Source organism: Molothrus ater, chromosome 10, assembly GCF_012460135.2.
Source record: "Molothrus ater isolate BHLD 08-10-18 breed brown headed cowbird chromosome 10, BPBGC_Mater_1.1, whole genome shotgun sequence".
Lineage (NCBI taxonomy): Eukaryota > Metazoa > Chordata > Aves > Passeriformes > Icteridae > Molothrus > Molothrus ater.
Genome location: NC_050487.2, coordinates 4,702,801 through 4,815,922, shown reverse-complemented (window position 1 = coordinate 4,815,922; position 113,122 = coordinate 4,702,801). Strand labels below are relative to the sequence as shown.

The 113,122-nt window shown below is 49.5% G+C and overlaps 6 protein-coding genes across 7 annotated transcripts; 2 read left to right on the top strand and 4 right to left on the bottom strand.

Moving 5' to 3' along the window:
• The first annotated feature begins 32,775 nt into the window (after positions 1 to 32,775).
• LOC118689919 (galactose-3-O-sulfotransferase 2-like) lies at positions 32,776 to 40,360 on the top strand. Its single transcript, XM_036388390.1, has 5 exons — positions 32,776 to 32,804; positions 36,862 to 36,972; positions 37,635 to 37,799; positions 38,232 to 38,553; positions 39,506 to 40,360. The coding sequence occupies exons 1-5, from the start codon at positions 32,776 to 32,778 to the stop codon at positions 40,358 to 40,360; spliced, it is 1,482 nt and encodes a 493-aa protein (XP_036244283.1).
• Positions 40,361 to 42,384: 2,024 nt separating this feature from the next.
• On the bottom strand, positions 42,385 to 53,900 carry LOC118690414 (aquaporin-12-like). Of its 2 annotated transcripts, XM_054515896.1 has the most exons (4): positions 49,713 to 53,893; positions 45,131 to 45,599; positions 44,172 to 44,288; positions 42,385 to 43,337 (listed from the first exon to the last, which is right to left on the bottom strand). In XM_054515896.1, the coding sequence occupies exons 1-4, from the start codon at positions 49,713 to 49,715 to the stop codon at positions 43,156 to 43,158; spliced, it is 771 nt and encodes a 256-aa protein (XP_054371871.1). In that variant the 5' UTR covers positions 49,716 to 53,893; the 3' UTR covers positions 42,385 to 43,155. The 2 variants fall into 2 exon arrangements, with proteins under 2 accessions (XP_054371871.1, XP_036245170.1); XM_036389277.2 differs by having other exon boundaries at positions 45,131 to 53,900.
• A 12-nt stretch (positions 53,901 to 53,912) lies between these two features.
• PAK2 (p21 (RAC1) activated kinase 2) lies at positions 53,913 to 93,699 on the bottom strand. Its single transcript, XM_036388760.2, has 15 exons — positions 93,592 to 93,699; positions 71,820 to 72,027; positions 66,752 to 66,852; positions 66,138 to 66,288; positions 65,544 to 65,575; positions 65,068 to 65,175; positions 63,641 to 63,773; positions 63,137 to 63,200; positions 62,666 to 62,714; positions 60,711 to 60,823; positions 60,430 to 60,547; positions 58,499 to 58,598; positions 55,802 to 55,998; positions 54,986 to 55,123; positions 53,913 to 54,070 (listed from the first exon to the last, which is right to left on the bottom strand). The coding sequence occupies exons 2-15, from the start codon at positions 72,001 to 72,003 to the stop codon at positions 53,984 to 53,986; spliced, it is 1,575 nt and encodes a 524-aa protein (XP_036244653.1). The 5' UTR covers positions 72,004 to 72,027; positions 93,592 to 93,699; the 3' UTR covers positions 53,913 to 53,983.
• A 3,113-nt stretch (positions 93,700 to 96,812) lies between these two features.
• Positions 96,813 to 102,841, bottom strand: PIGX (phosphatidylinositol glycan anchor biosynthesis class X). The gene is made up of 6 exons (XM_036389238.1): positions 102,773 to 102,841; positions 102,086 to 102,149; positions 101,544 to 101,676; positions 100,203 to 100,416; positions 97,630 to 97,730; positions 96,813 to 97,382 (listed from the first exon to the last, which is right to left on the bottom strand). Exons 1-6 carry the CDS (start codon positions 102,837 to 102,839, stop codon positions 97,239 to 97,241), a joined length of 723 nt encoding a protein of 240 aa, XP_036245131.1. The 5' UTR covers positions 102,840 to 102,841; the 3' UTR covers positions 96,813 to 97,238.
• A 198-nt stretch (positions 102,842 to 103,039) lies between these two features.
• On the top strand, positions 103,040 to 106,582 carry CEP19 (centrosomal protein 19). The gene is given in 4 exon segments (XM_036389219.2): positions 103,040 to 103,133; positions 104,876 to 104,982; positions 104,985 to 105,036; positions 105,731 to 106,582. Coding segments are annotated over 4 exon segments (585 nt in total). The 5' UTR covers positions 103,040 to 103,069; the 3' UTR covers positions 106,093 to 106,582.
• A 3,749-nt stretch (positions 106,583 to 110,331) lies between these two features.
• On the bottom strand, positions 110,332 to 112,636 carry NRROS (negative regulator of reactive oxygen species). The gene is made up of 2 exons (XM_036389109.1): positions 112,523 to 112,636; positions 110,332 to 112,290 (listed from the first exon to the last, which is right to left on the bottom strand). Exons 1-2 carry the CDS (start codon positions 112,628 to 112,630, stop codon positions 110,332 to 110,334), a joined length of 2,067 nt encoding a protein of 688 aa, XP_036245002.1. The 5' UTR covers positions 112,631 to 112,636.
• Positions 112,637 to 113,122: the final 486 nt, after the last annotated feature.

Sequence of the window (113,122 nt, the reverse complement as noted above, 5' to 3'; positions counted from 1 at the left end):
CAAGTTGTGACATTTGAATTCTCCTGAGGGCTGAAACGCTGCAGGAGAGGCGATTTTCTTTGTGCTGCCCACCCCCTGCCTTGCCCAGAACTAATCTCAGAAAGTCCCTGCTGGATCCAGAGCCGAGTTTTGTGTGTTTGCCAGTAACTGCTGCTGAGGTGCCCGTTGTCCCTTGGCTCGCAGCACTGAGTGCCTGCCCGCTCCCTTGTGTGCTCCTGGCAATGGCAGCGGGGTTGAAAGGCAGTAAATGATTCTTACACATGATCTGGCAAAAAAAAAAAAAGCCAACAGCTGTGACCAGACAGCTCCATAAGTGCCCTGCAGACAGAAGGAAGCATCACGCTGCACTTTTGGTAAATTTTTGGGATGAACCTGGGAAGAAATACTGAGATTAGCAGTCAGCCTCCTCCCACTTCCTCTGCAAAGCTTCTCCATCCCATTGTGTCACTCCTGGCCTGTCCCCCTGGGGCCAGAGGGCATGGCTTGGTTTATGAAGGGCAGCCTTGTGATGCTGTCCCAGCCTTCACATCCCCATCTTTGCTGCCAGGTACAGGACCAGCCTCAGCCTTTGGCACATGCACACAAACTTGAGAATTCCCTGGACCACATCAGCCAGACCTTGAGCCTGAACTGCATCCCTGGACCACTGCTAGGGCTGGCCCACTCACCATGTCCACCCCACAGAAGCTACAGCTGTATCTCACCCAACTCTTTGGAGCAGTTATTTCCATAGAGGTGCTCCCAGGCAGCTGTGGGAGCCTTTGGAGCTAAGGTTGGTGTTCCCAGGGGCCACCAGGCTGGCAGTTGTATGAAAACCTAGCTCACCTTGAGTGACTAAGGAGAAAATGCCCTGAAAATGGAAGAAAAAACCCAAGGGGAATTTACTGAACCTTGAGGTGGGGTGTGCTGAAGGAAGAGGGCAAAAAGCCCAGCCAGGAGGTCCAGCTCCCAGGCTTGCTTTCAAGAGCATGAGCCTCCCTTGGAGGGAAGATCTCCTGGATCCCCTGCACAGATTCTTCTTCCCCTACAGCCTTCACTCTGTACACAGCTGGAGGCTGACTGGAAGCACCTGGGCTGGCTCTTGTCCCTTCTCCCAGCAGGCTCAGGGCAAAGCGACCTGCAGGTGGTGGTGGTGCCCAGAGTGGCTTCAGTACAGCTGGGAGCCCAGTGCCAGGCCAAGGATTTGGCTCTACAGAGTGACCCAGGGAGGGTGCAGGCCCTCAGGCAATGACCACCTCCACTGTGGCACCAGGAGCCCACCCTGCCTGTGGCTGAGGGAGAGGCACTCCTGGCCACACTGGTTATTTCAGCATCATCTGTGGCACTTCCTTCAGCATGGCTGGTTCCTATTTCTCATCCCTTCACCCCCTGCTTTCCCAGAAGAGCAGAATTTCCCGTGTCCAGAGTGTCTCCAAACACACTGCAGCTATAGGAGGACTGACTTCCTCCCACCTCAAGCCTCTCCTTTTAAAAGATCTCCCATCCATATTTACTCCAGCAAGCTGTGGCCTTCCAAGGTCTTTTTTCCACCAAGACAGGTAGATGTCACTGAAATCCATCCCCAGCTTCCTGCAGGTCTCACTGATCCCTGCCTCACTCATGCAGCCTTAGCAACATCCCCATCCATGGGAAGAAGAAGCACAAGGGCTTGCAGGGAGATTGTCCCACATGGTTCTTCCAGAGCCTTTTACTGATTTGCTCCAAAATGCCTCTTCTAACAGACATATTGAGAAACTGAAGTTGCAGCTGAAACAACAAAGACACCTGAGCACCTAAATATTGGTGGAAATGCTTGGACATATTGACTCCACAAGTAGTCACAGCGCTGCCCAGATAAAGATTCTTTTACCACAGGACAGATGAAGGGGAAAGATGAAAAAGAGAGCTTGGAAAACATAAAGGATCCACTCAAATAACAGAAGAGCAGTCGCTGGAAGAGCCCAAACTATCTTTGCCTTCTGCACATGGTTCCCAGACCTTTTTCCATGGGCAACTCACCACTCCTCTCTCCCTTCTCACATCATGCTTGCATCTCAATGCCTTCTCTGCCTGCCAAGGGGATGGCTCTGATGTGCTGATGGGATGGCTGGTGTTCACTTCACATCTCTTTCCCTTGCTCTCCCAGAGATGGCATCAGGGCAAATCCAGAGGTGAAGGAAGATGCTTGGATTGCAATACCTCTTGTACTACAGCAACCTCCTTCATTTCCAGATGCCCAGCCACAAGTGACCTGCAACATCACCAGCCACATGCAGAGGTGCTTCTCCTTTTGGTGCTAGCAAATCCTACCTTTCTCCAGGATGATTCCACTCTCCTCCTGGTGTGCGTCCTTCCTGTGGATACTCCTTCAGCAGCTCTGACTCCTGTGGCCAAGCCTGTGGAGAAGAAACTCTTTGAACACAGAGCTTTCCTTGGGGGTACCCCATGGCAGAAGCACAGCAGGCCAGGGCTGTGTCCTCTAGGTCACCTGGGCTGAGGGCTCAGGCCTTGCTCTCCAAAGGACCCAACAGCTCTCCAAGGTGGTTCTTTCTGAGGAGTACAGCCCACCATGGGAAGCCTTGGAAGGATAAGGAAAGTGTCCTAGGTGGCCTCCAGCTCCAAAATGCCATTTGTTTTGGAGTTCAGAAGGGATGAACTGCGTGATGCAATCAATTTCCTCTCCTGAACATCCATCAGACATCTGCTTTGCCAAATTTTGTGTTAGAAAATGCATGTTTAGTCACATGGTGAATCCTGCCTCTTGCTAAGTACACTCACCTCCCTCTACAGGTTCTGTCTGACTCATACCTGGCTGCCTGGGTGCATGGTTGGTCCCATTCCCAAATGCCCATGTCTGGCTGACTCAGCTGAGACTGAACAGCAAAGGCCAATTTTTAGTAATGCTGGAAATTCTTGTTGCCCTTCAAGGCAAGAGCTCCATGCTCTGGCTCATGTGAGCAGGAGCAGCTTTACCAGAAAGGACAGAGCTAAGTCAGTGCCCCTCAGACTTTGTCCCAGTTACCCAGAAACATCCACCCCTCTGTAGTGCACATCCTCATGGAATGACCTGAATTCTTGTCACACATCTCAAGTTCGTTGCATTGCAACACCGGCCGTTGTGTTTTCCAAAAGAGGATGCTGCTGCTAAAAATTACATGAATGATGAAGAAATACAAATTAACACACCCTCTGCTCAACCACGGATCACTGGTGATGTATAAACACAGCTGAACCCTGGGGAAAGAACAATGCCAAGTGAAAGAGAAGGTAAAGTAATATGGTTTATTTTCACATCTCCCTCATTATTGCAAGGTCATGGGTGTGACCTGTGGTTTGTGGTTGAGATGAGGCTGCACTGGAGTTTTGGTTGTGTCCTAAGTCCTTTATCCAAAAGACTTTGGGATAAAGTTAGAGCTGGCAGGGCTGCTCTGGGAGAAAGCTTGGCTTTGCCACAGCCAAGGGAGAAGGCTTGGCTTTGCCACAGAGCTGGCTGCTGCCCACAGCACAGCTCATCCCACAGCTGAACAGGGCTGTAGCTGAGCTCTGGCTGTGTTTGGGCCTGTGAAAAACACCAAAAAAACAGGGAAATATAAAGCTGCAATCAAGGCACCACACAGGTATCTTACCCAACTCTTTGGAGCAGTTATTAGAGCATAGAGGTGCTCCCAGGCAGCTGTGGGAGCCTTTGGAGCTAAGGTTGGTGTTCCCAGGAGTCACCAGGCTGGCAGTTGTGATGAAAACCCAGCTCACCTTGAGTGACTAAGGAGAAAATGCCCTGAAAATGGAAGAAAAAACCCAAGGGTATTTACTGAACCTCGAGGTGGGATGTGCTGAAGGAAGAGGGCAAAGTATACACTCACCAGGAGTCCTGGCTTCTCCAGAGTTAACTTGTTTCCCTCAGGAAATAGGGATTTCCAGTTTGTGGCTTGGAGAAGGCTGGAGCATGCCCAAGACAAGGATGTCAGCATGGTCAAGCACAAAAGTTCTTGTCCTGTCCTGGGCCTTCCTGTGGAGGCAGGTGAAGGCAGGAAGAGCAGGAACACATTTTCCCAGATCATCTTCTGTCAATAGAGCCTGGGTGGGACAGAAGTTGAGATTGCCATTTAAGTGGCAAAGGTGTCTGTCTTGAGAGATGGGAAATGGTGCCTCTGGGTTGTGAATGGTTGGGAAGCACCCCAGTGGAGGAAGATTTGGGAAACTGATGAGTGATAAACTGGATATAAGCTGCACTGTGCAATGGCAGCCAAGTGTCTGCAGGGCCACATCCAAAGCAGTGTGAACAGGAGGAACAGAGAAGGCTCTAGGAAGGACCTTAAAGCTCCTTCCAGTGCCTTAAGGGACTCCAAGAAAACTGGAGAGGGACTAGGGACAAGGGCATGAAGTGATAAGGCAAGGGGGAATGTCTTCCCACTGCCAGACAGCAGGATTAGATGGGATATTGGGAAGGAATTCTTCCCTGTGAGGGTGCTGAGGCCCTTGCACAGGTTGTCCAGAGAAGCTGTGACTGCCCCATCCCTGGAAGTGTTCAAGGCCAGGTTGGATGGGGCTTGGAACAACCTGTTATAATGAAAGGTATCCCAGCCCATGGCAGGGGCTGGAATGGGATGGTCTTTAACAGTAATTTCAAACCCAAACCATTTTGGGATTTAATGTTCAGGTGCCCAGGAGGGGCAGGGAGAAGTCAGGGGGCTTCTGCAGAACTGGTTTTCCTCACTTGCGTAAGAACCTGGGGGAAATCCCAGCCCTCTTGCCTGATGCCAAGTATCTCCTGGAAGTCTCTCCTGCCCTGGAGCCCAGGTCAGCATGGGGCTTGCAGCAGCTGAAAGCCACTCGGGGAGTGCCAGCTCTGAGAGCATGGCCTTGGCTGGCAATGGACTGGGACCAGCTTGGCATTCCCCATGGCTCCCAAGGCCTGCCAGATCCCTGGAGAGCTGTGGCTGGCTTTCCAGAAACAGGCTTGCAGGCCATGTTTGGACCCATGTGTCAATTTTGGGGCCATGCTCCAACTGCAGAGTCATTTGGCTTAGTTTATTTTTAAGGAAATGCCACAAACCTGTTTCCCTGCTGGTTAGGAGAAATATTCAGTATCAGGTTTTGACTGTGTTGCAAAATGTTGTTTTCTACCTGGGATGAGCCAAACTGGCCACTGGAGAGTTGGAGCTGGTGTTGTTTGAACCAATATTTGCTCCTAAGTATTGCCTAATTTCTAAACCGCACACGGCAAACAAAGAGCTCTCTGTTGATTTTAAGCTGCTCTTCCCAACTTGGAGTGCTAAGCTCAGCTGCAGACTGAGGCTTCTTGTCCAGAGCTGCTTACCAGGTCATACCAATATAGATTTGCATTTTTAGGTTGGAAATTAATGGCAGCTCAACAGCCAGGTGCCAGCAACTCGACCCTCTGTGCCTTGCATGGGAGCTCTGCAGGACGGTGCCACTGCCCCACATCTTCCCGTGCACATCCCCCTCTCCAGCAAACACCAGCTGGCCCAGCAGTGCTGAGGAAACAGGTTTTCCTGACCTCCTTTCCCAAGCAGGCCCCCATTAACTCCCCAGCCCCCTTGCTGAAGTCAGCAGTGGCTTCTGCTCCACCAGCCAGCGGTCCGTGCAAAACTCACCCTCTCAGACATGCAATTAGTGCCATTCCTCCTAATGAAGGGTCTCTGTTTGCTTAATTAACCCTAAGGTCAACAGGATTACCAGCAAGTCTGTGCAACACCAGGAGCTGTGATGTTCCTGAAAGGATTTTGGAGGGGAAGGTGGTGAATTCCTGCTGAAGACACTCTTGCAAAGAGAGCAGCTGGAGCCTGATAACACTCAGCCTTGCCTCCTGTATATTTTCAAAGATTTGTGGGAACAAATGAGTAAATACTGCTATCTGGGAAAGAAATGGCAGGAGTGCCAGCTGCCCTGTGTGGCCACAGCACCCTCTGCTCCTCTCCTGCAGGACCCCAGGTCCCACGCCAGGGCACGCACCAGGCAGTTGCACAACTCCTCTGTCCACAAAGTGGCTGTGTCCAGCTCTCTGGGACAGTTTCCACAGGGACATGTCCCCACAACAAGATGCTGGACCATCCCAGAGATGTGGCTGGCTGGGAACAGGAGAAAAAGTGGCTTATCTGCAGGAGGAGGGAGCTGTGGCTCTTGTGAGATACCATGTGCACATCCAGGGATGTTCTCCTGCAGTGGCAGAGCCCAGGACACTGGGATGGGGACAGAGATGACCTTGGTGTGAGAGGGGAGGAAGAGTGGAGGGGCACAAGGTGAACCTGGGGTTGAGCCACTGCTACTCCACCACCAAAAGGGAGCAGGGGGACATCACTGAAGCGGGTCCTGGCAGGCGCAGCCAGGGGAGCAGCTCTGAGCCTGCTGCAGAGTGATGCTGGGAATTTTGTGGACCAAATTTGCAATTTACTTTGCTGTGGGCATGGAGCTACAGGCAGAGCAGGCAGGAGAGGCCAGCAGCCAAAAGGACAGAAAGGAGAAGGCAAGGGGAGACAGCCAGAAGAACTGGGGAAGCAGCTTCCCAGAGCAGTGCCAGCAGTACCAGACCTGGGGCTGGTGCATTGTCCATCTGCTGGAGCAGCTCTCTCTGCTAGCTCTGAGCCAGGGAGCAGGGACTGAGCCTCTTCTCATCCTCCACAGTGGCCAGGCAACCCAGCTGGGCTGGCACAGCCACCCAGAGCTGCACCCAAGAGCTGCTCTGGCCAGAAATGAGATTTGGGCATTAAATGAACGGGAAAAGGGTCAGCTCACCACTGGGTCAAGCTGAACTCTACCACTTGCTGTTCAACCCCTTTCCAGTCAGTTAATTTATGGTAATCATTAATTCTAAGCCCCTGACCATGTGGGAAGCTTCACAATAGCTAATTTTTAATCTGTCACCACAGCTACATGCTGCTACATGTGTCCTGGTTGAAGCCACCTTCCCATTTAAACACTCTTACAGCCAATATAATTCCCTGCTGATTAATAGGGGTTGTTTTGAAACCACCAAAAAAATCTGTTGGCCAACATTCCCTTCCACTCTGTAATTTTAAAGCAGCATTAAAAGGGAATTAATGGAAATAACACTTTAGAATAACAGCAAGGCTTAGTCTTTATTGGAGACCCTTTGAACTTTAGTTAAAATAATTTCCCTCCTGCTCTTGAGATTTTCAAAGACAGATCTGTCACGAGCCATGCAAACATCTCACCCTTTAGAGGTCAAGAGCTGAGTATGACACCAGTGAGCAAATACTGGCCCCACCCAGGACCTGGGAGGGCATCTCCTCCCTGCCAGCCCAGTGCTGGTGACCACCACACCACCAGTGAAACACCTGCCCTGCCCAGGGATCACTGAGGAGCCCACGGGCAGGCTTGACCTTCTGGTGCCTCCTCTCACTCCTAAGTGTCAGAGGAGTTTGTTTCCTGCTCTCTGGTCGGGATGTTCTCATCGAGATAAAATCCGAGGGGAATGGCTCCTCCCGTCCTCACCCCCCGGCCACCCGGGGCTGGCACAGCCCCGAGGCACCGCTGGACCCTGGCTCTCAAACAACCTCCTCCTTTCCAGTAATTACTGTTTTGCAATGTGGAAAATAATAAAAGTCTTGGGACTGTTAAGAGTTCTGGAAGGAGAAGAGAGGGGGGAGCAAAAGACCCAGCTGAGCAGATTTCAAACCCCCTCCTGAGGGCTTTTAGACTCTCGTGGCATTTTAATCCTCATTGCATTTCCAGCTGCAGGGATAAAGGAGCAGAAAACATCGGCAGAGATGAGGGGGCTTCAGGACATAGGTCTGGCTCTGACCAGCTGGGGCTGGTCTCAGTGAGGGAGCTCTGGGCTGGAGTGGACATCAGGATGCAGCAGAGCCCTCCCAGAGCTCTCCCCCCAGCATCATCCACTGGGTCCCTGTCCCCACCCTGTGTTCATGTGGGTGCTGTGGCACTGGGGAATGGGATGGCAAAGGCCAGCTATAGTGTGGCATGGCTCTAACAGCTCCTGAAAACTGTTGCAAGAATAAGGAAGGAACCAGAAAAATTCTTGCTTCAGATGCTTTGTTAAAAGTTGCATAAGGTGGAGGGACGTGGCTGCACTCTGTAGGTGTAATCCTAAAATCCCAGAATGGCTGGGGTTGGAAGGGACCTCAAAACTCATCTAATCCAGCCCTCCTGCCATTGACAGGGACTGCTTCCATTATCCCAGGCTGCTCCAAGCCCTGCCCAACCTGGCCTTGGATACTTCCAGAGACGGGGGGTCCAGAGCCTCTCTGGGCAACAACAACCATTGTTGTTGTACAATGGAGACTGATCAGTAAAGATCAGTTATGCTCTAGGCAAGGTATGGGGAGAAATTACTTCATTCCACTGCAATTCCCTTTTAATTGCAGTGGGAAAAGGAAATGAACTCCTTTTGGGGAGTCTGCTCACTGCCAGGGACTGAGGGTCTCAGCATGGCTGTGTCCACAGCCTTGCAGGACCTGATCTGAGATCTGTTGCTCCCACTTTCACCAGAAGTTCTGCCCTTCTCCCTGCACATCTCTGGCCACCAACATCCTCCTTCTGCCATCCCCTGCAGGCAGCAGGTCCTGCCACACCTCTGCCAGGTGGAACCTGGGCAGACACCACAGCCAGAGAGGGCCAGGACCACGTGCTGGGTGCAGAGAGAGGGAACAAGTCTTGGAGAAACACTGGTCAGCTGTGCAAGAGACATCCCTTACCTCAGGCATCACCTGCTCCTCCAACCCCATCCTCCCTTCTTTCCAGCCTCACTGGGGACCTCCACTAAAATCTTCCAGGAATCTGTTTGTCCTCAGCTGATCATTCCCTGCCTGAGCAATGCTGGAGAACCACTGGTCCCCAGCTCCATCTCAGCTCTGCCCCTGCCTGGTCCTCTTGGTCCTGACCCCAACACACAGACAGACTCCTCAGCCAGACCTTAGACCTACCTGGTGGTCCCCAGGATGTCTCCAACCCTGCCACTGTTCCCAGATCTGATCCCAGGCTCAGACCTTCCTCGTCACCAACAGATCCCAGGAGATCTGGACTCTGGGCTGAGTCCAGCTGCTATCCAGGGCCCATCCTGATCACTTTGGATGGAGACTGTGGGGGACAAGGAACATGCTGGGGTCCCCATTCCTTTGGGAGCAATCAGCCCTTATGGTACCCTGGCATGCAGGCAAGAACACAAAGCTCTCCCCTGGTTAGACCAAGGAATGGGAAATAAGACCCCAGCTCTTTGTAGGTCTTAGATTCCATACTTCAATCCATTTCCATCCCACTTTATTCTGGGCAGTGGTTTCTTGTATGCAGCAGTAAGATTTTTCCATCAAACCAAACGTTTCTACTGAGCCTGGCTCTCACAGATGTCCCAAGCTGACATCAACACCACCCTCATAAACATGCCATAGAGACACAACATGAACAAACAGCAGGAAGAGCTTTGTGGAGATTCTGTTACAAGCAATATTTTTGTTCCTTTTGCACATTCTCTGAGGTGGGAAATCCCCAGAAAAGGACCGGGCCTTTGGTCAAGGTCATCAGCCTTGCGTAATGACAGCAGGCTCAGGGAAGTTGGAGCCACCAACCTGTGTCTCCTTCCTTGTCTACCACAAGGGATGCCAGCACAGATTTTCAGAGCACAGCAGCAAACAGCTTCCCAGGAGAGAGCTTTACACCAAATGAGCCATCACCTTTTTTCTCATTAGCATAATATTTCCATTAGCAACTCTTGCAGGCTCTGGCTGTGGCAGAGGACTTACTAAACTACAGAAGACAAAAGAAGGGAGTAGGTTGCACTGGCTTAGCCCCTAACAGATAAATCGGAGCTGCCTCCCTCATTCCAGAGTGTTGACACCTTCAGAGGGTAATTACAGTAGGGGTACCATGCAGTATCCCCTGTTAAAGGTGGTGGCTCAGAGGTTATTCCCACCTTCAGCAATCCAAACTGAATTAAAGGATTAACTGCAGGTTGAGCTGTTCTGGTTTTAAGGAGAGCCTGCACTTGGAGCAGTTCAGGGTTACGTCTGTTGTGCTCACAAATACCAAAGTACAGCCTGCTCACTTGTCCAGCAGCCACGGGGCAGTTTCTTCTGGTCACAGGTGACCAACCAAAAATAAAAGAGGTCTAAGCAGAAAGGGCACCAAGGGAACACAGAGGATGTGCCATGACCAGAGTCCTGTGGCAGGGACATTGCCCCCAGCTGGGGCACCTGGAGTTTGGGACTGTGGCCAGCTCCTGCTGCACTCAGGGTCCTGGCTTGAGGGGACAAACCAGGGGACAGTGTCCCCACCCAAACCCTGGACATGATCATTCTCTGTAGGATTTCAGTGGGGTGCAGGCTCTGCTCAAGTAATTTTCCTCCATCTGCAATCTTCTTGGCTGAGCCAAGAAGGGAACTCCAGCTCTCAGGCACAAGATATAGCCCTGCCCCAGGAACAGCACATACAACTGGACCTGGGGCTGCTCTTTGAGCTCTAACACAATGCAGGATTCCCACTCTGGGTTCTCAGTTTGAGGAACTATCTCCTCTTCTTTAACTCATCCCTTCCTCAGTTCCCAGTTGGCAAACTCTCATGTTCACACACCTCCTACTCAGAGATTTGGATGGTGAAAGGGAAGACAGGGGACATCTAGAAGGCTGTGACCTGTAAGATTAACTAGGTTAAGGAGCAGTGTAAAGGTGCAGAATGGTTTTATGCACTATCCCCTGGTGCTGGTTGTTCAAAAGAAAATAATTCTCCCAGACTGGCTGAAGAACACCTGGAAAAAGACACCTCCTGCACCAACAGAAGGACAGTGGCCTGAAGGTCTTTGAAGAGTCCATATCCATTCCCTGGGGTGCAGGAGTGGTTCTGGAGGAGCATCATGCCCAACCCTCCGTGGAGCTAGCACACATGGGAGCACACAGACCAGCCCTGCAGACTCTCTGAGGCTGGTGGGAACCACTGCAGCTACACAGACACCCAGAGAGCTCCTCCACTCCTTGTGACCTGCCCTCACATCTGCCATTCATCCCAAGGCACTTTTAACCACTTATATCTCTGTGGCTTCCCCTTTCTGCCCCTTCAATGCCAAACAGCTCAGAGTGCTCCATTCTCTCTTTCTGGGGCTCAGTTCCTCATCTCCTCACCTCTCCCCAACCTGGACCTGCATTCTCCTTACTCAGAAATTGCCTTTTCAAGGATGGGCTCAACCACTGGGAAGAGGAGACAGCTCCTTTTGGGAGGTGGTGTCCCAGCTGATTGTTTGCAACAGATTCTATTCCATTCTTCCCTGCTTCCCAGCCAAGTTTTGCTGAGTATGGTGAGTATTCTTCAGCATGGATCTGACAGGGGAAAGGTGTCTCATGACCAGTTCCAGTTGTAGTGACATGCCCCCCAAGCCTGCACACATCTCTTGCTTTCACCCATAGTATGTGCCATCTGCATTCCCTGGTTTTGCAGGGAATTGGATGTCTTCCTAAATATCAGCTCTTGCCTCCTTACAGCATCCCAGAGACAGGCTTCAAGAAATGCATCAGCTCTACTCAATTCCATGTCTGGTGGGACTGAAGCCCCTCTGAGCAGTCCTGCCAGCTGCCCCAGGTCAGGCTATTGCAGAAGATACAGAAGATAACTGTGAGGAAGAACCATGAGGCATCAAAGATAGAAATAGAACTTATCCCAGGAAAGCTGTGGCTGCCCCATCCCTGAGAGTGTCCAAGGCCAGGTTGGACAGGGTTTGGAGGAACCTGGGACAGTGGAAGGTGCTCCTGCCCATGGCAGGGGGGTGAACAGGATGAGCTTTAAGGTCTCTTCCACTCCAAACCATTCTGTTATTCCATGACAAATGGCCCAGATCACTCCCCTGGCCCACAGCAGAGAAAAGAATCCAAAGCTAAGGCAGCAGAGGTGAGGGGAGCACAAGTTGTAATGGGTGATTCCCGGAACAAAGTTCAACCCACCTGGAGCCTAATGAGTCCCATCTGTGCAATCAGCAGCTGCTTGCTCAGCAAACACTCCTGCCCCAGCCTTGCTGCTGCTGCCACAGCCCTGACAGCATTTTCAGAGAAGGGGATGTTTGAACATCTGCAAAGAACTGGTATTTGGGCCACTTTTGCAACTGTGGGGTGGGGGATGTACCTTCACACACAGCCCCAGTGCACCCCATCCCCCTCAGTGACCCACAGCAGAGCAGGGACTCCATCCCCAACTTCTTCAGCTCCTTGGCTTTCTGTAGGACTCCCTTCAGTTCCTGTGGGACAAATGTGCCCTCACACTGCACAGAAAGAGAGATCTCTCCAGGCCAAGGAGCCAGATGAGAAGGGACATCAGGGACAGGGCAGGAGGAAGAAATGAAGGCAGCCACAGACCTGGTGCAGGGGCAGAGTGTGTGGGCAAACACGCAGGAAGGAAACAAGAGCATTGTGCTCCTCTTCCTCACAACATCCACCTCAATCTGCTCATCCCCTCCTGCCCCAGAGCCCCACATGGTGCACCCACTCTGCTCCTGAGGCCACCCCTCTCAGTCCCCAGCATCTGTCATGATTCTGATGAGTCACAGCTCTCCTCACACATAGACTCTGGACCCAAACCTGTCCCTCTGAACCTCCGACCTTCTGCTGCCAACAAGAAATGGCAGCGGCAGCCTTGGCCCGGCACGTAGTGCTCTGTTTGCACAGCCCTTGCTCAAACACAATGGCCAGAGCTGGCTCTGCAGCCCCCCCAGCAGTGCCACCACCTCCCTGTGTCCATGGCAGGATCACAGTGGAGCACTGAGCACCTTCACCTCAGCTTAGGCACCTGCAGGAGCCCATGTGGCCACAGGGCTCCCCCTGAGGCTCACCTTGTCACTCCTCAGCTACCCCACACTGTCCCACAGGGCACTGACACCCCAGTCAGGGCAATTACTGGAGCTGGATATGGTAATCAACCATAAACAATGGTTTAGAGTTAATTAATTTGTCACCATATTTTCTGAAAAATCCCTTTGCCAGGATTTTTTCTCCCAGGAAGCTGAGAAGCCTCAGAAAAGAAATGTAAACATTATCTGATTGCTTCCCCCTGTGTTTTGCTGCTTTGGAATGTGGCAGGTGCATCTTTGATTAGTTCCATGTTAATTGTGTTTATTTAATGGCCAATCCCAGTCCAGCTGTGTCAGACTCTCTGGTCCATCACGGGTTTTTATTATCCATTCTTTTCCTTCTGATGTATCCTTTCTCTTTCTTTAGTATAGTAAAATATGATATGATATGATATGATATGATTGATATGATATGATATATCAGCCTTCTGAGAACATGGAGTCAAATTCTCATCTCGCACCTCGTTCTGGGGACCTCACAACACCACATTAATTAACCATATAGCTGATGCTTTAATTAACCATAAACAATGACAATATTGCCCAGTGGGGCTCAGTTGGTCTTGGAAGAGATGACAGTGACTTGGCCAATGTCCAAGACCTGGATACCCTCATGTCAACATTGTCCTGAAGACAAGAAGGGATGGGAATGTTTATCAACAGCCTCAATGCCAGCAGAACCAAGCAGGGAGTTGGGAGCCTCAGCAGGAGCCTGACCTGTAGCTCCTGCTTGAGCAAACACTCCCCATTGACACCTTGAGCCATGAACTCCCCTAAAGCAGCACCATCACCTGAAAAAGCCTCGAAATTAACAAATAAATAAATAGATAAATAAATAAATAGATATAACTGATAGATAAATAAACAAACTGATCAACAGGTCAACAAAGGACCAACTCCCCTTGCAGGAGAGCTTCAAGTGCTGCTGGAGATAGGAGGACTGGTCACCCTTACCTTTTGGGGTCATTTATGTGTGTGATAGAGCAGTTGTAGGAACAGAGCATCAGCTTTTCATTCATGGTTGAGAGTGTCACACACTCACCTGTGGGAGCTCCAGGGACCAGACCACAAACCTGGTGGGACCAGCACAACTCAGACCTGAAGGCCTTCCTGGGAGGATTTGATTTAAAATTCTTTCCTTCTTGGGATGAAGATGATGGTGATGAAGGAGCCAGGCCACAAAAGACCTGGAAAAGCAAAGGTGTAAAGTGAGGCTGTCTGTGAACTTAATCCCCTTTGCAGGTTTCCAAGGCCCAAAGATTAATTTTCTTGCCCTTAAAATGTGTCAAGATTCCTCCATTGCAACTGAGGATAGAAAACACAAATCTCAGGGGCGTTTTTCCCACAAAAAGTAACCCAGAGCAGGAACTAGTTCATTGTACCTGTTCCCTGGGCAGATACCTGGATTTCCACGCTGCTTTGATGACCCCTGCAGGGACAAGCAGTAACTAACTTGAGTTTTAATTCCTTCCTTACCTGTAAGTGCGTGGTGTGGTCATGGGCACTGCCTCGGGCTCCTGCTGGGCTTGAAAGGAGGAGTCAGTTCCCAGAGATGTTCAGGTGTTAGGAAGAGCTTGGGATGGAAGCGAGGCTGCTCTCTAAGGAAGGAGCTGGGTGTTGTGGCAAGAGTTTGGCCTTTTGTCCCCTGGCATCTCTAGGAGAGAGCCCCTGTGTACCTGGGGTGGCCTGGGGGCTCAGCCTGCAGCCCCAGCAGTGCAAGGGAGCTGGGCTGGGAAGGAGGATGGAGCTGCCCAGGGCTGGCCATGCAGCACCCACAGCCCCGTGTGAGGCTGGGCAGGACAGGAGAGGCTGGGCTGAGCAAAGCTGCCCGTGAGGGGACTCCCATGGCTGGGATAAAACTCTCCCTGTGCAGGGCTGGGCTGTGGAGCTCAGCAGAGCTGCTCCAGCTGAGCTGGGGAGCTGAAAGAGCCCTGGCTGGGATAAAACTCTCCCTGTGCACGTTTGTGGAGCTCAGCATGGCTGCTCCAGCTGAGCTGGGGAGCTGAAAGAGCCCTGGCTGGGATAAAACTCTCCCTGTGCACGTTTGTGGAGCTCAGCAGAGCTGCTCCAGCTGAGCTGGGGAGCTGAAAGAGCCCTGGCTGGGATAAAACTCTCCCTGTGCATGGTTGTGGAGCTCAGCAGGGCTGCTCCAGCTGAGCTGGGGAGCTGAAGGGCCGGGAGCCCTGGCTGGGATAAAACTCTCCCTGTGCATGGTTGTGGAGCTCAGCAGGGCTGCTCCAGCTGAGCTGGGGAGCCCTGGCTGCTGCCAGCACGCCCCAAGGGCAGGACTCGCAGGTGACTTTTGATCCAGATCGTCCCAGGCTATGCCAGAAGAGGCTGGGGTGGGAGGAACAAAGGGACTGGCCCTGCCAGGCTCTCTGGGCGCTGCTCTCCCTCGCTGTGTCCGGGCAGGGGCTGCGCTCGGTGCTGCCCGGCAGGAGCCGGGGGCGGTGCCGGGAGCAGCGTGTCCGGGTGTGCTCGGCACGGAGGTGATGATCCAAAGAGATCCATCCCCGTTTGGCTGGAGTCCCCTTGGGCATGGAGGATGGACCGTGGAGCCCAGTAAAGAGAAGGGAAAGTGCTGATAGGGGTCCTGCATTTGCTGGCCCAAAGGACCCATGGTGTCTCTGCCCACCAAAGGTACAGGGAAAGCTATGAGGACTTTGAGGGCCAGCAACATCCAAGGACAGCTGGTGCTAAATCCTTTTGAACTGCCTTTCCCCTGCACGAGGGTCCAGTCCCCCTCCTGCCCTGGGACTGGGACCAGTAAATTCATTTTGGGTTCCCTAAGTGCCCCCACTGGCACTAAGGGGTGATGTCTCCAAACCTATCAGGGATGGGAGACCCCTGCAAGCGAGTTCCTCCTCCTGAAACCCCACTTGTGACTGGCTCTGTCCTCCTCTGCCGAGCCAGGGCAGCAGAGAGACCTGCTGGGAGCCAGGATGGATGGTGGTTGGAATGTGGCCATGCCCTGGGGACAAGCAGAGGCCAGGCCATGCTGCCAGGGCAGCACCCAGTGTCCCTGGACAGAGGCACTGTGTCCTCTGCTCTTATCCTGAGCTTTGTCCTGGGCTCCAGCATCCTCATCCCAGGGGCTGCTTCCCATAGGCTGGCATGGAGCTACTGATGTTTCTAATTCCTCCTGTGAATGTTTCTGTGTGCAGGGATCATGTGGCTGAGGCACTGCAAAGCTGGTGAACCCTTTGGCTTGGCTGGGCCATGGTGGGGAAGTGAAGTTGTGTCCTTGGGTGGCCAAGGTGCCACTCAGGTCTGGGAAGAAGTGCCTGCAGTGTAACTGAGAGTGGAGCCTGGCAGCTAAAAAGACATTTCATGAGGATTAACTGGTCCCTTGCAAGGCTGCCACAATGGAAATCTGTCCTGAGTGGGATGGGTAAGCAGATAGTGATGGGGACATCACAGCTGAGGAGTGGGACAGTGCCCCACCACCTGCACTGGGTACTAGGAGGACGCACAAGGGAACTTGGAAAGAAGGGGTTAATGAGATGTAACAGGGAGCTTGGCTTTGAGCCCAAGGGGAGTTCTACAGCCCTGCACATAAAGGCCACAAAAAGCCGGCACTAGGCCAATTCCAGCCATGTGATAGGAAAGGTGGGACAAACAGCCAGCACTCTGAGGGGTGAAATCCCAGGGACAGACTGAGCTGTGAGCACAGGCTGCCCAGCTACAGGTGGATAACTGTGCTGGGGTGGCCTGCTGCCATCACAGCCTCTTCCATTCCATCCACAGCAGGGCTATGGTGGCAGCAGCAGCAGCAGGGGCCCTAGAGGTGCCTTGTTGTATTGCCTGGTCCTGGAGAGTCTCTGCCAAACAACCTCAGTCTCTTTGCAAAGGGCACAAAAAGATTCCAAGAGCTGGTGTCGGTGTGTAGTGCTACAATGGTATTTTCAGGAAAATACCAGGTATGTTTCAGGTATATTTCAGGAAAAGTGGTGGAAGAGGCAAATGATTCAACAGATCCTTTGCTGTATTCCAGAGCTGCTGTATTTGAAGGGGAAAATGCTCACTGGGGCTGATAAATGATCAGCCAGACATTTCTCATGAGTTTGGAGAAAGCAGGAGGCTTGGAGGAAGCAGAACTTTGCAAATAAGCTCTGCCCTGTGAGGAAGTGATTTTAACTGTTGACACTGGATTTTAAGTCGAGGATGTTGATCAGCAGCATGAAGCTGAGATAGAGGCTGATCATCAGCAGTGTAGCCCAGGCATCAGCACTGGGACCAGTCCTCTTCCTTCTTGATAGTGGCCTGAATAAAGGGGTCCAGGGCACCCTCAGCAAGTTTGCTGAATTTCCTACAGTGGGAGGAGCTGCTGAGACACCAGAAGGTGACTCTGCACCCACAAGGACCTCAACAGGCCGGAGAAATGGGCTGACGGAACCTCCTGAAGTTCAACCAAGGGCTGAACAGAGTCCTCCCGCTGGGGAGGTGCAGCCCCAGACCCCAGCACATGGCATGGAAACCAGGAGGGACCGCCTGGAAGGGATCTGGGCAAACACTGAGGTGTGCAGCCCACTGCCAGGTGGGCCTTGTGCCACAGGATGTGTCTGTGGATGGGGAGCTCCTGGGTGTGGCCCTCAGAGCCCTGTGATGTCAGGCCGTGTCACTCATGGTCATTATGACGCCACCTGCGTAACTATAACCACCAGCGTTGGGTAGTGCCAGCACACTCAGCTTGTGATCCACAGCAGCTGAGGAGCTTCCAAGCACTGCCAGCATCTGAGGAGCCTCTGTGCTATCAGCGAGCGAGCATCTGCTGTGTGCTGCCAGTGACTGAGGAGCCTCCAAGTCCTGCCGGTGAGTGAGGAACCTCCAAGTCTGCCCGTGACTGAGGAGGAACCTCCAAGTGCTGCCAGCGACCAGGGAGCCTCTGAGTCCTGCCAGTGACCGAGGAACCTCTGAGTCCTGACAGAGACTGAGAGCAGTCAATTCCAGGAGCAGCAATGTCGGAGGCCAGGGAGGAGCCAGCGGCGCCCCGAGCCGTCCGGGTGTGCCGCATCTGTGTGGATTTCCTGCACAGCCCCGCTGCTGCCGTGGAGCCCTGCGGACATGTGTTTTGCCACGCCTGCATCCAGCCCCAGGCCGCCCCTGATGCCGCCGCCACCTGCCCGACCTGCCAAGGGCCCATCGTGAGCATCCGCGTCCTGCAGGATCAGGAGAGCCGCCCCGGGCCGGTCCCGCGCCGCCCCCGCCGCCGCCTCCATCCCTTCGTGGCGCGCTGGCGGCAGCGGCAGCAGCAGGAGGCGCAGGAGGATGCGGCTCCTGGAGGTGGCCGGCGCCGCAGACTGGCTGATGGGGACAGGGCCCCAAGCCCTGTGCCCCGCCAGCGTCCCCGGAGAGAGCTGGATGTCCTGAGAAGAAACGGGCTGGGACAGCGGCCACCATGGGGAAATGAAGCCATGGCCGCAGGGGACAACCGGCACCGCCCCCATGTCATCTGATTTGATGTGGCTCCTCCACGGCCCGTCGGAACTGAAAATCAGCATGCTGAGAAGGGCCTCGTCTGATTTCTTCTTCCCGTTTGCATATTACTTCAAGACTAGGAGAATGGGAACTGTGGGAGGGAAAGCATGTAGTTGTAGAAACTTGGGGATAGAGTTCGATATTGATATTAGGAGATTAGGATATTAGGATGTTAGGATGTTTCTTAGGATGTTAAGGATGTTTATTAGGATGTTAGGATGTTTGTTCGGATGTTCGCTATGAAATAAACGTTTTTTCAATTTAAAGCGTTAGAAAGCAGTCATTCTTTATCAGTGCTGGACGCACAGAAGTGTATCTATCTCCTTTAATCTGATGTGTGTGGTGAAAATTCACAACAGGGTATTTATTCCATCCTGATCATACATATTCATTACAATGTGTCTCCTACCTAATACGCTAACACCACTTCCCTAGAACTAATTTGCATGCATTCACCTTTAACTGGAAGTCTTTTTTTGGTCCTGGAGGTCATCTAACAGGGGGGTCTCATGGTCATATTCACTGAATGCTTCAGTATTACTGGTGACCTTTCTTTGAACTTTTTCTTTGGTATGCACTATTGGTTTTTGTTACGTAACTTGCAAAAACCCCTCTGTAGTCCTCTATCTTTTTCTCCACTGGTTCCAGCTACATTTATCCTCCTTTATACATAGCTTTAATCTTTTTTGCTAGTTAGCCCTAAAGCTCTATTCAGCATCTTCAGGGGAACTGAAAATTTCTAGTCTCTGTGTTATTTATCAAGTCCCCCCTTTTCTTGAGACTGTCTCTTTTAGGCAAGTCCCAATACTTCATTTTCCAGCCCAAAGTGCTGCAACAACTGTAACAGTTAATACAAACACACACAATGATTAGAGTGACTGCCATGAATGCATAACAAGGCAAACAAACATTAATAAGGCAAACAGCAATAACTACAGCAGCACCGAAGAGAACACAAATCCAGCGTCAGCCCCTCTGGGCCCAGGCTCTCTGGGCGCTGCTCTCCCTCGCTGTGTCCGGGCAGGGGCTGCGCTCGGTGCTGCCCGGCAGGAGCCGGGGGCGGTGCCGGGAGCAGCGTGTCCGGGTGTGCTCGGCACGGAGGTGATGATCCAAAGAGATCCATCCCCGTTTGGCTGGAGTCCCCTTGGGCATGGAGGATGGACCGTGGAGCCCAGTAAAGAGAAGGGAAAGTGCTGATAGGGGTCCTGCATTTGCTGGCCCAAAGGACCCATGGTGTCTCTGCCCACCAAAGGTACAGGGAAAGCTATGAGGACTTTGAGGGCCAGCAACATCCAGGGACAGCTGGTGCTAAATCCTTTTGAACTGCCTTTCCCCTGCACGAGGGTCCAGTCCCCCTCCTGCCCTGGGACTGGGACCAGTAAATTCATTTTGGGTTCCCTAAGTGCCCCCACTGGCACTAAGGGGTGATGTCTCCAAACCTATCAGGGATGGGAGACCCCTGCAAGCGAGTTCCTCCTCCTGAAACCCCACTTGTGACTGGCTCTGTCCTCCTCTGCCGAGCCAGGGCAGCAGAGAGACCTGCTGGGAGCCAGGATGGATGGTGGTTGGAATGTGGCCATGCCCTGGGGACAAGCAGAGGCCAGGCCATGCTGCCAGGGCAGCACCCAGTGTCCCTGGACAGAGGCACTGTGTCCTCTGCTCTTATCCTGAGCTTTGTCCTGGGCTCCAGCATCCTCATCCCAGGGGCTGCTTCCCATAGGCTGGCATGGAGCTACTGATGTTTCTAATTCCTCCTGTGAATGTTTCTGTGTGCAGGGATCATGTGGCTGAGGCCCTGCAAAGCTGGTGAACCCTTTGGCTTGGCTGGGCCATGGTGGGGAAGTGAAGTTGTGTCCTTGGGTGGCCAAGGTGCCAGTCAGGTCTGGGAAGAAGTGCCTGCAGTGTAACTGAGAGTGGAGCCTGGCAGCTAAAAAGACATTTCATGAGGATTAACTGGTCCCTTGCAAGGCTGCCACAATGGAAATCTGTCCTGAGTGGGATGGGTAAGCAGATAGTGATGGGGACATCACAGCTGAGGAGTGGGACAGTGCCCCACCACCTGCACTGGGTACTAGGAGGACGCACAAGGGAACTTGGAAAGAAGGGGTTAATGAGATGTAACAGGGAGCTTGGCTTTGAGCCCAAGGGGAGTTCTACAGCCCTGCACATAAAGGCCACAAAAAGCCGGCACTAGGCCAATTCCAGCCATGTGATAGGAAAGGTGGGACAAACAGCCAGCACTCTGAGGGGTGAAATCCCAGGGACAGACTGAGCTGTGAGCACAGGCTGCCCAGCTACAGGTGGATAACTGTGCTGGGGTGGCCTGCTGCCATCACAGCCTCTTCCATTCCATCCACAGCAGGGCTATGGTGGCAGCAGCAGCAGCAGGGGCCCTAGAGGTGCCTTGTTGTATTGCCTGGTCCTGGAGAGTCTCTGCCAAACAACCTCAGTCTCTTTGCAAAGGGCACAAAAAGATTCCAAGAGCTGGTGTCGGTGTGTAGTGCTACAATGGTATTTTCAGGAAAATACCAGGTATGTTTCAGGTATATTTCAGGAAAAGTGGTGGAAGAGGCAAATGATTCAACAGATCCTTTGCTGTATTCCAGAGCTGCTGTATTTGAAGGGGAAAATGCTCACTGGGGCTGATAAATGATCAGCCAGACATTTCTCATGAGTTTGGAGAAAGCAGGAGGCTTGGAGGAAGCAGAACTTTGCAAATAAGCTCTGCCCTGTGAGGAAGTGATTTTAACTGTTGACACTGGATTTTAAGTCGAGGATGTTGATCAGCAGCATGAAGCTGAGATAGAGGCTGATCATCAGCAGTGTAGCCCAGGCATCAGCACTGGGACCAGTCCTCTTCCTTCTTGATAGTGGCCTGAATAAAGGGGTCCAGGGCACCCTCAGCAAGTTTGCTGAATTTCCTACAGTGGGAGGAGCTGCTGAGACACCAGAAGGTGACTCTGCACCCACAAGGACCTCAACAGGCCGGAGAAATGGGCTGACGGAACCTCCTGAAGTTCAACCAAGGGCTGAACAGAGTCCTCCCGCTGGGGAGGTGCAGCCCCAGACCCCAGCACATGGCATGGAAACCAGGAGGGACCGCCTGGAAGGGATCTGGGCAAACACTGAGGTGTGCAGCCCACTGCCAGGTGGGCCTTGTGCCACAGGATGTGTCTGTGGATGGGGAGCTCCTGGGTGTGGCCCTCAGAGCCCTGTGATGTCAGGCCGTGTCACTCATGGTCATTATGACGCCACCTGCGTAACTATAACCACCAGCGTTGGGTAGTGCCAGCACACTCAGCTTGTGATCCACAGCAGCTGAGGAGCTTCCAAGCACTGCCAGCATCTGAGGAGCCTCTGTGCTACCAGCGAGCGATCATCTGCTGTGTGCTGCCAGTGACCGAGGAGCCTCCAAGTCCTGCCGGTGAGTGAGGAACCTCCAAGTCTGCCCGTGACTGAGGAGGAACCTCCAAGTGCTGCCAGCGACCAGGGAGCCTCTGAGTCCTGCCAGTGACCGAGGAACCTCTGAGTCCTGACAGAGACTGAGAGCAGTCAATTCCAGGAGCAGCAATGTCGGAGGCCAGGGAGGAGCCAGCGGCGCCCCGAGCCGTCCGGGTGTGCCGCATCTGTGTGGATTTCCTGCACAGCCCCGCTGCTGCCGTGGAGCCCTGCGGACATGTGTTTTGCCACGCCTGCATCCAGCCCCAGGCCGCCCCTGATGCCGCCGCCACCTGCCCGACCTGCCAAGGGCCCATCGTGAGCATCCGCGTCCTGCAGGATCAGGAGAGCCGCCCCGGGCCGGTCCCGCGCCGCCCCCGCCGCCGCCTCCATCCCTTCGTGGCGCGCTGGCGGCAGCGGCAGCAGCAGGAGGCGCAGGAGGATGCGGCTCCTGGAGGTGGCCGGCGCCGCAGACTGGCTGATGGGGACAGGGCCCCAAGCCCTGTGCCCCGCCAGCGTCCCCGGAGAGAGCTGGATGTCCTGAGAAGAAACGGGCTGGGACAGCGGCCACCATGGGGAAATGAAGCCATGGCCGCAGGGGACAACCGGCACCGCCCCCATGTCATCTGATTTGATGTGGCTCCTCCACGGCCCGTCGGAACTGAAAATCAGCATGCTGAGAAGGGCCTCGTCTGATTTCTTCTTCCCGTTTGCATATTACTTCAAGACTAGAAGAATGGGAACTGTGGGAGGGAAAGCATGTAGTTGTAGAAACTTGGGGATAGAGTTCGATATTGATATTAGGAGATTAGGATATTAGGATGTTAGGATGTTTCTTAGGATGTTAAGGATGTTTATTAGGATGTTAGGATGTTTGTTCGGATGTTCGCTATGAAATAAACGTTTTTTCAATTTAAAGCGTTAGAAAGCAGTCATTCTTTATCAGTGCTGGACGCACAGAAGTGTATCTATCTCCTTTAATCTGATGTGTGTGGTGAAAATTCACAACAGGGTATTTATTCCATCCTGATCATACATATTCATTACAATGTGTCTCCTACCTAATACGCTAACACCACTTCCCTAGAACTAATTTGCATGCATTCACCTTTAACTGGAAGTCTTTTTTTGGTCCTGGAGGTCATCTAACAGGGGGGTCTCATGGTCATATTCACTGAATGCTTCAGTATTACTGGTGACCTTTCTTTGAACTTTTTCTTTGGTATGCACTATTGGTTTTTGTTACGTAACTTGCAAAAACCCCTCTGTAGTCCTCTATCTTTTTCTCCACTGGTTCCAGCTACATTTATCCTCCTTTATACATAGCTTTAATCTTTTTTGCTAGTTAGCCCTAAAGCTCTATTCAGCATCTTCAGGGGAACTGAAAATTTCTAGTCTCTGTGTTATTTATCAAGTCCCCCCTTTTCTTGAGACTGTCTCTTTTAGGCAAGTCCCAATACTTCATTTTCCAGCCCAAAGTGCTGCAACAACTGTAACAGTTAATACAAACACACACAATGATTAGAGTGACTGCCATGAATGCATAACAAGGCAAACAAACATTAATAAGGCAAACAGCAATAACTACAGCAGCACCGAAGAGAACACAAATCCAGCGTCAGCCCCTCTGGGCCCAGGCTCTCTGGGCGCTGCTCTCCCTCGCTGTGTCCGGGCAGGGGCTGCGCTCGGTGCTGCCCGGCAGGAGCCGGGGGCGGTGCCGGGAGCAGCGTGTCCGGGTGTGCTCGGCACGGAGGTGATGATCCAAAGAGATCCATCCCCGTTTGGCTGGAGTCCCCTTGGGCATGGAGGATGGACCGTGGAGCCCAGTAAAGAGAAGGGAAAGTGCTGATAGGGGTCCTGCATTTGCTGGCCCAAAGGACCCATGGTGTCTCTGCCCACCAAAGGTACAGGGAAAGCTATGAGGACTTTGAGGGCCAGCAACATCCAAGGACAGCTGGTGCTAAATCCTTTTGAACTGCCTTTCCCCTGCACGAGGGTCCAGTCCCCCTCCTGCCCTGGGACTGGGACCAGTAAATTCATTTTGGGTTCCCTAAGTGCCCCCACTGGCACTAAGGGGTGATGTCTCCAAACCTATCAGGGATGGGAGACCCCTGCAAGCGAGTTCCTCCTCCTGAAACCCCACTTGTGACTGGCTCTGTCCTCCTCTGCCGAGCCAGGGCAGCAGAGAGACCTGCTGGGAGCCAGGATGGATGGTGGTTGGAATGTGGCCATGCCCTGGGGACAAGCAGAGGCCAGGCCATGCTGCCAGGGCAGCACCCAGTGTCCCTGGACAGAGGCACTGTGTCCTCTGCTCTTATCCTGAGCTTTGTCCTGGGCTCCAGCATCCTCATCCCAGGGGCTGCTTCCCATAGGCTGGCATGGAGCTACTGATGTTTCTAATTCCTCCTGTGAATGTTTCTGTGTGCAGGGATCATGTGGCTGAGGCACTGCAAAGCTGGTGAACCCTTTGGCTTGGCTGGGCCATGGTGGGGAAGTGAAGTTGTGTCCTTGGGTGGCCAAGGTGCCACTCAGGTCTGGGAAGAAGTGCCTGCAGTGTAACTGAGAGTGGAGCCTGGCAGCTAAAAAGACATTTCATGAGGATTAACTGGTCCCTTGCAAGGCTGCCACAATGGAAATCTGTCCTGAGTGGGATGGGTAAGCAGATAGTGATGGGGACATCACAGCTGAGGAGTGGGACAGTGCCCCACCACCTGCACTGGGTACTAGGAGGACGCACAAGGGAACTTGGAAAGAAGGGGTTAATGAGATGTAACAGGGAGCTTGGCTTTGAGCCCAAGGGGAGTTCTACAGCCCTGCACATAAAGGCCACAAAAAGCCGGCACTAGGCCAATTCCAGCCATGTGATAGGAAAGGTGGGACAAACAGCCAGCACTCTGAGGGGTGAAATCCCAGGGACAGACTGAGCTGTGAGCACAGGCTGCCCAGCTACAGGTGGATAACTGTGCTGGGGTGGCCTGCTGCCATCACAGCCTCTTCCATTCCATCCACAGCAGGGCTATGGTGGCAGCAGCAGCAGCAGGGGCCCTAGAGGTGCCTTGTTGTATTGCCTGGTCCTGGAGAGTCTCTGCCAAACAACCTCAGTCTCTTTGCAAAGGGCACAAAAAGATTCCAAGAGCTGGTGTCGGTGTGTAGTGCTACAATGGTATTTTCAGGAAAATACCAGGTATGTTTCAGGTATATTTCAGGAAAAGTGGTGGAAGAGGCAAATGATTCAACAGATCCTTTGCTGTATTCCAGAGCTGCTGTATTTGAAGGGGAAAATGCTCACTGGGGCTGATAAATGATCAGCCAGACATTTCTCATGAGTTTGGAGAAAGCAGGAGGCTTGGAGGAAGCAGAACTTTGCAAATAAGCTCTGCCCTGTGAGGAAGTGATTTTAACTGTTGACACTGGATTTTAAGTCGAGGATGTTGATCAGCAGCATGAAGCTGAGATAGAGGCTGATCATCAGCAGTGTAGCCCAGGCATCAGCACTGGGACCAGTCCTCTTCCTTCTTGATAGTGGCCTGAATAAAGGGGTCCAGGGCACCCTCAGCAAGTTTGCTGAATTTCCTACAGTGGGAGGAGCTGCTGAGACACCAGAAGGTGACTCTGCACCCACAAGGACCTCAACAGGCCGGAGAAATGGGCTGACGGAACCTCCTGAAGTTCAACCAAGGGCTGAACAGAGTCCTCCCGCTGGGGAGGTGCAGCCCCAGACCCCAGCACATGGCATGGAAACCAGGAGGGACCGCCTGGAAGGGATCTGGGCAAACACTGAGGTGTGCAGCCCACTGCCAGGTGGGCCTTGTGCCACAGGATGTGTCTGTGGATGGGGAGCTCCTGGGTGTGGCCCTCAGAGCCCTGTGATGTCAGGCCGTGTCACTCATGGTCATTATGACGCCACCTGCGTAACTATAACCACCAGCGTTGGGTAGTGCCAGCACACTCAGCTTGTGATCCACAGCAGCTGAGGAGCTTCCAAGCACTGCCAGCATCTGAGGAGCCTCTGTGCTATCAGCGAGCGATCATCTGCTGTGTGCTGCCAGTGGCTGAGGAGCCTTCAAGTCCTGCCGGTGAGTGAGGAACCTCCAAGTCTGCCCGTGACTGAGGAGGAACCTCCAAGTGCTGCCAGCGACCAGGGAGCCTCTGAGTCCTGCCAGTGACCGAGGAACCTCTGAGTCCTGACAGAGACTGAGAGCAGTCAATTCCAGGAGCAGCAATGTCGGAGGCCAGGGAGGAGCCAGCGGCGCCCCGAGCCGTCCGGGTGTGCCGCATCTGTGTGGATTTCCTGCACAGCCCCGCTGCTGCCGTGGAGCCCTGCGGACATGTGTTTTGCCACGCCTGCATCCAGCCCCAGGCCGCCCCTGATGCCGCCGCCACCTGCCCGACCTGCCAAGGGCCCATCGTGAGCATCCGCGTCCTGCAGGATCAGGAGAGCCTCCCCGGGCCGGTCCCGCGCCGCCCCCGCCGCCGCCTCCATCCCTTCGTGGCGCGCTGGCGGCAGCGGCAGCAGCAGGAGGCGCAGGAGGATGCGGCTCCTGGAGGTGGCCGGCGCCGCAGACTGGCTGATGGGGACAGGGCCCCAAGCCCTGTGCCCCGCCAGCGTCCCCGGAGAGAGCTGGATGTCCTGAGAAGAAACGGGCTGGGACAGCGGCCACCATGGGGAAATGAAGCCATGGCCGCAGGGGACAACCGGCACCGCCCCCATGTCATCTGATTTGATGTGGCTCCTCCACGGCCCGTCGGAACTGAAAATCAGCATGCTGAGAAGGGCCTCGTCTGATTTCTTCTTCCCGTTTGCATATTACTTCAAGACTAGAAGAATGGGAACTGTGGGAGGGAAAGCATGTAGTTGTAGAAACTTGGGGATAGAGTTCGATATTGATATTAGGAGATTAGGATATTAGGATGTTAGGATGTTTCTTAGGATGTTAAGGATGTTTATTAGGATGTTAGGATGTTTGTTCAGATGTTCGCTATGAAATAAACGTTTTTTCAATTTAAAGCGTTAGAAAGCAGTCATTCTTTATCAGTGCTGGACGCACAGAAGTGTATCTATCTCCTTTAATCTGATGTGTGTGGTGAAAATTCACAACAGGGTATTTATTCCATCCTGATCATACATATTCATTACAATGTGTCTCCTACCTAATACGCTAACACCACTTCCCTAGAACTAATTTGCATGCATTCACCTTTAACTGGAAGTCTTTTTTTGGTCCTGGAGGTCATCTAACAGGGGGGTCTCATGGTCATATTCACTGAATGCTTCAGTATTACTGGTGACCTTTCTTTGAACTTTTTCTTTGGTATGCACTATTGGTTTTTGTTACGTAACTTGCAAAAACCCCTCTGTAGTCCTCTATCTTTTTCTCCACTGGTTCCAGCTACATTTATCCTCCTTTATACATAGCTTTAATCTTTTTTGCTAGTTAGCCCTAAAGCTCTATTCAGCATCTTCAGGGGAACTGAAAATTTCTAGTCTCTGTGTTATTTATCAAGTCCCCCCTTTTCTTGAGACTGTCTCTTTTAGGCAAGTCCCAATACTTCATTTTCCAGCCCAAAGTGCTGCAACAACTGTAACAGTTAATACAAACACACACAATGATTAGAGTGACTGCCATGAATGCATAACAAGGCAAACAAACATTAATAAGGCAAACAGCAATAACTACAGCAGCACCGAAGAGAACACAAATCCAGCGTCAGCCCCTCTGGGCCCAGGCTCTCTGGGCGCTGCTCTCCCTCGCTGTGTCCGGGCAGGGGCTGCGCTCGGTGCTGCCCGGCAGGAGCCGGGGGCGGTGCCGGGAGCAGCGTGTCCGGGTGTGCTCGGCACGGAGGTGATGATCCAAAGAGATCCATCCCCGTTTGGCTGGAGTCCCCTTGGGCATGGAGGATGGACCGTGGAGCCCAGTAAAGAGAAGGGAAAGTGCTGTCCTGGTTGTTCCCTTCTGCAGCTCCATTCCCTTCCCTGGACACACTCCAGCCCCTCACTGTCTGTCTTGTAGTGATGGGAGCAACTGTTCTGTACCTACATGGAGATGCTGAACTTTCCTAGAAACCATAAAATCTCTCCTAGATTTCACTGTTTTGTTGTTTTTTCCACCAGGTGAGGCATCACATTTACCTGGACATCCTGTCACACTTTCCATAAATAGGAGGCAGCATCGGCTCGTGAGGTCCCCACCCTGTTTGCCTGCTGATACGTTTCAAAAGGCATTTGCTCTGTAAACACCTGCTCCACCCAGTTTCCCTCGATCAATACAGCTTTTCTCTCCAGGTTTCCCCTGAAAACTAGGTCTGCTATTTTCCTGTGGGCACCAAGCTCTGGCTGAGACAAAGCCCTTACCACTTCCCACTCCTCAGGGTCAGACACAGCACATGGCTCCTGCTGGCCATGGAGAGTCCTAAAGACATCCTTGGCCTTCCCTAGGTCAAACACAGCTTCCCTGGCCCCAGCAGCCTCTATTCCCACTCTGCTCAGTGCTTGTGAGGCCACACCTGCACTGCTGGGGCCAGCTCTGGGCTCCCCAGTACAAGGGAGATGCAGGGACTGGAGCCAGTCCAGTGCAAGGCCATGAAGGTCTGAAGGATCCTTCATGTGAGGAGCAGCTGAGAGGGCTGGAGCTGCTCGTCCCACAGCAAAGTAGTCTTGGAAGGGCTTTGTAGACGTGTATAAACATCTGATGGGAGGGAATGAAGGCAGGAAACCAGGCTGTTCTCAACAGTGCCCTGTGACAGGACAGGAGGCAATGGGAACAAACTAAACTGCATGAAATTCACCCATGGGAGCTGCCCCACAGAATCCCAGGATGGGACCACAGTGGTCACCTGGTGCCACCTCCCTGCTCCAGCAGGGCCATCCCAGAGCCCATGGCACACATTGTGTCCAGGCAGCTCTGGGATATCCCCACTGAGGGAGACTCCACACCCTCTCTGGGATCCGTTCAGGGCTCAGGCACTGCCCAGGAAAGTTCTTCCTCATGTCCAGGTGGAGCTGCCTGGGCTCAGTCCCTGCCCGTGGCTCTGGTGCCATTGCTGGGCCTGGAGCAGAGCCCGGCCCTGCTCTGCCCCTCCCTGCAGCCAGGGCCAGCCAGGGCTGAGGGCCCCTCTCAGCTGGGGCTCCTCTCCAGGCTGAGCAGCCCCAGCTCCCTCAGCCTTTCCTGGGCACCCACATGCTCCAGGCCCTTCAGCATTTTTTCATCCTCCACTGGACCCATTTCAGGTGCTCCAGGTCTCTCTTGTTCTGAACAGCCCAAAACTGGATAAAATATAATGACAAGGGGAAGTTTGTCCCACCTCTGCTGAGGAGAGCCCATGGCACCCCGTGTTTGGGATGCCCACTTTCATTTCTTCTTCTGCTGACAGACCAGCAAATCCTCCCAGTAACCTGATGTCTTTGATGAAGACAACATGGATAGTCTCAGGCATAGTTCAGATCCTGGATCCTACAAGGCCCTGAGGAATCTGAGCCAATGTCAGTCACCCTAAAACACAGATGTCTTTCAGCACTCAAGTGCTGCAGCCTCCAGAGGCTTAAAGGCAAAACCCAGGTTTGTGAGGGATCACTTAATCTCCTGGAGGTCTCTGGCAAGCAAACAAAACCAACCGAAAAGACACAGAAAAGCCTGTTCTCCAGCTGAGCAGAGATGTGTTTGGTTGTTCAAAGGCTTCTGATAAGGTGACTGAGATTAAAGAACAAATAAAAGTACGATTAGGGCCAAAGTCCCAACTCCAGCCAAAACCACACAGCCAGAGCAAAAACTCACTCCTTGCCTAAAGCCACACTTATCCAGCTGCTCCTCAGCCTTCCCAGCCAAGAGGAGCTCTGCCCAGAGCTGGCACAGGCTCTGCCTTGTCTCCAGGACAAGGTCCCCAGGACAGTGATGTCCCACACAGCCCAGCAGCCACAGCACTGCTCCTGCACTCAGCTCCCACCACACTCTGCTCCCAAATTCCCAGCTGGATGCATTTTCTCCCTGAGCATCCTTTCAGAGAGCTGGTATCCATGGGCATGGCCACTGCAGGCCAGGCTCCCTTCAGTGTCCAGGAAAGCTGTTGGAGTTAATGGGAAATGGGCATGCCTTGCTCTCTCCGCTGGGTGTAAAATTAACTAAAGATCAATTTAGGTGGGTGCTGCTGGAGCGTGGTGCCCGGCAGCGGAAGGGGAGGCCCAGGGGCTGATAGATTGGAGAACGACTGGGAGAGCAAACTGCACCTTGCTGATAAAGCAGAGTGCTGGATACCCCTGAGAGAGTCATCCAGAAATTATCACGGGGCAGTCCAGGAACAGGTCTGTCTGGAAATTGGTCTGAAAAGCAAACAGAAAAATGGTTCTCTGGCAGAGAGGGGACCTTTCTCAAGTTTCTCTCCATTGAGAATTTTGTGGGAATAATTGCAGACCCAGGAAACTGGAATGTCCCAGAACTCAGCTTCTCCAGTCTGTCCCTGCATCTGGGACTGCCAGCTGACTCCTGCTGGGACAGCACACACAGTCCTCATGTCTTTTCAGCCCCCTTTATGATCCAGCAAGCTCCAGGCTGCCAGGGTACAAGTGACAAAATGAGCACAGGCTGGCAGAAAACGATGGAGATAAATCCTTGTTTAAGCAAAGTGCATATGCAAACACACAAACATAACGTAAATATAAAAAGAAAAATTAAATAATTAAATACAGGGGGAAAACACAAGCAATGTGAGCAGGGTCCTTGTGCTCATCTGCAGGGAGGAATGGAACCCAGTCCCACATCAGGCATTACTTCCCTGTCTTATCCCAGTGGCAACAACCTCCTTCCAGGTCCTCAGGCTGTGGCTACCTGCAGGAGGCAAAGGGATGAGTGTGGAGCCAGGAGACTCTGGGCTCAGGCACCTGGGCTGCCACTGTGGATGCAGCCAGTGCCACCCTGGTACTGCCCTGTGGGATGGCTCCTCATCCCCTTGTACCAACCAGGCTTCTCTGGAGTCTGCCCCACCATCACAGCACTGCCAAGAGATCTTCCAGGCCCCTCTGACATGAGTTTATGAGTAGCACTCTAAATCCTGGACCTTCCCAGGATAATTTTAACCCTGGATATGACTTTTCTGTACCTCTCCAGTTTACCTGCTCCAGCTAATGGGTTCACTTAAGCAACATGGACTCCTTCTTCCTGAGGTTTTTGTTTATTTTGCAGATGTTCAAAGCAAGGAGCCATCTCCAGCAGGAGATCCATCCCTTTCCACCCCCCACTAAGGAAACCTCTGCAGGCCATTCCAGACCAAGGAAATTCCCAGATATTGCTCCAGCTGGCAAAACCCTACAGCAGTTTCATCTTCCCCAGGATCCCAGACTCTGCTGCTAACAAAGTCCTCCCTGGCTGCCTGCACCCTCCAGGCTCAGCTGCCTCCCTTTGCCAACACACACGAGGACGTGGGACTCCTCCTTAGCCAAGGAAGGAATTGTCCCTGGGACCAACAGTGGCTTTTCTCCTGCTCCTCACTTCTGCAGCACTTTCCTGCCATCCAAGCTCTCTCAGGAGATCAAGGAAGCTCCCTCAGGAGAACAAAGCTCCTCTGCTCCTGCCTGGAAGCTCCTTGCTGGCTGTCACCCTTGCCAGGAGCCCTGTTGTGCCGCCCACCTGCAGGCAGCTGTTCACAGCTCGGGGCTCAGCAGGGCTCAGTGCTGTTGATGGAAAACAAAATCTGCCAGCAGATTCTGACCCTGACCCTCAGCCCCTGCACCAGAGAGGATTTGATCCCTGCAAGCTCTTGCATGGCTCTCAGGCAGCCCCAGACTCCCAGGGGAGCTGGCAGCCCTGGCACAGAGCTGGAGCCCAGGATGGGTGGAGAACATGAGAGCCACACAGGAAACTTGTGGTTTTGATGAGGTGGACAGGGAGAGGCAGTGCCTGCCTGTGCCAGGGTGAGTGAGGGGAACAGCTGCCTCCCCTGGCAGCTGGCAACAGGGGAGGAGGGAGCCCTTCTGTCCCTCCAGAGAGTCAGGGTCCAGGCTGGAAGTGACTTATCCACCCCGTGGGAATGGGTCAAGGGAAAGCAGACGTGGCCAGGGTCATCTCCTCCAGGGCCAGGAGGCACATGGGGCATCTGCTCCTGCAGACAGTGTGTGACACAGCTGGAGCCACTCATGTCCCATGTCCCAGCCACCCTCTCCACCTCCACACCAGCCTGGGAGTGTGTGCCCAAACAAGAGAAGCACACAGTCCCTGCCAAACTGCCTGGGCCCAGTCACACAAGGGCATGGCTGATGCTGTGCAGGATGCTGGGATGAGCCTTGAAGGGGAAGGATGTGGCCAAAGGACCTCCATGGTGGAGGGCAGCCTCTTGTCCTCCTTTGAGCTGTCCTACATTGCCCATCAGCCAGCAAGAAGCAGAGCCAGTGACCACTTTCCCAGTGGTCCTGGAAGCCAGCTGGTCATCCTGGCACAGCACAGTCCCAACACTGTGCTGACAACTTTGCTTTCCCTCATCCTATTCACCTCTCCAGACACCACACATTGATGTCTTTCATGTGCCATCCTCAGACTGGCCCCTGTGCCCCCCAGGCCAGCAAAGGAGGGAGCTGGGGACAGCCACATCCCCAGCCCAGCGTGGATGGAGCCATGGTGCACTGGAGAGGACAAGGTCCCTGCTATGCAGGGGTGACCCAGCCACCACAGAGCCTCAGCAGCACCGACCTGGAGACATCAGGATTGCCAAGAGCTCAGCAGTCACAACCAGCTCTGCCCTCAGCTTCATCAAGAAGCAAAACCAGGAAGAGAGAGGGTCAAAGTGGAACACCAGCAGCCATGGGTGAAACCAAGGAGTGAGCAGGGACACTGGCATCGCGTGCCCAACGCTCTGTGTGATGTGGCAGGGGTGAAGGTGCCACTCACCCTCCCAGAGGCTGGGCACTCCCTGGGGCAGGCACAGGGCACGGGTGGGAAGGTCTGACAGGATCTGTGTCCCAGTGCCCCCCCTGGGGAGGAGCCTCTGGCCACAGCACACAAGCCAGGCTCCAGGTGTTTGCTTTCCAGTCTCCTGGGCGGGTGATAACCACCTGCTCCCAGCCAAGGCTCCAGCTCACCATGCTGAAATTCAAGAGGTATTTGATCACGTAAGTGGAATCTTTTTATGTATTTATTTAAGTCAAATACTATTTCCCTAAGTAAAATTCTCTTTCTGTCCTACCTGGAGGTGATGTTCTGATGTCCTTGCAGACCCCTCCATGTTGGGAAACAGCTGAAGTGGTGAAGGGAATGGGCAGGGAGATGTTTCTGCTCCTCATCACTGCAGGGCAGTCTGGGGCGATGGGGATTTTCCCTTCTGGTGATGCTCCAAGGGCAGCTGGAACACTGCATCTTTTGTGAGGCTGTTGCCACAAAGGAAGGAGAATGGCACAGACCTTGGCAGGGCACTGATCGGATGCTGGTCCCTCCTGCAGCATCCCAGGTGAGGGATCACCAGAGGAGTAGATGTGGAGCAGAAATGTGTCTCTGGGCAAGTTTTTCACATGGCAGCCCCTAGGGTGAGGTGCCCCCTTCCACAGGCTCTGATTTGGACAGGAGGGATAAGGGAAGGGCAAGGCTTGACTCTGCAGCAGAGTGCTTTGGCTGGGGGAGAGCTGCAGGGTGAGAGGGCTCAGGGTTATTCCCAACCTAGCTATCAAGTGTAGGGTGGGCACTGATGCAGGCAGGCAGTGCCATTGTGCCCTTGCTGTGCTAGTTGAGCATCCTGCTGACCATTTTGCCCAATTTCTCATTTACTGCCAAAAAAATTGGCTCCAGTGAGTGGTCAGAGGGAGCAGGGTGTAGCTGGTGTACATACTCTGTACATTAATTCCTTGTGCAACTTTGCTCACTACCTGGAGAATATCTGGGCACAGCAAAACTGTAAAATCTTTTTCTGCCACTCACCTGCCTGGTGAGCTCAGCCTCAGCACCTGGCTGGGACCCTGAGGGCCCTGAAACATCCAGCCAGCCCCATCCTGGCTGGGGTTTTTGTCTCTGGGCTAGACAGGGAAGGGCATGGGCTGGAGGGAAGATCTGCTTGGAGCAGGGGGGGAGTAACAGAGGGGAAATCTGCAGCCCTGCTGAGAACAAGTGGCACCCTCTGCCCTGCTGGGGCTGGCACTCAGACAGCTGGAGCACCATCCCTTGCAAAGATTTGACCATCAGTTCAGGTTTGGATTCAATTCCTGGAGCCAGCATAGGGGGATCCAGCTGCTCTGGCTCTTCCACTGAGCCCTTGCAGCCAAAGGCATCTTTGGGGTGCTGCATCCAGCTCTGCACCCTGCTTGTCACTTCTGGAGGTGACAGCACCCAGGCTCTGGTCTGAGGGGGCTCTTCAGCTATCACCTGCCCACAGATGGAGGCATCTCCAAAGACTCTGCAAGAGCTGGGCTTGCAGCCCAATCTGCCCTGCAGGGCTCCAAGTGCAGCCTGGACACCTTCCTGGTGCTCTGGTCTCAGGTGTTTAACTCTGCCCCAAGATACACAGCTCTGATCCCATCCCAGAGTGTAAATGGAGAGCAGGCTGTGCAGCACAGAGGGCAGCTGAGCCTTTTGAAAGTTTGTTGTTCAGGTACTTCTTGCCAACCTGCTCCAGCCTCCAAGACAAGGGCTGCTCATGCACCATTTAATGGGTGTTTTGCTGCCTTCAGTGCAACTTCTTGGCAATTTGAGCGCTGCCACTTTCTCAGCACACCCTCCTTGATGTCCCTGTATCTCACAGAGCCAGCCCAGAGGAGGAAGGAAAGGCTGTGGCTTTGTGCCAGCCTGGCCTGCCCCAACACATGTCAGCTCAACACGTGTTGCGTGTTCTCAGCTGGGTGTTCCACCAACACACCAGCCACCTCAAAAGAGCCAAAGGACCTGGATCTTTCACAGATTCTCTCAGGTTGAAAGTTTAGGACCTCTGTAGAAGCAAGGCCAGGATTATACCTGCACCAGATCCAGATAAGGGAGTGGCAGAGGGTGCTGTCCCCAGCCCTGCCTGGGGGTAAGTGTTCCATCATTCTGCCTTCACTACTGGGTGCTCCTGCAGGTCCCCCCGAGAGTTTCTCTGTACCATTAAATATCACAGTGGTGCAGCTCTTCATTCCCTCATTGCTGCTTGTCCTACCATGGTCAGCCAGACAAAATGATGACCAGCCTTGCCTGGAGTGATGGGAAAGGCAGATCAAGTCTCCAACCATCACTTCATTCTGGAGCATCTCCTCCCTCTGTGGTCTCTCTGATCTTCCACATGGAGTTATTTTAACAAACCTTTCCTCACACCAGCTCTGGTCTCTGCTTCAACCCTCCCTCTTTAACATCTCTTGGCATTTTAAGCTCTGTTTAAGCATTTGGCATTTTTCTGCTCTGTTATTTGTCACATCTGTTAATCTCTGACCTCACAAGGGTTTCCTTGTGCTACTGGCATGGCCATGCAGTGACCCACACGTGCATCTGCCACCTCCTGTCTCATCTGAGCTTGGCAGCCTGCTCCTCAAGTGGCAAAGAGCATGGGCATCTCCAGGTTGCCACGGGGATCGGGGATGCTGTGATGGGCAGTAATCCCATGCAGCGATGACACATTTTGAATCCTCAGCAGCACTGCCACGGCCTAAGACCTCCCAGCCTTTCCAGTCCTGAGTACCTCAGACACTAAAATCCTCCTGGGAGCAGCTGGGAGTTTCAGCTCAGTGAAGGCACATTTCTGGGAGCAGAGCAGAACCGTGTCCACGAGTGTCCAACCACTGCAAGCAGTGCTGTCATTATCAAACCACTACTTAATCATGACAGCTGATGATTTTCCTGGAACAAAGCCAGTTTCTGAGTAGCAAACCTAAATTCCTGACCTGTACCCATGGGATGCACATGACCCCTTCAGACAGCCCACATTTGTGTCACTGCTGCCTCACCAAGAGAGCTCACAGCAGTGCCCAGAGCAGGATGTAAAGCACCATGGAGGTGAGGAAGCTCTGGGACAAGCAGCTCTGTGCAGTCCCAGTCCCACTGTCCTGGTCCAAAGCTGACTACTGCAGGCAGGCAGAAATCCCAATGAACACAGGTTGGATGAAATGTGGCTTCCAAGCAGGCTGTGCCCAGATTTCTGCTGTCATTAATTCCTCCCATTTAGATCCTTGCTGCCTTTGAGTCTCCCTCCCTGAGAGGGGAGAGCAACCACCTGGGGCTGACTGGCTGGACTTCCCCCACAGCAGAGCCCAATCCCAGAGGGTTTAACCAGATCTTCAGGACAAATCATCTCCTGTTATGCCACAATGAGCTCCCTGGGGAAAACCCAGCAGAATAATGGCATCATTCAGGTTGCAAAAGCCCTCAAAGATCATTGAGTCCAATCTTTCCCCCAACACTGCCAAGGCCACCACTAACCCATGATTCCAAGTGTCACATCTCCTGGGACTGGACAACCTTTACGTGAAAAAAACCAAATAAACAAATCCTTTTTTCCAGGAAATTCAGCCCCTCGACTGTTCCACTGAAGATTAAAGCTACAATCAAGCTCCACCAGGGTTTGCAGCAAGCCCTACAAACAGAAGGAGCCCTCTGGCAGCATTTCCATGGCCTTAATGTCACCATACACAACCCAAAGCCTGACAGCACAATTCTGATGGCCTGAAGAAATAACACTGTTGTTGTAGACATGGCTAAAATCAGACCAAAACCCAGGCACTGCTGGGGCCCTCATGGTGGCACCACATCTGCAGCCACAGCTGGAGCCTGTGCAGATGGCAGTCCAACAGCAGAGAGTGGGGAGAGCAGGGAAAAAAGAGTTTTATTGTCCAAGACAAGATCCTGATCCTTCTTGGCCAGGCAGGGCAGGGAACACACAGGCAGTGCCCTGTTCCTGCTGCCCGGGGGGAGCTCTGGCTGCTCCAGGAAGGTGTCCCTGAGCAGCCAAGGGACTCAGTGGTTATCACTGTTTGCTTTTCAGCACAATGCCTGTGGCCCATCTGGAAATTTCCACGAGGCTGCACTGCTGGGGCACAGCCTCGGAGGTTCCCCAGTTATCGCTGCCTCTGCATCATTTCCACCCCTGAAAACGTGACCTTACCTTAAATATAAAAAAAAAAAAAAAGCCTCAAGGTGCCTCTCCCACCTGCCTCACACACACCACTGGTCTTGGCTTTTCCTCCCCACAAATGGGCTCAAATGTCTGTTTCCTTGCAGGAAGCTGAGTGCAATCTACAGGTGCCAGCCAGGTCGGCTCTGGATCTCCTTCAGCCTCCTCATCCTCCTCCTGGTCACACTTCAGGTTGTGGAGAAGCTGCAGCCTCTTGGGTAGGTCCTGAACACAATTATACACCTGCACCTCCTTCTCCAGCCTTTTGCTGGCCACTGAGGTGGGCTCAGAACTGCCCTCCTGAAAACCATCCAGCAGGGTCTTCCTTAGACAGGGAGGAAAATCCAGGGGAGAGAGGGCCCTTTGGGGGTCCCACAGCCCACCCCTGTGCCCTGGCCAGAGCTGAGCCCACCCTGGGTCATACAAGGCTGCTCTGGGCTTTGTCCTGGCTTACCACAAAACTTTATAGCCCTTAAGCCCAGCCCTCCCAGTCTGGGGTTATCTGCAATGGTTCCTCCAGCTTCTCCAGACCACCAGCTCTTCTCTCTCTCCTTGTCTTCTCTTGCTCTGCCCCTTCCACCATCCTGTCATGCTCCAGCAAGACAGAAACACTGCCACATCACTGCTGACCTGTCCTTTTCCTCTTCATAGAATCATTAAGGTTGTAAAGGACCTGCAAGATGATCAAGCCCAAGTTCTTGCACCCCCACCCCCCAGCCCTCAGGGCAGCAATGAAGCCCATCAGCAAGGCCACCCACCCCATGAAAAGGAGGGAACGTGTTTTGGGTTGACTCTGGGGGGTGAGGGGGTTCATTGGGCTGCACCCTCTGCATTGTCCTCCCACCTCCTGCAGCTGAGCTTTGTGTCCTCCACATCACAGGAGCTGCCAGTGTGAGCTGGAGCGGGGTCTGCAGCAGACCACAGGCCACGAGCTCAGCTCTGCCCTGCACAGCCCCCACCTGCTGTGGGAGGATGACTCCCCTCAGGGGCAGAGGAAAATTGAGCCAGCCCCCACCTCGACCGAGGATGTTTCCAGGATGCATCTGTACCTCAGACAGGAGACCCCTCCGGGCAGCAGCCAGGAGGAGAGCTGGATGCAGCAGCCTGGGGAGGGCAGTGAGAAGGTGAGAGCCCATCTGTCACCCACAGAGCTGAAACCCCAGTTTCCTGGCCTGGAAAATGCAGCCAGAGAAAATCCTTCTCTAAGCCCTCCCGGGAGGGTCGCCGCAGATTTGGCAGAAGGTGTCACCAGCAAGTTCATCATCTTTGCAAACAGGCTGAGCACAGAGGAGCAGAGGGGAATGTCCCCACCTGGAATGGTGCAGGTGGAGGTACAGAGCCAGACTCAGCCTCAAGCTGTGAGTTCTCTCCACCCTGAGTGGGGCACCTCATTTATACAGCCCATCCCAAACTCACCCCAACCTCTGCAGGCAGAGGATTCTTACAAAACAGACCTGGGGACAGGATTTCTCCTAAGCTGGACAGAAGCCTTTCAGATCCAGGAGGTAACAGCTGGAGAAGCCCAGCAGGCCAGAGGAGTCACCTCTCAAGGGAAGACGTGCAAGCCCAAGACTGACATTGTTTTCCTGAAGGTCCACAAGAGCGCCAGCAGCACGGTCATGAACATCCTGTTCCGCTTTGGGGAGATGCACAACCTCACCTTCGCCTTCCCCCAGGGCGGGGGCTTCCAGCTCTACTACCCCCACCACTTCCTGGCCAAGTTCGTGCAGGGCTTCTCCCCTCTGAGCCCCCGGCAGTTCAACATCCTCTGCCACCACATGCGCTTCCTGCAGCCGGAGGTACGGGCAAAGCTGCCACCCCTGGGGGCACGGGCAGGGAACGGGGACAGGGGCTCGGGGGGCACAAGGAGGGGCACCTGTCGAGCACATCAACTCTGCAGGGATGAACTAAAGAGAGGCAGGATTGCCCACGGGTACCTGGTGTGTTGTTGGCACCTCCTGAGAGATTCTGTGAGAGGGTTTGATGAAGCTGTGCTGCGAGCCATGGCAAAGTGGGAGACAGCACTTGTAGCAGCCAGCAACTCTCATCTCTTTCTTGTCTGGTGAGCCCTGGGACATGTCCTGCTCCCTGGACAGGCCCAGAGGGAACCAAGAGGAGAACAACCAAAGTGCATCAGCTCAGGTCAGCTGTGCCCAGCATCCACCCCTCTGGGTGCCACCTCAGGACAGGTGGAGATGGGTAAAAGGAAGAAGATGGGGAGTATCTCCATCCCAGCCCAGCCACACAGCTGTGGCAGCCCACTGTGGGGAGCTTTACTCACTGCTCTCCCCGTGTGACTCTTCTGGAGCTCCATATAGTTATCATCTTATCACAGGGGTTCTGTACTGTTATCTCCTTATCTCAAAAGTTTCACAGTGTTTCTCATGGGCACCTCCTCAGAACACTGCCTCTTTCTTCTTCACAAAGCAGCCAACCAACTCCAGTTCCCTCCTCAACCAGCCACCCCACTCTTTTATAGCACTCTTCTTCTCATTGCTTACAGCTGTGGCCTGTTAAAGTCAGGCCTGTTCCTAATCTTTGATAATTGGCCCAGCTGCAACTCCTTAGGGGTAAGATTACTTTCTACACTATCTTTATTTTCTTATATTCTATCCCCTACATCCCTACAGCTCCTTTGATGAGCTGCACCCTGAAATCCTCCCCAGCACCCACCTCTGCTCACCAGCATTGTGGGTGAGTGGGTCCCTTCTCCCTGCCCCACCTTCAAACCCTCCTTTTCCTCCTCCGCAGGTGCAGAAAGTGGTGCCCAGCTCTGCCGTCTACTTCTCCATCCTGAGGAACCCCGTGCAGCTGATGGAGTCCTCCTTCGTGTACTACAAGGGCGCCTCGGCCTTCTCGCGCGTCCGCAGCCTGGAGGAGTTCCTCAGCCAGCCCTGGCGCTACTACGACCCCGCCAGGGGCGACCGCCACTACGCCAGGAACCTCATGACCTTCGACTTTGGCTTCAACCCTGACGGGGACGTGTCCCCCGAGCGGGTGCAGCTCATGCTGAAGGCCATCGAGGCGTCCTTCGACTTCCTGCTCATCTCCGAGTACTTTGACGAGTCCATGGTGCTGCTGAAGGAGATGCTGTGCTGGGACCTGGACAGCGTCGTCTCCTTCCCGCTCAACAGCCGGGACAGCAGCACCAAGTCCCCGCTCCCGGACTCTGTCGTGGAGAAGCTGAAAGCCTGGAACAGGCTGGACTGGGAGATCTACACGCACTTTAACAGGACCTTCTGGGAAAGGCTCGACCGCCTCATCGGCCGGGAGCGGCTGCGGCGGGAGGTGAGGGCGCTGCGGCAGCGGCGGGCGGAGCTGGCCCGGGCCTGCCTGCAGGGCACGGGCAGCGTGGGCCCCAAGGACATCAAGGACAGCTCCCTGCGGCCGCTGCAGCACGGCGGGGCCCGGATCCTGGGCTATAACCTCAAGCAGGGCTTGCCTCGGGAGCTGGAGCGGACCTGCCGGCGGCTGGTGACGCCGGAGCTGCAGTACAGCAGCCTCCTCTACAAGAAGCAGTTCCCGCCGCCGCCGCCGCCCCCTGAGAGCCCCCGGCCCGCTGCCTCCCCAGCCCGGCCTCACCGGCCGGAGCTCACCCGAAACTGAGAGCCCCGGCCCGCTGCCTCCTCAGCTCCATCCTCCGCAGCGGCCGGAGCCCACCCGAAACTGAGCCCTCCTGGACCCTCGGGCATCCTTCTCCATCTGCTGAGGACAGCGAGGCTCGGCCCTCAGGCATCCTTCTCTATCTGCTGAAGACAGCAGGGCTCGGCCCTCAGGCCGGGGCTGCCCTGCCGGAGCCCTCTGTCCGTGCCCCGCTGGGCACAAGCTCCGGACAGGCTGCAGAGGGGGTCCCAGGGGCTGGACAGGACTTTTCCAGAGGGAAATCCCCTCAGACAGCAGCTGGAGCCTCAGGACAGCACCGGCTCCAGCAGCGAGGAGCAGGTCCAGGAGGGCAGCCCAAATCATCAGCCCCACAGTGGGGTGTGACAGAACAGGGCCAAGCTGTAAATCAGAGCTGTGGGCAAAAGATCCCAAAAGATCCCAGCGGGATTGACTCTCCCAAAAAATCCCAGCAGGATTTATTCTCTCAAAAAAATCCCAGCGGGATTGACTCTCCCAAAAAAATCCCAAAAGGTTTGATTTACAGCGTGAGAATGAGTCTGTCTGTGCAGCTGCACCGTGCCCCTGCCCCGTTGATATTACCATGCTGGAAAAGCAGCCTCTTAATTAAAAATAACAGTCACTGTCACTCCTTAAATTCCTCTTAATTACATCAGTCTGCTCAGTAGATGACCTCCTCAAAAGCCCCAGAAGCACATCCCAAACATTTGAATGTGTCCTAATATGTCCTGAAAAGTGGGAGGGAAAAAAACCCCAAAAAAACTCCAAAACAAAACAAACAAAAAAAACCAACCAACAAAAAAACCCCCAACCAACCCCCCCCCAAAACAAACCAAAAAACCCCCAAAAACAAATAACCCAAAAAAAGTCCAAAAAACCCCAAAGAAACAAAAAACACAAACAAAAAACAAACCAGAAAAAAGGGAGTCCCGAGCACTATTTTGTGCTGACTCTGTGATCACAGGTTGCCTATGGATGCTGAATTTATAGGACCAGCATCCTATTCTGCAATGTCAGACTCAAGTTCCACCCCTGTGTCCTGGGAAATATCCCACAGGAATGGCTTGTGGAGGGCAACCCAGCCTGATTTTTCCATCCTGCACTTCTCCTTGAATCAAAAGCAGAGCCAGCAAATCAGCTGGGATAAACAGGAGCCCCATCTGTGGCTTTTCAGCATGATTTCCAAACCAAAAAAGGTTCTGAAAAAATTGCCCAGAGGGATCTGGGCATCCCAGGGTGTCCCTGGGGCAGGTACAAAGAGTCGCAAAGGTTTCAGCTTCCACCCAAAGGTCTCCTGCTCAGTTTAGCCAGGAAAAAAGCCAGACTGTGCTCCCAGAGGCTTTCTTGGGGCAGTGCCAGGCATCCAGCCAGGCACAAGGAGAGGGCACCATTTGGGGATTTTGCTCCTTGGCCTTGGGGTATTCCATGAAGTTTCATCTCTGGGGCATATCTGTGCATGGCTGTGTTGGTCCCTTCCCTCGTTTCTCCTGTTGGGATGTGGGGTGGGTTCATGGTGTCAGAGGTCTGGGGTTCCTGCAGGTGCCTCCAGAGGGCAATCCCAGAGGAAATCACCTGGGATGGGCAGCCCAGAGGCCCAGCAGCACCCTGGGGATGTCTCCCCATGGACACAGCAGAGGGGAGGGAGGAGCAGGGCTGCACACTGGGTACCAAACCTGCATCTGACACCTCCACTCCAGGTTTTCACTGAGTGCCTCTTGCTTATTCCCTGTTTGCACCTCAGGAAATAGGAGCAGGTGATTCCTGTCAGGAGCTCAGATCCAGGGCAGAGGTACTGGAACAGCCAGAGCATCGCAATGTCCCTGTGCTGTCACCCAGGGTGCAGCTCCCATGGGGTGCCCTGGCCCCAGCACAGCCTGGGGGGATCCCCATTGCCAGGAGGTGTTTCCCCCCTTTCCAGAGCAGGCAGCAGGAAGGGCAGAGGTGGTTTGGGCACCACAGTGACTCCCATTTTCAGGGATGTCTCCCAGGAATGACATCACTCACCCAAATGCCAACCACAGCAATTTATTTTTCCCCCCCCCACAAACTGTAATTTTATAGTTAGGAGTATTTCACCTAGACATGGAGCAGAGCACAGGGATGCACAGAAGCTGCCTGGGTCTTTTTTTTTTTTTTTTCCCCTAACCATAGACCCTTTTTACACCATTTCTTGATGGTTTACAGCACCAAAACCCTGTCTAAGCACATCCCCAGAGGAGCAGGTCCTCCCGTGGCCAGTGAACTCTCTTGCTTTGGAGCATTTTTAATTCCTCTCCAAGACTTGCCAGGTTCAGCCTGTGCAACTCAAGAACTTCAGGCCAAGTTTAACTCAAACCCCACCAATTTTTAACCAGTATCCATTAATAACTCAAAAGATCAAAGCCTGTTTCCTCCCCATCCCAAGTGTCGAGGTCAGTTACTGGCTTATGCTTTTTTTTAGGGCTGCAAGAGACCCAGTGGGGTTATTGCAGGCACTGCACGATGCAATAACCCCGGGTTGCTCAAGCCTGCCCACGGAACGGTCCCAGCTCTCTGTAAAATTCCTGGCAGCACAAGACAACCAGCAATTTATGCAAAAGCGTTCCGTGTTTTCTCTCTGAGCCAGCAGTGTGGGCTTGAAACATTTCGGGCTCTCCAGGGAGGCTTTCAAAGTAATTCCCAAAGGAGCTCAGGGGCATCCTGCAGGATTCCTTTGTGATTCTTAAAGGACTGAACGAGCTGCAAAATCCTCCGCACCGGGAAACCCTTTCCCAGGAAAAGGGCTGCCGGGACCTCTGGGCTCAGGCACGGGGCTCCGAGTTGTTCTTCCCTCCTTTCCTCTTCTTCTGTGGTTTGTCACCCTCCACCTGCGCTGTCACCTTTGCCTTGGGCACTTTGTATTTGCTCTTCTGGCTGTAGAGGAGGTTTTTCTGGAAGAGGCGTGGGATGTTGCCCTGGAACAGCAGGAGGGCAGCGAGCATCCCTGCAATGAGAGCACAGATCCCTTCCGAGTGCTATGTGGAGAATCTCCAGCCTCCCCACAGCTCAGCAGCGGTTTTGGGTCCTTGTCACAACCTTCACCATGACCAAAAGGCAGCTCAGCACCACTGCAGTCCCCACTGAGAGCTGAGGGACCCTCGCTGTTCTGCTTTAAAGAGAATTTACCACTCTTATGTCCTTAACATAACAAACAATGCTTGTTTTGACCCATAAACCACTCCAGTTTTCTGGCAGAGAATCATTAAAGTTGGAAAAGTCCTCTGAGCCCATCAAGCCCAACCATTCCCTCATCGTTGGTCGTGACCCCAGTGCCACATCCAGGTTTTTAAATCCCTGCAGGGACAGTGTCTCCACCACTGCCTTCAGCAGGGTGCCAGTGCCTGACCACCCTTCAGGGAAGAACTTTTCTCAATACCCGACCTAAACTTCCCCTGGGGCAACTTGAGGCTGTTCCCTCTTGTCCATCTGGGAGCAGAGCCCGACCCCCCCCTGCTCCACTCTCAGCACACATCCAGGTCCCCATGACCACACTGGAGCTGGGGACAACCCCAAAGCACAGCTCAGCCTGCCATTGCCCTAAAACACCTTTGCTAAACCTCCGACTTTGGCTTCAGGGAGATTTCTGCCCTCGTACCACGCAGAAGTTGGATTTTAAAAAACTGGATAGCAGAGATGACCCCAGAGCCAACGAGGCAGGATGAAAAGTGACACTTGCCACTGGCAACCCCAAATTCAGCTCTTTGCCAGAACAGTCCATGTTACACTGAGCATTTCTGCCTTGTCCCCATGCCAGCTCCTGCCCCTGGGAAGATCTCACCTGCGAGGGGACCCAGCCAGTAGACCTGGATGTAGTCCCAGAAGCTGCTCCCCGAGCAGTGGAAGGTGGTGGCTGTGGCCAGGGCAGGGTTGAAGAAGGCCCCCGTGTACGGTCCAGCTGTGTGGGAAGAGAAACGTGGCCAACAGTCCCACTGCATCCTCTGGAACACTGAGAAAGGGCTGAGACCCCTCCTGTCTGCCTTCTCAGACTGGGGAAATCCCACCCTTGTGGCCCTGAGCTTTGTGGGAAGCAGGAAAGCTCAGTGCAGGACTGGGGGATTGCAGTAGGGGAGGTTCCAGGGAAGGGATCCCAGTCTTGAGCTACAGCTCTGAGCCAAAATTCACCTGCAGCCTGTCACTGTCACATTTTCTGAAAAAATCCCCTTGCCCAGGATTCTTCTCCTGGGAAGCTGAGAAGCCTCAGAGAAAAAGGAAAACAATATTATCTCATTTGCTTCTCCTGTGTTTTGCTGCTTTGGAATGTGTTTGGAGATTGTTTACCCACAGGTGATTGTTTCATTGGATTCTGCTGTGAGTTGTTTTCACTCTTTGGTCAATGAGAGCCAAGCTGTGCTGGGACTCTGGAAAGAGTCACGAGTTTTCATTATTATCTTTTAGCATTCTGTAAGTATCCTTTCTATATTCTTTAGTATAGTATTCTTTTATATAATATAGCATCATAAAATAATAAATTAGCCTTCTGAGAACACAGAGTCAGATTCATTCCTGCCTTTGTCTGGGAACCCTGCTAATACAAGAGCAGCCCAGATAGCCCAAACTGCCACCCTCATCCCAAAATGAACACTTCCCCAAATAACAGAAAACAAACACCTTAGTAGTCATTACCTTGTTAACCCCTACCTCTGCAGTCCTGGAAGATGTAAAACAGGGGGCTGTTCCTCCCCCCAAATGAGGTATTTTTCCAAATGACTGAGGAGAAGAAAGGCCAGTGCTGCTCACCTGTGTAGGTCAGGAAGGTGACAGTGGCTGCCAGCGCAGGGACCCGGTACAGGGGGTGACTCTGTCGCACCCTGAGGAGGATGAGGTGGAACAGGAAGGAGCAGGAGCCCTCCACGAAGGCAGCATGGGGCAGGGAGGCATGGATGGAGGAGCTGCACTCGGGAGCGATCAGGTTCTGGATGAAGTGCAGCTGTGTCAGCTCCCAGGACCAGTAGAGCCGGGTGAGAGCCCAGCCTGTCCCTGCACCCACACCCTGGGCCAGCAGCTTGGCCGCTGTGGCTGCCAGGCTGGACTCCAGGAGCAGGAACTCCTGCAGGGACACCGTTGGGTTGGCAGATGCTCCATCCAAAGAGGCGCCGTGGACAGCAGAGAGGAGGAAGAGGAGGGTCAGGACCACGTCCAGGCCAAAGCCACCACCCCAGGGGCCGATGTCCATCAGCATCCTCAGCTCCAGGCAGCTCATGCACAGCTGGAAGGAGCCAGCAAATTCCCTGACAAGGCAGCCATGTGTCCCAGGGGACAGAAGCCTCTTGGAAAGCCACCTGAGCAGCTGGCACACCCCAAAAGCCAGGAAGAAAAAAGCAATGGAGACATTCAAGCCATCCATAGTGAAGGCTGTGCTGGGGGCAGCCTGGCAAGGAGCAGAGGAAGCTCCTGCACCTCCTCTTTATAAAGCCAAGCAAAAGCAAACGTGGCACAGCCCGACAGGCCTGGGAAGGGCCACATGTGTTGCCCCCATGGGACAATGCCAGTGGCACAGGGAGCTGCTGGACTCACAGCAGCTGGAGCAGCCACCAAGCTGTTTGTCCCAGGAAATCCTGGTGTTATCTCCACCAGGCACTGAGCCCCCAGCCCTGGCATTCACACCTGAGAGCCCACAGCAGCTCCCCAGAGCTGACAGCTCTTCCAGAAGGAACAAAAAACTTCATTTGCTTTCTGCTTGGCTCCAATGCCTGTGGCTGCCCCTGGATCTCTGGAAGTGTTCCAGGCCAGCTTGGACAGGGCTTGGAGCAACCTGGAATAGTGGAAGGTGTCCCTGCCCATGGAAGGGGTGGAAAGAAATGGGTTTAAGGCCCCTTCCAACCCAAACCATTCTGGGATTCCATGGTAAACAACACATGATGCATCTTCTGGGTCATTTCCCTGATCTGCAGCAGAAGTGTCACCACTCTGAACCCACATTTGCCATCTCTACAGGACAGGCAGTGCTGGCAGGTAACCCAGCTCCTCTCACTGCCCTTCACACACACAGAGCCACAGCTTTGATTTGGGCCATTTTATTTCCCTTTGTGTCATTTATAAAAGAAATTACCAGGAAACCCAGGTTTGAAGCACACTTGGGCAGGGATGAGGCTCTTCATACAGTTCAAGGTGGCTCCAGCAGAGCAGCCCAAGCCAGGAAAAGCAGGAGCAGATGCCTCAAATGCATTGGAGCCTCTCCCTCAACAGCCTTTGGCAGCAGAGAAGAAACAGGACATTGTGGGGATGCTTGTGAAGGGCACAGCTCAGCACCTCCCCCTGCACCACCCTCCCTCCTCTCACCTTTCCACCCACCAGTGCCCACCCTGGAGGGGTTTTGGGAAGGGCCCATGGGATCACTGCTCACAGCCCTGGCTTTGGGAACCATGGGAGGTCTGGGCAAGGAGAGGGAGAAGCTGCCAACCACCCATCATCCAAGCCCTCCTCTCCTCCCACCCAAACCTTCTGGCCAGCCTGCCTCAGAACTTCTCCCATTTTAACCCTTTTTGCCACAATTCACTCTCCAGATGGCAAGACAAGCACCCATCTTTCACCTCAAATGAACAAGCACTTTGCTTGAATAACAGAAGATGAAATATTCTTTAAGAGTCTCATAAATTAGTAATTTTGTCCTGAAGAAAATTGACCTCTGGCAGCAACAAAGTGCTGGTCAAAGCTACTGCAAAACCAACCATAAAATACCCAACATCACAATCCAACTCAATTCTTTCCACCTCCCCTCCCTCCTCCTGTGTTTCTCAGGAGTACAGAAACCAGTAAATTTTCCTCTTTAGAAACAAAACCTCACAAGGACCCAGCAACACAGCCCAAATCCAGTCCCTGGAAAAGAACCACCAGATCATAGGACACAGACTGGCAAAACTGGGAAAGAAATTCCAATTTTTCCTTCCCCCAGAAATGGATTTTCCCCTTCTTCTCAACCATTGTAAGAGCTGGGCCTTAGGAAATAAACATTCCAAGGTTTAAAAACTATTTCCCACCCATTCTTGCAATTCTGCCCATGGCACAGTTGTGGGACATTTAACCCAGGCTGGAGAGAGGAACTGGGAGCTGTTGATTCCAAGGATAACTACAGGATTAAACAAAGCCAGGGGCTCATTCCCTCATTTGTGTTAGTGCTGACAGCAGACCCCATGCAGCTTTGCAGGGTTGCTCTTCTAGGAACAAAACTATCTAAAAATTCCAATATTCCCACCAAAAACCCCTTTTCTGTAGCTGGAACATCAGTGTCCTTCTAAACCAATCATGTTTCCAGGGCTTAAAATGCAAGTATTGAAGTTTAGCCACTGGACAGGAACAAGCTGGCACTTCCAGATTTCAGCAAAATAAACACTCCCCAAAAACACTGAACAGTCACAAGAGCTGAGCAGAACCACCCTGGCTCCCTTGATCTTTTTGCCCTCAAAGAGGCAACAGCTACAGGAAAAAAGAGTTAGGAGGTTATTTAAGGGAAGTTTTACTGGGCAGAGGGTGGATTAGAGCTTTCCAGGAGCAGCCACATGTTCCCAGCTGCTGAGACAAGGCAGCAGGAACCTGGGGCAGGTTTCCCTTCATGGTCAGGCAGGAAAATGGCTCCAGGGGATCCAAGAGTTAATTGTGCTTTGTGAAAGAACCCAAATCCTTAGAATGAGCATTCACTGAAGGGAAAAAACAACAAAGATGGGTCATCCTTGGCTCTAGAAACCTAAAGGAATCCAGAAGACATCAGTCCTGAGGAAGGTCAGCCCTGCACATGGTGTGGACACATCTCCCCTGAAGACCATTCCAAGGAGCTGCCCTGAGTCCCCCCTCAGTGTCCTCAGCATTGATCCACAGCTGGACCAAGCTGGAGTCACTGTCCAGAGCCCTCCAGGGAACACCAGGATGTGGAGCCTGTGCACTGAGACACATCCATGCCTTGACACAGCCTGTCTGCCCTTCCCTCCTCTGCACTGACTCAACACAGCTCCAAAGCAGAAGTCTGGGGGCCCCCAAGGACAACGAGCAACTCCTAACTTCCCACTGGGAAAATCCCATCAGAAAACCCCAACCACTGGTCCCTATGGGCTGTTTTAACAGTCAGGTCAATGGGGATTTGAAATCTTGATGGATTTGATGATCCTAAAGGTCTTTTCCAACCTCTCTGATTCTGTGATTTGAGGTGATGATGTGCTGGAGGACATTCCCACTGCAGACACCAGCTGGGAAAAGCAAGACAAGCAGTGTTGGTGCTGCCCTGCTCCCTCCAACAGGCTGCAGGTGAAGAAGTCACAGAAAGTCATTGTTCTCATTTGGTGGTATTTCCCTCCCTCAAGGAAAAGAAATCTGTCCTTATGCTAGATTCAAAGCAGGGAAAACAGCTCTTAGAGAACCTGCTTCCTCCACACATCTGGAGAGCAATAGCCAGAGTTTGGCTGAGCTCAGCAAACTTTCATGCTGCTTTCTCACATGACTGAGGACAGCTGTTTTTATTAAAAATAATCTTGAGAGCAAAATGCAAGTTATATTTAAAAAGGGGAAAAAATGCAGCTGTGCAAATCCCTGGGAGCAGGGATCTATGGACAGCACAGTGCTCCAGCACAGGAGCCACTGGAACTGCACTGAAATCCAACAATGCTCTTCAGGCACCACCATGAAAATGCTGGTCCTCACTTTTCACCCACCCTGGTTTTAACCAGTGTGCTCCTGGTGCTGTCCAAACAGTTGTGCTCAGCTCTGCAGTGACTCACTGCAGCTGAACAGCAGCCCAGAAAGGGAGAAATTGCTGCCCCCAAATTTACTGCCTTCAAGAACTGTGTTTCAAATACCCAATCTCGAATAAGCTGATCTCAAGAAATGGGGCTGCTCTTGGGTTTAGCCTCAGACAGGCCCAAGTGTCAGGCTCAATGTAAGGGATGAGCAAGTTCACACAATACTTAGGAGATTTACCAAGGACTTGCAACTTTCAGCCATGCAAGCCAAATCAGCCAAAGCCCTGCTCTCCTTCAAGTACCAAAATCCCAACAGTCCTGAGGTTCCACTAAGCACCTTCTCCTCCTGTCCACTTTTCCCCCAGAAATTAAATGCCAAATCACTTAAATGCAGTGTTAAAGAACACCAGTTTAAATGCACAAAGAGTGGCTCATATAGGAAGACAAAGATACTACAACAAACCGATAACCCTGAAGAGACAGGCTCTGAGCAAACCAACATTCTCATGTGTGGGCGAGGCAGCTGCTGGAGATGAGTGGTTTCTTCATTTCCCTTTGTCAGTGGAGCAGCAAAGCCTGTACAACATGCAAGAAAGGGGAAGAGCCCATTTCCCAGCAGCACACAGGGAACACAGGACATGCCAAGTCCTCACCATTCACAGCCAAGGCAGGAACTTCATCCGGAGCCAACTGACCAGGACTCAATCCCAAAGCAAATCCCTCCTTGTCCTTGGCTGGACTGGCAGGCCAACATCCCACAGCCTTTTTGCAGGTCCAGTGGAAAACAAAAGTGGCTCTCTGCAGCCTTGGAGGCCAAGAGGCACCATGGATCTCATCCCAAATCCTCGAAGAGCTGTCGGCACCCGGTGCCCTCACTCCCATGGTCCAACACCGATCAGCGCTGACGGAGCAAACCCTGGAGCCAAATCTTCCCAGCAGCCAGCAGGACAGCTCAATTCCCATGGATCCTGTGCCAGAATAAGCAGGATAGTGGATGGTGCCCATGGTGCAACAAAGCAGAGCTCTTGGGAGCAGCTCCTGAACCACCACCACATCTCCAGAGGTCACCGGGCCCATCGGTCCCACCCCAGCACTGGCCAAGGAGGGGGAAGGTGCAGCTGGGATGGGCCAGGCTGGTGTTTGCTCTGCTCCCTTCACATGGAGGGCGAGGGATCTCTTCCACACTGGGTGAAAAGGGTGTTTTGGAGCTGCTCTCCTCCCATCAGCCATCCAGGAAAGCTTGTGGGGATCCCAAGGCTGGTACTGACATTGATGAGTAATAAAACTTTAAACAAACAGGCTGGTATAGCATAAAATTATATCCACCATCATTAAAGCATTCATAAGAAGCTTAATTACAAATACATTCTGTTAATCTCAGTAAAACACTGACACATTAACCCTTTCAGATACTCTTGTTATCAAAGGTATAAACTCATGACAGGGAAAAGGGGGGGAAAAAAACCCAAAGGTTTTTTAAAAGTTTATTTCTAGCCCTGAAAGAACAGTTATTAAACAAAGTCAACAAATACAGTAGTTAATATTGCAGTAACAATTAAATAACATAATGGGATTAAATTACACAAAAGGCAACATTAACATCTGAAGACAGTTAAAAAAATAAAAAGAAAGCTTGCACCTACTTCCATTCCCATCAACAGCATAAGGAACAGAGGGAAAAACAGACCAGAGAGATTTATTGACTCAATTCCAGCTGGAGAGACCCTTAATCACATTTTTGCTTCCTCCCCAGCCCCTCTGACAACAGGACCCATCTGCTGTAGCCAAAACTTTGCACCTCCCTGCACAGAGAGCCAGGGGGGAAGGCTCCAATTAATCTCATTAACACCTAAGGCAGGGCAAAGTGCTCATTCCCATGGTTATTTTTAATAAGAACTCTGGTTTGTTCTAAGATAACATCCCAGGAATCTCACACTCCCTGCACACTTGTACCTCAGCCACAAGCTGCCCAGCTGACACTTCACAGGGATCATGTGCACATCTGATCCCCACTCAGATCTTGGGTGGGCACCCAAGAGATGCACAGGAATCCCCACATTTGGATGCAGCTCATCCCTTCCCATCATTTCCTCCAGCTCTGGCTGGTCCCCACCTGCCACAGCAGAGCTGTCAGCCCTGCGCCCACCCCAGGACTCTGCTCTGCTCCCAGCAGGGAAAACCCACACCTTGGAGCTTCTCACCTTGCAGACACCCTCAGAAAAGCGATGCCTGACCCTCCAGACACAAAAGCACAACACAAAAACCTTCTTCTCCTGGCTCTCCTCTCCTGCCAGCCCCACCTCTGATCCCCATGGAAACCTCACCACAGAACAGCTGCTGCGTGGGGCCAGGGAGATGCTGGCACTTCCCAGCCTTGGAGCTGAACATCATCCCAGGTCACACACACACAGTTTGGGAACTTGGGACTGGGCCAAGTTTTGTGCATTAGGATGGCTGAATCTTCAGAAATCGTCTCCAAAGCAGGCTAAATTGGACAAATTTTGCAACATATGTTTTAAACCGTTCTCATTCACCAGTCAAAGTGAACTAATAAGTTAAAATTACTTATGATTTCTTGTTTTCTATTTAAAAAAGCTAAATTTATCTAGATTGTGCCATTAAAAAAAAAAAAAGATGAAAGAAAGAAAAGCTCCCATTTTAACTCTGGCACAAGGAGTTTCACCAAGTCCATTGCCAGCAATGGACAAAGAGGGAACCACTGGTACAACAGGTTTTTTCCTCAGCCAAGCCTCCTCACTGCTCCATTTGACCAGGGAGCCAGGACACACTCAAAACAGGGTGATTACAGTGCCCATGGCTCATAATAAACTTTTTTCCAGACAAATGCACTTGGATTACCTTACCTGGCATGAGACACTTCCTTGAATTTAAAATTTGAAGCCATAACTGTTCTCACACTTACAGCAAGAGAGATATATCCCTGTGAGGAACAGTTAAGATAATTAACCCAACACAGATATTAACTGCCACACAGGAGCAGAACACAAGCTGAACCTGCCCAACAAGGCACAGCCTGCTGGCCCCACAGGAGCTGTGAGACCCCAGCCCTGCTCCTTTCCACCATCCCCCCCAAACTGCCTCTGCCATCCTGCCCAGCCACTCTCACCTGGAAGTTTGTTTTGTCATACCTTGGCTACCAGTCCCCAAAATGTCATTCTCTCTAGAGAGATACTGAAATTCTCCGAAAATTATTTCTATCCCCCATAGCCAGCAATGTTTGGAAAAGTGTGCAAAAATTTTTATTCAGGGTCCTCTGTCCATACCCAACCGTAGCTCTGTCTGTCCCAGGCCCTGCCCCACTGGGAATGCAATACAATCCCACTAAAGTCACGGTTATTCTTTCACAGACTCATTTGGCACATTGGTACTACTTGGCTCTTCCTTAAACACTTGGGGAGGTTGAAATGCATAGACTGTAGCATTAGAAGGGGCACAGGCTCTGCTAAACTCAACCCTGGCAACACCCCAAGAACTCAACCGCTCAGGCTGTCGCTGTCCTTCAGAAGGAAGCCCCTATTGTTGTGTTGAAGGGTTGGCTGCAGCCATCCTGGCTAGCACAGAATCCGCAGTGACAAGATCAGAGTGACACCAGCCAGTCCAACAGGCCCCACGGTGGTCTGACAGCACTGCTTCCCCTCTGCTTCATCTCACAACTTTGGCATCTCCAGGTGTCATCATCATCTGTTCAGATCATGTTTCCAAAATCCTGTATCGTCAGTGTCCTCAGATCTGGTTATTTGTTCTTCTGGTTGCATTAGTACAAATGGAGCACATACAAAACTGGAAAAAAATAGCTCTAATACTTTAAACTCTGACAACTCCATAGGTTGATGCATTATTTGCTTGGCGGGGGGAGGAGGGGGGAAATTACAACATATACAAAAATGTATTTGATACAAAGAAGGGAAATGTAAAATAAAAAAAGTCAAAGGCACCAGCATAACTTCCAAAGCCCAAGTCAGAGCACAGATACAAGTTTGTGAACCACCCACTGCACCAAGCACGTTATCCCTCAAGCTTCTGGCCAGCAAGTCTAACAGGGGAAAAAAGAGCAGACAGGAAGACAGCTGGAATTTTTTCTTGCCCTGACTAGAACTGATCATTTGATCATAAATAAAGTATCTGACCCCAACCTACACATCCATAACCCACATCCAAAGACTTGACCGATCATTAAGGTTCTACAAAGAGGCCACATTTTTGATTTAAAAAAATGTCCACAGAGCACAGGTATGAGAAACAGCTGAATACTTCTCTTCCCCCTCTCTCTCTCGCTCTCTCCTTTTTCATCATAAAAAGTGAAAAGAATCTCCATACATTGTGATTCCTTAAGTAACCGAGTTGTTGATTCTACAGTACAGCGACAGCTAATCCGAAAAAGAAATGAGGGGCAAGATGTACCTTCACATTCGCCACACCTGCTGTGAATCTGGTCACTGGGAGCTTCCCACAGGGATTGCAGGTAGAGGGGAGGAAGAGGAGAGTCAAAGAGATCAGCAGGTAAAATTAGTACTGCCCTCTGAAAGCTTGAATCTGTCATTCAAGTATTGAAAGTACCCAGAGGGTACAACGGGAGCTGTTACAGCGAAGTCGTTAAAACCCCTTAAAGCCCCGGGCACAGCAAGTGGTATTTCTGGGCTGTCTGGGAAACAAAAAAATCAGAATAAAAAAACCCCACAAAGGCCAGTAATTCAGCCCTCAATTCCTTCTGGACCCCAGACAGGGATCTCTAGAGTCGCCACAATGTATTTGGGTGTCTTCTGGATGAGAGTTTCTTCCCTTTTGCAGACGTTTCCCACCCCCACAAAAACCCCTTCCCTCCCCCTCCCGAAGTGTAACAATTTCATATATTATAAAGATTTGTAAAATACAAACAAAAAAGGAAGAAGGCTGTGGCAGGATGTTAGCGGTTACTCTTCATTGCTTCTTTGGCTGCCAGGATCAGTGGCGTCAAGCTGGACAGAGGTTTGGCCAGTTTCAAGAAGGGATGCTGCCAGGAAGACAGAAACATGAGGAATCAGTGAAAGACACGCTTTTAAAGGTTTTATTTCCAGCAGGATTCATGTTTCCATGGAGCTTGGCAGCAATGAATCTGCATTTTAACTGTTCAATTGTGTCATTTGTTTCTCCTGGTGGTTACAAGGACAGCACGATCCCAAGCTGGCTGGGACCACACTGCCTTACCCAACAGAGTTCCTCCTGGAATATCTCACTGGTTTTGGAAAAGGTGAGTATTGAAACTACACTTGCCATGAGCAAAACAAAGATCTAAACAAGGAATAATCAGAGAAAGGCAAGAAGCAGCAGCTAGCTTTACTGGGAAAGCCTCTACACCATCTGCCTCAGAGCTACTCCTTGCTCTCCCCAGGAATGGCATCAGTGGATTCTCTCACACCTTCACACAATGCTGCCTACAAGCAGATCTCATGTAACAAACCAGCCTTTTTCCAGTGCACAGAAAGAATTTAAAAATCAAAACTAAAAGGAGAAATGGTGTCACTGCTCCAGCTGCTCAGCTCGTAGGGCAAAACCCAGCAGGGAGAAAGGAAACTTTTCTTTTCAAGGCTTGAACACTGATGTCAGACCAGCAGATTATTTCATCAGGAATTCTGAGGGGGACATTTGCAAGTGGAGGTACGAAAAGCAAAGCAAATGCTATCAGTGGCCACCCTCTAAAAGGAGTTCCTAAACTGCTGGACACTTTGGCAGTGGCAGAGTGAAATCACAGATTATGATGGAATAACTTTGGACTATATTAAAAATCTTTCCTGCCAACTGCTCTCACTACAGCTCCCAGGAGAAAACACAAAAAAAAAAGAAAGGGTGCCAATCTATAGTGCAGTTCATCACAGGCTGACCTTACTCTGCCTTCCGGACCTCACTGTGAGAAGAAGTGGAGTCTCACCTGTAGCAATTCTTTGGCTGATCCTCTTTTCTCCACATCCATCTCCAAACATCGGTTCAGGAAATCCCGGAATATTGGGGACAGTTTCTCGGGGTTCTGGAGTTCTGGTGTGCCATTAGTTGCTATCAAATATAAAGCCTGTAAAATGAAGAATAAGGTGTAGCCAAAACCAAGCTTTAAAAGATCCCAAACTGACCTGCCTTGTGGCAAGCCCTGAGATGAGAGTGCTCTGTAGCTACTTGTCCTCAACTTCAGAGACTACAACTGTAAAAATGCCACACATGTAGGCACTCATGACCTATCCTTGCTAGCAGCAAAATAATGTTCAAGATCTTTAGGCAACAGATACTGACCTTAGCAAAGAAAGCATCAGTTTGTGACACAGCAGCACTTTCCATAATATTATGGGTTTACTTTCCACAGGCTATCACAGAGGCCTGAGGTCAAAGTCCTGTGTTTCATTTACAGGCAGGCAAATCTTCTAAGTACCATCACAGAATCCCAGACTGGTTCAGGTTGAAATGGACCTTAAAGCCCATCTTGTTCCACCCCCTGCCTCGGGCAGGGACACCTCCCACTATCCCAGGTTATTCCAAGCCCTGTCCAACCCGGGCTTGGACACTTCCAGGGATGGGGAGTCAGGGTAAGGCTGATTGCAAATTCAAGACAGGTGTCTTCCTTTGGAAGAATTTTCTTGTACTGCTGAAGCTTGTTGGCTTTTTCATTTAATTTTCTTTTTAACACAGATGTAATTAATGAACAATTACTGACAGTGGTGGTGAACACCCAGTTCCAGCAACACCAGGAGCTTCTTACCCTCAGGGGGTTCTCATTGAGGTATGGGGGCTCTCCTTCCACCATCTCAATAGCCATGATGCCCAGGGACCAGATGTCCACTTTGGGGCCGTAGGCTTTCCGTGTCACCACCTCGGGAGCCATCCAGTACGGAGTCCCCACCATGGTGCTGCGCTTGCTCTGCTCAGGGGTGATCTGGGCACAGAACCCAAAGTCAGCTGCAGGACAACAGAAGTTTAACAGGTTAAACTGGTGCACCCCAAGAAGTGGTTTTTCTAGAAGACTTTTCTATTGCTACACATACATTTCATTGAGAGGGGTTTGGGGGCAGTTTCTTCTTTCCTCCCCCACTACATTCTCCGTATTTAAAAAGCCAACGTGCAATGAAAATACAAAACCTGAAAGTGCTTAAGCAGGGCAGAATTCCGTGGAGTGAAGACAAGGCTTTTGTCCTCTGGAAACAAGAATTACCCTGCAGAAGAATGGTGTTTTGCCCAGTCCTTCCTTCAAGAGTTCTACAATGGTAACAAGCCAAAATAAGCAATCGGGCAGAACACAGGCAGAGTGTTCTGCATATGGTGTGTTATATAGCCTGAATTAGAAGAAATCCATCCACAATCCATGGCTTCTGCCCTGCTAAACAGATTGTACTTGTGCAGCTACTGAGGTCAACATTTCACAGCACTTTGGCCATCTATACAGGTACTACAGCTGACAGACACGGAAACAAGGCTCCAGGGAAGTGCAGTGCTACCCCACTCAGCAGCAGGAACCTGGACAAACAAACCTTTCCACAAGGTAACTACCAAAGAGAACAACCACACTCAAGAAAAGGAGAAAAGTCACCTATTCCTATAGCCTTCAGGTGCAGCAGCAATGCATGTCCCATCATGTTACTTTATCCAGCTGCAGCACTCCCACTTCCCAGGCATGTAAAGCATCAATAAGAACACAGTTAAGGCAGGAGACAGATATTACCTTATCATTGACACTAAGTTAGAGAAAGAGAGAGAGAAAGAGAGAGGGAGAGAAGAGAGAAATTTAAATTCCAGGGTGATTTTGGAAGTGTTATGCCAAGCAGTGCTAAGGAAAGAGCCAAGGCATGGAAGTGCCAAGTTGTACCAAGACCATTTAACACAGAACTAACCCACCCTGACAGTCAAAAGGATGCCTTAAAAAAAAAAAAACATACAACAAAACCAAACAAAAACCAACCCTATAGGAGTCACCAAGTTCCTCCTGCACTTTTTGGCTTATCAAGGTGTCAACAGTCACCTCCCAGCATGGCCCATTTATGTGACCAGCCCAGGCAAGCAGCAGCATTGTGTTCTCCTGACCTTCCAGCCAGGCCTCCAGCACCAGCCACCAGCACAGAGGAAGAAGACAGGCAGGAGCACAGTTTCACCCACCAGCAGCATGTGTAGCTGCAGTGGTGACACCTGTCCTGTGACCACACTCCTTCAGAGAAAAGTTCAAAAAGAAGGTGCAGCTTCTCCCACCCTGAACTTCTGCTAAAGCACTATAACCACACAGCCCCAGAACAGCTTGCTCAGCACTGATTACACCACCTCCCCTTCACACAGGGAATTTTTGCAGCTGACTCCTGTCTTCTCCTGTGTCTCCTTCCTCCTCATCCTCCCCCAACCTCCTGGCATGATGATTTTGACTCAGATATTAACTCTGTCCTTTGGCCACTTTGCTTTGACACCTCTTTTGCAATTTTGATCCTTCTCTGGCTAACTCTTCTCAGCCACATCCTCTGCTGTAACTGTTCACTTCTCTTCAGCCTCTGAATCCACAGCTTGTGCACAGACACATCACATCCTTAAAATAAAATTCCCTATGCAAGCAAGCAGTGCATCCAACAATGCTGGCATGCAAATAAGATTGCTGGTAATCTTTCTTCACACTCCATCTCATAAATAAAATGAGACTGCAAACCATCTAGAATAGGAATATTGCTAAGACACATTTTCATGGCACTTCAGATTCCTACTGAAAACACTTTTTGCTCCACAGCTTTTTGCCTTAACTCTTTGATTTTTATATGCTTGGTACATTCCTACATACAAGAAGGGCAGATAATGCACCTGTTTCTCAACAGTCCTGACAGATACCAGTACTTTCACATCATTTTTATATACACACACCAGAAAAGGATTTATTGTCCAAGCCCATGCATGCATAACCATTACCTGAAAAGCAAGTGGTTTGTTTTGTCATGATTATATTAATAAAAGTGCTACACTTCCAGTCCAAGAAAAGGTACACAGTTAGACTAGATTGCAATAAATGACCAATAATGCCCAAGTTTCTTGTTAGTGGCCTTTTCATGAATGGGGCAAAGCATTAATATGAACTCCTGACATCCTAACAAAGCCACTGCAGTTTGCTGCAACTTTGCTCTTGCAATCATTCCCATTTTGCTTCACTGTCTGTGCCAGTTACTTCCTATTTACCAACGAATTCATGGGGCCACAGGTTTGCTTCATCATCCTTCTGGGCCAACACATTCACAGCCCCTGTCTGAGGGCCCTCAGAGTATCAACACCTGCTGTCTGATACATATTTTATAACAGAATTGGTTTCTATTACTCATAATCAATAAAAAACACCTTAAATTTCCCTGCTAATTCTCCTTCTACCAATTTACACACTCCAAGGCAGAGATTCCTGGAAAAGGGAAAACAGAACATTAAACAATTGTCTGCTACTCACTTAATTTAACTGATCCATCCATTCCTAACAGCACATTGTCACTCTTGATGTCCCTGTGGATCACCTGGTTGGCATGGAGGAACTCAAGCGCTTGCAGGCACTGGATAGGAGAGAAAAAAACACCACTGAACTTCCAGGAACAAAACTGCTGCACTTGAGCACAAATTCAAAGCCAAGTTCACACCCTCAGCCAGCTCTGAGTGCAAGAATAGAAAGGTATTATTGAAAATAACCAGCAGAGGAAGCTCTTGGGCTAAAAAAATACACACTGGATTTCAGGAGCTCAAAAATCATTTCACCGTGGAGTTTCTCTGTCTTAACAAATGAATCCTTTAAACTCCTCATCACCCAAGATGCTCTCAGAAATCCCTGATGGTAATTTTGGTACATCCCACAGATTCTGCAGTGGAACCATAAAGGATTAAGTGAAAGCTTCTCAGGCTGAGGTCTCACCAAGAAGAACTGGTGAGGCTTCATGTCCAACATCCACACAACTTCTACAGTGAAGGCTGTAAAACATCTTCATTCTGAAAGGCACTAATACTGGTTTGCATTGTTTTCAGATGAAAACCTTTCACACTAAGTTGCTGCCCAAAACCATAATGCAATTTACTTTTGTTATTTGAGAATAAAAGGCAAAAGAACAAAAGCCAGATTTTTCTCTTTCTATCTAAGTAGAACATTTGCCATTTGCAGCTTGGCACAGATGTCCCCACTGAGTTTTCTTTTTAACCTTGGTTTGCTTTAGCAAAGTGACACTGATTTGCAAAACTAAATGTATCTAAAACACTGGGCAGCAGAGCTTTGACAGAGAACAATAGTTCAGTATTTGATTTCTTCCTCAGAAAAGTTGATTACTGTCACAGTAAATAGTTACTCTTTTGGTTCTTTGCTTCCAGCTCTGGTTTCTCTGGAAACCATTCCCTGTCCATACACGTTACTGTGCAAGTTTGCTTTCCCTCCCCTCCCTTGGGGTGAGTCACAAAACCTCTCGTCATGCTGATGGAGTCAGATGGGCTTTTTAAAAGCCTCCAGTTTCTCCTGCACAGCAGATAACACAATTCTCCTTCTGCCATGATAAAATCAAGCCTGAGCTGGATACTGGCACTTGCTCAGGGCAGAAACCACTGATAAGATGTGATATCAGCTGCTTTTAACACTTTCATTTGAAATCTTACTGCAACCTCCAAGTTATTCCATCTACAACCTTCTGGAGCATTATTTTCCTGAGAAATCCACAAAGAAAGCTTAGCTGGCACAGAACTATGGATGCCACACATTATGGGAATGACTAAAGTGGGAAAGGGATAGTCTGCACTCAGTTCATCTTTATTTTAACATACTCCTGTTTCAGCAGATCCACTTTCAAACTGTGAGCAAACATCATTCCCCTTCTTCCTTCTGGAAAACACTTCAAAGCTTTCAGGAGTTTTTATTTTTCTTTCTTTTTTCTCCTTTCTACATTACCCATACATGAATATGCAGATTTTGTCTTAGTGCCTCTGAATGTTCTTTGTTAGTCCAAATTAAAAAAGCCATTCCTTCCAGCTGCTAAACTTCCCTCTTGCTCCTCCCTGAACTTTATTCATATTATTCTGTTAATAAGAGTCCACATTATTACTATCTTTCTGTTAACACTGTCAGCAGGACGAGGCACCCCAGGTACCAAACCACAGATTTTATTTGCTCCATCACCAAACATTCTCAAAAACCACTGTAGCTCTTTTGTCTTACAACTTGCAAAGCCCCAGTTTTCTGAGTTAACCTAATTTTGTTATTTTCTGCACTTCTGATTTCTGCACATGGTACCATTCATTCTTTACTCAACAGCTTCAGCAGCAATTGTGGCAATTAGTGCTACCCTGAGCATGCCATAAAAATTTAGGGAATAGGGAGCACCTAGATTCCTCCACCCAGCCCCTCACACTCACCTCTCTGCAGACAGCAGCAATCTGTGCTTCATCCATACATGTCTCTGTGACCACATCTGTTAGAGAGCCTCCAGCCAGATACTCCATCACCACAAACAATTCATCCCCTACAAGGTAACTACAAAGAGAAAACCAAAAGCATGTCCCTGTGCCACCAGGGTGACAGTCCAGAGAGAGCCTCACCTGCTTCCAAGACCCTCAGGTAGAGAAGAGCAGGTGTGAGCAAGGGATAACCTCCTGTAACCCTTGGGATGAGGAATCAGCCAGCTGGCTGCATTTACCTGTCCAGGAAGTTGACTATGTTGGGGTTCTTTAGCTCCTTCATTACCAAGATCTCATTAATTATCAGCTCCTTCTTGGGCTGTTTCTGCAAATTGATCTGTTTAATAGCCACCTGAATAGGGCAAAATAAAACAGCAATCTCAAACCTCAGCACCCAAACCTTTCAGTCACACTTAATACAATGAAAAGGCAGAAGGAATTATGTAACAGGATTAAAGGAGTTTAGAACAGTTTGTGGCTGGCAAATTGTTAATTTATCAGCATACAACTTAAAAGAATTCAGCTTGATCAGCACACAACTTGCACCATGGCCAACATCATCCTCTTGCAGCTGAAAGGATCCACAAACAGTGAGAGAGGCCAGACCACACAGGAAAGGGCATTCAGGAGACAGAAGGACATTCACTCAATTCCATATTAACAGGCCTGAAGCAGAACAGAATCCTGTAGCAACTCAGAGATAAAATTTGAGCCCACCAATGCAAGATGAGGCAATTTATTGTTCGTTATTCTGACCAAACTGGTGTTTGGATATAAGGAATGCTGGGAGGCAGAAGGAATTCCTCTCAAAGCCATTAATGAACTGCCCAAGACAGAAAAGGGAAGATAAAGGCCCACCTCATCCAGGAAATAAGCTAACAAGGACAAGTACAGAGTTTACAATGGAGAAGAATCATCCCAGCTCTGTTAACTCCAACACTCTGAGGAGGCAGTTTGGAGTTCTGCAAGGCAACCTGGGCTGACTCCAAAACCAAACACAAGAACCAACATAAACCTGTAAAAATGATTGTTATTATATTGCTAAGGACTTTGAAGGAAGAAATTCTCATAATTCTGCAGCACACAGTGACAAAATAACTATGACTGGTGGTGGAGCAGGTTGCTGAGGATCTTGTGGGAGTTTGGAATGGAGACCTCAATGAGCAGATATTCCACAACCCCTCTAGAGCTCCTGCACCATGCCCAATCATCCTGTCTGAGAGGGAAGTAATTCTAATATCTAACTAGAATTTCCCTTATGGCAATTTTTGTCTGTTCCCTCCTGTCCTGTCACTGTGTAGCTCTAAGAGGAGTGTTCTTTTTACTGAACAAACCTAACTCTGTACTCAGGCATTAAGCAGAGGAAACCTGAGCGCTGCATGAAGTAGCAAAGTGCAGAGCAGGGCACAGAAAGGCCCTGGACCCCAAAATTCACTCTGCAATCAGAAAGAGGACATGAATAGTGCAGTGTGTAGAGAGTAAATTAAGAGACACTGAGGTGATGGCAAGGCTCATGTTGCATCAAGATGTAGTGCTCCACTGCAGGACTGCTGAATGTGGTTACTGCTGAAAGGACATTTATTTATCAGTGACCTAAAGAATGCCTATTGTGGATTTTTAAAGGAAAATTTAGGAAAGAAAGGAAATAAAAACTGAAAGAATATTAAGGAAATCTGAAGTTAAATAGAGACAAATAATTCCTAAAATCTGAGTCCCAAAAGCCCTCTGTCTCCCAAGATATGGACACTGGGTGACAAACACGCAGAGTACTGCTGATGCCACCAGTTCCACTGGAGAAACCAAGGGATGAAAGCAAAGAGTAGGATATGGAGAAGACATTCTGAGGGCATCCCATGAGACAAGCTTGCTTCCCTAGAGACAGACACAGCCAAGTGTGCCAAGACTAAACAAAATTTTATTTCTTGTTCTACAACAATGCCTGCAATTCTTGAAGGATAAGCCATTTTACAAAGTCACTTCTGGAACACCTCACTCTCTCTGCTTTTCATTGGAAAGACTGTTTTTAGCTTTCACCATCTGATTACTATAGAACAAGGCACATTGTTAAAACTGACTATGACAAACAGATCTGAGAGGTGACAGCAGCAATGGGAACCACTGAAGGAAATCACTCAAATCACTCTGGCCACCTACAGAAGAACATTTAAACAAAAAATGAACGTAGAAATCTTACCTCCTGCCCTGTTGCCACATCAATAGCTGTGAAAACTGTACCTGAAGCCCTGTGAAGAGAAAGAAATATCTTACAGCAAGTTGCACAGCCAAGTCACAAACACAAAATGGTTTCAGTTTTCAATTCAAAATTTCCACCACTTTTCCAGTGATGCCTTCACTGTTTATTTACTTTACTGTTTGCTTCCCAGAGAGGTCACAGCTGCCTCATCCCTGGAAGTGTCCAAGGCCAGGCTGGACAGGGTTTGGAGCAACCTGGGCTAGTGGAAGGTGTCCCTGTTCATGGGAGGGGGTGGAACTTTAAGGGATGGGCTCTAAGGTCTCTTCCCACCCTAAATAGGGTGGGATTCTGTGATTTATCTGCTCAATGCAGCCAACATCTCTGCCTGCACAGGCAGTGGTGTGAGGCAGAGAACAGCACCCTGCTGCTAACACTGGCCCACTGGGGATAAAAGTTGGGGTCAATACTTACCCCTGCCCGATTTTTTCATATCTGGTGTATTTTTTCTTGGGATCTCCTATGCTTACAATAGTGCCTGAAAGAAAAAACCAACCAAACAGTCAGTCCAATCCCACTGCCCCCCAACAGCAGGGCTGGCCTGGCCAAGATAGGCACAAGAGTGGGTCAGCTCAAATAGCAAAGCTGGTGCACCAACAGCCAAAGCTGCAGGGGAGCATTAACACAGTGAAAAATCATCACCAAGATGATTATGGAACAAGCAACAGCAGAAACTATTTTGTTACTATGGTTTGATGGAAATCCAGTTGTGACACTGTGATGTGCATGTATGATACAACCCCAAACCTGCTCTATCCCTGTTGTCCACCCCACAGGGCTCCAAGCATTACAAACCTCCCCAAGCCAGAGCTCTCAGCTGCTGCTGCACACAAAGCCACCCAAGCACTGCACACAAAGCCAGGCTGAGGCCAAAACTCTCATACTGCTCCCCTGCTTATCTGAAATGAAGGCACCTACGTAGTTTTTCCATGATGTCTTCATCTGACATCTTGGTTTTCTTTTTCTGTTTATCCCCTGCTTTGGAGGCGCTGTCGGCGCAGGTGTCACCGGCCGGGGCAGGGATGGGGTCAATGACAGAGCGGGTGTAAATCTGCAAGGGACACCAGAGACCTCAGCAGCTGCTCTGCCACCACTGACCTGCAGCTGAAACCCACCACAGCCCTGCAAAGATCCCCAAGCAACATTTTATAACAGGTATGAGGCAGAAATTAGAGCTGAGACACATTAAAGCTCCATCAAACAAGATGCTGGCAACATTACTGACCCTTCAAAGAGATCCAGGCACCTCCTGAACAGAGAGGATGCCAGGAGATTCCACAGTGGGTTGCTCAGATTTTTATCTGCTTATTCTTTATAATCCATACCAGTTAACAGAGCAGAAAGCACTATTTAATAGTGAGATCAACTTCTACTAAGATCTAAAGGAAAAAGATGTTTGATTGCCATAAAAAGAAGGACGAGATTCTCAAATACTTCCCAGTTGTCCCCAGTTTAAGGTTTTTCTAAAGGGATTTAATTTCTTGGAGCTTTATTTAATTTCCTCCTGAGCTGTTCACAGATCTACACAGCTACTCCAGAAATATCCAGCTGTGGATCTCTCACCTTTTATATGTCTAAATCCCAAGAGTGGGAAATTATCAAGCAACATCCCTAGACAAATAAACATAATTCACATTTGCACTCCTGGAAAAAGTGGGCAGCAGAGAGGCAAAATGTACAGCTCCCACAGCCAAAAGAAAAAGCTGGAGTAAGTGGGACCCCTGGGACACCATTACCAAGGTGTGCAGATGAGGGCTGCCCTAAAACTTAATTAACATCTTCTCTAGCATTTCCTGTAGTAATTAACATCTTCTCTAGCATTTGTTCCTGTAGTGCTGATGACTTTGTGAGTGAAATAAGCTTTTAAATCTAAAATTTGCATTGGCTGGGGTTTAGGTGGTGTACTTGGGAGGGGCTACCACACTGCAACCCAATCAAATAAAGGAAAGCAAATACATTACACCTGTATCACTGTGCTGCACAAAGTTCCACAAATGGCCTACAGGTTTTATTTAGGAATAAGAATCCTCCTCCTCCTCCTCCTCACATGTTGGGTTGAAGGATAAGCATAACTGGATATCTTCAACACAAGCTGACAAACAAACTGACAAATTTCAGTGATCTGAGACGTTTTTTTCAACCTAAATGATCCTATGATTCTATTAACTACAGGACTTCTAATCCAACTGATGTTCAGAAATTAGGTATTTTCTTAGCAAATTCAAAAACCAGAACTTTTCCCTAAAAACTAACAGCAGCTTATTGCCCAAATAAAACACTTCCCTAAAAAGCAGAAGTTCTGCAATGCTGAGAAATGCAGGTCTGTCAGTTTTCCAGCTGCTCACCGATTTTGTGTGATCTGGCCGTGGAGCAATCACAGGAGGAGGAGTCTCTTCATCATCCTCATCATCATCTGCCACAGCTGTTGATGGTTCTGAACCTTTGGCATTGGTCTACATTTTTACCAAAGTTTAAAAAAGACAGATAAATGAATTCTCTCCCACAGTATTAAAGACTTTACATTTTTTTCTTCACATGAAGAGAAAATAATTCTTACCAATGTCAAAAGAAAATAACTTAAACCACCAGTCTACCCTTCAGTTATTATATTTTATTATCAGACTCAAACACTGTTGCTGCAGTAAAATATGTGATTGACCACCCAAATTTATGTTTCTATTTCACAAAAAAAAAAACCTCTTAATTTTTATACTTTTAATCTTTACACAGTTTAATACTTCAAGATTCAGGATATAACAAGTATAGAAAACCTGAACTTGTATGCAGCACAGAATAGCCAAATAATAGTAAACACACTCACCGTTGGTGTTCCTGAAGGGAAACCATCTTTTTCTAAACAGGACAAATAGCAGAATACATAAAATCATCAGAAAAAAAGTAATACAAAGTGAACTTGTCAAGTACAGGGTAAGAATATTACAAAGCCTTACTACTAAGCAACTTTTGCAAAGAATTTGGAAGAAAAGTTGTAAAACTGCACCTGTTTGTGGGACAGTCCTTCTCTCAGCCCCCAACTAGGAATCACAAATTATTCTGCACTGCTGATGTCACCAGCTGGTGACATCAAGTTCAGAGACAGCTGTGAAGAGCAAGGCCTCCAGCACAAAACCAGTTCATCCCAGTCCCAGAGCCCCAGCTTGATAAACACAGCCCATTCAAGCTCATTTTGGCTGCTCTTCTGAATGATGCAGTTCCCTTTCTTCCCCTCTCCACTTAAAACAGGAAATTAACTGGACAACGCCAGTTTCCAGTCAGTTTTAAATCCATCTTTGTGTATTTGTGCCTCATTGAAATGCACCTTGATTTTAGCACTTGAACCTCATTTATCATTCTGACACAGAGGAAGACAGTGCTCCAAATTCCAACTCCAGTGTCTTGCACACTTGGCTCTCACCTGGAGCAGAAAAACTCAGATATTTCTGTTTTGCTGTGTCTTTGGAGTCGTAGAATTTCAGCACATCTAGTACCGCCTGGGGGTTTTTCTTCTGTTCTAGCTTGGTGATATTTGAGGTCTGCAGCAGCCTAGCCCATTGTTCTGGCATTCCCTGAAAAAAACAGGGGATTTAAAGCATCCTTTTTGTATTTTAAGGTTTTTTGAAAGCAAAACAAATTTCTTTCCTCTATAAAAGTATAACATGCACAGCCTTATGCACACAACTGAGTAGGATGGGGAGGCAAAGGTGGAAATACAGATCACAGGATACAACTCCTCCAGGTGAGGAGTGGGAACACAAAAACACTCAACAGATCCAGTGTTACCCAGGAAAGAGAGCAAACTGAAGTGGGTTTGTCAGGGAGGGCTCTCCCAGGTGACACAAAGCATTCAGATGTGACACTGGCATTGCAGAAGAAATAACAGGTCACAGTGCACTGTACAAGCACAGAGGGAAAACAGTTCCTTGGTAGAAACAAAGACTCAATTGCACTTTATTCTAAAGCTCTGCCTTGGCTTCACTGCAGCACTGACCTATGGTGTTCCCTGAGCTGCTCCAAGGCAGGAATACTCACAGTGAACTCTCCAGTGACAGCATCAAAGCCAACATGGATGGTATGTTCAAAATCTGACGGTGGGGAGATTTCTGGCCTTTCCTTTTCCTTCTTCTTGCTTCCTGAAAAAGATATTCAAAGATCTCAATGTTAGAAAGAAATCCTTCCCTGTGAGGGTGCTGAGGCCCTGGCACAGGGTGCCCAGAGAAGCTGTGGCTGCCCCTGGATCCCTGGAAGTGTCAAGGCCAGGTTGGACAGGGCTTGGAGCAACCTGGGATAGGGGAAGGTGTCCCTGCCCATGGCAGGGGTGGAACTGGATGGGCTTTAATTCCCTTCCAACCCAAACTGTGCTGGGATTCTGTGATTCCTTGTTCCATTCAAATAATTTATACTCAGGTAGCAAGAAAAGAAAGAGGTTAAGAGCACCAGAGTGATGAAATCTAAACATATTAAATGTTTACAATGCAAAAAAGGACATTTTAATATAGATTAAGAACAGCAGAAAAGACAACTTCAGTTCAGCCTCAAGTTCACCCTAAAGACACTTAAAACTCAGTTGCCTCACTGCTTCAATTCAAGGTAATTAATGCAAACTAAGACTTCCTGTGATGAAGATAAGAGTTTATAGCCTCAGAGCAATTACCTAATTTAAATTAAAGGTGGGGGAAGCATAATAAGTACCAGAAGCAGGAACAAATAATTAGAGGGACCACATGCACAATCCAACCTAGAGTCAATTGAATTTATAAGATATTTTCTAACACCTCGGGCTTTGGATTTTTGTTTGTTTGTTTTGGGAGTTTTCAGGGTGTGGCTTGGGGGGGGGGGTTTATTTTAATTTAATTTTTCTGCTTTGTTTCTAAATTCACCTTAAAAGTCCTGTTGTTTGAGTATAGAAAAAGCAGGTAAAGCAGCACTCTCTTGGTTACTACACAGCAAGCAAAGCTGGTGCTGCTCAGAGGCAGGAATCCATGTGAAATCCCCTCCTGCTGGGAAGGGAAGCACGGGGAGTGAGGACAATAGTCAGAATGAAAAGCCATGTGGGCTGCCTGCAGCTGAACAATGCCATGGAAAGACACGGCTGTTATAAACAGGATATCTTTAATATGGCTGCACAGGGCAGAGCCAAAAAGCAAACAGGCTGTCAGATGTTTCATTAACACACAGGAGAAACTCGTTGCTGTGAGAAGCAAGGGAAGCACCATTTCTGATCTATTTCTTGCAGTTTTTTATGTGGAAGCAAGGGAGAACATGATATACATATATAAAGTTGTATTTCTTAGGAAAGCCCCTGTTTGGGAGCACTTGACACGCAGTGAACAGGAGCTGGTGCTCAAGCCCTTCAGCATGTGCTGGGTAAATAAACCCACTCCTTCCAAAAATACACAGATCCCATGAGTAGGCAAGGCAAGGAGACTGAAACCCATTGCCTCCCAGCCCACAGGAACAGCAGAGCAGCACTTCAAACAAACAGCCCCAGCCAGAGGCAAGCCCGGTGAGTCATGTGCTGGCAGGACATCCTCAGCTCTGAGAACAAGGCCATGGTGAGGCTACGCTGCCTCCCAGCCCTGGGACTGAAACAGGAATCCCCCCAGTGCAGGGCAATGCTCCTTCCCAACTGCACATGGTGAGCCCCGAAGTACAAAGTCTGTAAGGAGAACATGAGAAGCTACCACAGGTTGGTGGCTGCACCCCAAAAGAGACTCCAGCTCGCTGAAGGTGCTGAATGTGGCAGGTCTGGGTGCTGTGCAGTGCTCTTTGTCTGGAGGAAGTCTGCCTTACCCCTTCAATCCTGCAGAAATGGGTGTTTGACCATTTTGTTATTGGTTATGGGACCCAGAATTTGGCCCTTGGCCCTGCAGAGACACACAGGTCCTTTGGAAGGATTTGGTGAGCTGGAGAAAAGCTCTGTCTGGTTAAGAAGGTGCTTCAAGTACAACTGGACTCTTCCCCCAGGGAAGCCACAGGCACTCAGTACGGTGTCAGCCTCGGTACTTCCCAGGGCCAAGTACCTCAGGGTGCCCTTGCTTGCCACCAACCAAATTCCATACACAAGGCAAGAAACACAGCTGTTCCCCAACAGCTGGAGGCAGCAGGCAGCTGATTCCAGATGTGCACCTGGAGTTGCTGAGCTCCAGCTGAAACCACACTGAAATGTGCCCCCAAACACGTGATGTGTAGGATCTGGGTGATGCCCTCAGCATCAATGCTTTCTGCTCAAAGACAAACATTTCTGGTTTTAGGGGACTATTTTAAAGCTTTCCAAAACCACACAGAGGTTCCTTTCACTTCAGAAGTCAGGCCAAGAAAATTCATGGCAATAAAGTGCTCTAGTAAGAAGATGACTATCACTCCATTTATCCTAAACAATGGAACCAGGGGGGGGAAAAAATCTTCCATGACTGGTGATTAAATAATCCCTTCAAACCCTTAGGATTATTTCAGCACAGAACTAGCTCAGACTTGGGACAGAAACTGTGTAATTGCTAAATCTCTTCATCTGCAAGTCCCCCAAAGCACAAGAACCTCCCAAGAGAGGATCCAGAAGCAGATGAGGCTGGCCAGGAGGGACCTTGCAAAATCATATGGACAGAGATGTGCAGACAAAGCCAAACAACATTCCTGGATAATTTTTTCATTTTCTGAAAAGGAACACTGAACATTTCTGTAGTGATTTGTTAAACTTACTCACTGCCTGGAGACATTTTTCCCATGACAAAATTTCTACCCCAGGTTGACAGATTATTTTTCATCTAGTCCCAATGTATTTTTTAAATCTGAGCATGAAGTTAATATTTCTGTAAAGCTTCCCAGCAGCTGAATTTAAAGAAAAGAAGGATTTAAAAGGGCATTTCTGGGGAGGGTGCGTCCCAGCCATGCTAATGAACAAAACAACTAACATCTGACCATTGTGTGAGTGCCAGAAAGACACTGGGCCCACTTCTGCTCTGCTTACATTCAACAGCCAGTTTTGCAGAGTTGAGGGCCAAAATCCCTTCTTTGGATATTTATATTAGCCTTGCTGCAGGTCATGCAATAGACAAGTTTCTTCCAAATTAAAAAAATACAACTTCCAGATAGTTTCTCTAATTTGGGTAATTCAATTTCCATTTTTCCTAATATCTTGCCATGCAGGAAAGCCTACTTTTCTTTCAGGAGGACATTAATTGAATTACTTTTTAACATCTAGAAAACACAAACTGACACTCATTTCCCCTAAAATGCAGTTTTCTCAGAAGAAATCCTTTCTCCTACTTTCAGTTTGCAACACAAAGTATCAGCAGGTAGATGCTAAATAAATATGCAGATTAATTTGCCTAAACTTGGTACTTGTCAATATCTAGAGTGGTCTGAATAATCATCAAAGGACTCCAAAGCAACTTTAGATGAGCCAATACAACTTTAGATAATTCTTCAATCACCTCCCCATTCCAGCAATGAACAAACCCACCATCAAAATGAAAAGAGAAAATGTCCCTGGAGAAAAAAGGTGTCATGGAATGTCACAAAGCTCTCACTTGCATTCATAATCATTTGTTACTAGTTCAGAGCAAGGACAACCTTCCTTAATGTGGGATTTATGTTCTACTTCAACATGTCCTATTTCATCCCCCCCTGTAAAAGGGCTCAAATGCTCTGATGAGCCACCAATGCAACAGCATAAAGACAAGTGCCATCCCAGCTCCTAAACTATTCTCCTTGCCTGAAGATGGACAGATTTGATCCTTCCATGTGATTTTCTTCCAGTATTTCCTTGTGGGACCAACAAGAACATGGTCAAACACCCACTTCTGCAGGACTGAAGGGCTAAGGCAGAACCTGCTCCGGACACAGAGCACTGCACTGACCTGACAGCACCAAACCTGCCACCTTCAGCACCCAAATTCTGCACCCCAAGGGCTGGAGTCTCTCTTGGGATGCAGCCACCAACCTGTGGTAGCTTCTCATGTTCTCCTTACAGACTTTGTACTTTGGGGTTCACCCATGTCAGTAGAGACCATCACTGCTACAGCCATGGACAGGCTATTTCACAATAAATGACCTTGTGAAAGAACTAATCTGCCTCCAGAAACTACACTGGCCAAATCCTTCCATCCCCCATAAAAGGAAACACACCTTCTACTGCTGAGAGCAGAAAGCTAGGCCTTGGGAACAGAGGGAAACCTGTCTCTCTGGGTTTGATCTGCAGGGAGAGGCAGACTGCAGAGCTGCTCACACAGCTGAGAGAGAGTGAAAACCAGCCCTGGGGAAAACACTGAGCCAAGAGAATAATCAACCAGAGGAGCAGAATCTCTTCAAACAGCCAAACCTGTGTCAGCATGACTGAACCAGTCCTGCCCAGCACACCAGCAGTGAGGCACAGGGAGCCAAGAGCACAGAAGGCATCAAGAGCAGCAGGGTCCACTCCAAGGTGCATAAAAAGTCATGTTAACCAGTGGACTAATAAAATGCTGAGCAGATTCAGGTCAGGCTTAAGTTCCTGTGCAGTTTTACCATCTCAGATGTTAGGAGGTGTTTTTATCTGTTTTGTTGTACATGGACACGTTCTTGAGAGCCAGAAGCAAGAGCTCCACTGCTGTACATGCACTTCCCATACAGAAAAGAGGACAAATAACACACAAATACAGTCTAGTATTCATTATAGCAACTTTCTTTCTCAGAAATAATCTTTTTTACAGCAAATCAGGTTTATCTATCCATTAGTAATCAATCCTAACAGTGCAGTTCCACAGACAAAAATATGTAATTTCTCTGAATTTTCTTTCATGCAACTGCACCTTCACCACTACTTCTTTACTGACTTTTTTTCCTCCTCAAGGTGCCACATAAATGACCACCAACATGAAGTAACTTCCAAACCAGCTGGGTGCTCAGTTTGAATCAGAAATCTGCATCTAAGTAACATGATCCCCAGGAATGCCAAACATGGATTAGGGCTGTTTGGAAATGCATTACTTCAAGCTGGGCAGCAAACAGGGGCTGTTCTTCCAATCCCCTACACTTGGACAGGCTGGACTCTGACATGTAAAGCACCACCAAAACTTACAAGGAGAGTAAAGAATAGGAGTGGATAAAGGAGGCATCTTACCTTTTTCATTATAGAATATGGAGATGATTTTATGCCTGGGTTTCCTCTCTTCTGGGACAGAGGGCAGGGGTTTAAAGCTGTTGTTGGTTGGTAACTGGTCTTTGCCCCCTGCACTGAAGATAGCGCTGCTCATCCGCACAGGAGGGGCAGGGGGCTTGTCTTCCAGTTCTCCGTTGTCAGACATGGTTCTCAATAGCTAGGGGAAGCCCTGGAAGAGAAAAAAAAAATGTGATTTGAACACAGGAAAAGGGCATGGAGCACATGAATGTACCGTTCCTTCTGCTGGCACAGGGGAAGGAGGCGTGAATTCAACTCTGAGGAACGCAGACACTGCCGCCTCCACCAAAGGAAGCAAATCCCTTCCTCATTCCCACTTCTGGGCCACCCATTCATTTGTGCCAGCAGCAGCATTTGTGGGATGGAGCCACAAACATTTCCAGTGATAAAAGTAATCCAGACCAAATGAACAATTCCCTGATCTGGCTCTCTGTTCACACAAAGGGCCTAAGTACAACATCCTTTGGGGGTAGCTCTAGTCCAAAAAGCTTCATGCTCTAGTACCAAACAGCTTTAAAAGCCTTCCCCTTCTTGTCATTTATCAGACAAAAGAACAGCTTGTGTTTGTAAGCCATAATTCAGCATGCTATCCACATTAAGTGGCACTCAAAACATCTCTACCCAAATCACACAGCCTACATTAAAGAGCTCAGCACTGAGATCCACAGGATCCACTTCTGAATGAGGCTTGCTTTGCTTCTCCAATTGGTGCCAAACTTTCTCCACTTGCAGAAAATAACACATAAGTATCACCACAATGCTCTGAATCCTCAACAAAACCATGAGTGAAAACACGGACAAACAGCTGCTAGAGCTGCAACCACAGCACAATAAAACATCTACGTGACACATTCCCCATTCAGAAAGATCTCTGCTACCATTTCCTCCCTCCTTGTAGTATTTCAGGGATTTTTTTTCTGATCACCAGGAAACAGGCAGCCTCTCTGCTACAGAGTAAAGAGCAGAAAGAAAGACAGAAAACACTTCTCAATGACAGGTAACAAACAGTAACAAATGTACCCTCAGTTCCTCTGTTCACTCAAATGACAAGTTACTTCTTTGGGACAGGAGCCAACACATCTTTGTGTTGACTTCCTTCTCCTCTCACAACAGTTGGAGAGGGAAATGGGAATCTCATTGGGAAATGAATGGCCTCCTGGTGCCCACCAGCTTCCCATCACATCTCAAGGCATGACTCACATGGTCAGTGCCATTCACGAGAGCCACAGCAAGGCAGTGCCATCCCCTGCCAATTACTGTGCTCCAAACAGCACAACACCTGCATCCTGCCCAGCAGCACAACTAAAACAACGTGGGCTGTCATTCCCTGGCATTTCACAGGGTGGCTGAATGCTGCCAAATCCCAACAGAGAGACACAAGCCAGGCCAGCAACCTGGACTGGAGCAGCACTCTGGTTTATGTTGTGAAGCTCAAGGAGATTAACATTAATTATCCCCATAAATGACCATGAAGGAATGTAATTTCTGTAATATATCATCAGAGGCACAAGCAGCACAATGTTCTGGCAGAGCAGCAAAAACTGGACATGTGCTGGTTGCTCCATGACTTGGAGGGCAGGGGGAAAACCAATCCAAACTGCACAGCCCTGCCTTGGAGCCTTCTCTGCTGATGGAATTATAAACAGACCTGACACCTGAACATGGCTGCAGGGATGCACCTGTAAATCAGGCACTGATTCCCAAGTATGGAGGGGCTTGACAGCTGGCCTGCAAGCAAAGCTGAGTTAATAGAAGAAATAACAATTAATGATTTTCAAGTGTATCCATAGCTAAGAAGAAGACAAGGTCATCTGCATGGAAACAGATTAGAAAAAATAAATGAAAAATTTTGTAAGCTAGACTACATGCCTAAGTAGATGTGCACAGGTGTCTTATTAAATTTCTGTAAAACTTTTGCCAATTATATTGATGCAAATTGCTTTACACCAATGAGTATAAGAAGTTATTGTGATGTAGGTAATGACTTAAGATCACGGTTTGTTAAGAGTATAGAAGCTAAAAAACATGCAGAATAAAAAACTTTTTTCTTCTTAAACCCTGATCACGTGTGTGTGTCACATCCAGCCTAACAGTAACACCAACACTCTTCCAAATCCACTTACTGATTGCTATTTCAGTTGTGGCAAGTTATCTGCAAGATTGTCTTTTTTCCACCACAATATGGGGTACAAAAATTAAGTATCCTACAATCCAACAGCAGGCTTGAGCAGCCAACCCATATGGATTTTAATTGCAAATGCTTCCCTTACAAGACATTGCAGCAAGGACATGCCACCCATTTCAGATGTATAAATCAAATAAGGTATTTGCTTTATTAACATATAATAGATCCACCAAATCCAACTGATATATTCATATATATGTATATATTCCTATACATGTATATTTATATATACAGATATATATTGAAGTCGAGTTTGGAGTGATGGTAATACAGGGAACCATAATCTATGTCCCTTCTGTTAATCAAACCTCAGAGAAGAGGTGAATATAGGGTCATTAGATACCCAAATGGGGACAGGTAAAACAAAAAATCTCCTCTTTGCAGCCAAATAAACCACAGCAAGTAAATAAGTGCATCACATAACTTGAAACCCAAATTGGTACAATGGGCAAAGAAAACAACATAATGAGTGGCCTTTTGTATTTTTCTAAAGGAAACCCTATTAGTACCTCCATCTGTGCAGTTCTTCTGAGGTGTCTGATAAGAGCAAGAGGAGGATGGAAGGATAAACAACCCACCTGCATCTGAAACTGGACAAGAACAGACTTGGCACTCCAAACCCACAGCAATTCCCCACACACTCCCTCAGAGAGGCAGTCACTAAATTAACAACACTGCCATGTGATACTCAGGCTACAGATTTAAAAAAAAAAAAAAAGCAACACACCAAAAAAAAACAACCAACTGCACTTCCGCTGATTTTTTAAATAAAATTAAAAATAATTTAGAATTTTATTTTAAAATAAATTTATTGTGTTATAATTCTAAAATAAAATTCTCACTCTAGCAAAAATCCTTCATTTTCAGTGACAAGCAGCTCATCACATACTCAGTCTTGAGCCAAAACAAATTATTCCTTAGTATCTTGTGTGCTCAAGAGGAGAGACTGTGAAACAACAAGTTGGAAGGAAGGATATGGAAATCCAAATCTGTTTCTGGAGAAAATCAGCACTCCAAGGAACTGGTGTAGAGCATCTGAGCAGAACCCTGAGCTCTGAGGAGCTGCTGACTGTTCAGAGTGCTCACCAGAGATCCTTGACCTCGCTCAAAGTACAGCCCAGGAGCTCCACAGCAGGAAAACAACCTGTGGGGCTGGTGGGGCAAACTGCAGTGACAGAAAGAGCTCAGGCATCAGCTTCCACCTAGAGGACTGCCTCCAGCACCAAAACCCTTCCAGCTCAATAAATCTGTGGTCTAGGAAAACCTCAGCTGCAAGGAACAATTTAAACTGTGATTTATTTAACAAGACATGGTAGAATTTCTCAGTGGCCGTTTCAAAGATCATTAATAAAATAAAGTGCTGAATTCAAACCTAGTTTGCACAAAGGCCTATTTCAAAGCTTTCAATTCATCATTTAAATAAATGACAACAGATCCACTCAGGCCAAGAACATCATGAAGCACAGTTCTGATTCTTCAGTCATCATGGGAAGTAAAAAATCAATCATTTTGTCCAGGTTCAAATTCAAATAGCCCTCTTTTTTTCTGCACTCAGCTGTAGAAGAGAGCAGTTCCCCTCTCCTTTATCCTTATCCTGCCTTTATCACGCAAAGAAAGTTTCCACAGTGTCAGGAAGTTTTTGGAAATGGCTACAGAGGTTTGGCATTATAGGCAATGACTGGAGCAGGGACTGACAAAAGGAAAAAAAATTAAAAGAAGAGTGCAAATACCCCCCAAAGCTGTTCCTGCTCTCTCAGGCTCCAAAGAGGAGAAGGAGCCTGTTCAGAGCAGCAGCCAGACAGAATCACTCCTGCACCATCACCCACTGCCTGCCCTGCTGATTTGCAGGGAATTGCAAAGACATGGGGGATTTTTTTTCCCAGTGCCTGCCAGGAATCTGTAACCCAGCAAAGGGGATGTCAGGCTCATATTTCTCTGACACAATCAGACAACACAAGTAATGGTTGTTTTTTTAGCTTGGCTGAAAGACATTCAGCCAAATGGTGAACCTGAATTTGAGCAGCTCTACAAAAATAGGCTAAAGGTAATACATGGAAGAGGGATTCACTTTCATCTTTGTCAGTGAAGGAAATACCAGTAATAATAATGTATTCAAGCACATCAGCAGCTCCCCCACAATCACTACTCACACTACATTTCATGCAAGAACTAGAAAGCAATGGATTGAACCACAGAGAGCTGAGAAGCTGCAAATAACACTTGACTACAGCCTTCACACAGGTTCAGTCCCACCACAGGACACAACTGCAGCCCAAAAAGACAGACAAAAAAAGCTAAAAGCTTTTCTCCCCACAGTTCTGCTGCTTAACCCACAAAACACAGTCACAGGTGCCAGTGCTGGTGACCACGGTGCTCTGATTCTCAGCCCTCATCCCCAGGACATGACACTCCTCCCTCCTTTTGACAAAAGTTTCTTGCCCTGCACTGGGGCAGTGAAAATGAAGTGCTCTCTCCATCCTACACAGCCAAAGAACAAATGTGCTCTTCTGCAGAGGCAGCAGAGAGGGTCCAGAAGGGTCTGGGTGTCCTGAATCCCTCACCACCAACACCTGGAGAAGTTGGAGAAGTTGCTCACAACTGCAACTCCTCTCTCCCATCAGATCACTGAGTCCAACAGTTAATTCAGCACCATTACCTTTCCCACCTTTGCCCAGAGAGGCTGAGGCAAGACAAGCACAGGGAGCTCCTTGTGTGGTTGAACCCACCTCTGGTCCCTCCCAGCTCCTGCAGGGACCTGCCCACCACGTTCACATGCTCCAAGTTTCATTTTTACAATCTACATCCTGCTGCTCACTGTCTTTCCTCTTTTGGGGATGGAAAGGGCCCCAAAACTCAAGGTCATGGCCAGGTCACAGAAGAGAGACAGCCATTCCTGCCCCTGGTGGGGAAACACCCAGAGAAACGTATCCCTGCCAGTGAGTAAAAGCTGAAGTGAGGCTTGGGCAGCGCTTTCACAAAGCTGACAAACACACACTGCTGCAGCACGTCAGTCTCAATGCTTTGGCTTTGACTTGCCCTTTTTTGTTGTTTGTCCCCCCCCAGTTCCCCTTGTGTGAGCATAAAGCTGGCTGCTTCCTGAAGGACTTCCTAAGCACAGCTCTGGTGCCAGCCCAGCTCCCTCGTGATAGGGATGGAGCGTGACACGCACTCCCATCCCAGCTGAAGCTCTGTGCTGCCCTTCAGGCCCCCTGATTCTGGAAAAAAACAAACATTTTTCTTCTCCAACTTGGCTTGCAGACAAGGAAAGGAAATAAAAGGAAAATTGAATAAAAGGATGAAAGGAAATAAAACAAAATAGAAGTCAATCATTCTGCTATCTGCTATTAGTGCACACTCACATTTTCCCTGGAGCACTTGTATTTGAGCAGATTCAGTTTTAAATCTGGATTACAGTGCAAACAAATGAGCTTTACAAAGCCCTGAGCAGGGGGAGGAAGATGGCACTGTGTGCCAAACCAAACAGCTGGTGTAGAAAGTTCTCACATCACAATGACCTGAATTTGTCCTCTTAAGATGTTCAAATTAATGAATTTGAGCAGTCCAGGCTGCACCTGTATTTCACTGCCTGGGATGCAATGCAAAACTACATCAGGCTACTGCTTGGAAAAAGAAACCAAAACAAAACAGATCCAGATTAGAGCTGCTTGATAGCATGTCCCTAAATTCCTGCTGCTGGCACACAATACTGTGCTTTACACTGCCACTGATCTCTGAGGAGTCAGAGCTGAATCAGTGAAATACATCAAATAAATCTGTCACAGGAGCCACAGAGAGCTGCAAACTGAACTCAGCTCTTCACTGCAGGTAAATATTACTCAGCTCATTTACTATCAGCAGCACAACACAGAAGGAGCAGCACAAACATCACATTTAAGTCCATTTGGCAGGGCTGACCAAAAAGGAGGAGGAACAAATTTGAGGCTAGTAAGGCATTAAGAAACAACCACTTTGCTTTTAATGTGCCACTACAGCTGCAGGATACTTTTGGGACAACACCTGAAACACTTGGGCCATGCACACAGCTTGAGGGCAACACAGCAAAACTGTCTGTGGCCTGGCAGAAGGAACTGAAGAAAAGAGAACAGGCCAAAAATGAAGGAAGGGCTGCTGGTGGGTGCAGTCCCTGCAGAGGACACCAGGGTTCCACTGCAGATCCCCAGGCAGAGCCTTCACCACTTCCCCGGGGGCCTCAAGGGGCCACTGGCCACACGTGTCACTGCATCAGAGACAGCCACAACCAGAGCAGGGGAAAAGAGCAAAGGAGGCGTCCAGGAAAGAAATCTCCAAGGCAGAAGGTGTCACGTGAAAAGGAGCACAGAGCACAGAACAATACAAGAGCCAGTGTGTGATGCTCCAAGGGAAGACTGCCTCGTGACAAGGCAGATTTAAGGTAGTCATGTCCCACTCTGGCTTTACATTCTAAAAATCCTTGCTGAAAATGCCTAGAGACTCATTCCCATCCCCTCAGGACTCCTGTGCTAGTGGTAGTTTCCTTAAACACAGCCTCCCCACACCACCACCTCCTAATACCTGAAAATCACCACACTGCAAGAGAGGAGGCTTGATGCTTCATTATTCTGGAAAAGAGGTGCAGTTTTAAAGTGGAGATTGAAGGGCTGCTTGCTTCATCAGATATTCCATTTTCTTAGATCAAACAGATTTTGGTGTCCAAAAGCAGAATGAAAAATCTCCATGGGTATTCTTCTTTTCTCCCTGCCCCCCTCCTTTTTTTCAAAGGCTCCTGTTGAGCAATAGATTTCCTGTGATTAGCTCACTTAGTGCTGATTATAGCTCACTTCCTCCCAGGGATTAGCAGAGAGCAGCTTTCTGACAAGTTTTTATTCAGATGGTGCTACCTAGCCACAGCTTCCTGCCCCATCACTAACAGCCTCTTAGTTCAGCAGCTCGAAATTATTTCACTGCTGCAGAAAAATTCACAAAACCAGCACATCTCAGACTGTCTTCTCCATGAAAAACAAAATAAGTCTTTTGGGATGTCTAGCTTTCCAACTTGAAGCATTTGGATCCACGAGATTTATTTAATCAGCTCCAAAAAGGAGTTTTTTGGAACAGAATGAGACTACCTTCAGAGCCTGAAAATACTTATCTCATCATTTCAACTGAGAAAACCGTGCAAAAAAAAAAACCCAGCAGAGGCAGACAAAGAATTGCTTTCTTGCAGACTTGGCAAACATAGTCCTAGATCTTCTGCCTGCCAAGAGAGGACTCGTGCAAAAGCACGGACAAGAGTAACTGTGAGAGTGGCCAGGAAGAGGCAGAGGGATCATCTGTTCCACCTACGGTTATTGGAAACAGCGCGGATGCTCAGAGCCAGCCCGGGAAAAGCAGGTACCCACTTCCAAGGGACGTGCTGGAACCTCTCCTTCCAGCTTTAGGGGGTCTCAGAAAAGAGGATTTGGTCAATGCCAAACCACACACCCGTGAAAACCAAGTTATTTTTATTTAGTTTTCTTTATAGGGAGCATAGAGGAACCTACGCTGACCTAAAATACTCCGACCAAGCTCAGATTTACAACCACAAAAAGGCAAGATACTCACCCTTACAAATGATGCAGCTAAGAAAACAGCTGAAAAAAAAACCCCAGAAATAAAAAATATCTGAGCCAAACCAATCTGTCATTAAGATTTACAAAGGTGCAGAGTAACCAAACCAACTACCATGAAGTTTATAGACAGGTCAGGTCCCTCCTTGCCTCTTCCCTTTACTGCTACAGGTGGCAGAGAAAACACACAATATTCCCACTCCTAACAAGGGTGTAGGAGAAACTCAGCCTGACTTGGCAAAATCCAACTGGATGACACACAGAACATACCCAGCTAAATTCTTTCCAATTTGTCTTTTTCCAACACATTAATTTCCTTAGGATTTTTGCTGAGTCACACAAACAGCAGGAAAACATAGCACAAACAACTGTTAATTGCCAAGTGATAAAGAGATTTAGGGAAAAAAAAAGATAAAAATCACAGTTGAGTGGAAGGAATAAAAAAAGCAGAGAGGAAATTATCTTTAGCACAGAACAAGGAATAGCCAAAGATGTAATAAATGTGCTTACCATGAACTGAGTTACACAAGACAGATGTGTATTGAGGGGTATTTGAAAGGGTTCCTAAGCTTTCCTAAAGGAAAATATTCTTCAAACCCACTGCCAAAGTCCATTACACCCTGAAGCAATTATTGACTCTGTAAGGTGCTGATCAGATGTGCAAAGTCTTGCATGAAAAATGAGTGACCAGACTGCAAAAATGTCATTTTTGAAATCAAAAAGGGATCGCAGTCTTTTGAGGAGGATCATGGCTGAAAAAAATAAACAGGGAAAATCTGAATTGGCCCAGATGCGCAAGAGTCCTGGTAAAAACCAGTAAGTTACTAGCTATTAGCAATAGCAAATTTAAGCAAATTAATGATATTTGGCTCACTGAATACTGCAGCCACCTGTAAGCAGTGATTCATCTTCACCTTGTCCCTTGAACCCTGCAGAGCACTCAGCGCCCACCCGAGTCATCACTTCTGCTTCATGAAACAAATGTGGCTCCGCTGAACTGTGGTGGCATTTCACCATCAACAAACCAGGAACCTCTTCTCTGCTTTATTGCCTCTGAAAGACCTCAAACACTACAGGTGACAGCACCAGATGGGCCTTAGAAGTGACTTCCCGACTGCCCCGATTTCCCATTTCCCCTAAATTTGGCAGGAAAGCTCACTTTGGAAGGCAGCTGATGAGAGCAGCACACAGAAACAAGGCAGAGGGATGTGCTGATGGACACAAACACCCATCCCCACCTTCCTCTGAGGCAGCCCTTGCAGGAATACAGAGCTCTGAGCAGTGTGGTGGAGGAGGAATGAAACCAGAGGGATCCAAGGGATCCATTCCCAGCCTGTGCCCCAGGGCCGGGGAGTTGCCGCCTACCCACCAAATTCAGGCCACGCTCTGTTTTTATCCAGCCCCGCAGCCAGAGTTTTCCCTTCAAGGAACCATTGTGCAAAGATGCATAATGATAACACGTGCTCCAAGGTGTTTGAACCAGCCTGTTCAGCAATGAACAAGGAAATTATCCTTCTTCTGCCTACTGAAAGTCCTGAGTCAACTAAAGGCAGACAAGGCAGCCGGCGGCGCATGCAAATCCGTGAGTCGAGTCGGGGTGTTTGTGCTTACTCATATTTCACCACCTAGCAGACACTTTTCAGCTTTTATTTTTATAGCTGAGGTTTTCTAAAGATCAAAGGAGAATAGGGAAAAGGGCAAGTATGGAAAGTTTACAAGAAAATTAAAAAAAATAATAAAAGGTTTGCATCTCATTGTTGAGATTCTCTCTTAATTAAAGCTGACATTTACAGGCAGGGAGGGACCACACATTCCAGAGCAAAAGTTATTTGACTAAAGGCTGCCCTGCATGAGGCACCTGTACAGTTTGGTGCATTTCTGTGTTAATAAGAGCATTCCCAGCTCTTAAACCTGGAGATTCACCATGCAACAGAGCTCTAAAAACCTCAGGCTGCTGGCAAAGTGCAGAAGGGTCACCAGTAATGCCAACGCAGAATGAAAGTGCTTTTTAAGCTTTTTTTTTTTAACCTCTAGAAATATTATTGGGCAATGGTAAGACAAGGCCATGGCTTCCCCATCCAGATTAGAGGTAAGTGGAAAAAGAAGAGGTAACATGAAGTGTTTATGAGGGTGGCAGAACCAGAAAGAATCCAAGGTCAAGGGATCTTGCACTCCCCCATCACACTGGAAGAGCTGTCAAATGTCAGCTAAGGGAAAAAGGAGTAACAAGGAAGAAGACAAAGGGGAAAGATGAAACACCTCCCTCCAGAAGAGCTGTCTTTTTCACAGGCATGCAGAATAGAGCTCTTTGTTTCTCTCTAGTGGCTGCCCAAGGCTGCTCCAACCACAGTAACCAGAGGATACTGGGAACTTCAGCTTGGCAGAGAAGTCCTGGGGCCAAACCTTGATTCTTCCAACAGGAATGCCAACCTGCCACACAATGCCACAGGGGAAAACCCCAAGGGACATCAGTACAGCTGCTGACCAGGCAGTCACAGCCCCTGGGAAAGGTTCACCAGTTTGCTGAAACCCTTGCATGACACAAGTTCAAGGTGCTTTCCTTCTCATAGCCACACTGGACACAAATCTGGCAGAGAGAGAGAGAAAAGGCTTCAAGAAATCAAATGCAGGAGTTGAAAATACCAAAAGCACTTGAGCATGGCAAAAACAAATCCCTTCCAGAGATGGCTCTGGTGGACACAGCTCATTTCCAGTGTATTCAGCAGCACCACAAAGAAACTAGAGACCATTTCTCCTGGGAGAGCTTTATTCCATTTGTGTCACAACAGACCAAACTGGCTTCTTCACACATGGAAACTTCTACAGGACTTGGGTTCCCTGCAGCATCCCACTTCTGCACCAGGAATTTCACTGCTGATAGCTGGGAAAGCTGTTTGTGGAAGGGACCATAAAGCTCAGCTCATTCCATCCCCACCATGGGCAGGGACACTTCCCCCTATCCCAGGTTGCTCCAAGCCCTGTCCAGCCTGGCCTTGGACAGTTCCAGGGATCCAGGGGCAGCCACAGCTTCTCTGGGCACCCTGAGGACAGGGAAGAACTTCTTCCCAACATCCCATCCAAATCTCTCTTTTATTCTAAAACCATTCCTCACTGTACTGTGTAAAAAGCCTCTCCCTCCTTTTTGTAATCCCCCTTTAGACACTGGAAGGTCTTTCCTGGAGCCTTTTCTTCTCCAGGCTGGAGACCCCCAGCTCCCCCAGCCCAGAGCAGAGAAGCTCCAGCCCTTGGAGCATCTCCACTGGACTTACTTGAACAGGTCCACATTTCTTGTGCTGAGGACTCTGGAGCTGGATGCAATATTCCCAGTGGGATCTTTTCATTAAATGAGATTGCAACACAGGAAGGATCATCCCAATATTTCCCTGCCAACAGCAGCTCAGGATGAAATCAGATCTTAGTAAAATACTCTCACAGAGCTGGGTGGTGAAACCTCACTCACATTTCTGCACAAGTGTTTCAGGACTGCCACATCTTCCTTACACTGCTGAGGTTTGAAGGTTTACAGATTTTATACAAGGACACAACCCCTCATTTTGTTTTTTCTTGGCATCTTTAGGTCTGTCAGGAGAGGTGAAGTACCTAGATGAGGTATACAACCAATTCTGCAGCCCAGGCAACCCCTTCCCCATTATTTCAAGACAAAATAAACAGTACAAAAAGTACAAAGCACAGCTGCCACAAATTCAAATTATCCTGAATACTCAGATACAATTCTGAACATTAGACCTGGATTCCTCAACAGAAAAACTAAATACTGTAATCATGTTTTCCTTAAAAAAGGGAGGAAATGAGCAAGGCAGAGGTGATCTAGAAATCACACACTGCAGTTCACACCCAGTACTCCTGTTGTGACATTGCCAGAGTTTTCCTTGTGTGCTCTACAGATTTTCTACTTTAAAATTACTTGCACACATATAAGCAACATATTCACTTACAGCCTGATGCAGCAAATTCCCTGAAATTTGGGGTAATGTTCCTGTATGCTTTTCAGGGAGCCAGAACACTCATTTGGACACTGGAAATAACAATTTTCTCTTAAAATGCTGGCTGCCAGAATGAGTTTTTAAACTAACTTTCTGATTTTTCTTTTTTAAGTCATTCCTTGTAAAACTACCTCTCTCACTCTTCTTGCCCACAAACAGGTTTTATCTGAAGTGCCAAAGGAAACAAATCCAAACCAACTAGAACTGTACACAGGCTACACATCAATATATATTAAACAGTCAGGAAAAGCCTGAAACTATATCATCATTCAAAATATATAAATAATTCTTATGCTGATGTGGAAATTGATTTTTGCCAAGCCTACAGGACAAGTACAAGAAAATATATGAAAAGACCCAACATTTGTGTTAAAATGACTACCCTCTACTTACAATCTGCAAATCAAATATATGATAAAAATGCCCTAAACATAGATTTTTAAATAAATGTACAATGCTTTAAACACCAATTGTGAGTGGTTAAACAAACTGAATTTTCAAAGTGATTTAATACATCCCACCAATATTAGTACACTTTGAGGGAGTTACTATCTATGGCTGTTTATATAGGATGCAGCAGCACCACAGCCACAAAAATTGATTTTACAGCTCAGGAATGAAATGCTTTTTAAAAAATAAAAAATACAAAATGAAGAACACAGTTACCAATTGAATAGACAGAAGGCCTGTGAATACTACAACCAGCACCCTGGGAATCTGAAGAGCTTCCAAAGGAAGCTGTCAAGTTAAAATAATATTGAAACAGTTGACAAAACATAATACTGCATTTAGAAAGCTGCAAAAGGCTTGGAAAGATCTACTGATATTGTTGCACAAATTCTGAGTTTAACACATAAGCATAGGTAACTGTGCCTGCTCATTAAACAATAAATGGCATTCCTATAGGCAGAATTAGAAGATTTCAGTGAAATCTGACAGAGCAGGAGTAAAGCTCCAGAAAATGCATTTTCATGAGGCTCAGGCATTTACACACCAGAAGAATGCAGCTCTCAGACCTTGCTCCACCTTATTCTCTCACCCCAATAACAGCTGTGCAATTCTAAAGCAGATGAAAATATTTGTGAGAGACTGAATTAATGTCAAACAGACCTCCAAGACCAATGTCTGACAGCCACAAAACACAAACTCGGTGAGGTGACAACACTGAGGTGTCTGTCCATGATGTCCTCACACACAGACACCATCCCAATTCCAAATTAGAGCTGTTTATTTTAATAGAAATAAGAGAGACAGCACTTATCTGAGTGGTCTAATTCCACTGCAAGGGATGCATGATGATAATTATGGAAAAACATCAGACAGCACTGCCTTCACCTCCAGCCTCACTGAGCCCTCATCACAGGAGGGTGAGTGGAGGCAGCACTAATGATCCATTCCTTCAGCCAGAAGAACACAAACAACAGCCCAAGCAAATCCTGGGCCACATCCCAGCTCCAAAAACCCATCTAACAGAGCACTCCCACTAAGCTGGTACCATCCCAATGACACTGCAGTCACCACATGGGGCAACTCACGTCACCCAGCACAACAATTTGATGCCTTCCAAATCTTCCTCTTTTTAATTCAAAATACCAGTAGCTGCTACCAGCAAGGGTGAGCATAGAAACAAGGGCATAAAACATTTTTGCTGCAACAAATGAGCATGGAAGGCTTACACTTTCTGTGTTCTTATGAAAATTCAAATGCATATATTTTTTAATTTTAAAAAAAATTATTCTCTTAATAAATTTTATTGTAACTAGGGAAGAAGGCCATACCTTTAGAAGTGGTCAGCTTTCCAAGAGTTTGTCATCTAAAGGAAAATTTTCTCAGGTCCTTTCAGTTGTTAAGAAAACAGGAAGCAAATTTCAGCAAGCCATTTCAATAGAGTAAAACAAGAGATAAAGATCTCTATTAAACTTGGCAGCAAAGATAGAAGCCACAGAGTATCAGTCTGAGCAACCCCTTGCCACCACCCTGTCCCACTCTGCTCACTGGGAATGAACCATCATCCACTGCCAACCAGCTGTGGCTGCCCCATCCCTCTGGAAGTATCCCAGGCCAGGTTGGACAGGGCTGGGAGATGCATGGGATAGTGGGAAGTGTCCCTGCACCCAGCAGGGAGTGGGACTGAATGGCCTTTAAGGCCCCTTCCAAGCCCAAACCACCCTGGGATTCTACAACCAGGTATATGTGAGAGCAGAGGCAGTGAGTGAGAAACCAAAAGAAAGCACTGATGACATCCTCATCTCATTTATGAAATAAAAACATGGCTAAGAGAAAGGGAAATAAAGACCCCAAGTGCTGAGGATATTGGCAAGTTATTTGACAAAACCCTTCAGGGTTGGGCAGCAAAAGCTGCTGCAGTAGTGCAGGACACATGGTCACCTGTGTGTGGAATGAAAGTCACAGCTACCTCAAATCTTGACCAAGATCCTGGAAACAAAGAATTCTCCAGTTCAGATGTGTTTGAAATTAGAAAGCTGCACCTCTCACTCTGGTCCATGGGCTTTGGAAGTGCTGAGGAAGTGAAGTGCATCCAGCATCAGTCTCTCAGCCAAGCACGAGCAGGCACAAAGGTGCTGCCAAAGACTTACGGCCAAAGATCTTCAATCCCAGAGCAAGAGAGATCTCCAAGGAGCCCTGCCCAAAGTGTTACAAGATAAAACCCAGTGCCAACCATTGTGTCTGACAAGTATCTCTTAGGAGCAAGGAGGGAATGAAAAAAAAAAAAAGTCATTTAAATCCTGATGGTGTTCGTAAAAAATTTGTTTTGCAGGAGTAACAGTCATCACTACCATGAATTAAACCAAATTAAAAATAATTTCATCTCAGTATTTTCACTTATCTTTCATTCTTTCAGTTTATTCCCTAACCCTTCATTCCAATTCTTTTAAGACACTAAAATTTTATTATATGAGATGTTCCAAGTTGTAGTCAGATTGATGTGGATGGATAGGTTCACCAGAAGTCTTAACTTCTTCCACAGCAAAACTCCATCCAAGTTTACCAAGACTGAGTACATTTCCTTTTGCTGCAAAAAGACTTTCCAGCATGCACACAACAAGCCAAGGAGAACGAGAATTATGCCTCTCAGAAGTAAAATATTTTACAATGGAATAATTATTAATGAACAAGGAAATAAAAGACATCACAACTACACATTAAAACACAGAGCCCTGCTTGTGAAGAAACCACCCAAACCAGCTCTACTGAACTATCCTGAATTTTTATTTTTCACTTCCAGCAGCTACCTGGGAAAATAATCTACATCTAAAAATCTCAACAGCAATTCCCCCTAAAAATATATCTATAAAAATATAAAATCCCTGTAAATAGGCCCAAAAGGGCTGAAAAGAAAAAGCAATGAGTCCTCAGCCACCACATGCTTTGGTTACTGTAAAATAGCTTCATCCCAAAAATCAGGAGGAGGTACTTGCCTGAACTTCCTGGCTGCAGCAGTCAAGGCTCTCTTCACCACAAAGAATGAATTCCTAAGCTTGGGCACTGGTATCAAAGAGCCTTAGCACATTGGCATCAGATTAAAATTAACTGTTCTTGCTGCTAAAGAGCTTTGAAAATCCCCAACTTCACTCTCCTCTTTGCTTTTTCCACTGAAGGGGTAGAAGCAGAAAATATTTCACACTTGGTGATAATGCACCAGCTCTGACAAATCAAAGATTTCACATAATTTATTTTTATAGTAGTGACAGCTAGCACTTCACACATTGGAAATAAAAGGCTGTTGCAAAGCCAAAAATCATTTAACAACATTAGGGACCTATTTGCTAGGCCACAGAAAATGATGGTGGTATTTTGTGAGATCCTGCTCATTTTTATGTGTTTGATCTGAAGCAAAAGCTCAGCAAACACCTGAAAAAGGCAGAGAGAGCAGAAAACACACTCCCAGGTTGTTACAGAGAATTAGTGTCAGATCACTCAGCAACATTCCCAAGCCAAGTTTAACATCAGGGATTCCTTTTCCAGCAGCCAGTTCCCTGATGTGGATCCCCACAAAGGGACTTTGGGATCACTGGAATAACTGGTTTGGGGCCAGGGGAGGGCAAAACCCAAACTGTGGCTGCTGCCACCTGCCCAGGTGGCCCCAAGTAACAAATTCATGGTCACATATTTTTGTCTCAATTAATGCCAGCAGGTGGATTTAATGTCCTGGTAAAATCTCAAGCATTCAGCTTATTTAACACAAGTAGAAAATACCAAGTTTACCTTTTAAGTAATGTTTTTGGATTTTAAAAGTTGCTCACTTTCAAACATTAAGATATTTTTATTTTATTATTTTGGTTATTTTATTTGGTTTTATTTTATTATTTTGGTTATTTTTCAGGGTAAAGCAGCTAACTCACAAGCTGAAGCCCCTGCCAAAGAGCTATTTCCACAAAAACCTGCCCAGCCAGGTCCTGCCTGGAGCCCAAATCCCCAGATCCCTTTAAAGAGCCTTTTGCTGCAGACAGGCTTAGGGAAAAGATACTGTCATTCTTCCAGGTTCTCACTTTACTGGAGACCTTTTCAACAGGAAATGGGTTAAATATTCAAAGGTGACTTTAAAAAGCATCTTCCAGAAGCAGTTTTTTCTTGCTCTTGTGCAGGAGATACCTCTGCTAGCTAAAGCAGTTCTAAAATGACTGTAAATGAAAAACTAATGCAATGTAGAGTAGAAACCATCCCATTTCTAAAATAAACCCCACACTATCAGATAACTCCAATTTTACTCATTAAAGAAGCTGGGGGAAAGCTGACAGTGGGTACACACTGAGTCAAACATCCAGCACCTAAAACAGGAAGCAGAAAACTTTAGGGGAAAAAAAAAAAAAGTAGAAGTTGAACTGGAAAAACTTTTCAGTGTATTTCCATTCCTTACTACACCTGCCAGCTGCCCTCCCTCTGATTCACATGATGTTAAATCCCTCTCTTAACACTGAGCACCACTGAAATCACACTCAGCACTGCCCCAGTATGCTGGCTCCTTCCCACAGCTGCTTCTGTGTTAAATCAAACTGCAGAATTAAGAATAATTAAACCTGTCTTATCAAAATCATTCCTTTCAAGATATAAACCAACTCTTGCTAATTAGCTGAGAGAACAGCCCCAACCTAATGTGCAAATATCACTCAGCTTTGGATTACACCACCACCAGTGCTGGGCTCCGATCTTTTGGGGAACAGTGATCTATCAATTCTACAAAGCCCCCAGTACTTCCATGAGTATTAAAAATATTCTATTTCTCTAGTAAAATGTATTCATTCAAACAATTTTAAGCACCAATACATCATTAGAGGCTGAAGATTTTTAAAAGCATTTTCAAATTCAGAAATATAAACTAGATATATCCATCTGAGAACTTCAGAATCCACTTGTTTTGCCTGAAGGTAAAGAGCTGCCTCACCAATTTTTGGAGCATTTCAGTGTACTGTAACCTTTAGAGAGCACAAGGAATTCCTACTATGAATTCACAGTGTATCTAATCAAAATTTATCTCAACAGAAAAACTGAAACTCAGTTTTAAGTCATCTTCTTAACACTTACATCCCTCCCTGCCAGGTGAGACATTTTCAAAGCCTGGTTAATCCCCATTTCCAGCTGAGAAAACAGAAAGAAGCTGAGAAAACATTAAGAATGATCCACTTAAAAAGCCAGCAAGTCAGATAGAGAACTAGGACCAAAACCTGCATTTCCAGTGACACTACATCAGTGACACTACATCAGTGAAAATACAAACACTGAAATGTGTATTTTCCCTTTAAAGGAAACAACTTTAACAGCTTTAGGTAAAATTATGCTCTGAGTTCTCACAAACCCTAAATAGTGAATTAAGGCTTGAACTAAGCTCCATTTGCACTTCATACCTAGTGGGTCACTAGGAGATTTCTTCTCACCTGCAAGCGTCTACTACCTCTTACCACCTGCATTTAAATGCAAATAAGAGCTTTCAAAAGTCTTATCAAGCTCAAGACACGGGAAAGCAGAGCATGATAAGAATCCTCCAGGAACACTGCAGATTTTCCTTGCTAAAATGAACCAGTGCCTTGCCCAAGGCCTTCTTGTCCTTTGCCCCCAGGTGAGTACTCTGGACTCTTCTCTTCCCCACCTCCTCCTGAGAGCTGGCAGGAGATTCTGCCTCCTCCAATGGTGCCTTCCTGGTCAAACTGCCCTTGCCAAGAGGCAGAACCAATCCAGCTCGGCATTAACTGGACTTTTATCTTTCCTTGGAGCCAGCCTGGCAGCTCAGCCTGGCACCCAGCTGCTTCGTTATCTCTGGGAGGGCAAGTGGCAACCGGGGGCAAGGCACCTGCAGAGGTTCAGTCCCTGGCACTAAAACCTCTCTGAGAGGACACTGTGCCCTCCAAGCCCAGGGCCAGACACATTTTGCTCAGAGAAAAGGAGGCTCAGAGGTGCCCTCATCACTCTCTACAGCTCCCTGAAAGTGATTGCAGTCAGCTGGGGCTGGGCTCTTTCTCCAGGCAGCACTGACACAACCAGAGCACACAGCCTCAAGCTGTGCCAAGGGAAATTCAGGTTGGATGTTAGGAAAGAGTTTTTTACAGAAAGGTGATGAAGTTCTGGAATGGCTGCCCAGGGAGGTGCTGGAGTCCCCATCCCTGGGTGTGTTTAACAAAGCCTGGATGTGGCACTGGGTGCCAGGGTTGAGTTGAGGTGCTGGGGCTGGGTTGGACTCCGTGGTCTTTAAGGTCTCTTCCAACCTGGTCATTCTGTGAATTCAGATTTAGGAGGGAGGTACCTGCATGGAAACTGAAAATGAAGCACTGCTGAATTAATCCCAGCCCCAAGGAGTGCCTTTGCTTTGATCATGCTTCCGGGGAAAGAAGGGGAAGAATAAAATCAAAAGATCCACCACTACCTTACTTCTGCCTCTTCCCAGCTGCCAGCAGTGGCCAGGATGAGTTTAACCCATGAGTTTAACCCACAGCAGGTGCCTGGCTGCTCATGTCCCCTCCTTGCCCTGGCTCCCCCCAGCACCAGCCCTCTGCTCCATCTCCCCAGGGATTCCTGGAACACTCAGCTCCCTCCCAAAGCTGTGTCCCGGTGTGGGAGGCAGGACTGGGAGCTGTGCTGGTGCTGTCCCTGGGCTGGGCCATCCAGAGCAGCCTCTGTGACTGGGGCTTGTTTGCAGAACAAAGAGCTGCTTCACAGGCACGCAGGAACTGTGTGTGTTGTGAGCAACCAGAAAACACTGGCACAAACCTCAGAGCACAGAAACCTCCTCATGCACAAAACAGATAAAAGGAGGGAAAACCCAAACAAAACCAACCCAAGACAGATGTGAGGACTCTGAAGCAGAAAATCTTACTAATAGCACACAGACCTACACTGGGCTCCTACAGCTTTTCTTGTCACAAGAACAAAACCAAACCTGCAGCATCAAGCAATACCCTGAATTATGAAGTTATATTGAAATCAAAGGTGCTTGAATAATTTCCCTCTTTAAACACAACCAGAATTTTGACCAACAACAACCCAAGTTTTAAAACTTGGGATTTTAAGAGGGTATTAATTTAAAATGTGCCCAAGATTGGAGCTGCCTCACATGGCTGAAGCATCCACCCACCTAGGCCAGCATCCAGCCCAGAGAGGCAGCACCAGCAGGTGCCTGCAGGAATCAACTCCCACTGTTGGTCAAAGGTCCAAGATGTATCCCAGCACAAACTTCATCCCAGTAAATCTGCCTCTGACAAGCAGCTGCCCAGCAGAGCACAAGCCTCAGATGCACTGAATAAGCTGTGTGGTGATAAAAAGTGCAAAATATGCAGACAGAGCCAATATTCCACAGTTAACAGCCTGGTATTTTTGTTTTAACAACCACTTCTGTACAAAGACCAGCCAAATTCCATATGCAATTTAGCACAGAAAATCCAAGTTACCCTCCCTCAAGCATTTCTGTTCTGCCCTCCAGAACTGCAATATCCGACCAATGAACTTTAGAGTGAGGTTTTTCCTGCCTCTGAAATACATTACCCAGAGCATTTTGTTTAAAATGCTTTTACTAGCTCAAAGATTCTACTCAAAAACTCATAAAACAATGACTTTGCATTTTTGTATTTCAACTTTTCTTCTATTTTATTTCAGTCTGTAATGACCAACCAGATTCCTATGCTTTAACCTGCCTACATAATATCTCTGTAAGGTTAATTACTTCTGTCTCTAAAATGAACAAACCTAAGCACAAAGTAGCTAACCCCAGGGTTTTTTAAGGAGATACCACACCAGAACTCACATTATGAGGACACTCCAACTGCATAGCAAATCCAGACTCTTTAGAGCAGGCATTGCTTTAGGAAGTATAAAAAAAAAAAACACCAAAAAAAAAGGCAAAACCTGAAAAGACAGAAACAATAAAAACTTCACAATATACCATGTCTGAATTGCACCTTACATTGCTATTACTGCAGGACCTCCAGAGCAATGTTTATATTCCATATCCAGACATTGCTGGCCGTAGGGCAGCTGGTGAACTGGTTTATTTTGACTACAGCAAAGCACAGCCTTGCTCCTCGAAAGCAGCAGATGAACTCTCTGCTCCCAAATCAGCCTTTGGGCACCTGCCACATGGACCAGGCTACATCCAACTTTACTTTCCTGGCTCCCCACTGCCATTAACCTACTAAGAGTATATTTAAATCAGATATTAGCAAGAAATAGTTCTCTGTGAGGGTGCTGGCACAGTTATCCAGAGAAGCTGTGGCTGCCCCTGGATCCCTTGAAGGGTACAAGGCCAGGTTGGACGGGACTTGGAGCACCCTGGGATAGTGGAAGGTGTCCCTGCCCATGGCAGCGGTGGAAATGGATGAGCTTTAAGGTCCCTTCCAACACCAACCATGCTGCATTTCTGTGACTCGAACACACTCTGCTTGGCTTTCACGGGATAAACCCAAAAAGCAACCACGGAAAGCAGGCAGAAGCACAGGGAGCACTAAAACGCGGTGGGTGCGGAGCCCAGGGAGCAGCAGCAGCTTTTCGCAGGGACAGACAGACGGACAGACGCGGGACCGCCAGCACCGGGGGCCGGCGGGCTCTGACAGCGCGGGGCCCGGAGCGCGGCTCTCCGCACTGACCCCGGTGGGGCCCGGAGCGCGGCTCTCCGCTGTAACCCCGGCGGGGCCCGGAGCGCGGCTCTCCGCACTGACCCCGGCGGGGCCCGGAGCGCGGCTCTCCGCTGTAACCCCGGCGGGGCCCGGAGCGCGGCTCTCCGCACTGACCCCGGCGGGGCCCGGAGCGCGGCTCTCCGCACTGACCCCCGGCGGGGCCCGGAGCGCGGCTCTCCGCTGTAACCCCGGCGGGGCCCGGAGCGCGGCTCTCCGCACTGACCCCGGCGGGGCCCGGAGCGCGGCTCTCCGCACTGACCCCGGCGGGGCCCGGAGCGCGGCTCTCCGCACTGACCCCGGCGGGGCCCGGAGCGCGGCTCTCCGCTGTAACCCCGGCGGGGCCCGGAGCGCGGCTCTTCGCACTGACCCCGGCGGGGCCCGGAGCGCGGCTCTCCGCTGTAACCCCGGCGGGGCCCGGAGCGCGGCTCTTCGCACTGACCCGCGGCGGGGCCCGGAGCGCGGCTCTCCGCTCAAACCCCGGCGGGGCCCGGAGCGCGGCTCTCCGCTCTAACCCGCGGAGCGGCCCGGAGCCGCGCTGTCCCGCCGCTGCCGGGGCTCGCCCCGCTGCACGCAGCGCCCGGCGCGGCGCTCCCGGGGGCGGGGGCCGAGGCGGGGCCGGCGGGGCCCGCAGGAAGCGGAGCCGAGCGGCGGGGCCGCGGCCGGGGCGCGCGGGGCCAGCGGGGCCGAGCCGGAGGGAGCGGCGGGAGAGCGGGGGAAGGAGCGAGGGGCGATCCGCGGCCCGGGCGCGCCCGCCGCAGGCCCGGCCCGGCCGGGGCCGCACAAAGGGCGGGGGGCGCGGCCGGCAGGTGTTAGCGGACTCACCGGGTGGGGCGGCGCCGCCGCCTCGGCGGACGGACGGAAGGACGGACGGAAGGAACGGGGCTGAGCGGGGCGGCGGCAGCGGGACCGGGAGCCGGCGGGGCGGCGGCGGCGGCGGGGCCGGAGGGGAAGCGGAACCGCCGCGCGTGGCCACAGCCCGCGGGGGCGGGGGCGGGGCGGAGCATTGCCGCGGGGGCACCGCCCGCCGCGCGCCGGAAGCTGAGTCACCGCGGGGCATGACGGGAGTTGTAGTCATCTCCAGACTGGTGGGGAGCGTCATTTATATCTATAAACTATATCTAATATTTATGGATCTTTATTTATAAATATATATTATATAAATATATATTATGAATATATATTTTAATATATAAAAATATATATAAATGTATATATATATTGGTTCTTTCTATATATATTTTATATATATAGAAAAAATGTTATATTTCTCTGGACCAGAGTCACAGAAAAAGAAAAGAGCCTGACAGCATTTAAAAATTAATTTTATATATATATATATAGTACACATAAAAAATATTTATATTACGTGCTTTATAATAAATGTTATATATATCATGTGTGGTATAGTAATTAGATTGTAACTATAAAATACATATATTTAATGTATATATGTTATTTAATTTACAATGCATATTTTTTATAATGAAGGTTATGCACAATATATGTATATTATATATTATATACATATATCCAAGAAATCCAGCAGGAACACACCATATATGTGCCCTCAAGGCTTCTCCCCCAAAATTCCCCTGGTCCATTTAATCTTCCATGATTTCTCCAAGCTTCCACCTGCCCTGGGGACTGGATCTCAACTCCTCTATGCACCCAGGTTTGCAGCAACATCTGATTTTCCCTGTGGAAGGAGCAGGACAGCAGGAGTTTCCCTTCCCCAGCTCTCAGGGAAAGGATCCACAGACACCCCAATCCTCCTGCAGGTCCAGGCACATCCCAATTTCCAGCTTGTGGCTTCCAGCCAACACCTGTTGGCTGTCTGCTCCCTCACTCTGCAGAGCCACAGAACCCCTGTCCTGCAGATGTGCCCATTTTCTAGGAACATTCCCAAGTGACCCCCATCCAATCCCCTGCAGGCACAGCCATGCTTTCACTTCTCTTCCCACGTTTGCTTTTCCCTTTCTGACTCAGCCCAGCCACTGCTAATTCACCTCTGCAACACCCCTGGAGAAGCTCCAGCTGGTTTGTGGCTTCACCCTTCCCTTGGCCTTCCTCCCCATCCCTCCTCACCTCTCCGTGCTGCCTTGGCCTCCTACCCCCAGCCCCTCTCAGCTCAAGCTCCATTTGCAGGATCCTGACTCCCCTCCCACCCTTCTGTCTCCCTCCCCAGGGAGGTTTTTTTTTTATTTTGGTTTTTTCTTGTTGTTGTTGTTTTATTGTTGTTGTTGTTTTGGTTTTTATACCCATTTCTTTGTGATTCAGAAAGCCTTAATTCCCAACACAGCCTTTAATGACCCATCCCCTTTTCTTTCCCTGCTCTGATCCAGTCCTTACACATATTAAGGATGGGGATGTTTGTGTCCAACCCTCCTTGTGGTGATTTCTTGCCAAGAACTCCTGAACACCTCATTCCTGTCTCCAAAACTGCCAGAATTTTTGCACAGGACTTACAGCTCCTGCTCTGATCTCTGTGATCCCTCTGGAGCTGGCACTTGAATACTCCTGCATGGCACACCTGCTAAATTCTGTGCTGCCTCAGTGACAGCAGTTTCTGCTCTGAGAGAGAGATTCACTGGCAAATTCCTTTGTAATTAACACTGCTATGATTATCAGATTATTTACAGCTTGTAAGGAGAAATGTATCTGCTATATTTATAATACAAGTGCAGTGGGTTTAAAAACAGCAAATATTTGCCACAACAAAACCCACCCCTTGTGAAGCTCTGTCATTCCTCTCATATTTCACATTAATCAGAATCAATTAGTTAGGTTCAGTTGAAAAGGTGATTGATGGAAATCTTGATATACACTTTACCTCCATATTTTTTCCACCTGCAATAATTTTTGTTCCATTGCCATTCCCCTGCCCTAGGTTTTGTCAGGGAGATTGATTTAGCTGAGGGATTCAACCTATGATTTTCAACTGGTGTTTAAAAACAGGCAATGAAATCCTGTCCCTCAGCTCTGACAATCTGAGATGTTGCCATTCCAAGGGTCAGGCTCCAAACCTACAGAGCACAGGAACAAACTGAGCTCTGGGAATGAAACATCCCACTTGGAGACAAGTGACACAGTGCTGGCAGGGCTGGACAGCCCAAATCTCTCTTTGATTGTTTCCCAAGGAATTCACTCTGTTCAATTCCAGCAGGAGAAAGATGCCCAAGGGACATGGATGAATTTTCATTCACCCCCTCAAACACACACACTCACCCAGATTCCCTGCTTTGATTAATTGACTCGAGGTTAAAGGGGAATAAAATCTCTTTTCTCCACACGGGGTTACCGTGGGCTCCCAGTGCCACCTACCGACAGCTGCAGACAGTGCCCGAGCTCTGCTGCTCCAGAGCCTCTCGGCTTTTCCATTAGCTCATTTCCTCTCCATTTCCTTCTGTTTATCAACTGTCCTGGAGACTGAATGTACATCTTCTAAATATTTGCTTCTGGTCACTATCCTGTCCCTCACTTTCATCTTCCAAGGGTTTCTTTGCACTCATGAAATAGGGTGAAATTTCTTCAGATTTTCTAAACTCTCAATTCTGACCAATTGTTCAGCCTGAGAAAAGGAGGCTCAGGGGAACCTTCACTCTCTCCAGAACTCCTGACAGGACGTGGAGCCAGGTGAGGGTCAGGCTTTTCTCCCAGGAAACAGGGACAGGACAAGAGGAAACAGCCTCAAACTGTGCCAGGGGAGGTTCAGGTTGGATATTGGGAAAGGTTCCTCTTGGGAAGGGCTCTCCAGCCCTGGCACAGCTGTCAGGGCAGTGGTGGAGTCCCCTGGAGGGGTTTCACAGACCTGTGGATGTGGCACTTGGGGACATGGGTTAGGAGTGGCTTTGGCAGCACTGGGGGAATGGTTGGACTCAATGACCTTAGAGGGCTTTTCCAGCCTTAATGACTCTGTGATTCTAATTAGGCCAAGAGCAGCCAATCCCTCAGAGTCATTAGGATGGGAGAGAATATTGAGGTGTCCCAGATAGGCACAGAATGTATCTTCACAACTTCATACATAACCCATCTGCACAACAAGCTTAAAATTCAAAAATTTTAATGACTCGATGATGTTTTTCCTACTTAATAACCAATCCCTGAGTGAAGAAATACAAACACCTCTGCAAGAGGCAGAACTATATTGGAAGCAGGTTCTGGGCCAGGAGGAGGGAAGAGGAGCCCCAAACCCACTCCTGATTGTTGCCTCATTGCCCACAGCAGTGCTTTCAGCTTTTTGAGGTTTTTTCCTACTCTCCATCTGCTTTGGATATTGATAACACACCCAAAATGTTTTGTGGGCTGTGAAAGGCATTTGTAAGCATTATGAGCCAAAGGAACCATAATCCATTATGGGACCCTGGCACCCCCTAAGAGATCACTAACAGCAGAGCAGGATCCATCCAGAGCCCAGTGCAATGTGCAGTCAGTTGTGCTGGAGGGAGCTCAGCCATCCCACATTCCTCAGGTCACTGTGAGAAGTGTCCATACTTGCAGGCAGCAGCCAGGATCAGGCCAGAACAGAGCCCTGTGGTGAGCAGGGTCAGGGCACACACCAGGGAATTGTGCTCTCTGAGCCCCACAGGAACCCTCAGCATTGATTCCTCATATGCCTACAAAGAAAAATAAATATATAACACTCATTTGGCCAGCTGTTTCTTTTTGACAGGATGAGGAACCAGAAGAGCAGCCATGCTAAAGAGCCAGAAGACCACAATCCCTGTAAACACAGCAGAAGGGCGGAATGACCCCCACTAAAAGCCAGTCAGAAAGGGAAAAAGGATTAAAAATTAATCCAGAAAGGTGTTAATCCCAGCAAAAAGGCAGCAGTTGTTAAAAAGAACCAGAGGGAGAACTCACAGGTCTGTGTTTTGTGGTGTGCCACTGACAGGAACTGTTGGTGTCAGATGAGCAGGGAGTGTCCACTTCAGCAGGTTCCCAGCACTCTGCAGACAGCTGACCTAGGGAAAGCATTCCTGCATCACCAGGAGCCAGGCAGGATGAGCAATCAGCCTGCAAGCTTTTCCAAATAAGAGATTTTCCCCTACAACAGCTCAACAGAATCAGTTCCCTGGGAGCCAAGTGGTGAAACACCTCTGCATGGCCAAAGTGACACTGGGCAGTCTGTGCAGTGGACTTTACAACTCTTCCCTTCCTGATACAGGAGGAACCCAAGAAAGAATCTCACCTGTGAGGTATCTTGGCCCTTCTGTCCTTAACAGGGCAAAGAATTCCTGGTTAGCCTGCAGACCCCTCAACTTTAGCCATGTAGTTAGAATTTCCCCCAAAATAAGTAATGCCATTTCTCTTCTTGGCCTTCTGTCAGCACATAAAAGATCTCCCTTCCAATACTTCAAATGCCTCCCCATTAATCATTAATAATAAATATTTTCCTGCTTATAACTGTAAATGTGCCAGGAAGATTTAACACCCCTTTTTTAAGGGACCAGGTAGTCCTGCCTGTCCCTATGCTTATCCAGAAAATTATTGCTCAAATTATGCACAAGTAAAGAAAAAGGAGTTGAAAATCATGAGTGTGCTTGACTTGGCAGGAATGATTCTGTGAAGGGACACAAAATTTGTAACAAAAATATAGGATTTCATTGTTCACATAACTTGAAATACTAATTGTAGTGGATATTAGGTTCTTGTTTCACCAGAGTTTGAGACTCCAGCCATTCCAAGCTTTAGGCACAGTTTCCTACATTCTCCCTTTATATAAAGGGAATGCAGCAACAGTGTCAGAAGCCATTTGAACACTTTGATTACTATGAATAGGTGACAGTGGCTACTGAACACACCCTGCACAGCTCTAACTGCCAAGAGAAAAGTGGTCAGAGCAGGGGGCCTTTGGCAAACCAGGATCATGACAAACACAGGTTGTGACAACTGCCACATCTTCCAGCTGGAAGACCCCAATCAGCACAGGGATACAATGGCAGCAGCACAAGACAGAGCAACCTCTGACAAGCCCCTGCCTTTGGCCAGGCAGCAGTACTCAGTGAGAAAGACCTTTATCATATCACAGAGGATTCACAAGAAGAGGATGGGAGGTCACAGATCAGCAGTCATATAATGCCTAAAAGGCAGGCTGACAGTGAGGCACTGCATGGGATTTTTTTTCCATATCATTCGGGCTAACCAGCCAAAAAGGAGCAGGAAGGAACCAAAAATTCACAGAACTTCAAAACTCTCTCAGCAGTGCAAATGCATCTTCACAGTAAGCACAGAACAAGTGAAAGGTGTCAAGGAGCTCAGTGGGGTGCAGAGGGAAGGCTGAAGGGAAAAGGATGCTAGGAAGTTGACCATAAGGGTTTCTCCATTCCCTCATCATCCAGAGGACCGCAGCAGCCTTTTCTAGTCCAACTTCCTCCTCAAGGATCCAGTGCATCTGCCTCTACCACTTCCTCACCTTCCAAATTCCCTTGGCTTTGGTTATAAAATGTGGTTATAAATTGGGGAAATAGGATCACCTGATCAAATTCTGACAATTGGAATGATGCTGACTTAAAAGTATCCAGCAAGATAATCTTTATCATGTTCCTGAAGGAGAAAAGTCTCTAGATTTTAGCATCAAAAGGAAGAAAGGTCTTTATCAGGGCCATGCCTTCTGCTTATGTTCACTACCAAGAGCCCCATCTCAGACACAACTGTTGGAATTCAGGACATCCCTCTGGCTGTCCTGGACTGCCAGGACCCCTGCCAGGGGGCTCAGAGACCCTGGCACAGAGCCCAAGATGCCTGTGATTTTGATTATGACCCATGGAGAAAATTACCAACCTTATATGAAGATCTGCAAGCCATGACAGTTTAAGTAGAATGATAGTGAATTTATCACGGGGTGAAAAACAGATGTTTGGGGTTTATAGAATGGGGGCTCAGAGGGCAAGATGGAGGGATCTGGGTGTGTCCAGCCTTTCTCCTTCTTCCTCTTGGCCTCCATCTTCTGCTGTGATGTTGGCACTTCTGGATTGGTTTAGAGCAGAAGCTCATTGTCTAACATAGGTGATAGGTATTGGAAAGTAACTGCAAACATTGTACACATAACTTTTAGTATAACTTCACTATTATTCTACCTAAACTGTTGTGGCTTGCTGATCTTCATCTAAGGTTGGTAATTTGCTCCACGGGTCACAATCAAACCCACAGGTGTTTTGGGCTCTGTGCCAGGGCTTCTGAGCCCCCTGGCAGGGGTCTTGGCCGTTCTGGACAGCCAGAGGGATGTTCTGGGTTCCCATAGACAAGAGAAAGAATTTTATAGATAAGACACAATAAACAACCTTGAGACCAAGAAATTAAGAGTTCTGACTCCTTCTTCAAGCGCTGGGCTGGGAAAAGAGACTTTCAACGCATCTTGGGGTTACTGTAACCAGCTAGAGACCCCAGACACAGCCAGATTTGGGACTGCCCAAGAGCACCCATGAGGATCTCACCGTGGCAGCAGCAGAGCAGCACCTCAGGGCTCTGCAGAGCCACCAAGGCCTGGTGTGTGGCCCGGGCTGGGCGGTGGTAGCGGGCGTGCACGGGCACGGCGCCGCGGAAGCAGCGGGAGCAGCGCGCCTCCGGCTCCAGGAACAGCAGCAGCACAACAGCCTTGGCCAGGTACTCAGGAGCCTCCACGTCTATAGCATCAGGGAATAGCACTGCCTGCAAGCAGGGAGAGACACAGCAGTGGTGGTGATGGAAATCAGAAAGTGCTTCCCCCCCCTCGTTCTGACACTGAGAGTGATTCTGTGGTCAGGATGATCAGGTTGGGAATTCCTTAATTCCCAGCCTTAAGCTGTTCCAAAATACCTTTCCAAGACTGTCCTCAAGGAGTGTGGAGAAAGTTCACAGTGCCACTGTGTCTACAGCCAGACCTGTGAGGTGTCAGCTCAACAATGGTGCCCACAGCCTTTGCACCCATGTTTTAGACCAACTAAGCACCTAAGCAGATAAGAGCCACAACCTTTGCACATCTCTCTAATGTGAAGCAAAGACTGGGCAGCAGCACAGAAAGCTGGGATGAAAATGAAGCTGGGATGAAAACCAAAGGAGCTGGGAAGCTCCTCAGTCCAACCACAGCACACGACTTAGAGCTCACCAGCACTTCTCTGGGCGTTTCTGTGGTGGTGTTCACAGGGGTGCCAGGATGAGGGAAGAGATGAGAATCTTGGCTCCATGTTTCAGAAGGCTGATTTATTATTTTATTATATATATTATATTAAAACTATACTAAACGAATAGAAAAAAGGATTTCATCAGAAGGCTAGCAAGGATAGAAAGGAATGGAATGATAATAAAATCTTGTGACTAACTAGAGTCTGAGACAGCTGGACTGTGATTGGCTATCAATTAAAAACAACCAACATGGACCAATCAAAGATGCACCTGTTGCATTCTACAGCAGCAGATAATTATTGTTTTTCTTTTCTTCTGAGGCTTCTCAGCTTTTCAGGAGAAAAATCCTGGCAAAGGGATTTTTCAGAAAATATCATGGCTACCGGTTTCCCTTCCACCTTCTGAACTCCAGGCCCTTTTACCACAGCTGCTCATCTGGGGCTACGAGAGGAGCAGCAGCTCCCTGGTACATCCCCTGTGTGTGACAATACCAGCAGCACCAGGGGATGCCAAGCAAACTGGGCTACAAGGAGACACCAGGAAGATTATATTGTTTGGCACCTCCTTCCAGGAATAACCACCTTGGTTCAATGAGCCAGATAATGAGCAGACATTCCAAGTCCCTGAGTCCTTCCCTGACTCACTGCCACATCTCCTGGTGCTGGGGCCATTACCTTGGTCAGGTTGTGCTGCTGCAGCGTTGCCAGCTCGTAGGGATCCACGTAGATGCCAGGTGGCAGATGCACCTGAGCTGCCACTGCACATCCTCCTGCATCCTCCCCCAGCTCTACCTTCACCAGCAGGTCCCTTCAAACAGCAACAGGAGCAAAACATTTACACCCACACTTTCAAAAGTAGGGCACAAGTCCCGTGAGAGACATTTCTCAGAGGAGATGAGATCTCACACTGAGTGCAACTCATTCTGATCACATTTCCCTGTCCAGCCTTCTTAACCTCAACCCCACATCCACGGCCAAAATGAAGTTTCACTTCTTTGTTAATGTCTCAGAACCACCAACGGCCTCCACAAAAGCTTTAGAAAGGGGCCTCCTATTTTCCCTCCACTACAGCTGGTTAATCCCTTGGTGCTGTTAATACATTCCCAGGGATCATGGCCCAGGGAGTTGCTACAATTCCACATGAAAAGAAGAGCAGTTTCTTCCAACAGACAATCCTGGGGCACGTTATGGTGATGGAGGGCAGGGAGAGGACTCACCTGTGAAACCCCTCCTTCAGCAGCTCCTGTGTGACAGAGGTGACCCGACAGGCTGCCTGCACATCTAAGGTGACACAGAGCCGACAGTGTAACAGCACAGCGACCACAGAGGCTGGAGAAGTTTTATAACTCACAAATGCCTCATCTGCAAACCCTCTCCCAGAAGAAGGGAAGCAGTACTTGACTGTGACCAAAGAGCAGAAGAGCTTTCTTGGTTCACTGGCTGAGCCATAGTTCCCAAATCCAGAGTCACAGGATGGTTTGGGTTGGAAAAGATCTTCAAGCCCATCTTGTCCCAACTCTCAGCTTTGGGCAGGGAGGGATCCCCAAGACCAGGGTGCTCCAGGTCTGTCCTTCAACACCTCCAGCCACAGCTGCTCTGGGCAACCTGTGCCAGGGCCTCACCACCCTCACACGGAAGAATTCCGTCCCAATATCCCATCTAACCCTGCCCTCTGGCAGTAGGAAGCCATTCCCTTTGTCCTGTCGCTCCATTCCTTTTCCCTGGTCCCTCTCCAGCTCTCCTGGAGCCCCTTTAGGCACCGGCAGGGACTCTGAGCTCTCCCTGAATCCTTCCCTTCTCCAGGCGGAACACCCCCAGCTCTCCCAGCCTGGCTCCAGAGCAGAGTGGCCGGACCCCTCCCACACCGCGCTCCTTTCGCGGCGCGGTTCCCCGCGGGCACTCACGGAGGGCGCAGAGCAGCGCGCCCAGCCCGGCCCCGACCCGCACCGGCCCCCGCCGCCCGCCCGCCATGGCGGCCCGCTCCTCACGGCCCGCACGGGCTGCCCCTCGCGCCGCCTGACCGCGCGGGGCCCGCCCATCCCTTGCTCTGCCGCGCCGTGATCCGCAGGCGTTGATGAGGGCAGCCCGAAGGGGGCCTTGAGTAGAGGGGGCCTTTACCGCCGGGCCTCGGCGGCGGCGGCGGAGCCATGGCAACCGCCCGGAGAGGCCGGACCGCCCAGGGGGAGGAGCGGGAGCGGGAGATGGAGCTGGAGGAAGAAGAGGAGGAAGGAGAAGAGGAAGAACCGGGTTTCTGCGCCCCCCGAGGTGAGGGGACGGGGCGAGAGTGTAAGGGAGACAGGGAGTGCCTGGAGCAGGGCCAGCGGAGGCTGTGGAGGAAGGGCCTGGAGCATGTGGGTGCCCAGGAAAGGCTGAGGGAGCTGGGGCTGCTCAGCCTGGAGAGGAGCCCCAGCTGAGAGGGGCCCTCAGCCCTGGCTGGCCCTGGCTGCAGGGAGGAGCAGAGCAGGGCCGGGCTCTGCTCCAGGCCCAGCAATGGCACCAGAGCCACGGGCAGGGCCTGAGCCCAGGCAGCTCCACCTGGACATGAGGAAGAACTTTCCTGGGCAGTGCCTGAGCCCTGAACAGATCCCAGAGAGGGTGTGGAGTCTCCCTCAGTGGGGATATCCCAGAGCTGCCTGGACACAATGTGTGCCATGGGCTCTGGGACGGCCCTGCTGGAGCAGGGAGGTGGCACCAGATGGACTCACTGTGCTCCCTCCTGCCCCTCCCAGGATGGGCCCGGCTGGGAGGGACCAACCCAGCCCTGCCCCGCTGCCCCTCGAGCTCAGAGCTCGGGCTTCGGCCGTTCGTGCGGCTCAACAGCGGCTCTGAACGGCCCCAGCCCTGACCCACACCCGGCTGTGCTGCCGGAGCCGCCGGTGACGCCGGCAGGGAAGGGCTCAGCTCGGTTACCGGGAGATCCAAACGCTCTTTGCCGCAGATCCGAAGAGCTGCTCCCGTTTGTGCTTCTCATCTTCGTAGAATCCCGGAATGGTTCGTGTTGGAGGGACCTTAAAGCTCCTCTCGTTCCAGCCTCTGCCATGGGCAGGGACACCTTCCACTACTCCATGTTCCTCCAAATCCCCACCAGCCTGGCCCTGGAAATTTTCACTATTAAGGACATTACTGCATGTTCGAACTCTTTCCTATGTGATTTTATACAAAGGAGGAAGTGTTTCCAATTCTGCCTCAAAACAGCTTTTCAACATTAATGCGATTTTTCTTGATGTGGAGAAATACATTGTTTTTTGGGGGTAAAATATGTTACTTTGCCTTACTACAGTCTGGAAATCACATTCTTGTTTGACATATTTTCACTCATTTAAAACCAAATTTTTCTTTGGTTTTAAACCAATAAAAATATTTAAACCATTAAAAACATTGGGTTTTAACCAATTTATTTTATTCAAAATAAAAGTAACACCTGCACTCAGTGCTGCCCTCTGAGCTGGAAAACAGGATCTGCAACTCATTTGGATTTTTAAGTCCCCTCTAATTTAATTTCATAATTAAATTAGAATAGGTTTTAAGCCCATTCTGACCCAAGCCACTCCTGACAAAAGGAGCACCACTGAGTGTCACTGCCATATTTTCTGGAAAAATCCCTTCACCAGGATTTCTCTCCTGGGAAGCTGAGAAGCCTCAGAGAAAAAGGAAAACAACATTATCTCATTTGCTTCTCCTGTGTTTTGCTGCTTTGGAATGTGGTTGGAGATTGTTTATCCAACGTGTGAATTGTTTTTACTTAATGACCAATCACTGTCAAGCTGTGTCGGGACTCTGGAAGCGGTCATGAGTTTTTCATTAGTATCTTGTTCTGTAAGTATCCTTTCTCTATTCTTTAATATTGTTTTAGTATAGCATTCTTTAATATAATACCATAAAATAATAAATTAGCCTTGTAAGAACATGGAGTCAGATTCATCATTTCCTTCCTGCCACAGGGTACCCCAGAAAATACCACAACTGAGAGACTCTGTTCCCTGTTTTCCTTTTTCCCTGTTTCCCAGGGACAGCTGCTGGGGACTCTGATGGAGCCAGGATGATTTTCAGTGCACAGAAATGTGGGGTCTGCTTCCAGCCTCCCTCCATCATCCTCATCTACAGAGACAACGTCCAGACAAGACTCGCCAGCGCATCATGCCCATCAGGAATTTCTCCAGGTTCTCAGGTGAGGGGCATTCCTTCCTGAATGCATTCCCTCCTGTCTGCAGGAATGAATTCACTCTTTCCTCCAGCTGCATGCAGAGGAGCCCATTGGTAGCAGCACACTGAGTGCCCTCCCAGCACCCTGCAGGGAGAGGCTGTGCTGGGGTTGTAGTAAATCAAAGGCAACTCCGACATTGGTGAGGGAGAGAGAATGATGCATGACTCCATCATCAGAAAGCTAATTAATTACTTTATTATATTGTACTATGTACATTGTATCTAAACTGAATCTGCCATGCACTCACAACTGCTTGCACTGCTTAGAACTGCACTCATCTCTGGTTCTCTCGTGACTGTCCCGTGACAGTCTGACACACACACACACTCTTGGCCCTGATAGGCCACGGGAACAAAACATCCTCACTTTGAGTAAACAATTTCCATATTGCATTCTACTTCGGCACAACACAGGCACAGCAAGTGATAAGAATTGTGTTAAGTTCAGAGAATGTGAATCTCAGAAATCTTTGAGAAGAATTGTGCCTTGCTTTTCTCTGTGAAGAGAAATGTGGTAATGGGGTAATGTTGCCTCTCCCAGGAGCCCACATTTCAGTGGCTCTCTGAGCCTGGAGGGTTTGGAGACACCCCTGTGGAGGGTTTGGGAGGAGGTGTGTCAGTGGGAAGAGGTTTGTTGGAGCTGTGTTGGCTCTCCCCAGACTGCTGCAGGGCTGCTGAGCAGCTGAAGAACAACCCTCGGCACAAGCCCTACCTGGAAGGGGTCTCGCTGCGCCAGCTAGAGAAGCTCTACAGCTTGCTGAGAGATCATCTGGAAGGACAGAGCCTGTCTGAGAGCTTGGGAAGGTACCACCACGAACACACCATTGACCCAGAGGAGGATATGAACAAACTGGACGACAAGGAACTGGCCAAAAGGAAGAGCATCATGGATGAACTCTTCGAAAAGAACAGGAAGAGGAGGGATGACCCTGACTTTGTTTACAACGTTGAGGTGGATTTCCCACAGGATGAGCACCTGGAGGCCTGTGCTTGGGACACGGAGTCAGATGAAGAAATGTGATTCCAGACAAAGACAGGATGTTCAGAGACAAGTCTCAGTGTCCCAGCAGAGAGAACAATGTCACCATACACTGGCTCAGGAGAACCCAATGTGCCACAGCAATCCCAGGCTTAAGTGAGCTTTATTTAAGAAGCCAGACTTGATTAAATGGAAACTGCATAGCTGAAATTGTTGGCTGGTTTTAGTCTTTTTCTACATAAAAGAATTTTGAATTATTTAATCTTTCCATTTTTTACATTTCAGTCAGCTTTGGCTGAAAATGAGGTGTTAAATATTCATGTCCTGAGGACACTGTTAAAGCTGTACTGTACAAATAGGGTGATTATTTTTGCCTGCTGGGAAGTTAAATATGTATCAGTCATTCTGGATAAATCAACTCTGCATTGAGAATATTACTCTCACATTTCCCTAGCATGATTAAATCTCTAGTTTTATCTTACACAAAAATAAGTCCTTACATGTAAGAGAATAAGAATATCTTGAAAATGAATTAGTCTTGAAAGTACTTTTGAAAACACAGTCATTTCAAACTGCTGAAATGGGATGATTGGATCCTTACACTCCTGGGTGATGCTTCCTCATAAGTGCTCAGTTCTGGGAGAATGTGCTCAAAGTATCTGAAAAACCAGAGTGGTAGAAGGTCAGAGGCTGGGGATGGTTCTAGAGTAAGACAAACTCGTCCTACTGAAGGTTTTAATCCAGCTGTCTACCTTTGCTGGCCTCTACTACATCAGTCCTGCTCTCATGTAATACCTGGAGGACTAAGATTAGGATTCTTTGGGAAATTTTACAACTCCAAAAGCTTCCTGGGTTTTGGCTTTCTGAACCCAGGCAGCTGTGAGGACTGAGGGTGAGATGGGCCTTCATCCCAAACTGAGGGGCCTCAACACACTGCTGAAATAACTAAGAGGAGTGGCTGGAGGAGCAGCTGGAAAAGCTCTCCTCCTACACCCCAAAATGAGTCACTGCTGTGAAAAACATGGAGCAAGTGTCAGTTAAACCAGAGTGCTTTACTAGAGAGGACAAGGGAGCTCACACTTGGCCAAGGGGGTCTTCAGTCAGGAGAGAAATGAAAGATGAGGCCTCACTTGCCAAAATTTAAAAAAATGTAAAGGCTGACTCAGCTCTCCCAGGACAGGAAAGGGCGTGCAGGGGTCTGGCACAGGCCTTGCCTCAACAATTGCAACGTAACAACACAGAAAGATCTCCACTTGGGAGGGAGAGGGCCCCTGGGAATTTCTCCTCCACTTCCAGCCTCCCCCAGCTTCATCCTGCCCAGGACATGGCCTGTGCCCAGCCCCAGGCATGGCCCCCTCTCCAGTGAGGGCTACATGAGGCCAAAGGAGTGCCTGGATTGTGAGGTTCCTGCTCCCCATTCCTCCAGCCCAACCCAGACCTTCAGCAGGGAGCCATACTGGTCTTCCCAGTTTGGGATCCTCTGGGAACATGACAGGAAGGCTCTTGACAGCCAGCTTTAGATCATGCATAAAGACATGACATGGGACAGATCCCAAGACAGTCCCCTCAGCAGCGTCCTGGTGAGCACATCCCACGAGCCACAGCCCTCTGCACTTCACTCCCACCGATCCTGACCTGCCTGGCTGCCCACCCATCCTGGCCTTGACAAGTACAACTTGTAGGCAGAACATTGTGGGACACTGTGTCCAAAGCCTTGCTGAGGCACAGGGAATCCACCACTCTGCCCTTGCCTACACACTCATCTATTTCATCCTGAGAGGAAAGGTTGGGTCATCCTGAGGGCAGGTTGGGCAGGCATAACTTAGCCTCAGCAGCCCATGCTGACTTCTGACTTTTCCAGCCACCCTCTTTTTCTAGAGCTGTGCTCCAAACAAAGAACATTCCTTCCATGGGTTTCCCAACACGAGGGTGACTGCTCTGTTGCTCTCTGGGATGGCCTTTTGGCTGTTACTGAAGCTGGGTGGGACCCCTGGGTTCTCCAGTCACCAAGACCTTCCCTGATCACCATGGCCTGGCAAAGATGCTGAGAGCAGCTTTGTAAGGACACCTCAGAAAGTGGAATCTCCTCTTGCTGCCCCAACATCCCCTCACATCACAGCTCCAAGTGAGCCATGGCCTTCCAGGCAGCATGAGGGAATGTTGAATATCCCCATCAGCTCCATACAATTAAGAATCCCTCCTTCTTATCCATGCCCTGGGCAGTGCCAGGTGCCTGGGTTCCTCCCTGTGTATTCTCCCACAGCTGCACCCCGTGCCAGATGGAGCAGCAGCATTGGCTGTGGAGGTGGGGAAGGACACACATCCCTCTCAGCTGTGGAGGTGAGGAAGGACACACATCCCCCTCCAGCTGTGGAGGTGGGGAAGGACAGACATCCCTCTCCAGCTGTGGAGGTGAGGAAGGACACACATCCCTCTCCAGCTGTGGAGGTGGAGAAGGACACATATCCCTCTCCAGCTGTGGAGGTGAGGAAGGACACACATCCCTCTCCAAGCCCAGCCCCAGAGAGAGGGGAGCTCACAGGGGCACCCGCTCACCCTGCCAGCAGGGAGACACCAGAATGCAGCTGGGGGACGGTGTAGGGATGTATTTATAGGTCACTGCTGTCCCCCGGAGTGCAGCTTACAGGCAGAAGGGTTGAAATAGGCTGAGGGATTCCCCACTTGGGGCCTGCTTTGGTTTTGGCTATTTCAGTCTAAAACTGGGGCAGAAAGCGGTCATTTCCCAGCCAGATCTGACAGATGGGTCTCCAGAGCCTGTACTGCTCTCAGCCCCAGTGGAGCTGCTGGCTGGTCTAGCAGGGTCTGACCCATGCATTTTCCAGCCTTGCACAGCCAGCAGCCACACCAGGCTCCCCCATGAGCCCAGTCCCACACCTGTGCCTGGGAAGGGTTTGCCCTGCTGCCAGCCTTGGCTCCCCTGCCTGCACCATCCCTGGCATCCTCCCAGCTTCAGACCAGCCTTGGGCATCTCCCTCCATCACCTTGCAGGACAACTCCACCAGGCTTGATCCCCAGCACACCCCATATCGCTGACTGAGCTCACCCACACCCAGGCAGGACAAGCCCCCAGAATTCCACTCCAACCCTGCTGCACACTTCCCTGTGCCCTGTTCCCATTAAACACGTTTCACTAGAAAAATCCCAACAGTGCCACAGGAATAAAGCCACTCCTGTTCTCAGAAGGGCTTTTGAGTTAGCACAAACCACCATCACTTCTCCTTTCCCCTCAGTGACCCCCGAGGAGCAGAGCAGCACTTCCCCAGGTAGTGCTTGCTGCTCTGGCAGAGGCAGAGCTGCTGTGAGCAGAGCTGGGTGGAGGAAACCCCCGGGCACTGCCCGCCAGAGCAGGGCTTGCAGAACAAGGAGGAAGGATTTCTCATTTCCTTTGTATGTTTAATCCAGCAGTCACTGGAGAAATATAAATCCACGATAAAATATCACTGAGGGATGTAATTTACTCTCCTGCTTTTCAATCGATATTTCCTGTTGCTACAACTTGGGCTGTTTCTAATGGACTTTTCTAGCCGAGACTGTGACTTAGTGGAGAAACAACACCCCAAAATGTGTCTTTGAGCCCTGCTGACAACGCTTGTCTTTATCAGCACACCCACATGGTGCATGAGCAGGGTTGCCTGCAGTGCTGGCAAGAGCAGCGTGGAAAGCTGTGGCTACAGAGACCCTTCTCCACAAGTGATGTTTGCTCCAGCCTGGGGCACTTTATGGAGGCTGGTTGCAGATCTGGAAGACTTTTTGAGTTGGCTACAGGTGGGAATAAATAAAAGGAACTGCTGGAAGGTCAGGGGCAAAGCAGTGCTGGAGAAAATTGTCACAGAATCCCAGAGTGGTCTGGGTTGGAAACAACCTTAAAAATCCATCTGGTTACAACACCTTCCTCTAGATCACATTGCTTCAAGCCCACTCCAACTTGGCCTTGTACACTTCCACACATGAGCATTCAAAGATTTTCTGGGCAACCTGTCCTTTCAGCCAAGGCGTGTTTGATGTCATGTCCACCCAGCTCTCACCAGCACCAGCTGAAGGTTTCTGCTGCAGACACGTTCCTCGAGGATTCCCAGCACTCCATCACCAGACACAGCTCTCACCCTTCGGTACCATGAGGGCAGGAGTGGCAGCTCTCCCAGCACCTCCTGTCCTGCATCCATCAGCTTTCCATCTTGGCCACCTCGGAGGGGTTATCACCTGCACTCCTGACCACCCCCTATTATTGACTCTTCCCAAGCCCTTCCTCTTCCTCAGCCACTAGTAAGGGCTGGACACCCCACACCGATTTTTCACCATTTTCAGCAGCCTCTCCTTGAGCATGAGGAAGACAACCACGAAGGCCACCAGGAGCGTCAGGCAGGTGGGCAGAGCCAGCACCAGGTAGAGCAGCTCCATGTTGGCCGTCTGCCATTGGCAGCTCTGCAGGACGGGCTGGGGCAGCGCGCCGGGGCTGAGCGCGCGGGGGCCGTGCCTGCAGGTCACCTCCTGCCTGTCAGGGACATGCAGGCCCTGGGCCTGCTGCAGGGCGTCCCACCAGCCCAGCGTGCAGCAGTTGTAGGGGTTCCGGCTGAGGTAGAGCTCCCGCAGGCTCCTGCCCAGCGGTGCCTGCTGTGGCAGGTTCCGCGGCAGGGCCGGCAGGCAGGTGTCCCGCAGGTCCAGGCTGCGCAGCCTCAGCGCGCCCAGCCAGGCGGGGAACGCGGCCAGGCAGTTCCCAGAAAGGTCCAAGCGCACCAGGCTGCTCAGGGCAGAGAAGTCCGTGGTGGAGGAGAGGCTGGTGTTCCTCAGAGACAGCACCTGCAGTGTCAGGACGAGGTCCTGCAGCCAGCCCAGGTCCCTGGACAGCAGCTGGCGATTGTCAGAGAGGTCCAGGTGCATCAGCGATGTCCCCTGGAAGGGGCGGCCACCCATCCCCTGCAGACCACAGCCAGCCAAGGAGAGGTGGCTCAAGGTCTCCACGCCCCTGATGTCCACGCAGGACAGACTCTGGGCCTCACCTGGCTGGGGACAGAGGTCAACCCGGTTGTAGCTGAGGTCCAGTGTAGTGATCTTCCTGGTGTGGGTGAAAATCCCAGGAGGAAGAGCCTGCAGCCTGTTGGAGCTGAGGTTGAAGAGCTGCAGCCTGGGCAGGATGTCCCCAGTGCCCACCTTCACCCCCAGCTCCACCAGCTGGTTGTGGCTGAGGTCCAGCTCTGTCAGCATGGCCAAGGGGTCCTCCTCCGACAGGTGAAATGCCTCCAGGCAGTTCTGGTTGAGCTTCAGGTGGGTCAGGGAGGGCATCTGGGCAAGGAAATCATCTGGCAGGCCCCAGACCTCGTTCTGGCTCATGTCCAGGAGGTGCAGGGAGGAGAGGTTGCTGTGGCAGAGCTCATCCCAGAGCCTGACCGTGGTGATGTTGGTGGAGTTGCCATCAATGATCAGGAACTGCATGGTGACATTGGCCAGGGAGGTGCCGTTGGGGAGCCGCTGGTAGAAGCTCATCCTGTTGTCCTGCAGCAGCAAGGAGTGCAGCTTGCTCTGCCTTGGCAGCACAGGGAAAAACAGCAGGCGGTTGTGGGACAGGTCCAGCACCTCCAGCTCAAAGAGGTCATCAATTTCCATGGTCAGAAACCACTCAATGACATTGTTGCTGAGATTGAGCACCCTGAGCTGGGTCAGGTCAAACCCCACCAGACATGGGAGGTAGTTGTAAGCTAAGTTCAGCCTCTGCAGCCTCTGCAGCCCTTCAAAGGCATTGTCAATCTCAAAGATGTAGTTCTTCTCCAGGTTCAGCTCCAGCAGCTCTGTCAGGTTTGTGAAGGTGGACGAGTCCAACCTCATGATGATGTTCCTGGCCAGAGACAGGGACTCCAAGGAAGAGATGTTCGAGACTAAAACTGATACCATGTCCTCCCTGAGCTGGTTTCCAGTCAGATCCAGCATCCTCAAGGCCGGCAGAGCAGAAAGAGCAGCAGCTGTCAGTGAGTAGTTGGTGAAGAGCAGGTTGTCTGTCAAGGAGAGCACCTCCAGGCCTTGGCTGCTGAGGAAGGCACCAGGCTCAATGAGCTCCAGCCGGTTCCTGGTCAAGCTGAGATGCCAGAGCTGGGGATACAGGAGCAGGGAGGCATTGCCCAGGACCTGGATAGTGTTGTCATCAAGAAACAGCTCCTCGGTATCACCTCGAAGGTTTCCTGGGATGGAACTCAGCCATCTGCCAGTGCAGTCCATGATGCTCTGCACCTGAAGAAAGAGGAGGATATCTAACACCACCTGGGAGGCAGGAGATGAAGAGGGAGCAGTCTGGGGAGCACAGGAGGGGGGGAGGAGGTGGCTCTTTGCTTGTAGCCTTGGCACACCAGTCCGCTCCAACCAGTAGCTGGGATGGAGAAGGTCTGGAGATGCTGAGCTGCCTGGGCTTTGCCAGGCAGGACCAAGCACTCAGACGGGTGAGGGTTCACAAGAGAGGACTTACAAGCTCACAGCCCCCAGGAGATGATGCCCAGGCTGCATCCATCCTGCTTCCCCATCCCACTGCCAGGAGGAGAAGAAGCAGGGAGAGACCAGGGAGCGGGGCCTCCATCTCAGTGGCGGCACTCCTGTGGAGAGGGAGGCAGAAGGGAGGAGGTCAGGAGCTGCAAACTGTCCACCCCAAAAGCCCCAGGTGATGCTGCCCGTGGAATAAGGGGCACAGAGCCTTGGCACTGAGCCCACCCACCCCTGCAGAAGCCCTGGTGGGGCTCCCCCAGTTTGGGGAAGGGCAGGCACGGGGGTGGCAGCACACAGGGGGGAAGGCACCATCACTGCTGCACAGCTGCTCGTGAACGCCACTGAGCTGCATCCTTCCAGCAGGGTGTCCCCCCAGCAGGGCTCATGTGCCCCCTCTTGGCACCAAACACTCCACCAGGGGACACCAGCCCACCCCCCCACGTCCCCCCAGTGCCCATGCCTGCCTGGGACCCTTCCAGGGAAGCAGAGGCTCTCCAGCAGGAGCTGGCCCATCACTGACCTGGTGGGAGCGGAGCTGACGGCATTTGCATCTGGGGAAAAGCTGAAACTCAGGCAAATGAGCAGT

Excerpts from the sequence above, each read along its gene's own strand:
- LOC118689919 (XM_036388390.1), top strand. The coding sequence starts at position 32,776 with ATGCTGAAATTCAAGAGGTATTTGATCAC. Across the intron at positions 32,805-36,861 it reads TTCAAGAGGTATTTGATCAC|GAAGCTGAGTGCAATCTACA; the intron begins GTAAGTGGAATC and ends GTTTCCTTGCAG. Across the intron at positions 38,554-39,505 it reads TGCGCTTCCTGCAGCCGGAG|GTGCAGAAAGTGGTGCCCAG; the intron begins GTACGGGCAAAG and ends CCTCCTCCGCAG.
- LOC118690414 (XM_036389277.2), bottom strand. The coding sequence starts at position 45,737 with ATGGATGGCTTGAATGTCTCCATTGCTTTTTTCTTCCTGGCTTTTGGG. Across the intron at positions 44,289-45,130 it reads CACCTTCCTGACCTACACAG|CTGGACCGTACACGGGGGCC; the intron begins GTGAGCAGCACT and ends CTTCCCACACAG. Across the intron at positions 43,338-44,171 it reads CTGGCTGGGTCCCCTCGCAG|GGATGCTCGCTGCCCTCCTG; the intron begins GTGAGATCTTCC and ends CTCTCATTGCAG.
- PAK2 (XM_036388760.2), bottom strand. The coding sequence starts at position 72,003 with ATGTCTGACAACGGAGAACTGGAAGACAAGCCCCCTGCCCCTCCTGTG. Across the intron at positions 58,599-60,429 it reads TTGCTGCTGTCTGCAGAGAG|TGCCTGCAAGCGCTTGAGTT; the intron begins GTGAGTGTGAGG and ends TCTCCTATCCAG. Across the intron at positions 54,071-54,985 it reads CAGCCAAAGAATTGCTACAG|CATCCCTTCTTGAAACTGGC; the intron begins GTGAGACTCCAC and ends TCTTCCTGGCAG.
- PIGX (XM_036389238.1), bottom strand. The coding sequence starts at position 102,839 with ATGGCGGGCGGGCGGCGGGGGCCGGTGCGGGTCGGGGCCGGGCTGGGC. Across the intron at positions 102,150-102,772 it reads CGCGCTGCTCTGCGCCCTCC|ATGTGCAGGCAGCCTGTCGG; the intron begins GTGAGTGCCCGC and ends GTGTCACCTTAG. Across the intron at positions 100,417-101,543 it reads AGCAGCACAACCTGACCAAG|GCAGTGCTATTCCCTGATGC; the intron begins GTAATGGCCCCA and ends CCCTGCTTGCAG.
- NRROS (XM_036389109.1), bottom strand. The coding sequence starts at position 112,630 with ATGGAGGCCCCGCTCCCTGGTCTCTCCCTGCTTCTTCTCCTCCTGGCA. Across the intron at positions 112,291-112,522 it reads CTCCTGGGGGCTGTGAGCTT|GTGCAGAGCATCATGGACTG; the intron begins GTAAGTCCTCTC and ends CTCTTTCTTCAG.